General features: G+C 48.0%; 7 protein-coding genes across 12 annotated transcripts; 3 read left to right on the top strand and 4 right to left on the bottom strand.

The window, feature by feature from the left end:
* Positions 1–52,027: 52,027 nt before the first annotated feature.
* Positions 52,028–57,453, bottom strand: SLC35C2 (solute carrier family 35 member C2). Of its 2 annotated transcripts, XM_062505090.1 has the most exons (9): positions 57,337–57,453; positions 57,110–57,260; positions 55,401–55,464; positions 55,105–55,177; positions 54,780–54,948; positions 54,416–54,499; positions 53,911–54,086; positions 53,079–53,208; positions 52,028–52,934 (listed from the first exon to the last, which is right to left on the bottom strand). In XM_062505090.1, exons 1-9 carry the CDS (start codon positions 57,451–57,453, stop codon positions 52,813–52,815), a joined length of 1,086 nt encoding a protein of 361 aa, XP_062361074.1. In that variant the 3' UTR covers positions 52,028–52,812. The 2 variants fall into 2 exon arrangements, with proteins under 2 accessions (XP_062361074.1, XP_062361075.1); XM_062505091.1 differs by lacking the exons at positions 57,110–57,260; positions 57,337–57,453 and adding an exon at positions 56,032–57,041.
* A 255-nt stretch (positions 57,454–57,708) lies between these two features.
* Positions 57,709–73,211, bottom strand: ELMO2 (engulfment and cell motility 2). Of its 4 annotated transcripts, XM_062504865.1 has the most exons (21): positions 72,970–73,211; positions 72,795–72,835; positions 72,214–72,286; positions 71,825–71,875; positions 70,675–70,856; positions 69,791–69,890; positions 69,444–69,595; positions 66,688–66,766; positions 66,049–66,084; positions 63,158–63,208; positions 62,712–62,834; positions 61,947–62,081; positions 61,416–61,520; positions 61,228–61,336; positions 60,474–60,610; positions 59,992–60,155; positions 59,797–59,909; positions 59,382–59,489; positions 58,971–59,053; positions 58,569–58,646; positions 57,709–58,062 (listed from the first exon to the last, which is right to left on the bottom strand). In XM_062504865.1, the coding sequence occupies exons 1-21, from the start codon at positions 73,045–73,047 to the stop codon at positions 57,862–57,864; spliced, it is 2,199 nt and encodes a 732-aa protein (XP_062360849.1). In that variant the 5' UTR covers positions 73,048–73,211; the 3' UTR covers positions 57,709–57,861. The 4 variants fall into 4 exon arrangements, 3 of the variants coding, with proteins under 3 accessions (XP_062360849.1, XP_062360846.1, XP_062360847.1); XM_062504862.1 differs by lacking the exon at positions 66,049–66,084 and having other exon boundaries at positions 58,569–58,642; positions 58,967–59,053; XM_062504863.1 differs by lacking the exon at positions 66,049–66,084.
* A 4,314-nt stretch (positions 73,212–77,525) lies between these two features.
* Positions 77,526–79,888, top strand: SNRPB (small nuclear ribonucleoprotein polypeptides B and B1). The gene is made up of 7 exons (XM_062504985.1): positions 77,526–77,603; positions 77,695–77,846; positions 78,227–78,338; positions 78,586–78,738; positions 79,088–79,226; positions 79,381–79,506; positions 79,721–79,888. Exons 1-7 carry the CDS (start codon positions 77,601–77,603, stop codon positions 79,756–79,758), a joined length of 723 nt encoding a protein of 240 aa, XP_062360969.1. The 5' UTR covers positions 77,526–77,600; the 3' UTR covers positions 79,759–79,888.
* Positions 79,889–80,202: 314 nt separating this feature from the next.
* DDX27 (DEAD-box helicase 27) lies at positions 80,203–86,596 on the bottom strand. The gene is made up of 21 exons (XM_062505163.1): positions 86,501–86,596; positions 86,277–86,414; positions 86,135–86,194; positions 85,725–85,872; positions 85,309–85,355; positions 85,065–85,151; positions 84,212–84,317; positions 83,958–84,131; positions 83,484–83,634; positions 83,254–83,353; positions 83,004–83,145; positions 82,780–82,933; positions 82,584–82,665; positions 82,299–82,476; positions 82,051–82,157; positions 81,804–81,909; positions 81,608–81,702; positions 81,381–81,507; positions 81,055–81,139; positions 80,787–80,861; positions 80,203–80,499 (listed from the first exon to the last, which is right to left on the bottom strand). Exons 1-21 carry the CDS (start codon positions 86,594–86,596, stop codon positions 80,484–80,486), a joined length of 2,274 nt encoding a protein of 757 aa, XP_062361147.1. The 3' UTR covers positions 80,203–80,483.
* Positions 86,597–86,752: 156 nt separating this feature from the next.
* ZNFX1 (zinc finger NFX1-type containing 1) lies at positions 86,753–100,180 on the top strand. Its single transcript, XM_062504832.1, has 13 exons — positions 86,753–87,127; positions 87,852–89,855; positions 90,649–90,780; positions 91,222–91,367; positions 91,558–91,701; positions 92,117–92,234; positions 92,483–92,727; positions 92,851–92,990; positions 93,306–93,460; positions 94,108–94,253; positions 94,606–94,716; positions 95,415–95,510; positions 97,657–100,180. The coding sequence occupies exons 1-13, from the start codon at positions 87,067–87,069 to the stop codon at positions 100,081–100,083; spliced, it is 5,925 nt and encodes a 1,974-aa protein (XP_062360816.1). The 5' UTR covers positions 86,753–87,066; the 3' UTR covers positions 100,084–100,180.
* A 27-nt stretch (positions 100,181–100,207) lies between these two features.
* CCNDBP1 (cyclin D1 binding protein 1) lies at positions 100,208–107,000 on the top strand. 2 transcript variants are annotated; one of them, XM_062504835.1, is made up of 11 exons: positions 100,208–100,226; positions 101,208–101,267; positions 101,932–102,011; positions 102,606–102,687; positions 103,146–103,242; positions 103,495–103,568; positions 103,860–103,936; positions 104,563–104,816; positions 105,191–105,251; positions 106,219–106,265; positions 106,615–107,000. In XM_062504835.1, the coding sequence occupies exons 5-11, from the start codon at positions 103,163–103,165 to the stop codon at positions 106,721–106,723; spliced, it is 702 nt and encodes a 233-aa protein (XP_062360819.1). In that variant the 5' UTR covers positions 100,208–100,226; positions 101,208–101,267; positions 101,932–102,011; positions 102,606–102,687; positions 103,146–103,162; the 3' UTR covers positions 106,724–107,000. The 2 variants fall into 2 exon arrangements, with proteins under 2 accessions (XP_062360819.1, XP_062360818.1); XM_062504834.1 differs by lacking the exon at positions 100,208–100,226 and adding an exon at positions 100,917–101,103.
* A 464-nt stretch (positions 107,001–107,464) lies between these two features.
* EPB42 (erythrocyte membrane protein band 4.2) lies at positions 107,465–116,925 on the bottom strand. The gene is made up of 13 exons (XM_062504833.1): positions 116,789–116,925; positions 115,143–115,328; positions 114,237–114,467; positions 113,532–113,650; positions 112,707–112,829; positions 112,165–112,339; positions 111,764–111,902; positions 111,291–111,394; positions 110,754–110,996; positions 109,593–109,910; positions 108,988–109,148; positions 108,612–108,745; positions 107,465–107,708 (listed from the first exon to the last, which is right to left on the bottom strand). The coding sequence occupies exons 1-13, from the start codon at positions 116,796–116,798 to the stop codon at positions 107,558–107,560; spliced, it is 2,094 nt and encodes a 697-aa protein (XP_062360817.1). The 5' UTR covers positions 116,799–116,925; the 3' UTR covers positions 107,465–107,557.
* Positions 116,926–121,184: the final 4,259 nt, after the last annotated feature.

Raw genomic sequence — 121,184 nt, 5'->3', positions numbered from 1 at the left:
ATGCACAGCCTGCTGCCCACCCCACCGGTGGGCAGGGAACGCCACAGCGGCACTCGGGGCACAGACACACGCTGCTGGCATTCACAGGAGGACAAGGAAAGCTCTTCCACAAATGTTTTCACAAAGGAGTTAACAGGATGAGCTGTCGTGGCCAACGTCTGCCTGTCCTGTGGCAGCCTGGGACTACTGTGCAAGGGGTGTGGCAGTGCAGGTGTCTGTGCCACACTTGCAGTTCACAAGGCCATTTGTAACTCCCATCTTCAGGGGGACGACACCAGTGCCTGGTGAAGGGTCCTTTGCCCAGATGATTCCGGTCACTTCCATTGTCTTCTGGCTCACGCAGGGAAGTGCAGGGCAGTCAGCAGCATCTCCAGGAGCCTGGAAAAAGCCAAGGTGTCAGAGATGGTGTGAAAACACAGCCCAATGCCAGCCCTGTGCTGCTCCTGCAGCCTTGGTCAGTATCCCCTGCCCTGCCCTGCCCCATGTGCTCCACAGCAGAGCCAAACCTGCAGGTCCTGCCAGAGCATGAACACAACAGGGAAGGCTGCAGATCTCTCAGCACTGCAGATATCTGCTTCAGCAGGGACTCAGAGACCAAGGACCCTGCTGGCAAGGGCACCCCCTCACCACATGGTCCTGGCTGTTGAGAGGAGTGAGGTCTGTGCCTGGAGGGAGTCATTGGTGCCCACACTGTGGGAGATGTGAAACAGCACTCCTGGCACAGCACAGCTGCCAGTGCCTGCACAGGACCAGACCACAGCAGTCCTGCACAGGCAGGCAAGGCCCATGCTGAGGGATACCAGCCCTGGGCATGGGAGGTACAGCCTGTTCAGACACTCCTTGCAAGCCCCCCCCCCCTTTCTGTCATCTCACCTCTGCAGCCATGGGCAGGAGAAAAGCATCTGTTCAAGAATTTGCCACCTGGCTGACTCTAAAGGTAACAGCTTGAAAAAGGGCTCTGGTGTAAGCTTCAAGCCATCCTCAAGGCACTAAGGGCTGAGACATGAGACCTTTAGCTAAGGGTACAGTGCATCCAGTGAGCACACGGGGAGAAGCCTGACCAGGAGATGGGGATGCAGCATCCCTATCTCCCTGCACCAACACCCTGAGCTTCCACCAGAGCTCTGTGATACCAGCCACAGCCTGATCTACTCATGAAACATGCACCAGTCTGCAGACTTCATCTCCTGTCAGCTGTTACTCTAAATAGGAGGCAGAGAAAGAGGGAATAGAAAGACAAATAATCTTGGACTAGATGTCCATCTGCCCCCCATGGAAAGGGAACTGGACTGTGCTTTGCACAGACCCTTGCATGAATCTTAACAGTCCCAGCTGTTCAGAGGAGGGACAGCTCCCACATACTTCTCCAGCTCTTTCCCTCACTTGCCATTCCCCCTGTGTGACTCCACCAATGGGGCCATTTCCCACACAGGGAATGTCTGCTGCACTCTCCTGTCCGCATTCACTTGTCTGGACAAACACTTCCCTGAGAACCACAAAGCGTCATTCTACACTGCCTGCTCAAGGTTCACAAGCTGTGTCACACAATGTGCACACATCTATGCACCAAAAGGGTTCACACACATCCCACCCCGTGCACAGCTAAGATCACTCAGACACACTGGCTTCTTTTGTCTATTTGTGCCTCATTTGTGTGCACACATTTCCTCCCCACATACACAAACTATATTCCACTCACACATGCACATCAGCTGTCACACGTGCCAGCCCTGTGCACTTCATGTTCCAAGGAAAATAGGGTCTCCAGTGTATTTTTATGTTAGCAATGGTACAGAAGCACTAACATTGCTCCCCACCCTGCCTCCTTGCTAGCCCACTCATTATGATGATATTTCCACACCAGCCAGGTGAGGTTGTTGGCAGTGCCATGACTGAGTCTTGCAGCCAGGCCTCCCCATGCAGAAATGTTTCCTGTCCCTGCTTCCAAAGGGCGACTGCACTGTTGGTGAGGATCCCTACCAAACGCCAGAGTATTTAACACTGGGACACTCAGAGGAGCAAGATGATCTGTAGGTGGGGGATGGACTGAGTCATCTCCTCCCATGCATAGGGTAAAGTAACTTCACAGATCAAATGCAGAGATTGGGGTCCCCGCTCTGGAGCAACGGAGCCAAGGCTGCCCAACCCACAGCAGGCTCCAGAGAACAGCACAAGTGCAAATGTGCTTCATCACGGTATACAGAAGATAAATACCACAAGACATAGTGCACCACTGTCACAAACAGCACCTCTCCAAATGCTCACATCTAGGAGATCTCTGGTTATTTTGGAGCAGGTTACCCAGTGAGACATGTCAATAAAATGAGCAGCATAAGCTGTGCCAGAGTTTCAGGTCAGCACCAAGGGCAAACAGTAAATGTGGGAAGAACACTCTATCCAGCATCTCTGCCTGCCACTCTGCAGCACTTTTGCAGGCAACATCTCCAGCTGCATCCAAAATCTGAGTACAAATGAGTTGTAGCTGGTAAACTCAGCTGTCAGAAAGAGAATTTAAAAGAAAAAGATCCATCTGCATGTGCTCTCAAGACAACTATGTCAGCAGAGCCTTGGGGAGAAGCAGTCACCACCTGCTGAAGTCTCCCATTCTGCCCACCCAGCTTCCTCTCCTTACCATCCAGGAACAGATCCAGCCACACTGATTTATAAAGCCCTTCCAGAAGCCTGACAAAGCAGCAGTGCCAGTGCCAGGGTGCAGTTCTGCAACACCAAAGGCCTTCTGAACACAAGGGGAGGCTGCAAGAAAGCCAGTCCAGTGGAGCAAATCCTGGCACCACAACTAACATCAGCATCCAGAATCTCCAACTGAGCTGGCACATGAAGGCAGAACATACTGCCTCCAGTATGCAGCACTCGGGGCACACAGCTGGCAGAAAGCACCAACGCTGGCTCTGTGACAACAGTAGGAGCCACCTTCATGCCCCTCATCACACCATTTCACACCTTAGTGGCGTCTGATTTCCTCCACGACACAGCTACCCCAGCCACACACTGCAGACAGCCCTGTGCACACAGGAATGGCACTGCTCCTTGCTCAGAAATGGACACTGGGACTTCTCTGTCAGCCTAACCAGAGTAACAGCACATCAGTGGAAGCAGCGCAGTCCCAAACAGCATCAATAAACCAGTAACAAGAACAGTTTAAATGCACACACCAAGGCAAGGCAGGAAAGAGGAAGTGAGGGCAGAAGATGCTGCAGTGGGCGAGCTCCACTTGAGCAGAGCTGCTCCCCGGCTGGCAGACAAGCTGGTCCACAGTTCCCAAGGCAACTTGCTCAGCCCTGTTGCATCTGAACACTCCACAGAGCAGATTCTGCCACGGAGAGGAGATCCTGCTGAGCACCCATGGGGCTGGGCTGCGTTGCTGTGGGAAACACAACCTTATGTATAGTCTCTGCTATTGTGCTGTTTTTTATATTTAACAGATTTCTCATCTGAGCTAATGTGGTTTTCTAGTGGCTGTGTCACGTGTCCAAAGTTCAGATACTTTCAGCTGAGGTGTCTGCATCCTCCTCCTGTGAGCAGCAGTGCAGGTGCTGGAACCCGAGTTGTCTCACCCAGGTCCCAGACATCAAAGCCCAACTACAGAACCCGTGGTGACCTCCAGTCCCCTGCACCACAAAATGCAGGCCCAGAGACACATCTGTAGCCATTGCCATCATTGCCACAAACCAGATCCTTCTTCTCAGTGACAAATCCTCAGCCTGTGTCTCTTCTGTGACAGCCCCAGGGCCATGTCTCTCCCCAGCATGCACAACCTTCTTCCCAGCTGTCACATCCCAGACCTCTTCCAGAGGCTGCAAAGTCCTACTCACGCCCTTGCAGCAGCCGGAATCAAGACTCCCCAGAAGGTCCCATGCACAGGAACCAGGACTAGCACAATATTTATTTCCCAGTGTTATTGAAAACCTTTCACCAACAGCTGTGCCCCTTCTCTCTGTGAACAGCGGGGCTGTAAATAACCAGTGGGAGCTGCTGCTGCAGCCAGCCCAGTCCACAGCAGCACACATGCACCCACATGGCAGCATGCCCAGCACTCACCACAGCAAGGAGGTTTCCATGCAGAGTGTGAAGCACCAGACCCTCACACTGCCCCAGCCTCAGGGTGTTGTCCCCTCTCCTGCTGCTCTGCCATCCCCATTTCCAATTATCAGCACAATTCCTCCTTCCCCTCCCCAAAAGAGCTCGTGCAGTTTGTTGGTGTGCATTTGGCACAGCTATACTGTACATCATGTTGACAGTAGAAATTACATCCTGAGCTTATGTTTTACACTGTGCTCTGTCAGAACTCACCGCAGCCCAGTGATCAGGACAAATTGAATAGCATCCCGTCCATGTCAATATTTATTTCATTTTACAAATGCAGGCGGATGCAGGAAAAAGTGGGCAGGGGGAGGGGGAAGACATGTGCAGGCAATAGCAGCACACCAGGATAGCACTGCCCAGTACACCACAGTCTTACATTACTGCCCAACACGGCAGGGCCAAGGAAGTGGTGCCTCAGGAGCCCAGGGAGGATTGTCCCACCAGAGGCCAGGGAGCACCCCCAGGACCTCATGCAGTGAGTGCTCCCATCCATGTAGCTCTGCTGGAAGGGTTGGCACACCACTACTGCTCCTCTGACAAGCCCTAATAATTGGTGAAAATGTCCACCAGGTACCAGAAGATGCAAAGGCAGGAAAAGAGAGCCCTCTCTCCTCAACCCCAGTCTGCAGCCTCAGCAAACATGAGCTTGGATATCCTGCTTTGACTCCCCACTCCTCCCAGCAGAGTGGCACCAGCTACCAGCACAAGCATCAGGACTGCTCCAGCTGTTCAGAACAGCCATGAGGATGCTACAAAGGCTGCTTAGGAGCAAGGCAAGAGCAAGTCACTGCTTGTGTCACCCTCTAGAATGCAGAGCCACAAGAGAGCACAAAGCACAAGAGAGGAGCTTCTTAAAGCTTGGGCTTTCTTCTGCTTTACCACATTCCTTCCACAGCCCAGAGGACATGAAGGCTGCAGTGGGAGGGTTGCTGCTCAGAGACAATACGTCGGTCCTGACACCCACAGTCCTCTTGCTGCTGGATTAGCTCCCTGCAGAATGAGTTCAAACTGGGAGCACCCCTTATGCAGCCCCAGCCCCGCTACCCAGCAAAGCCAAGGAAGGAGCAGACAGCAGCACAGCAGGGATGCTAGTGGCTGCCAACACCTGCATGCAGAATCCCAACCCCATGGCTCAAAACTGGGAGCTTGTGGACTCATGCTGCCAGAGAGCTGCTCTTTACAATGTGCTCTCCCAAGGGCAGATCATGCAGGGACAAAGGGAATATGAGAAGAGCTGTGGTGTGCCTTCATCCCCAAGGTCTGGAGTGGATATCCCTGATCAGTGATGAGGAAGCCACACAGGTCCAGCACTGACCACAGCTACCTCACAGGGAGGCTGCAGAGAAGAGCATGGGGAGATATGAGAGGCAAGCTGGAGATGCAGACAGAGCACAGTCACAGCTTTGTCAATGGTTTGCAGCTCTGCTTCCAACAGGCAGGACTACAGCACCTTTGGAGACAGCTCAGGACAGAAAGTCAGGTGGACAAAAGCTCCTAGTTGACTGCCAGCAAGCAGCCATAAGTGCCCCACTGTTAGAGCAGCAAGAAGAGGGCAAGTTTCACACCAGCTTGTTCCCAGAACATGCAAACATACCTGGAGACCCTTTCTAAAGACTGGGGCCAGCCTCCAGCACCAGACAGCCCCCTCCATTCTCTGCCCAGCTCTTTCTGACCCTACTGTGCCTTTACCTGAGAGCTCAGAGGGTGCGCACTGGCTCCAGCACCATCCACACCTGTTAGTTGTGTCACCTCAAGGCTGAAGCCATGTGCAAACACAGGAGAAGCTCTGGGGGTCAAATTAATGCCAGCTCAGTCTGCATCCAGGGGAGCCCACATCTGAGAGCATGGGCAGCACAACAGCCCAGCCTTGGACAGCCCTTGCTGGGAGATGGGCAGGAAAAAGCCTGCCATTACTGCAACAGCAATTCCTCCCCAGCACTGCCTACAGTGCAGCACGGGGGCTGTGACCACATCTCCTCCTGTTAAACACGATTCAAATCTGTTTAATGCTCCCCTTCCTGGGAAAAGGAACAGGCTGGCTAGAGCACACTCCCCAGATCTGTTGCATGGAAGTAATACAAGCATGGCAAGGCTGCTGCAAAGCTTTAAGATGGTTCATAATCTCCAGGCCTAGGGCTAAGACATGAACTCAGGCTCTCTGGAGCTCACTTTCTCTACTGGATATTGTAAGACAAGATGAGGAAAGATATATTTTTTTTTTTTTTTTCCTTTTATAAACTTCTCCTTGAAATAAAGAGACGAGAGATGAGGCAATCTTGCCCGACATAAAATACTGTCAACTCCAGGCCAGGCAGGTGTATCACAATAAAGCTTCCAACATCCCACACACTGTCTCCTGACAAGACACTTCAGTACCACACCAAGCCTGGATCACTGCACCTTGGCCAAGCACTCACCCACATCCCCACAACCTCCCACAGCTCCTCCCTAGCATCCAAGAGGCTCCCCAGGATTACTCCTTTAGGCTGGACAAGAGAATGCTCAGGGCACCAAGCCCTCTGCCCCACAGGGAATACTCTGAAGTTTTAGAACACCAGGGACCAACCTGGCTGCAGCCCCCACAAACCAGTGTCCTTGACTGGAAAACATGAACATACATCACTAGTTCTGTAAGGAATGGCAGCACTGCTGAGAGAAAAGGTATGGGATGCCCACTCACATCAAGATAGATGATGATCACAGCTCCTGCACTGCAAGTTCCCATTCCACAGCAGATCCCATCACTGGCATTTAAGTGTCAGTGTTCAGATTATGCTGGACAAAGTACCAGAATACTGGTGCCACAGAGAGCATCTGGAAGCTAGACAGGTTTTGCCACTGTAATCTCTGGAGCTCCCATTGCACCCTCTGCTGAAATGGATCCTGCAGAAGGCAGGCTCTAACTCTGTCCTTTCCAGAATACCACCAAATTTTGCCAATCAAGTGAGAGATGGCAAGAGATACTAACCTGGATAGTAAATAGCATCACAATGTGTACAAATGCTGGAGATCAGTGGCAAAAGGATTCAACACTGTAGAGGCTTTTGAATTAAGATAATTTATATCACTTTAATCTTTACTTACACAGTGAAAGGGTCATGTAACCAGTTACTGGATAAGCATATCCCAAATGCAGGTCCAGACTGTGCAAGGCAACATTTGGTAGCAATCTACCTTTCAGCAAGTCTTCAGCCTTGATACAGAGCACAGAAGACAGACAGACAATGATAAAATCAAGTTATCTCTCTGATGTCACTCTAGCCTCTGCTTTGACAACAGGACAGAAAACCCTTTATCCGTAGTAAAAGCTTAGTCATGCTTATTCCTGAAGTAAATATCTGGATTTCCTCTTTCTGCTTCCTTGGAACTATTCTCCCAGCAAGGAACGCCTTCATCTGCCTTTCTTCTCAGATAAACTTGCACACAGTTGAGAAAAGTTGTTTTTGCAAAGGAATGTGTACCTACACAATGCTCAGGTATGTATGACTAAACATGCCCCTTTCTCCCTAAGTTCCTTTAATTATTGTCCCCTTTGATGCCGCCTTGAGAAATTATAATAGAAAAATAAGGCAACTGTCAGAGCAGGAGCTATTTGCAACCTTTTGACTTCTCATGTTCAGTCACTTTCTGCTATGAGACACACTGTGAAGAACAGTATTTGTTAAAGCTCTCACACAAACATTGTTTGGAAAGAAGTATTTTCCAAGTTTAGGAGGTTTCTTTTTTTTCCTCCAAATCTTCTCTAGTCCAAGTTTCAAAGAAATTTTAATTGCAAAGAAAATCTCAACATTTGCCCTAGGGAAGAGGTTTTTACAGCCATAACGGTCTCGCTCTGCAGCAATTCTTTTCCAAATATGGAATTTTCATGCCTTGTCTACGTGAATACAATACTTTTAATTCGTCTTTAAAAACAGTCTCAGAGAGGAGGTGGAAGCAGCCATCACAGCACCTCTGTCACAACATCTGAGGTGGACAGAGCTCCTCCTGCTGTGGTGAGTGAACTCCAGAGCTCAGACCAAGTCTTTAATTTTAGGATCTGGACAGAGAGCTGTATCTGAAAGTCATTCCATTACAAACACCCTGCACAAAGTCAGAAGTTGCATTCCTAAAAGAGCTGCATCTTTTATGCCCCAGCACCTCCTGAGGAGCCAGAAGTGCCCTCGTGCAGTGGGGCAGAGAACCCACAGCAACCTCCACTGCCAGAGCTGCACCTGTGGCACCAAGGACACACAGGGACCACCATCGCTCCCCTCCCTGCCTCCTGCTGCCACTTCTTCATTGAACACCAGCAAAAGTGACAGGAACAGAAAGGCACGAGCCCAAAACAGGACAGGTAGAATCAAAGCTGATGGCCCAGACAACGGGGCCATTTGGATAGGAATTAAAGGACAAAGTAAAATTAAAAAGCACAAAATGGAATTCTTCCGCTTTGACAAATGTGGAGGGAATTGGGTTCTTTTAAGCCAATGTTTGGCAGATGCATGAATTATTTATCATTCAATATTGTGTGATTAAATGGAAAATTGAAGATGTTCATAGCTCTGTCTGCAACTTTCTACCTCTTGTGAAAGACTCCCTGAATTCCTACACAGAATAACAAGTGGGTATTATAGTGAGTCAGAAAGGTTCAAAGAAACCTCCTTCAATTTGCTTCTCAAGGTTCAAGGTCACGTTCAGACTCAGTCCTTTGGTGAAATAAATACTATGGCAGGCACACATCACTTTCAGGAAGGTCTCTTGCTGCTGCTCACTCTTCTTCCCTATACATCTTAATCCTCTTAGCAATTCTGTCCTTGGAAATCCCTCAGTCTTCATGACAGGAGATCTGCAACCCCTCTTTACAGAACACAGGAGACCGAGGAAGTCCCTTCCCCTGACAGCACACTGTCATTTTGAGGCTAAGACCAGGCCCCCGCAGGATCCTCCACAATGAAGCTGAGAGATTGTGAGGGAGGACAGGAGAGCAGCAAAAAACCAGGACAAGACCTGGGGGGGCTGCACCTGCACTTTTCACAGTATTTTTCTGCAGTGTAACAAGATCATCTGGCTGAGCACAGCCCAGATTAGAAGCCAGTACCAACTTTCTACTGCAGATACCTCTTCGGGTGTCTTTGGCCCAAGCTAAGCAGCTTTCTCAGCACCTCAGGACAAACCTGCAGCAATAAACAGCTGTTAGAAAGGTGGAAGAATGAGTGTAATTAGTCTCCTTAATGCCAATTTCAGCCTGATCTCTCACACTTAAGAAAACTGTTACAACGATTTTCTTTTTTTCAGAGGAGCTCATTAAATAAAAATTAGAAACAAGATAGTATAATGGGTAAGAAAATTGTTTCTGCAACATCCTGCTAAAATCCAACACTGCCCTGCTTACAGACAGGCTTTTCTGGTTTGGAAGAGGATGTTCCAAACCTTCCTGCTCCCCAGGAATTCCTAAGCACCAGTAAGAAAAAAGGGAATTGGGGTACCACAGGAATTTAGGAGCCTGAAGCAGAATGTTGCACAGCCTCATCCCCCAAAGAGGAAGCAAAGATGCTTTGCTAAGATGCAGCACTGTGCAGAACACTCCACCACAGCTGGCAGAAATCCCTGGCAGCTGAGTCTCCAACACAGGTAGTACATTTTGGTCAAGTCTTTTTGAAAGTCAACATCTCCAAGAGGAGCACAGCAAGGAAAGGGGCCGCCCAGATTATCAGAGCTCTGCTGTGTCCCTTCCTGGGTCCCTGAGGCTGCATGTTGGGCACAAACAGGTCAGCAGTGAGCAGCATCCTTGAGAACAAGCACCCGAGCATCGCAGCCCCACAGGAGCCTCTGCATGGTCACCCTGGTAGACACACATTCAAAGCAAAGCCCATCTGCCCCTCACAAAGAACAACCAGGAGAGACCACAGCCTCTTGCTGGGCCAGGAACCTACACACTGGAGCAGATGTGCCAGGAATACTCAGAGCACAGCGTTTGCCCACGAGCTGCAGATAACAACCTTCTGCAAAATAAAGGACTGACCTTCTTGTAAGCAACTTGCAGACAACAGCAACAGGCTAAATTTTGCATTCAACCATTAATGATTGATGCATTATTTATTTGGAATCATTTGCTTCATTCTCCTAATCACATCACCACTACCAGCTCCTGACAATGAACAGTGCTTACAGTCATGTCCCAGGAGTCAGTCGCTGCCCAGAGCAACTCAAACCACATCTCGACAGCCCCTGAGCCCATCTTGCACTTTGAGCCCAGACTCCTGCATGATTTATCTGCAGAACAAGGTAACCACTATGAGTTTCTGCCAAATTCACATGTCAATGGCCCAACTTGGGCCCCACCAAGAAGCCCTCCCTGCAAGGGCAAACAGCCCCATAAAGAGAACCCACATGGAAACCAGACAGCCCCAGAGCAGAGCAGCCCCTTGTCCCCTCTGTGCCACAGCCCAGAACATCCCAATTCTGTCCCCCCAGGCACTCCCATGCCACTACTCTGCAGGCAAAATGCACACAGCAGAGGGCACAGACACCTTTCCCCACAGGAACCAGTCCTTTGGGAATGGATCAAGTCCAGATGGGAGCTCTGCAGACAGGGACAGAGAGACCACATATCCCAGGACACTTGCATGCAAATGAAGAAGCATTTTAGCATCCAGTCTGGTAGAATCAAATTTTCATATCCTTCCATGCCCACTAAATTCTGTTCACAAAGACCAAGAAAAAAAAAAAAAAAAGGAGGTAAAAGCCTTAATAAATGCTGGAAGAGCAGAGAGCTCACACCAGCTCCCAGCCCAGCATAGCTCAGGGATTATCTAGGCAATAGTTTATTTTTCTCTCCAGTATCATTTTCCCAGCTTGATCTCTACTGTCGCAGTATGATGGTTTCACCCCATTAGCCTTGCTTAAAGAAGTGATCCCAGGACTGTGAGTGTTATTGCCCACATAAATCAGGAGGCTTTGAATATGGAGCACCTTTAAATAAACAGCTGATGGAAGTGAAGTTCCGGGATCATTATTAATAGCTTTTCATTTCTGTGTCCGCTGTGCTGTGACATTCTTTCCCAGCAGAAAGCCTCCGCTTCCTATCCCCAGTACATCTGATCCCATGAGTCCTCCAGTCAGAATGAATGACTGTACCTTTGTGTTAATTGCATCGCCCGTTCCACTGACGGAATACTAATATTAACTAGCAAGAGGAGAAGAGTTTGCAGACCAGGAGGGATGGGACAGTTTAGAGAGACACATCAGTCCCACTGCCTTTTCCAGGGCTGGTCCTTCCTCCTTCCCTCGAGGAAGAGCAGATCCTGGATCTTCCAACACACACCAGTAAATGCTACAACAGGTGATGAGGTCCTGTTCCATTTCTGTTCTGTCTGAAGTGCCTTGTACTGGACAGACACCAATTTTCTCTGCTCTGCAAGCAATATTACACATCTCACAAACCTCCTGTAAGCAGAATCATGCCACTCTACACATGCCAAACAGCTTCAGGATGAGTCCAAAGCAATGCACACTCTTGGAGAAGCAGCCACCACAGAGCAGCCCCAACAGGACTTACAGGTATTGCTCAAAAATCTCACCTGGCCAGATCCAGTTTATTTTTCTCCAACATGACTTGCCCAGGGAGAAATCACTCTCCTCCTCCACCTTCAGCTATCAGGGACTCTCCTGAGCACTGCAGGAAGGTGCACAGCAACAAGGGGCAGACCTAAGGGCAGCAATAACTAATACCACCCACCTCCCTTTCCCAGGGTGGTGAGCCTGGGACAGGACTAGACATCTCTTCAAGAGGGACCTTGGCCACCTGCTCTGGGAGCCCCTGGCTTTGCTGTCTGCTGCCAGCACTGACACGCAGGTGCTCCCAGGTGGAATTCCCAAAATCTTCATGTGCAGGAGTCAGAGCTTCCAACCCTGCTGCATCTGCAAATGACATCTTTCCCAAGCCTGTGGGAGACACCAAGTTTCTCCTTGGAAAGTGTGCTCAGGCTGTCTGAGACACGACCCAAAGAAAGAAGGAGATGATCCTGTTGACAGCCAGCTCCAACAAAGTGACCAATATAAGTACTAGCAAAAAGGCACCATAGTGCCCAGGAAAAGGCTGGCATGGGTGTTACAGCCCCTCTGCTCTTCACTGCAGAGACAAGAACAGAGGGTCCTGCTGCTACAGCCCATCCCCATCTCCTTCTATTGTTCTTGAGTCATGACCCTGCCCACAGGTCATGGTGCTCAAAGAGAAATCACAGGGGAAGCAAATATCCCAAAACAGCCTGTTGCTGTTTGCAGGGACAGACTTTGCAACAGACGTTTGCTGTATACAAACTCAAAGGGCTGCAAAGAGCAGCAAACCACAGGAACAGGTGATGGCTTTTGATTTTACTGCTTGCTCTTTTCCCAAATCCAGCTCTCAGCAAGGAGATTCAGGACACAGGCATAAATAACAGAAGGTTCACCTACGAGAGAACTGAAGTGGAAGCATCAGAAAATTGGAGTGTGGCTAAAAAAGGCTGAAAGAGACCACTGCACACAGGATATACATTCCTTGGAGGACTTTAAGAGGGACAAAATATTAAATGTGTCTCCTGATTTCACAGCCCTTTGCCATCTACAATCTGAATTGTGATGGACTAGAACAGCAGAGACACATCCTTATGACAAGTCGGTGGGTCTCTGGATATGATTCTGCAAGCAAGAGACAATACCAGCCTTCCCTCTGCAAGAAACTCTGACCACTTTGTTGAGCTATGAAGAAGATTTGATTCCTCCTCCACCACCCCCCAGTGCTGTATTTGCAGACTGTGAACCAGCATCCAGCAGCCACACAGGGCCTTCAAGCACAGGAAATGTAGTGGGTATCACATATGCAAAGCAAGACAGCTCAGTGCATCACTAGAAACACTGCTTTCCAACCACCAGACTTCAGCATCACATTGAAGCATCACCTCTCAGCAGAGGCCAAATGTGCAAATTGCAGTTGAAAGGGAGAACATTTCTGAAAGCTCGAAGCACATGAACACAGCAGACTGGAACAGAATCTGCAAGTAGCTTCACTTTAATGTCACTACCAAACCAACAGCACAGTGAGGAAGGGACAGACTGGGAGCCCTGGGAACAACCACTCTGCTCAGCACAACTGATAAAGGGAGATTAATCATTCAGTTCCTCCATCAGGCACAGGAGTTCAGGGCTTTGGTGTAAAACTCCATCAAACAAGACCAGCATCTTCACTTCTGACATTCCTGCATGGACAGGGGACACAGCGTGAGGTTTTGCACTGGCCTTATTTCACAATCCAGCCCTTTGCCTCTGACACTCCTGGAAATAGTGAGTCTAAGAATCTTCTCAACACAGCACACAGGCTTTGAAGGGTCTTTCCTCATGTATCTGCACAAAGCAGGGACCTTGGGGCCTTGTACACAGGTTCTAATGTTATTATTATCAAAAGGAATAAAGAGGGACATGGTGAAGTAAGAGGTAGCAAAGCAGCCCATGCAACAAAGGCGAGAAAGAAAGAGAGAGATTACAGTAGCAACAGGGAGGACAGAGAAGCAAATGGACAAAGTGCATGTGAAAGAAGAGAGGCAAGGACATATACATACACGTGAGGAAGCAGGATTGTGCTGGAACACGTGAGTGTGAGCGTGCAGGAGAGGGCACAGACACTCACACAGGCAGCTGCAGACATTTGCAGCCCCGAGTCCTCCTGCCCCACCCCAGGCTGGCAGCCCGGCACTGCTTCAGCAAGGGATCTCCCTGAGAATGCCCAGGGCACCTGCAGGACCCCTCTGACCCAACCCTGTCCATTCAGCACAGCAGCCACACTGACAGTGAAAGATCCTCACAACCAAAGAAACTGATAGACGCTGGCTCTGAGCACCCCCCACTCTCCCTAAAGCAGTTCTGTGTTTGAAAGAGGGAGAACAGGCAGGACACATGTACAGACACAGCACTTTCCTGTATGGTTTCCCCCAGCTGTGTCACCCTCACACAGGCTGACCCTTTGCATCCTGCTCTGTCACTGCACTGCAGACCCTTGCCTGCACTCCCTTTGTCCTCCGGGCTGCTTCACTTCTCCCTTCACACTCCTTTCTAGCTCCTTTGATGACAGTCACTTCAGAACCCATTCACACAGCCCCAAGTCCCCAGTTACAGCCCAATCCATCCAGTCACTTGCAGAAGTGCTGAAATCCCAAATTGCACGTGCATCCCCTGTGTGCTGCCACACTGATCTACAAGTCCCCACTGCTCCAGATGTCAACCAGGACTGCAGCACAGACAAAACTTGTTCCTTTGTGTCCTCTTCTCCAAACGACCACCTATCTCAGGCTGCTGGGCTGGCAGCAACCTCAGGCAGAGTCTGGGCATCCAAAGCCAAGCAGTGTCCAGCCAAGAAGACATTCTAGCCCTCCTGGGCCTCTGAATTGTACATGCCTTGCCTCTCACCTCTCCCATCACACAGCACCATGGCGTGACACCAAAACTCACACCTTGAACAGAGTCATTGTGACTCCAAACCAGAAAAACAAGACACAGCTACCCTGAGCAGGGCTGATTACAAACCTCTGAGAGGTTCAGGACCAAGCCAGACACAAGCACTGCATCTGGGCAGTCCTTGGGCCCCCATGGTGGAGGACACCAAGAACATTCACTCATGAAACAGCTTTCCATGTCTTGGTACACAGAGGCACAGACAGACCTCACACGCAAAAACACGTAAAACATAAAAAGTTACCAAAGACTCCAGGCATTGTCTAGAAGATTACAAAGAAAAGAAAATGGCTATTTCTATATATACTTGTGAAGCACTAGATAGCACAGTGATGGACTAGATATAAAAAAAGGTAGAGATGAGTCTCAGTCACAGCCTTTGATCACTCACAAGGGAAATGCATGTGCTACCTTCTGGAAACCAGGACCAGACATCGTGTCCTACCTCTGCCTAAGCCCAGCTCAGCTGCAGTTTAAAGAAAAGGCCTTCCAGCCTGGAGCTTCACGGTCCCTCCCTCTCGCTTCTATTTCACAGCAGCTTTTCACAACCCTGACAGCGTTTACTATAAGCAATACAAGCTCAGCTGCAGGATTTTCTCCTTCTGGGTCAGCCTGAGGATTGGGAAATGCCTCCCTAGAACCACCAAACTTGACTGGAGCCTGTGGCCAGGAACTGAAGGGAGATGCTGAGCAGCAGCCCTGAGCAGTCACAGGTCAGACCCTGTCCTGCTGGCTCCAGCACTCTGAAGGACTGAGGATAATTTACACCAGCTGAGTGAGCAGCTCACCACTGACACACAGTCCTGCTTACCAAGGCTTGCTTTCCAGCACTCCATTGTTTCTCCATCTTCTCGAACACACACCATGCCTGGCAGCACCCCAGGCAGTGCCATGCCTCTGTCCTGGTCAGCCTGAGTGTGCCTTGGCCATCAGAACCACAGGACAGAGGCCCCATCATCTCCCTCAGTATGAACACTAAAAGGTGTTTAACTGTCCTGGACTGGGTATGGCTGGCAGGGAGTTAATTAGCCTTGCTTGCTGCTGAGTTTTATGTTTGTGACTGAAACAAAACTGGTTACACACTGATATTTTAGCTACTGCCAAATGGTGTTTGCAGTGTCAAAGCCTTCTCTACTTCTCACCATGTTCCCCAGCAAACAGACTGGGGGTGCACAAGAGTTTGGGAGTGGATTACCCAGATCAACCCCACAGCTACCCTGCCCCATCTAACATCATGCTCAGTAACAAAAACAGAGCAGAGGGATCTTGGGGGGGATTTGCCACCCTTAGCTCAGGAACTCCTGGACATCAGTCTGCACACAGAAGGCAGTGAGTGTTTGCCTTTGCATTCCTTGTTTTCTTTCTCTCTTCTTCCACTTTCACTTATTAAACCATTTTTATCTCAACTCACACATTTTCTCGCTTTTACTCTTCCTTTGCTTTTCCCATGACCCATTTGGGAATTAGGGAGTGAGCAATTGGCTGTGTGAGGCTTAGCTGCCTACTAAGGCTATCCCACAACAAGTCCAAAACACTTGGCAGCACCAGTGCAGGCCATGTTCACAGCCAGAGCAGAGGAAATCAGACTGAACCCTTCCAAATGCATTAACCAGAGAGCAGCAGCCGTGGCAGAATGAGAAGCTGCCATTCTCCTTGCACAATGGTTTGAGCCTCTCAGTCCTGTGACGTGAGCCCACATCTCCACTTGTGGAGCAGCCAAGCACCACCCCACTTCCCATCTAATCCACTAAAATACATTAGCACTCGAGGTGCAAAACCAATTAAAGCCTCAACTGATGGTTCCAGCAACCTTCCCAGCCAGACACAAGTTCTCCCATTGCACAAAAATGTAAACAGCTTTTTCAGAGAAAAATCCATCCTCACCTGTGGTGGCTACTCCAGCTGGGGAGGGTTCAGTGCCTGCATTCACTCCATATGTCCATCACTTTGTGGTACCAAGGACAGGAGCAGCATCATCTGTGAGCCCAACAGTCAGTTCTCTAGGCAGCACTACACAGCTCCAGCTCAAAAGCTCTTGTTTTCCTTCACTAATCCATTGCCAACTCCTGGGCAAGGCAAGCCAAGGCCATGCCTTCATCTCTAGGGTCAGCCCAGCCACAGCCCCTGGCCGCTCATGCCATGGGGACTCACAGTGACAGTCCCAGTCCCTTGCACACCTGGGGCTTGTCCCCTGCCCACACAGCCAGCTGGCCAAGATGCTGGCATCAGCCTCTGCCATACGTGCCACCGAGGCTGCTCCTGTCTTGCACGGCCACAAGAAGCTGGGCCAGATTAAATTCAGCCAAGGGTTCACCTGAGAGATGAACCTGGGCAACAAAGCAGAAAAGAGGGATTTGGGCAAGACACAGCCACTTCTCGGCCTGAGCGAGACGAGCAGAGCCATTGCCCAACGGAGGGTGTCGGTTCTCAGCTCACCTCTCAGAGCACCTTTCCGATTAATTGGTTAATTGGCGCGGCGGGCTGTGCATGGCAAAGGAGGAAGGATGGCTCCCTCTGCCGGCACCGGCCCCGGCACCGGCCCGAGCAGGAGCCCCCTGCCCTCCTCCATCCCCTCGGACCCCGGCCCGGGCACGACTGACAGCACCACAACACCCCAGCGCTGCCACGGGGAGAATTCCCATCTCCTGCGGCACAGCCGAGGATGCCCAGTGAGGAGGTGCCCTGCCTCGGGACACTATTACTGCAGAAGGAATTATTTTGGAAAAAATACCGTGCCACTGGAAACAGCCCGGGAGGGCTGTAGCAAACGGGTGTTCAGCTGACTTTTAAAAGTTTAAGCAGGGATGTAATTTCTTAAGGACTCTGCTGATGCTCAGCTATTCCTACCTGCCATCAAAAGGTTTAGCTGTATTTCATAAGTGGGAAGGCAGCCAAGCTCAGAAAGCTGATGAAGTCCAGCTCTCAAGGCAACCCCCTCCCTCACCTGTCCGTCCTCGACCTTCCAGACTCCAGTGGCAGAGGAAACAATTCCCTCTCCCACACAGGCACAAGGCTGTCAGCAACAGCCACATGCCTACTCGGGGCCATAACAATAGCAAAGAATGCACATTTTCACACAGCTAGAAACACTAAATAGTGAAAATACAGAAAGATCCTTGGGTTACTGGAGTTTGGTAATGGTTTTGGGGTGGAGGGGGGCGACAAAGCAATGTCCTGTCCCAGGTTAACAAGATGATTTGCTCACTGTTAGCATGTGCACAACTCAAACTGATTCTCTCCAGAGAGGGTGATGAGGACAGGAGGAGGTGCTCAGAGCTTAGAAGCCACTTTTAATGACAAGGATTATTGGAGAAACAGCATTTTGGGGATTTGGGATTCTGGGAAGAAGCTGCAGTAGGAGCAGAGGGAGATAATCCCAGTGTGACAGACAGAGACGCAAGGAAGCAGGACTGGAGAAGGGAGTGCAGTATCCCCAGGCACACACAGAAGTTACTATCTGGAACAAGGGAACTTCCATTCCAGAGCAGGAGGCTGCCAGAACAAGGGTCTGGCCCACAGCTTCCAGCTCTCTTCCCTCCTGGGATGGCCAGACCAGTATGGTTTCCCTGGATCGGCCAAACCTTTATCTGTCCTTGCTGACTCTGGCCAACAGTGGGGCCTCAGAGCCAGAGGCTCCATCTGCCTCACAGGCTCCCATCAGGACCATCAGGCTCCCGGCCAGCCTGTGACCTGTGAGCAAACAGCCAGCCAGGGGCATCCAGGCTCTGCCCGGGAAGGCAGCACTGCCAGAGGGGCAAGGCAGTGAGTAAAAGCAGGACAGCAGAACAGGGCACAGCAGGCAGAGAGGAGGCAAGTACAGATTTCCCAGACAAGAGCAGGAGGGCAGGACTGGGAACACAGAAGTGCTGTCCTTCCTGCAATGAGTATTGCAACCTTGCCTTGTGTCTACTGAGCAATCCTGAGATAGGGTACCCAGCAGAAAGGAGACACTTTCTGAAAAGCACCTTGATTTTCAGCTTGTGGGTGTAGCAGCAATGAATGATTCAGTCAAATCTGGCCCCTGGGCTGGAGCAGATAGACCAGCTCTGGGCTGGAGCACAGATGGACCAGCTTTGGGCTGGCTGCCTCTCCTATGCCCAAGGGCACAACTACACCTGCTTTCAAGAAGAGAAATGCAGGGGCCTCGGCTTAGCAGGGTCTATCCCCCACGTTTTACCCAAAGATGTCTCCTAGGATGTCTGGGGAGAGCCACCCCAGCCGACACTGGTGCACCTTCACCACCAACACCAAGGCTGGGTCAGCACAGTGTGGAAGCAGCTGAGACAGCACTTGAAAACCCCTTTGAAGAAAAAAGGCATGCCCAGCCACTGAGGCACAGGCACCTCCAGACAACCCACATGCTGTGAACAGTCTCTCCTTGTGCTCTCTCCCAGCAGAGTCCTGTACCCCCGTTTGCTGTACGTGCACCAGGAAACATCAGGAGAGAGCTCTGAGGCTGCCGTGGGCTCCACACCTGGCTGCCAGCTACCACTTGCTCAGGCCCACAGGCCCTCAAAAGAAGGTGCTGTAATGCTGTCAAAGAGCTGAGACATCCATTTGCAGGAATTCCAACCACACTGCAAGAGGATCTGAGGAACAGCATCACCAAGAAGACTCACAGCTAGACCTAGACCCTCTGCAGGCATCCCAGTCAGCCCTGTGGGATGACAAAAGTCAGACACTGCAGGAGAATGATCCACTTTTGCTACCCAGACATTGCCTTGCAGAACCAATACAAAAATGCCATCCAACAACCATTCCCCAACAGGATAAATGAGAACTCCCTTCTTCCTGCCACAGCACAAAGGACAGTAAAAGGAAAGAAAAATGCAAGAGATACAGAGCCAGGCTAAAGTAAAGTCTGGACTAGTCTCTGAAAGCAGAGTTGTTGCAAAGAATAAAATTGAAAATTACTGTAATGTGCTGTATTCCTTTTATGGACTTTGCAAATAATAGAATGTGATGACTAAATGAAAAAAAGAAAAAAAGCCTGTGTGAACTGAGAGGATGGGTCTCTGCAGTCGCTGCCAGCAGGAGCAGAGATCCCCAAGCCTGAGCCCTCCACAGCTCTCCAGAGCAGAAACTAACCCACAAACTGGACACAAGTGCAGAGACAGATGTCCACAGAGCTGAGCAGGCAGTGGACACCCAGCTCATGTTGGGCGAACAGCTGAGTCCAAGTCTAACCCCATACCCCAAATCTGCAGCAATTTGCTGCCCAAATCCAGCCACAAAGACTTGGCTTTTCTGCTGGGGTAGAGTGGGAACTTCCCAAGTAATACAGCTCACAGGGACATGCAGGCTGGAGCAGCCAAGCCAAAGGACAGAGCTGGGTGTCCTCACCTGCAGTCCAGGGCAGCCACACAGACCCCTAGAACAAGGTGACACAGGGGACCCTGCTCACCACAAAGAGCACATGGGTGCTGAGGACATGGGCAAGGCATTCCCAGAGCAACAAACAGGCTGAGGCTAAGCTGGTGCCATCCCTCCCCGTTGGGCACCCCTTCCACAAAGGAACACCGTGGGATAAACTGGTGGTAGAGACAAAACATCCTGAGAACAGTGAAGAGCTGTACACTGTGTCCACCTACAACCTCGGGCAAGGAATCTGGTTGGGATTCACACCCACCTCATCTTTAAATGTAATTTTTCAAGAAAGCAGATCACTCAAAATGGCCTGTGCCTCGGGATATGCATGGACTTATCTGCAGAGAAGTGTCATTGCTTGTGAACCCAAACACAGTTGCATAACCACATGGTTAAAAGATAACAACACAAATTCATACATGGCTGTATCCTTATGCATGAATACTCTTTAGCAATATGATGTCAGAAGAACTCAAGTGTCACCCACACCGTTTCTTTATCAAACTGTTTTCCTTTACTTTTAAAATGTGTGTTTTTAAAATACAAAAACTAATTATTTGAAAAAATATGTAATTTTACTTTAAAGGAATAACAGCCGATTAAATCCCACCTGAAGTCCAGTTTTGTTTCAAAGCTTTCATGATCAATCTAATCCTTTTAATGAAACAAAGTCTGTGGGTTGAAAAAGGGGCTTCAAATAAACAAACATTCCCTTTGCAACATTTGCAGCCAAATTTTACTGCTATGGGATAGTGACTATGAGCACAAAAGTAAAATCTGCTACAAGAAAAGCCTTTCTAGCTCAATATTATTTTTAATGTGCAGAAAAAAATCCTAAAAGCTGACCAGACAATATAAACAACAAGCAGTACATTGTGACCCTTTTCTCATAATCCTTACACACAAGGAAGAACTATGAATTTTTCAAACATGACATCGCATTTAAATCATGAAAATATCTTATTTTTTGGTATGGAGCTAGGAAGAATAGGATTTAAACTGTTATTTTTAACCCAAAGACAACCTTGTCTTTCTTGTTTTTTTTTAATTTCTGTTTTTTGGTTTTTTTTTTTTCTGGAGGCCTGCTAGCTTCTTTTGAAAAAGAGTTTTAAAACCGACCTTGTTCCAGTAGCCACTTCTCTGTCGTAGGTATGAAATCGCCATATCATATTATAAAGTGTCAATGCACCAAAAAGCAAAGGGCTTTTTTTTTTTTCAGGAACAAAATTGGCTTTTTACCTATGAAACAGCACATACCTTTTCTTTCATAAGCCCACCAATTTCAGTGCTGTATTATTCAGTAACCAGCACTTCATACAGAGACCAAACCTCACTTGATCTGACCCTCACCTCACTGGAGCAGAGACGTACGTGAGACAAAAGTCAGCACAGAATCTGGGCCAGCTTATTCAGATTTCAGTGGGCTCTACCCTGTGCTACTCTCGGGGTACTGTCAACATTACAGGGAAATCATCAATGAGCAACAGAACCACCTTTTGGCCTTGAACACAAACAAACACAGCACCAGCACAGAGAAACTGTTTCAGACTCAAAGCCAGAGAAACAATTTATTTTCAGCATTTGCAAGCCGGTGTACCAGGACAATGATCTCCAACCCTGATAATTGTTTGCTGCAAATACTCCTTACCCACTGCTCCTGAAAGAAGTGGAGAGCATTCATCAGCCTCATGGGGAAAACCTGGCAAAGCCCAGGTTCTGAGCTGGGCATGCAATCTGTGAGTACAGAGACTGCAGGCTTTAGCCATGCTCTGTGCATTGGGTACTCTGAAGAGACAGAAAGAGGTCCCAAGGAAACGATCACAAGCTGAGATTTCCTCAGTGCTATGCAAGACTATATTGCAACACACAGCACTTGACCAACCTAGGAGCAAGGGATAGAGAGGCACATTTATTTCCTCAGGCCGTGCAGGCAAGCTCTGGAGAACCAGAGCTCTGGTGGAGCCACCCATCCTACACAGCCCTCTCAGGTCCAAAGGCCTTCCTGAGGTGCACTGCCCTGTCTTATGAAGTTATGTCTGAACTCCTAAGCCTGCCCCTCCTTGCCTCTGTCTACACCATCACCTCCATAACTGGTCTCGTTCATGCATAAAACGAGGCTAGATGAGAAGACAGGGCAGATTTCACCAGACCTGTGCAGGATGTTAAAACTGTCAGAAATCAAATAAAAACGAAGAAGGATCAACCGCATCCCTGCATTCCCAGACCCACGGCCAGTGCCCGCAGGAGCCCAGGTGCCACAGGCTGGGCTCCCCGGCTGCCCGGTGAGAGGCACCTGGCGTGGCAGCACTGGGCCAGGGCATGCCGGGGAGCAGATGCGGCCGCAGCTCTCGCTCCCAGAAGGCCTGTGCACAGCCAGTTGGGAACCACATTTTAAATGAGGAAAGTGCTAGTTTTAGAACAGTTATTTTTAGTTTGTTGTTAGAAAAAAAAAAATAAAAATGTAGCTCTGCGAAGAGAGATGTAACCCGGCCGGCTCTAAGGGCTCCCGCTGGGTTCCTCAGGCATAGCAGCCGCACATCCACACGCGCCCAAAGCAAATTCCGTGCGGAATGGGCACGGAATGGGCACGGAATGGGCACGAAGGCTCTGGTCTCAGAGAGAGGAATGGGAGACGGCTCTTGGGTAGGAAAAAGCCTAAGAGGATGTTTTAAGATCCCACCGGTTTAAAAAGGAGCTGCAGTTCTTCAAGCACCGGACTGTTTTAATTGGAGGGTGTGCTCGGACCCGCCGCTGGAGGGGCCGCGCCGGAGGTATCAAACCTCTGGCTTCGTCCGCCGACACCAAGGAGACCGGGGCACCCCGGGGCACCCCCGAACGCGGGGCTGCACAGCCCGAGGCGGCGGCGACCCCGGGGCCGGGCCGAGCCCGCGCTCACCCGCGGGGAGCGCCCGCCGCAGCCCCGCCGAGCGCCGGCAAAGTTTGCGGCGCGGCGAGGGACGGAGAAGTTGGGCTCGCCAGCCGTGCCCGCCCCGCAGCCCCCCGAGCCCCCGCCCGCCTCGGCTCTTACCTGGGGCGGCGGCCGCGCCGGCTCCCCCGCGCCGGGCGCTCGGCCTCCCGCGGCATCCTGCGCGGCACGGCCCCGGCTCGGAGCGGAGCGCAGTCCGGGCAGCCGGGCACGGAGCGGAGCGCAGCCCCTGCACCCCGGCACGGAGCGGAGCGCAGTCCGGGCAGCCGGGCACGGAGCGGAGCGCAGCCCCTGCGCCCCGGCACGGAGCGCAGCGGAGCCCGGGCAGCCGGGCACGGAGCGGATCGCAGCCCGGGCAGCCGGGCACGGAGCGGAGCGCAGCCCCGGCAGCAGCGCGGAGCCCCGAGCGGCGGCGGCGAGCGGAGCCGGCTGCTGGCACCGGGCGGGCAGGGCGCGAGGCGGGGCGCGGGCGGCGGGTGCGCGGCGGGGGCTGCATGTGCGGCGAGAGCCGCCTTCCTCCCCCTCGCTCCCTGCTTGCCTCCCCTCCTTCCCCGCCGGCTCAGCCCTGCCCTGCCCGGCCCGGCCCAGCCCAGCCCAGCCCAGCCTCTGCTGGAGACTCTGAGAATGCAGCGCCGGGTCCGCGCCCCGGACCGGCCCCGGGGCCTCCCCTCGGGACCCGCCCTAGGGATCCTGCCGGGCCCCGGGGCGGCCCCGCGGGTTGGCGCGGCCCCCGGAGGGGAGGCGAGGCTTTGCCCGCAGCTCGGGTCCGCTCCCCGCCCCGGGCGCCCGCATCGTCTCCGCAGCCCCAGTGCCTTGCCGGCCGCCCCGGGGGCGGGAGCAGGGCGCGGACAGGGACGGGGGCAGAACTGGGCACCCCCAGGCCGGGGCCAACCCTCCTGTGCCCGGTGCTGAGAACTAATTCAGTGCATGGAATACAGGACTGAACCGGGGTGCCAGGGCATCAGACAGGTGAGGGGCAGAGACCCCAGCCCGCGCTTCCTTTGCCATTGAATGGTGCCAGACACTGACGACCCAATGGCATCTTGGCAGGAGCTCTGTCAAGAGCTCTGGGCATCTCTGGGGCTGAGGGTGGAGCTGTCAGACCCCCTCCTGCTGTGCACCGGGTGGCCATGGCTGTTGGCATCCTCAGCACCCATGTCAGCTTTTTGGTGCCTTCTCCAGAGTCTTGTTTGAAGCATGGTGGGCACTGTCCTGGCCCAACAGCATTTGGAGGGTGCAGGGGCAGAAGTGGGAACATAGCTTGTTGCCTGCAGTAGAGTCATACACCAGCATCAGAATGCTGGGTGTATAGAACATCTGGGCACGATCAGGACCAGTGGAAGATGGAAGCAGGGAACAAGCTCAAGGCTGGTGAGACTGCAATACTGTATTTGGGGACAGATAAATATGCTCTTGCAAGTCAGGTTTTAGTCACAGCTCAAGCAAACGGACTCCAGTGGGACATTTTCCAGTCTCCACTGCCCAGAGACTCACATCTTATCTGGAGAAAATGCTCTCCTGTGTCCACAGCATTCTCTGTTATTTGGGCTTGGAATTTGGCCCTGAAAGGAACACAAGACCAGAGGAGGGAATTCTAAGTTCCTTGAGTTGTACAGCCCCTTGTGTTATGAGGCAAACAAATCCTGTACTTGGCCAATTTGGTTAAGAAACAGTAGTAACATAGTAGCAGGTTATCCGCAAACTACCTGGATCTTGTGCTTCCTGTTTGGGCAAGCACCCTGAAGGTGAGGGAGAGATGGGTGGAAATCAAAAGAGAGGCTTATAACCACAGCATAGATCCAGGAGGAATGGCTCTTCCTTACCAGGACCAAAAGATGACCAGGACACAGAACCAGCAGCAGGTCTGGCAGCTTTATTTCCCACCTCTGCACTGGCTGGTACAAGGCTTCTCACCATCCTACTGCTGCATGACTCCCACCCTCAAAGGCCATGGGGGCCCTGAAGACATCCTAGGAAATGCTCAGTATCAGCCCCTTCAGGCACAGAAGCATCTAGAAATATCCTCAATCCCAGTGTGAGACTGAGAGAACTCCCAGCTGCAAGCACTGCTGCCAAAGTAGATCCCACTTGAGCCTGATGCTCTTGTAGAGAAAGGAGCAAAGCCTGGAGCACAGCTGCTCCACTGCTAGCACAGTCTGCAAACAGAGACCGTGTGCTCAATGCCAGTCTAGCCCTGGGACAGCTGCAAGGCTCTTGTGTCAACTATGACACTGGCACTGGGATCTGGGAACACCCAGATCCTTTCCCTGGGACAGCCAAGACTTCACCTCACACAGTGCAGGTGGAGTTGAGCCCACCTGGCCGAAACCATCCAAAAAGCTGGTGTGATACTGGGAGGAGATGGTCCCAGCACTTGTCTGTAGTCACGGTGCCCTTTTCCAGCCTGTTTTTGCTAAGACCCCCTTGTTCTGAAGACACAGAAGATTTGTCTCTCCTACCATTGCCCCCTCCCCTGTGGATAGCAGCTCCATGCCTGATCCGGTTGAAGAAGTCCCTGCTTATCACATGTGGGCTGGAATAGATGACCTTTAAAGGTCCCTTCCAACCCAAACCATTCTATGACTCCATGATTCCATGCCCTCTTGCTGCTGCCATGCAGGTGCTGATAATGCCAGGCAGCCTGTCCCACCCATGTCCCTGGAGCCTTGGAGAACACCATAACAAGGCACTTTATGACAGTCCTTTCCATGACACCTGGGTGCTTCAGAGTGTGCCCAGGTCGCATGGCCAGGAGCCACCGTGGGGCAGGAATGATGGAGGATGCAAAGCAGGAGAACTAAGCACCACTCATAACATGATCACTCCTGGCTCCCCATGAACACTGAATGCAGCCTCCACAGCTGTGTCAGCCCCTCTGACAAGATGACGTCACTTTCATGTTGTATCTTGTATTTGCAGAAGGATGCAGAAGGATGGACAGGTTATCCTTTGAATTTGCTGCCATCCCCTTTATCTCCATGAGAATTTAGTCCTCATCTGGCTTCTCTTTCCCTCTTATTCTCATCACTGCTTTACCCCAGTGTTTAAATAGCTCTTTTTGTATGTTTTAGCTCTCCTCTACCTGCAGCACTGTTCCCTTACTTGGTTATACTCTCCCCATCTCATTGAGCTCCAGGCCCCTTTGCTTTGTTCTTTCCCTATCTCTCCCCTTTTTTTCTGCTGGTGCCTTGTTCCTTTTCTTGTTGTGATTTGTCTTCTCTGCTCTGTCCCTTTCACTCATCTATTCTCCTTATCTCTTTTTGCTTCTTCCTCTTCCTTTTCCCAGTCTTTGCACTTCCCCCCTTCCTCTCTGTGCCTTTGTCTGTAAGGAGTTGAAAGTTAAAAGCTTTTCCAACTTGATCCTGAGCAGCTTTCCCTGGTGCTTTCATCTCCACAACACATTTGTAAAACTGCTCAGACTGAAGAGCCATGACATGAACAACTGAAGAAATATCAGAAAGAAACAGGACTCCCAACATGGAACAGAAATCTTCCTTTTCCAAAAAAATATCTCTGTTTCACAAGCACTGAGATTTTTCTCTCCACAGCTCCTTAAAACACAACATAAAACCCATTTACCACAATATAAAACCCATTTACCAAGATTTCATTTTCCTGGCCTCATCCTCCTTCCTGGAAACTTCAGTTCTTGAGGGGGTGGACACAGGGGTGCCTCAGAGCTCCCCACAGTCTGCCAAAAAGTAGCTGTGACCAACCTGCTCTCCCTTGCCCATCTCTAACAGATCCTGCCAGGTGTGTCAGTGCTGTATCACAAACTGCTGTCCAGAGGGAAGTGCTGGTCACACCAGAAAAAGTGCTCTGGCTCTTGTCCAATCCTGCTCCTACTCTTCCTTCATGCAAAGATGGCAGAGACCTGGCAAACTCTCCCAGCAGATGTGTCACCAGCTCCTCTCAGCTGCCAAAATGAGTTCTTTCTTAGCTCCTTCTCATGTTCTCTGCAAGGTCCAACATTGTTTTGGGTATAGCAGCTGCAGACCACTTCAGGGAAATTCAGGGAATTGATGCTTTCAAGCCACTTTGCTTGGTGCTTCTGTGCAGCCTGTGCTTTGCAGGGCTCATGTGTGAGCACAGGAGTATGGTCAGTCTTACTTGTGACCAGTGGCAGGAGACTCCAGAGTAACCTGCACAGATCTGTGCTGTGTCACATGGAGCAAGCCCAAGTGCTGTCTGCTTACTTGGAAATTTGCTGCTGAGAAGCCCATGAATCTTGGCTATTCTCACAACTCTATGAGAAATTAATCTTGCTAAATCCTCCTACTCCTTCCCTATTGGAGAAACAGATTCAGCACAGGACAAGCTTTGTGACTCACCTCTCTGTTGGCAGAGCCATCTCCCATTAATCTAACTCCCTGTCTAATGTCCACATTTGGCAGGCAGGCAATCCATCTCCAGTCCAGCTCTGTCCAGGATCCAGCTCCCCTGTCAGTCAGAGCTTTCCTAACACTGGGTGCCCTGCAGGGCTCCTCCCTGGCAGGACAAGGGCAGCCTGCAGCCCACTGCCCAGAATGACAGCAGGGGACAGAATCTGGGCTGGATGGGCACTTGTTAGGCAAAGTGATCCCTGGCTGCAGTGGCTGCTGGGCTCAGCACCTGTGCAGTAGAGCTGTGTTCATTCCTTGATCACACCCCACCTCATCTCAGCAGAACAACAGAGATGCACACAGCTCATCCTTGCTCTTCCCGGTGGCAGGAGTCAGTCTGCTGCCCTCCAAAATTTACCCTGAAAGGAGCTGAACACTGGGTGTCAGGACTGGCAGGGAGGGCTTTGCTCACAGAGCTGCAGCTCAGGATGCCATGAAGATGCATGGGAGCAAGTCCCCCTGACACATTCTCTGTAAAGGGTCTCTGGGAAGTCACATTTGCTCCCATTTTGCTTTTCAGCTACCTCTGGCCAGCTGCTCGTCCTTGTCTCACATTGCCTGTCTCTGGAGGACTGCAATGTGGGATGCCTAGGTTTAGGATGGACCCCATAGACAGGTTATACCACATGACTTTCTTCATAGCCCATGGCTGTGGGAGAGGTTCTGCAACCCTTAAAAGGTCCAGCACCATGATTCCTGTTGGAGATAGGGGCATGAGCTGAAGGCAGTGGTCCTGTGCTCACACAAGTCCTGCAGAACTGGGGACACTCTGTAACACAACAAAGAGCGTGTCCACCTGAAGATGGAGGTGACAAAGCATGGTTAGGAAGGACACAGCCCAGCACTGCCCTCTTTGCTGGGCACACCTGAGCCAAACACCCCAAATTCTTGCCCAGAGCCACTTCTCACATGCCACTCTATTTACTCAGTCAGCCAAATGACCCTGCCTTGCTGAGGTTCTTCTCTGCTGCTGTGGGTCCTTTTCTGGGAATGGTCCCACTGCCCCATAGATTCAGGCATTGCCTGTCACCACAGCCTGGCAGCTCCCCCCATCTTTATTCTCTCCAAGTACTGTGTCATTTGCAGACTCCACGGTGTCAGCCTTGTGATTAGATTCCAATGCCTTTATGAATAATTTGTCGCGCAATTATAAAGCAAATATTTAATTGAACTTTATGTAAAATTGCTTCTGCCTCTGAGCACTGAACCCCAGTTTTGGGAGAGGGTGCTGCATGACCCCATGGGGCTCTGGGTGCCCTGTGACAAGGCAAGCAGAAAACTGCCAGATCCCCTTCCAGCAGCCTGCTTGCAACCAGCTGGCCCTGGTGCCTCAGCTGAGCCCATGAGGGGACCACGAGGGGATGGCTGCACACTGGCCCCAGAGACTGCTGCAGATGCACCAGCTGCAGGACTGCAGTGAGCCTCCCTTCCCTTGGGAGTGTGTCCTCGGGCACAGGCAGATGTGTCTCCCTCAGCTGAACAGCAGAATGAACCAGCTGGAGCATTCCCACAGTGTGACCTGTGCAGCGCTGGAAGAGCTCAGCATGAAGGATGTCACTGTGAAAAATGTCCGTGTGACAAGTGGATGGCAGTCAGGTTTCAGCACAAAGATAAGGACAGATGCAAAGACCCTGGATTTTCTTCTTTCCAGTCCTTTCCCTTCCAGGACAAGATTGGAGTATGCAGGTGGAAACCCACACTTCAGCTGGCTCTTCAAGGGAGGGTATTCCTCACTGGCCATGTCTCAATAGCATGGGGCACTGGTCTGAATTGATAAGAGGAGCTTTGGAACCAGGGTGCCCATTCCAAGAGAGGCTGCTCTGCACATGCAAGGACCAGTGGTCTGTGCAGGAACACTCTGTACCATGACATCACCCTCAGGCTCAGCTGGAAGTGGCTGAACAGCAAGGGTCTGGACACACCTTGGATTGGCCATGGCATTGCCTCTGCACAGGAAAACATCTATATCAGCAAAACCAACAGAACTGGACGAAATCCTAATTTACCATGGTCTGTAAAAGAGGCTGAAGTGCCTATTTCCAGTGAGGCGAATTTGAAATTGAAAGAGGAAAACGAGTGCATTGAAGAGATCAGAAGCTCCTTTCCAAGCATGTATCTGGTGCAGGTAATTGCTAACTGACCTGAAGGGGCTCTTGAAATCGACCTAATGCAGCAGATTCTGCTGCTCAGAGTGCCTCCAGGGCTGGGGACAGCATGTGCTGGCACTGTCCCTGCGTGTGCTGGCACCGGAGGACAGGCTGGGCAGCAGGGCACTACAGCACAGCAAAGGGAGGGCTAAGGCTCTCCAAGTACCTCAGCCTGGCCTGAGCATGTCCAGCTGGAAGGGCCTGGTTAGCTGCTGGAAGCTGGACACTTGTCCTTGCACAGGGCAGACATTTTTACAGTGATGGGGGACCCGAGGCTTGGAACCAGCCTGGAGCAGCTGTGCTGGCACAATGGGAAAGGAGGGATGGATGGGGAGTCTGCTCAGAACTTGGCAGCTCAGGCACTGAATCTGGACAACCAGGTGGGAACTGGAATCCCTGGGAGGGTGCAGAATGCAACATGCCCTGCTGACATGGGTGTGTGGTTATTGGCTTCTCCACACAAACTACAGTAAAGAATGTCAGTCCCCTGTGGGAGCCTGGGGTTATTCCCTTCCCCAGCAGTGCTCTCTTGCCTCTCATCTCAGCTTGGGCAGCCCTTCTACTCAGCTCTTGCTTTTATGGCTACAGATGAAGCAGCACAGCTTACCCTTTGGCTCCCAGCCACACGTTCCCTGCTGACAGCACACCCCAGGACCAGGCCCATTAGCTTCTGCCCCTGGCAGCTTCCCTCGCTTCCCAGCCCTTGTTCCTTTTCACTCATAGGCGTTAAAGGTTTCTTTCAAGATACACCTTTCTGCTTCCTCTGCAATCCAGACATTTCTTTAATAAATCACATCTGTACTGGCTCTGTGATGTCTATTTGGCTTTGAGCTTTCATCTCCACTGCTTGTTGTGCCCAGCAGGAAATGCTGCCACTCTGCCTATAAAAATTGGTGGTTGGGGCAGTTATTTGTAGCAGTCATTCAACATTTGCTTTACTGGTCCAGGCCCAGACTGAAGAAAGCCCAATGACAAGTACTTGGCTCTGCTAATGGGCAGGCAGATGAATTGACCCCGCTGTGGGATGTGTTCACAAAGTCCCCTCCCTTCAGTGGCACAGGGACTTATTCCAAGTTGTTTGGTCTCAAAACTTCCATCTAGATGCACAGCTCATCACATAGGCATTGCAAGAGAGTGGATAACTGAAGCAATGCCCTAGATATGCAATATAAAAAAGACAGGGCAAAGAAAGTGAGGAAAGGCAGAGGTTGGAGCCATCAAGTCTGGGCTGCATCCAAGGATTCCAGCTAGATGAAAAGCTTAGGACCAGGGCTAACTGGCAGGAGGACCATGATACAGCCTCCCTTAGTCCTTCTCTCCCTAGTCCACACACACACACACACACATGCACTCTCACACACACATTCTTCTGTAGCTGTGAGGTCACCCAAAGGCAGAGAAAAATGGGGTTCAAAGCAATTGCAATCTTCCTGTAATAATGTCAGGAGAACTGTGGTGCAGTGAAAGTCACAGTCTGGCTGCAAAAAGCAGTGGAGAGGCTGTAAGCTGGAAAAAAGTTGTTTATTTCTGTCACTGGGATGGTCTTTGGACATCCCAGAAAGGAAGAGTGATGTGAGCACTGCTGGAGTTCACCAGTGCTGAGTCCAGCACTGTGAAGGATATGCAGCCTGGGCTGGGAAGACCACCATAATGTGGCTGGGAAGAATTAGCAAAGCCCTTCTGTACCCAAGGGTGTTGGTTCAGTGCTTACATCTAGGAGGTGCAGCATCAGCCCCTGCTCTGCTTATCTTTCATCATGCCCTGTTCCCTCTGACTCAAATCCTGCTCAGCCACCACCACTGTTAAATTAACTGGCAATATATTTGCACATGAATTCAGTTCCCTGCCTTCCTTCAGCCCGTGGCAGTCACACTGCTCTGAATTTAAAGTTACACTTTCCTTGTGCCATTTATTGTCCTGCTGTTGTGACTAGCAGGCTTCTGTGAGTGTATGACAGCTTTTCCAAAGTGCAACTGCAGGAACCTGAACCTGCCAAAGACGTGTTGTAAGTGCATCATGCAGGGTTCCTATGCTCACTCAATTACCAGGATCCAAAGAATGACCCTAACTTTCTAAAATATTAGTATTTCCAAACTGTGTACTGGTGTTTTCTCTACTACATTTCAAATGGTCCAGTATAGATATTTTTAGAATAGATTAAAACACAGTCCATCGCATCCCTTGAGCACATAACAGAGTAGTAACCTGTTTAGCTGTTGTATGCCTGCCTTTCCTTTTTCCAGGCATACCATCCTAACAACCCACCTTGGAATTGTCATTTTCCTGAAGTTACCTGTGGCACACTGATGGAATGGCATCTCTCAGCTGTTTTCACCACTTCAGAGTGTAAAGGCTATGAGATGTTCTTACCAGCCCCAAATCCTCCAGAGCCATGGCTATGGCTGCAGCTTTTATGGATACACATTCTGAATCACATTTTCACAGGCTTTTACAAGGATATGGCTTAGGGCCACCTTTGTTGTAACTTTGAGTTTTCTGGGAAATACTCCTTCTTTCTGTGGCTGCTGCATATCCCTTGCCAGTGATGATTTCTCCTCTGCAGTGGGTGTTCCTCTGGGTGGGCAGAGGAGCCTTCTTGCCCAGCAGACTTGTGCTGTTGCAGCTTCTGGCTCTTGTACATATGCTGGTCTTTCCTGGTGTGCTATTGCCATATGCAGAATTTCACAGATTAGTCTGTGTTCACGATTCTCACAGATCCTCAGCTCTAAGGTTTTACTGCAGGTCTTTAATTCTGTCACATATTGATCGACTGTTTCTGCTTGCTTGAAAAGGATTGGAAACGTTAAAATGATTCATTGTTTTGTGGGATACACAGTCGCATTTTGTTATGTTTCTCTTACACGTTCCTTTCCTCCTCCCACCAGCAGCACAGAGACCAGGGCTTTCGCGTTAGTGCTTCTTTCATCTGCACTAATTGCTAAGTGGATCTCAAACTGCCTGACAGTTTCCGTTCTCTACTGCATCCCAGCAGGGAAGGATTTAATGCTGGACCCTGTGATACGCTTGTTAGTTCTTCCAAGAGCTCCTGGAAACCACTAAAGTTCATATTTAAATTTTGTCAGAGCCACCTTGCAGAGAGAAGTGTATGTATGAGGAAAGATTGCCTTCATTGGGGCTGAACCAGCGCTGATAAAAGTGACTTAGCTCTGAAGAGTGAATCGCAGGGAGTTAAAAATAATTTCCCGGAGTATCTTCCTGTGGCCCCAGTTCTGAGAATTAGCAACGAGCTTGGCATTCTGAAAGCCCAGCCTAGAGCCCATCAGTGGCAGCACAGCCCCTGGGTGTGGGAGGGATTCTCTGCCCCAGCCCCTGTGCAGTCAAGCAGAGGTGTGTGTGTGCTCAGTCCCTCCTTCCTCCACCAGCACCCGGAGACAACAGGCTGGTGGTGACCCTCGAGGTACCCCCAGCACCCAGCTCTACAGCAGGGCACGATTGTCCCTTGCCTTCCTCTGTGCTGCAGAGCTGCCAGGACACGTCCTGGCTTGGCAGGGAACCCCTCCTGGAGCCAGGCTGGCCCCTTGTCCCTCCCACAGGCACAGAGCAAAACCAGCCCATGGCACTCACGGGGATCCTCTGGTGGTGCTGGGAGCTGCCTCATGGCCGAGCAGAAGCCTGGAAGGGCAGCTGGGTGAAAATGGGCCCTTTGTTCCTGTGGTGTCCTGGGACCCCTCAGCTCCAGGCTGCCAGGATCTGGATGGCCATGCCCAAGCAAGGCCATGCCCTTTGCAGAGGATGGCTCCTTAGAGAATCCCTGGAACTGCCTTTGGAGAAACAGCAGCAGCCTGCACCATGGCACTGGGGCAGGGATGAGGAGCAGGCTACACTTGCCATTTCCTTTTCTTAAACTTCAAACATGCCATCAGACGTAAATTATTCACTTGTAATCCCTGGAGCTGGCAGCAGCTCAGAGAGGATCCAACTCAGGTGATAAGAAGGAGGAAAGAAAAAAAAGGAACCCATTAAATTTAAAAACCTCTGAGAGTCACAAAATGTAAAAATATATGCAGGACAGGAGCCAGGCCAGGATAGGGAAGCTGAGGGTCCAACACTTGCAGCTCTCTGAGTAGAGGGGTGCTGTGAAAGACAGGCTTGGTGGTTCGGAGTGCTCAGCTCTGTTACCTCTTCTAACTCCTCGTGATGCTTTGTCCTGTGTATGTGGTGAAGATGGAAAGAGAAAACAGCAGGAAACACATGCAGAACCCTGCTGGAGTGCCCAGCCTGAGAGCAGAGCCCTCTCTCCAAGGATGTATTTGGGGGATGCCCTCTCCCTCTCCACAGCCAGACACCTGGCTCAGTCTCCCAAGAGAAGGTGTTGAGGATCCCAGAGTCAAGGTGTGGGAGCAGCTGTGTCACAGCATCAGCAACATTCAGCAGCACTGTCCCCAGGGACATGAACCAAGACGCCCAGAGCTGCCTTGGCTCCTTGCAGCAGACTTGGAAAGCTTGTTTACTTTGTCCTGATGCAGTTACCATGTTAACTGAAAACAGAGAGCAGCCCCTGGCAAGGCATGGGCTGCAGAGAGCTGGAATGAAAAGCATTTAAAATGTTTCACTTCACCAGCTGGCTGCCCCTTTGCCCACCAGCTTTGGTCTGCTCCTGCAGCAAGTGCTCCCTCACCTCTGAAACAAACTGCAACCATCAGGAAGAAACACTCCCATCTCAGGCTTGGAAATGTGTCCTGGCACAGCTCCCCAGGAGCGAGCACCCCTCCCCATCTGCCAGGGTCTGAGCAGGCTGCAGGCACTCGAGAGATTGCTGCTTTCCTGTGGCATGCAGGAGCTTCTGCAGGCAGTGGCACAGCTGCAATCAGCTCAACCCCCCCAGCACAGCCAGTCCAAGCCCCACACCTCTGCAAGAGTGTCTGACAGCAGGGTGGTGGACACCCACTTAGCTCGGCCTTTCCCAGAAGTTGGGGGGATAGCTTTGCGAGACAGGGAGATGACAATGTCCTGGCTCAGACTCAATGGTTCTGCAGACACTGAGCTTGAAAATACCGCGGGGAAAGTGTTCATTCTGAGCTCCATCCAGGCTGGTGGGCAGCTCTCCCTTCACCTCCATGTGCTGCCAGTGGCACATTGCAAATGGCTGTGGGGAGGACAAAGAGCATCAGTGCTGACACAGACCATGTCTGCCAGGAGATCCCTGCCCCTGGGTGCTCAATGCCCTGGCAGATGTTGGCAGGTCTTGGGGAGGACTCAGAGAGGACTGGCCCTCATAGCAGCAGGGAGAACTGGTGGCTTTAGAATCTCAAGGATTTTGTGCATCTTCTTGTCACTGCACACCAGCACTCCATCTGCCTGCTCTGGACTCCCCCTGACCCAGATCCAGATGCAGACTGAGCTTTGTGTCTCCACCCTTTTGGAACACAGCTCAAGCTGCCTGAGCTGACTCAAATCTCAGGACTCCTTGTCAGCTCCCACCTGGGTAACTGAAGTGAGAGAAGGGTCTGCAGGTGCTGCAGGGGCTGCACCAGCCTGGGCTGGAGGAGGCAGCCTGAGACCCACCCCACAAGCAGATCAGCTCCACCTCCTGCCTTGGCTGCACCTCCTGTGATGGTGACGGCTGCTGGCACCTGCAGGGAGTATGGATCACTCCTCAGAAGAGCAGCCAGATGGGAAAGGTCTGTGTGAGTCTGATAAGCTGCTTGGCTTCCCTCCTTGGCAGGCCTGCACGGGGCACACAAGTGCCTGTGTCTGGCACTCCAGGAAACAGGGGGGCCACGTGCCCCGAGGCCAGGCTGGCATCTCTGCCCTTAGAGCCCCCAACACAGCTTCTCCTTCTGCAACATCCCCAGGGAGTGCAGAGCAATTGCTCACCCTCACAGGGAAGGGCAGGTGGGAAGGGCATTCCCTTGGTGTGCTCAGACACTCGGCAGATGCTGAGCCAGGCTCAGCTCCTCACGCTTACAGCACACACAGAACCAGCTGCTGGGGCTCAGAGTGCAAAGCCAGCACCTCTTCCCTAGCAGGGCTCAAGGAATCCATCCCTATCCCGAGACTCACTGAGGACATGGAGTTGCTGGCTCTGGACCACCCAAGGAAGGACAAGAGCTAAAGTCCAGGCAGATGCTTTCTTGCACTTAGATGGCAGCAGAGACGCTGTGGATGTGAGGGGTAAAGCCAGGTGAGAGGAAAGAACAAGGCAGCACTTGCAGCAGGAGTGCTGAAATCCACTATTAAACTACACTCTAAACCTATTTTTAAAATTCTCTTTCCTCTGCAGATGGTGCAAACAAGGTACCAAGTAAACTTCCCCTGCTTTTCTGCACAGCAAACAAGAAGCCATCACTATATCAAACCAGGTGGAAGTGGGCACCTTCACCAGCAGGAACCAGCCCCAGTTCATTCACCCTCCACCAAAGGCATCTCAGCAAGCCAAGCAGCTCTACCCCACTCCACCCGTGGAAACAACACAGCACCAGAGCAAGGCCAGGGTGCTGAGCAGGCTGGGGGAAGGTCGGCAAGGATGGAGGATGTTTTCTGTGTGTGGAAGGGAGAGGAAGGCTTGGGTAAAGTCTCCAGATTCCCTGGGACCATGGAAACCACTGGCAACAGGACAAGCAGCAGGGTCTCTTCTAGTTCAGCAAAAGTTTGTGCATGTGTCTACCTGACAGTTTGCTGCCTCCGTGCTGGCAAGTCTTGGAATTTAGGTGGAGGATGGATGTGATGGCAATGATAAAACCTGGGTTTTTCAACCTGTTTTCACACTCAGGGCCTGTGAGATGGGCTTGACTTCTTAGGTAGGTGAAGAGACCACAATGATGGTACCAGGAGAGGAGGCAGAAATCAAGGCAGAGAATAATGTCTGTGATTAGTCACATGACAATCAAAACAGAAAATAAAGCCCAGCACTTGGCTTTTACTCCTGCAGATCTCTCTGCATCCTTGTTATCAGCAAATCCAGAATCAGCCTCCATCCCCTGCATGTAGGCAAGGAGGTGACAGGGATCAGCAAGGCATTGTAAAATTGTTTCTATTTTTATATGCACAGAAGGAACAAGGAACTGCCCATCACCTCTGTTTCCCCCTGACAGCAGGACTGGCACTGCCTGGGCCAGCAGTGCCCAAAGCCTTGGTTTATATTGTCCTTGGCTGCAGGGGCAGTATGGGCCTTTCCTTGGGCATCCTGGCACTTTAAGGCTGTGAATACCCCAGAGACATTCTGGAACCGCAGGTTCCTACTTGCTGGAACCTCCCCACCTCTTGCTGACTTTTCCAGGATTTCTGGGCAACAAGTGTGCAGCTGCTGGTCTAAGTCCACATCCATGGCTGTGCTCAGCTCCTGCTCTGCAGCACAGTGGAGGGCAGGAACAGCAGTCCCCTTCCCCGAGGATGGGTGCAGGGGTCACTTCTGCACCAGCCAGAGAGGTTGATGTTCCTGCCCAGGGCTGATGCTGCAGCAGCCCCGTGCTGACATCCAGAACCCAGCAGAGCTGTGAGGAGCAGGTCCCCACAGACACTGCCCCCATGGGCCCCACTCTTCCCCAGTTTTTTGTGGCCTGGGGTTGCAGAGATCCCAGCACCCCATCCCACCCTGGCTGCTCGCTGTCAGGAACAAAGCCCTCCCCAGGCAGGCTGGGCTGCCTTGCCTATGACTGAATATCCAGAGGCACTGTGCACTAGCCCTTTGATCAGCAATTTATCTCTCCGTGCCACAAGCTTCCTGGAGCCTGGCGTTTCCGCCCCATGCTCAGCCTCGGTCCCAGGAGCCTCGGAGACAGGTGTGAGGAATTAGCTCCAGGGACTAATGCTCTGACAGGAACCAGCACCAAAAGCAGGGGACAGAGTGTAATGTTTATTACATTTGAAGCAAAGCAAACATGTGGCCTACTTATGTATCTAGAAAGAATTAATTGGGGAGCTCCACAAAGAAGCAGATTATAAATTAGAATAATTTTCACCAACTTCAGCCCATTCATCTTGTTTCACACCAGGCCTGTCAGCTCAGCCTGACGCGGCCGAGTGCAGCCCCAGGCCCAGCTGCTGTCTGCTGGCACGGGAGCACTGTCAGCAGCCAGCCCCATGGCACAGCCTGCTAAAACCCATGGGATGCATGTGGGCTTGAGCCAAGGCACACACCTTTAATGGAAACAAGCTCAGAGTCTTAAGAATAGCTCCAGAGGTGGTGAATGCCACCAGCTGCCATCTGCAGGGGTATCCAGAGTGCTCTGCTCCAGGGATTGGCCCAGGGACAGCAGAGATGCTGGACACCCACCTGGTGCTCCTCCATCCCCCCTTCACTTGCTGGCAGCCTGCAGAGGGGCGAGGGTCTAGCAGGGCTGTGCACACACCTCCTTACACATCCCACCCTGGTTAGAATTCCAGGTTAAGAATCAGGCTTTCCTGATGTGACATAATGGACAACCGCAATCCAAGGTCAGCTGCAGAACCCTTTGCACAGCTTAGAGGTCACTCCTGGAGACATCACCCATGATGTGCAGATGCCTATCTGAGCTACTGGGAATGTATTGCTCTGCATGCCCAAGGCACTGGGGGCCTTGGACTGACACCTTGAGGACAGGTAACAACCCCTTTGCAGCCAGATTCCAGTGCAAGGAGCAGCAGGAATAATGAACTGGCAAAGCAGCTCATGGCTGAGGTGTTCCATCCCCCTAAAAACCAGGCCCCAGGAAGGGCTCCAAGGGGCCACATCAAAAAATGATCCTGAGGTGTTTCAGGGGTTCTGTCCTGGAGAAAAAAAAATCGCCCAGAGCAGTGACTATATCCCAGATGGCAAAATCTCACTGGCACCTCTGAAAGCAGTGGATGAGAATAACACTGATTTGGCCTTTACCTACAGATCCCAAGGGGACAGCATGCAAAATACCATGTGGATGCTGGGATCATTTTGCTCCAAAAGGTCACCTGCTGCCTTGTTGGATGAAGTGTTCAAAGAGCCAGTGGAGATGGCTGGGCAATGCCTGGAAAGGAGGATCCATCCCTGAAGATGCAGTTCAGATCAGACCACTGCTACCATGATCTCAATTCTCCAGCCATTCACAGTGATCAGGGGTGGACAGAACCAGAGGTGAGATCACAGCCTCAGCACCCGCCTGTGCAAATGAAAGCACTCCCAGGACAGTATCTGCAGGGCTCCAAGGCATGGAGAGTCAAGATGGTTTCCACAGAGAGGAGCAAAATCTGTCCCAAGACTTCTCCTAGCCTATTGTGTCTCCAGAGTGGCCAGGAACATCTGCCTTGAGCTGTGATGCTCTTCCTAACACTCTTCCAGACTCCAACAATTTTCAATTCAAAGAGACACATGCCAATTTGTACTTGGTCTTTTGGACAAAGCTACCCAGAAGCAGGAGCTTGCATGCTGCCAAGGGCTTCAGAGATGTATATAACAGTCTTGTCTCAGTTGACAGGACTCGAAAAGCTTCATCCCATGGCAGGGACTCTCATCAATCTGTTTTTAGCATCTGAAACAACTTGCACTGACACAGGAATTGACAGGCTCAGCAAGCCCACCAGAGTCCCATGCTGACAAGTGTGTGTGGTCAGGATGGGCAGAGCCCTGCAGGCACCCCAGCCCAGAGGCTGCATGACCCCCACACCAGGTCCCATCCAGCTGCATTGTCCCTCCTGGCTCTGGCTGCATGGAGAAGCCCAGGGCTGTCAGACAGGTGCCAGGTGAGCTGCACCTGCCCCAGCCTGGTCTCACTCCAGAGCAGCATCTACCTCTTCAATACTGCTCTGTCTCAGCCGCAGCCTTTACTCCATCCTGGCCAGCTGATAATTTGTGTTTGTTCATTCAAATGTCATTATTAATTAGTATAGAAACACTATTAGCAATGTTAATGTCTTCCAAACACTTCTGTGCATTAGCACGTGTGAAAGCAGAACTGGGGCAGAGACCACGGCAGCAAAACCAGGTCTGGGCACGGGCTGAGCCAAGCAGTGAACCAGCATTGTCCCTCCCTGAGCACTGCTCTCCCTGGTTTGGCACTCAGGAAAAGTTGGACTGAGACAGATTTGTGTTTGTTTGTGTGTGTTTGGGAATCATGACCACAGAAACGACCCAGCACGGGAATTTTAGGATTGAGAGAAAGGAGCATGGGGGTAGCAACAAAACCAAATGTAAAGTGGATGAATTATTTACTGCAATAAACAATTGTGAAGTCACTTACTCTGGCTCTATGCATCCTAAATGGGGGTTGCAGCGTTTCTCACATCTCCCTAGTGTGCTGAGTGATTTTTTTGCAATTGGATGCATGAGGCTGGGGTAATCTTATAAGAGACTCCAGAAGATCAGTTTAGTATTGATCATGTGCTGAATTTAAAGGCTTTCCACATCCATCTGCTGCTGTTCCTCAGGTGACAGCCCAGCAAAGATCTGGGGGCTCAGTGGGCCCCCACACCCCAGAGCAGCCTCATTTGGCTGCAGCCTGTGGCTGGGCTGATGCCCAGCAGCACGTGGGGCCAGGGCATCCCACCTGAGCTCCGCTCAGGAGCCAGCAGTCACAGAGCTGCTCCCACCCAGCCTTTTGATAAAGTCCCCCAGAGGATCAGCAGGGCCAGCTGGTTGTGGATTGCAGTGGATCACAACTCAGGCCCAAAGGGTGACTGTGCCAGCAAGAGCTTGGAAGGACATCAGTCCTGGGGAGCCAGAGTGACAAGAACATGCACAGAGAGAGATAGAGCACAGGGAGGAATACACATGGAGCAGGACCTCTGCCCGTGTGTCCTGGTGTCTGCCTTGGACTCTGCAGCTTTACCAGGCACATGACTACAAAGGGTGAGCCCAGACTCCAGAGACAACAGCCTGGCAGCAGAACAATTGCTGTGACATGCCCACAGATGTGACAGGAAGAGGGAATTCAGGCATTATGGGACTCTTGGATATATTGCATCATGGTGAGGTCTTCGTTTTTCTTTCACTAATATGCATATTGCAACTTGTAATGGAGCCATGAAACCTGTGAGCCATGTTTTCCAAATGACAATCTGCTCTATGATGCTAAAATATAAAGTGGTTGTTTTTTGTTTTTGTTTTTGTTTTTTTTCCAAAACAACAAGAGTTAAATATATAAGAAAACTACTGATTTACTGAAATAGGATATGTGCAGGCTAGGAAAACAATGACACCTCCAGGTCCATATTTACTTAACAAAGGACCTGTACTCAAATAACACATTGGCATACTCACAGAGGTTGAGTGGCTAAAAGAAAGGATGCAACATAAAGAAGCCCTCTTTATCAGCAGAGAGAGCACATCAGGTGCCTCTTCAAAATTCCCAGGTAAAAATAAGAGTCCAAAAATCCATTTTGCGAAGCTGTCAGCTGGGGTGAAGTGGGGCTGAGCTGTTGTCACCTATAGGCAGCTCTGCAACACTCTCAACACAGAGAAGGGCCCAGAAAGGACCTCAGTGCACTGTACCTGCTAAGTGCTTAGATGCAGATCTTAATTCCAGACATTGATAAGGCATCTACTTCCTCTGCTGCTGTTGTTGTTGCTGCTGTTGCTTTGTTTTCAATAGCTGCAGTTAAACATTTAACCTTTACATTGATGGAATGACCCAAACATGTTTTTCCAGGCTGGTCAACAGCAAGGCTGCCTCACAGTGAGCAGAGGGATGCCTTTTCCTTTCAGCTTGGCAAATCAATGTGCTGGGTGGCTGGCAGACCTGCAGGTGTCCCCTGCTCAGACACATGGAAGGGCCTCAAAGGTAAGATACAAGCATTTCTCCAGATTGACAGGTCTAACAAAGAGGTGGGCACAAACCTCTGTCTTCTTGGCAAACAGAAGAATAGCAGCTCACAATCTGGACACCATGCAGCTGTTCCAGCTAGGAGGCTGGCTCTGGCTGGTGCTGTCCCATGCCTGTGGCTCTGCCAGCAGCTGAGGCCCCTATTCATCATCCTGGCATTTTGGATGGCACAGAAAGAGTTACAGGAAGGAGCAGCAGAGTAATCATGAGTTAATATGGTCCCATGTTTTTCTCTACTCTCAGAATATTAAATTGATCGCCTGGTACCAAAGGCCAGAAGTGTCACCTCTCAACAAGATGAAATCTATGTAGCTGGTGGACAGGGGAAAGCCGAAAGATTTATAAAGGCGTCCATAAAATTAACATTAGAATGAGCATGTGGGAGAAGAGACCATGAGCTGCAGCAGCAGGTCTGCAAGTACCTACCACCCTGCATTCAGAGCCCAGCAGTCACTGTTGACTGAGTGGACCCTCCTGCACCAGTGCCTGACCCAGTGGGGCTCCAGAGGTGCTCCATTACCACGAAGAGATTGTCAGGAAGCTTTTGGGAGATGGCAGCATTTTGGTAGTGCCATGGGGAGTGATTAGCAAAGGACAGGAACAAGCCACATCCTAGATCTTCTTGGGGGACCCTTCCCTGGCACTCACAGTGGCTCAGGCAATGGACACCCAGCATCCCAGCAGCTCTCGGGGTACACAGCTGCTGACACAGGGGTTCATTCACTGCTGCACTGCCTGTAAAGCCAGGGGCTGGGAAAACCTCTGCCCTTCCTCTGCACAGCAAGGAAAATACTGCACACCTACTGCACCACTGTGGCCAGGGAGATGTCAGAGCACCAGGGAGATGTCAGAGCATCTCTGCTCTGGAAACAGGCTGAGAGCTGAGGTTTTTCAGCCTGGACAAAAAATGTTTCTGAGGAAGCCTTCCAGCACCTAAAGCGGCTCTAAGAGAGATGAAAAGAGCTTTGTACAAGTGACAGAATAAAGGGGAATGACTTCCCAGTGACAGAGAGTGGGGTTAGACTGGATATTAGGAAGAAATTTTTCCTTGTGAGGGAGGTGAGGCCCTGGCACAGGTTGCCCAGAGAAGCTATGACTGCCCCATCCCTGGGAGTGTTCAAAGCCAGCCTGGACAGCACTTGGAGCAGCCAGGGGTAGTGGAAGGTGTCCGTGCCCATGACAAGACGCTGGACGAGATCATCTTTAAGATCCCTTCCAACCCAAGCCATTTTAGGATTCTGTGATTCTCATCCCATAAGACAGTGCTTGGGGCCACACACTCACCCAGGCTGGCCGATCGTGCGTTGCACAGCTCAGATTTCCAGCCATGGGCACCTCGGTGTGTGTCACAAGGGTGTGAGAGCTCAGCCACGTGTCCCGGCTGCGGGCGCACACCTGGCGCAGTCGGAGCCCTTACCGCTGCTGCGTGACTGCCGTGCAATTAAAGGAATGAAATGTTTGTACAGGAATAAATCTGTGTTAATGAGCTGCATCCTGCGCCTGCCCTGACAGGCTCTGAAACACAGCGAGGAACACGGGAGAGGGGAGAAGGTTCAAATGTGTGAGGATCCCAGCCAGCAGCCAGGCCTGGGGATGGAAGTGGGGAGGGGAAGGGAAGCAAAGCCAGGCAGGGGGCTGGTGGAGCACAGGAGCCATTGGTTCTTAGATTTCCCTCTCTGGTTTCCTGACAAAGAGTAAGCAAGAGAGACCAGTCCTATGTCAGGCTGGCTCAGGAGGTATTCGAGCTGTTTCCTTCCCTGGGAAGGAAAAAGGTTTAGGAAGAACAGGAGCAATTTGGATGATGGGGATCTTCCACCTAAATGGCCTGTTCAAAACCTTTCCTGCTCAGTTCTTTCCTGAAGGTAGCAGCAGAAGCTGTGCAGGAGGAAATCCCTATGCAGGTCATCCTTGCTCTCCTCCATTCCTCAGAAACACTGCACTAATCCCAGTCGCCTGCCTTCACGGGGAGCCACGGAGACACAGAATCCAATTAGCCTGAAATCCTGCTCTGGCTCCTGCATAGCATCTCCCTCTCACAGAGCTGTGGAGCTGCAGAGATAAACAGTGCATTAGGATTCCAGCGGGGTCTGGCAGGAAGGATGGCTTTGGAAGTGCAGCGCCGGCCCAGGGAATGAGTGAGACACCCATGTACCTTTCCCAAACACCTCCCTCCACCTCTGTCTCACACCAGCTCTTCATCCTCACTCAGCCTGCAGCACCATTCCTTCAGCTGAGCCTGGCTGAGCAAGGTGGGAGCTGAGGGCTGAGGCCAGAGCAGGCAGGTCCCCAGGCTGCTGTACCCACCCCAGGACTTCATCTTTGCTGTGGGAGGAATGAGCAGCCTCCAGAGCCTCCTGGGGTTGGCCAATATGGCATCAAGGTCAGTGCCAGGGCCCATCTCCTTACCAGGGCATCTCAGTGCCCAGAGAACCCTTCAGAACCAGCATCACGCATGTCACACTCAGCTCCTTTGTCCCTCCTCCAGCGGAGAGTGGCCCTGCATAGCTGGCTCTCGAGAATGACCCAGGGGACAAAGCAGGTCCCAGTCCCACAGAGAGAGTGGGAAAAGGGACTAAAAGAGGAAATCCTCCCCTGGGGAAGCCAAGTACAGCCTTTAGCCAGGGCCGGATAGAGTGCAGGGGATACTTGTTGCTGACTCTGTGCCAGACCCTGGCTGGATCTGTGGCAAGAAGCCTTCTGGGCTTGATGCTTCCACTGCCAAGCCTGCTGTACTCACACTGCTGCTTGCACCCACTGCAAATTACCTGCTTTGCATTTTGCAGCAGCAACTTAACAGTATTAATTCATTGTGTTCTGTCTTTAACAAACACCATTATCATATCACCAGCCAGGATTATGCAAATCCTGCAAAAGGAATTATTTCCTTCCCAAAGTCACCTTGATTTATCAGTTTTAACCCAAAATGAAATAGTAAGTTGCTTTGGACAAACTGTTAAAAACATGACCATACATGACCACACATGACACATGACCAGGAGTCTGTGATGGCCCCACTGGGCACCTGTGCCCAGCTGGTGACCCTTCACATTGACAGATGACGCAGGGGTAGCTCTGTGCTGGCTCCCATTGAGTGGAGGTAGACCCGGACCAAGAGCTGGGGAAACAATCCCCTTGCAAAATACACCTGGGATAACTCCATGGGTCCATTCCTCAGGCACAGGGCCCTGGAGCAGGGCAGAGACTCTGAAGTACAGAATCACTAGGGTTGGATGAAACCTCCAACATCATCAAGTCCAACCTTTGACCAAAAACCACCGTATCAACTGAACCATACCCTAAGTGCCACATTGAGTTACTTTCTGAATGCCTCCAGGGATGGTGACTCCATCACTTCCCTGGGCAGCCCATTCCAGTGCATGTGGGGCTGGAAACAAGAAAACCTTGCAAAATTGCATTAAGGATTGTCCTGTGGCTGCCACTGGTCTGCCCCCATCCCTGTCCCTTCTTTTCAGGCCACCACTGCAGGTTGAGCCTGTGTCACACATAACAAGCCACTGTGTTCTCCCATGCAGCTGTGGATGCTGCTAGGGATCAACAACCAAACCTGTGCTGCACCCCAGGAAGGGGCTCTGTAACAGGGCCCGGAAAAAGCTTAAAGCCTTTGGCCATAATTTCCTCTGTTGCAGAGATAAAGGCTCCCCGCCTCTCTTATGCTGCTAGACTTGACCACAGTTGTCCCTCAGCGTATAAGGAGGCACTTGTATGATTAAAGGTTACCTTATTTTCCATTATTTGTTAGCAATTTGACAGTCCTTCAGCAGAGGGTGAGTACAGCCCCTAGCAAGAAAAGCAAGCTCTTCTTTCTCAGGGCAGACAGCAAGACTCTGCAACCTGAGTACAGCCTTTTCTTCCAAAAGGAGCCAGGCCCTTAGTTAGTGCTTTGCCCTGACAGCCAGCACTACTTCATGTGTTCCAGCTCAGTGCAGAGGGGCTATTCTGAGAGAGAGAGAGAGAGAGAGAGAGAGAGAGAGAGAGAGAGAGAGAGAGAATCTGCTTCAGATTCCATTAACTATGGATGGTAGCTCCGTTAGAGTATAAAAAAGTTCCCCAATTATTTCTAAATAATTTTTACTTTCAAACTCAATGTGTTCTGGCAGACAAAGAATCAAGGGCACTAACTGTGTGTTGGAGCAGCATGATTGCAGGTTGGTGAATTGAAAAGCCATAGACAGGCGGACACTCAGCAGCTCTTGTGCCTATGGCTCACATTTAATTCTAACAGAGGATGGGAAATTCCACCAAAAAAAAAAAAAACATACTGTGACAGAGACAAGGATGAAATTAGGCACTGACAATCTATGGTAAAATACAGCTCAGTAAAAGATAATTATTCCCAAACCAAACACTGGGGGAAAAAAAGACCTTTTAAGGAGTCCTTGCACTGTGGCTGGACATCACCGCTGGCACACCTGGACACACCTGAGCTGGGGCTTGCAGTTTGCACCATGAGAAAGGGTTTGATCAGCTTTCAGCCTCACCCATTATGGGCCAGAGGAGCAGTGAGCCCCCATGGTTTTGTGGGGACAGAGCTGGGGGCAGCCTGGCTGGTGCTTGTGGCATGCAGAGACTGTGAGGAGGAGCTGAAAGCCTCCTTGGCCATCCAGAACAGAACCTGAGTGCTGGTGGGAGAGATGCCTCCTCCTGGCATAGCACAGACCAGGGCTCAGGCTGCCCACAGTCTTAAAATCACACTCGTTCCTGCTCTGATGTGTTCAACGTGGTCTCTCCTTGATCTCTTACAGCTTCCTCATCTTCTCTGCCTCTCATCCATCCTGGACCCAGCTCCTCATCACCAGCTCTTATTTCCAGCAGTTTTTTTGTGTCTTCTGATCATTTCACACCTTTCCTCATGCTGACCTAAACCAGGCTCTGCCAGGCCACCACTGCCCTTGCAAGGCCAGAGAGAAGCTTGGAAAGAGGAACTACATCCTCCCTGAGCATCCAAAGGATGAATCTTCCCAGATGTAGTCAGTTCTGCCCACCTTGCAGCTGGGACAGTCCCTCTCCACAAACACAGACCCCTTCAGAGACTGCCCCTGCTCTGCTGAGCATGGGGACAAGGCAGGCCAGAGGCTGGGAAGGTGGGTACAAAGCTGGAGCACAGGAGGGATGCAATGGCAGAGACCAAATCAGGGAAGGCAATTCAATTTTCAGAGGCTGTCCCACCAATTCAGCTCAGAGAGATGATAAGAAACCCATTTCCAGTGATAGGCACCCTAATCCCCAGCCATCCTGCATTTCCATTTTTGAGAGGCACTGTTTCCAACAGGGAGGCATTTTCCCATCTAGGTTTGCTAGAAGGGACAGCAATGGATTAAATACCAATTTTTCCAGCACTGTTTAACTCCTTCTGTGCCTTCTCCTGCCACTTATGCAAGTGCTGGGTCACAGGGCAGTGGAATGACTGCTGTGCTGTACCCCTGGAGCAGGAGCACAGAGCTGGAGGCTTCTCCCAGGCTCTCCCCAGTGGCCTGCAGTCTGAAGAGACAGGGAAAAGGAGAACATGACATGCATCAGCAGTGCAGGCAGAGCAGCTCAGATCAGGAATTTATTATTGCTTAAGGCAGGACTCAGACTCAACTGCGGCACGAGTCATGCAGCTAAGTTTACATCCAGTGTCAAAACCATTAGACAGGTCCAAAGTGCTGCAAGACTGACTTAAAATCACATTTGGAGGAAAATAGTCACCTAGAAAAAAAGGGAAGCAAACTATTCAGCGGTGGCCATGCTCCTCATATGCCCCCCACATGCCCCCATTTTCACAGTGCAAGCATTGTGGTCCAGGTGCAGCCTCCAGGCTACTGGAGAGTAGAAAGACAACACCAGCATGGATGCTGACTTCCAGCATCAAGCAGAACTTCTGTCACTGGGAAGCCACTAAGCTACAGCATTCCTTGGATGCCCCTGTATGCCTGTAGCCAGACCTCTGCATTTGTACCAGTCATCCCAGTCCTCTTCCTTGTTCCATTCCCCTCACACTGTGTCAAGTTTCTTCATTTATCCCCATTTCAAGACATCAGGGCTCCTACCCCCTATCTGAACCAGTCCTTTAGGGAACTGATGAGCCCAGGACTCCCAGTCTTGCTGATGCCTCCCTGACATCCCACCCAGCAGCTCCCTTCCAGACATGATAAAACTCCCACCAAGGGGTAGGAACGAAGCCTGAATGTTCTGACTTAGCCTCTCCAAACCCCTCCTTTAACCCCAGTTCTGAGCTGAACAGTTCTGCTGGGAAGGGGAGCCCCAGACTGCTGTTGTCTCACAAGCTGATGAGGCCCCTGGTGCTGAGCCTGCAGGAGGGAGCCCTGACTGTAGTTAGGGCTCTCCCACCACTCCACATGGCTCCAGCACCTGCTACAACTGTCCATTCATCAACCACTAAACAAATGGAAATTTAAGGGCTCATGGCTCTATAACACAGAAAACAATTCCCTGTGCGTTTTTACGGCGCTGTAATTTATTGGATCAGAAATGATGAATGGCAGCAGGAGGGGGCAGGGCCCAGCACACAGGGGTGTGCTGATGCATTGGAAACCAAATTCCAACGTGTAGCTGACGGCAGGGAATGGGGAAGCCCCCAGGATTGCTGCTGCATGGGGCTGGGGGAACACCATCTACAAAGACTAATTTCCTCCCACACCTCACAACCCCACCATTCAGTGCAGGATTTGCAGTAGAGGCTGCTGTAAGAAACATCCACATGAGGAAGAACAGAGCTGAGCTCTGTGCTCCTGAGAGGCACAGCCTCGCCTTCTAGGCAGCCTTTGCTGGCAGCTTTGCAGATTCAAGGCACAAGCAAGAAACAGAAAAAAGCTTCATCCCTGGGGAAAGAGGAGCACCTGCTGGAAAACCAGAGGGTAAACGTGAGCACTACAGCTCCTCCCCGTTGTAATCTCCCAGCTCTGGAGTTTGAGCTGCATTCAGCAGTAATTGAAACCAGGCTCTTTCACACAGGTGCCAGTTGCTGCCTGTTAATGCAAGGAGCACTGATAGATACAGCAATTACACAGCTCTGCAAGGCTGGAGAGTACAAAATGAGATGGAAGGGCTATTTATGCCCCTGTAGGTGCTCTAGGACAGCTCTCTGTCCCAGCAAACCTCTTGCAGTGTAAGTCTGGGCAGGTTCTTGTCCTTTAGCTGTACACCTGCATCTTCACCTGAGTGAGCAGCATACTCTTGCCACAAAGAAGGGAACAATATCATGGGGTGCCTTAGGTAAAGAACTGTCAGCAGGTCGAGGGAGGTGATTCCTGCCTTTCTGCAGCACTGGTGAGGCCACACTTGGAGTGCTGTGCACAGAGCTGGGCTCAGCACTGTAAGACACATGGACATGCTGGAGTCCACCAAAGGGCCATGAAGATTGTGAAGGGCTTGGGAGCCCCTCACATCTGGGGGAAGGATGACAGAGCTGGGACTGCTCAGCCTGAAGAAGCCTTAAGGGGAAACTTATCAATGTCAATAAATACCTAATGGGAGGGTGGAAAGAGGACAGAGCCAGGCTCTGTTCAGTGGTGTCAGACAGATGCAATGGGCACAAACTGAAACAGGAGGTTCCCCCTTTTTCAGGTCCAAATTTTTCCCCTGAGGGTGACTGAACACTGGCACAGGGTGCTCAGAAAGGTTGTGGAGTCCCCATCCTTGGAGATACTCAAAGTCATCTGGACACATTCCTGGGCAGCAGCTCTAGGTGGCTCTGCTTGAGCAAAGGCTTGGGCAAGATGACCTCCAATGTCCCTTCCAACCTGAAGCATGTTGTGATGGTGATCTCCAACCATTCATATTGTTTTCTGCCATTTCTACACTTCTCTTGCCCAGCTGCCTTTCCCTCTCCTCTCTGTTCAAAGCCTCCCCCATTCTTTGCCTTCCTGGGGGTGATGCCTTCCTGGCAGTGAGGAAGGGGGATGATGCAGGTGTACCGTGGCAATAATGGCAAGAGGACAATGGAAAGTGCAGTTCCCAGAAAACTCCTGCAGAGATCCAAGGCTGTGAGCATCAAAATCTGCATACCCCAGCAATGAGAAAAACCAAGAGAGCTTCAGTGTAGCAGCAGGGGTATCAGAGTCAGAGGTAATTATTTACCACTGCAGAGACTGTAGATGAATGTGAGCCCTTTAAAGCCCCAGGCTGGCAGTAACCACCATTTCTCCCATCTACACCCTGAGCTCCCCCTTCCCCACCCCACAAGTCACCAAACACAAACCATGTAATTAATACAACAGAGATGTTCAGCTAAAATGAGAAATGAAGCACATCTTGAGGCAGCTCCACTGCTGGCACCAGGCTCCACGTTGCTGCTCTGCCTTGCTACTCCTGTGTGTTTTGGAGACAGGCTTGCTTCCTCACAGTAAGCCCAGTGGTGTCACATACCTTGTTTGCTGGGCAGAGGACCAGAGGAGTGCAGGGGGGTCTGCAGGGACACTTTCTCCTTGCCCTCAGGATGTTTACAGTATTGAAATTTTAGCAGGAAGCCAAGCATCTGTTCTTCAAATAAAGAGGTCTCCCAGGGGGATATGTAGAGAGGCAGAATCATCACACATGTAAACACCTGGTCTTACAGGCAGGAACAGAGTTTGCGGAAGGAGTGCAGCACTTCTGAGACTCATTCAGCTTCCCTTCCGCTGCTTAATTAGTTCAAACATCATCAATATTCAATGGCAGCCCTCCCTTGCCAGGGTGGCTGTGTTGGTGTGGGCTGGCACAGACAGAGGAGGCCTGGGCAGCACAGACACAGCCCTGAGCCCTCCCCAGCCAAAGGGCTCGTCCTCCTGTGCTGTTGCAGCACAGGTGTGTCCCTGGCACTGCACCGCTCCAGAGCTCTTCCAGGACATTCAGCCTTCACACACTTCCTTTGAGAAAAGGGGCAGAACCAAACTGTGCCACACAATGTTTGTCTGTACTGAAAAATACTTCCCCTGTCTCCTAAAGTGGCCCCTGGCTTGGGCCTCTCAGAAAATGGGCTGCACAAGCAGTGAGCTGCACCTCTCCTCTCAGCCAGCCACAGGGACTGTGGCACAGCCACTGTGGCACCAGGAGCCCCGAAAGGCAGCAGACAAGGCCCTGTGCCTGCACACACAGCTGGGTGTTCCCAGGGTTTCCCATCCCGAGCCCACTGCATCAGTCCAAGCCTCAAACACCGGGAGGCTTTGAGTACCTCTGGCCAAGGCACTGCAAAGCCATCCGGGGCTATTTCCAGAGGCAAACAGGATCTACTGGTACTCCCAGCTTCCACTACCATCCTTTCCAAACTTCCATTCTCCCTCCTCAGCAGACTCCAATTTCCAATCTTAATTCTTCATGCCTACAGTCTGTATTTCAACACTCACTACAGGATTGTGCATTCTCATTTATTTTGTGCCATTTCTGCAGCACTCCTGTCTCCCCTCTCTCTTCCAGGTCCTTCATCTTTCTGTCTTTTTCCATTTCCAGCATTTTTTTAATGCACAGTAGGACTTTTTCCTTATATGAGAGTGTGGGCAAAGGTTCTTTCTCCTTTTATTAAATATTAGTGCCCATTCAAGCAAGAAGGAGAGTGTTCAACTGATTTAACACTGCTGCACTGCCCTATACCAGCACAGTCCCACCCCCACCCTCCCAAGCTTGCCCACAACTCTGCCATCTTCCTGGAGCTCCAAGACAGAGCTGGAGTTCTAGGGCATCACTTCTGTCTTAAAAAGGAAACAAGGCTTGAAGCAACAGGCTACGTGGTTCTACAGGTCACAAGCACAATTGGATTTCATCTTCCAGCACCATATCTGGTGCAAATTCTTGCTTGAGAATGAAATTGCCTTTACCTTGGATTTACAGGGACATGACATCTCAGTCTGGGAGTTACATAGCAGAATTCCCAAGGTTCAGTTGCAGGAGAGTGGAAATTGAAGTGCAGGAGCAGCTGTGATACTGTTGAACACAGTCCATGGGCAGAAAGTGCCACTGCCCCCACATCAAGTGCAGAGTATCTGGGGCTTGGAGCTCACAGCTATTGGCAGGGGAAACAGGGTGATTACTGCTGGAAGCATCACAAGTCCCAGTTATTGGAAAATACAGCTAGGACCTAGCTCCAGACATTCTACTTGATGCACAAAATCCCTTGGTCTGCCAGCCTGGTGTGAATGTGCTGGTTCAGTAGCTTTACATGAGGAAGCTGCACCACCTGCTGTCTGCTATGAAGCCAGTTACCAGAACGTGATCAAAGATGATCACTAATAACGAAAGTTTTCTTGAGAACCAGTTTTTTGCAGGACACGCTCTTGATTAAAATCATCAGACTTCACATCTGAAAACTAAGAAGCAAGATCAACAGAGGGACCATTTAGTCAAAATGGCTCAGGCTCAAACAGAATATGAGAAGTTCACTTTAATATCCAGCTCCTGCTAGGAGAAAAATTGTATTGTTATCCCTTTGGGAAACTCTGTCAAGTTGTTTCCACTCCAAAAAGTACAAAAGCCAGCACTGAACAAAAATTTGAAAGCTGTGGAAATTCTGCCATGCAAAAAAACCAGCCACACGCCCAACACCACTTGAGGTTTAGCAGCAATGAAAATGACATCTTAAATCCTGCTATTTCCCCTTCCCCTGCAGCACTACCTGATCCAGTCAATTGGGGCAAAAAGATAAGATTCTTACAAAAAAAGCCACAATACGAAAAGTCTTAGGATATGGTGCATTAAGGCAGAGCAGTCAGTAAGTTGTCTTGGCTGACATAAATATGAGAGGCTGCAGAACACTTCCCTAATTCTAGAGATCAGTGAGAGCTGGTCCAGTGTTTTGTGTGCCAGGCCTTGTGGGCATGCAGTAGCAAGGTCAGTGGAGGACTAAAAGGAAAGTAATTGAGAAGACAAATGACCTCTGCTTGATGAAGCATAGGTACAAAATGTACAGACAAAAGCAAATCAGAAAACAAGTTTATTTAAAAAAAAAACAATCCCCCCCCTCAAAACCCCACACACTTTTTCTGATTAGATTATTGCTCAAGTTAGATCTCCTGTGACACTGCTCATTCTCCTCTTGGCCTGTAGCACCAGAAGTACTCTTGCATCCCTGTCTTTCCTCCAACCAACATCATCTGGAAATGTTCATCATTTTCAATTGGTCCCAAATACCAGCATTTAATTCTCTCCTTACTATGCACACATAACATGGAGGTCCCCAGGCACAAAAGGTCCTTCTCACTGGGACAACTCTAGGGATTTATTCACTCCTGTGATCCCACCAGGATGGGAGTTCCTAATTTGCAGAAATGTGAAAAAAAAAAAAGGGAAGGTGTATCTACCTTGTCCTTTGAAGCCAAAACCTAAACAGCAGTAAAATCATCCCTGAACCACTTAGCCTGCAGTCCAGACATGTCCATGCTCATTCTACAGCTCATGGTCTACCCTCTCAGTAAACAGCCTTCAGGATCCCCTAATGGACTTTTTACAGCTTTTCCCTGTCTCACCTCTCCATTCTACATCCACTGAACCAGGGCTTGTCTTCCAAGTTCCTGTGAAAGGGATATTGCCTGTTTCTTGTGCAGCATCTACAGATCCATCCTGTAGCAGAACAGCAGAATTCTCTCACCAGGCCCTGGCTCTACTTTGGGTGGTCACAGAGACTTTTGGACCTTCCTCCAGGATAGCTGTCAGGCAGGTTTGGTAAGAACAGAGCAGGTGGCTTTGTGCTTCATGTTCAGTCAGTGCTGTTGTGGGGTTTCAACAACCTCTTCCTCTTCCTCACCATGCTCAGGGTGGCGCAGCAGCAGCTCCAGGTCAGGGTCAGAGCTGGTCTCTTTGTGTGGCTCCAGTGCTTTGTCACCTGCATGCCGACAGCTTGTTTAGTGACAAACTTGCTGGAGTTCCCACCAAACCCAGAGCTGTCAAGGAGCTGGAACCAGACCCAGCTCCTAGTAAAGCAATGAGAAAGCCCACACAGAAAGATAAAATTATTTAAAACAATCACCTTTGGAATTCATGGCTTTGAGAACAACATGAAGGGAGATTCCCAACAGGCAGACAGCAAAGCCCAGCCAGTTCAAGAGGCTGAGGCGGTCTCCCAGTAAATGTGTGGCGAGGAATAAAATGCAGATTTCCTGTGGAAACAAAAAACCATGACAAGTGGCAGGGCAGGACCTGAGGAGATATGCATGAGACATTTTACAGCTGAAGCCTAGATCAAGATATCAGGCTGCTAAATTTCTATCAGCGCATTCTTTCATGCGCACAGAGCTCTAAAAACAGATTCTAGAAACAAACAACCTGTCAAACTGGGATGTGGGATTTTAAGTCATCTGACTGAACAGCTCAGTTACAGAGGAATCTTGTAACTTCTGCATCAGAGAGATTTCATATATCACACTTCAGCTCAAAAGTATATGTGCTGGACTCCTCTGGGGAGGGGAGGATGTGCCAAACTAGGTTACAGAGATAGCTCAAACCAGTGGTTTGGTCATATGCAGGCCTGATGCAAGAGCTTGCCCTTCTTACCCCTCCTCTTTTCCACACCATGTGCCACTCATGAGGTCAATGTGTTTTAGTCTATCCCACATTCCAACAAACTTTGACCATTAATGGAATTTTTTATAGAACAGCCACTAGTCTCTGGGCCCTTTGCTGTCAGGAACCAAGAGACTTCACTGCAGAGACTGCAAGGCAAAGCATCAAGCTCCGGTGCAAGGAGAACAAAATTAACAAGCAACACTTTATAAGGATCTAAGCAAGCTCCCAACACATAAAGCCCAATAGGTATGACTCAGTACTTGCCTTCTAGTATTAGCACAGGAACCATGCCTTACCTTAAAAATGCCAGCAATGGAAAGGGTGAGGCTAGATGTTCTGGAAACCAAGAGGAACTCAGAAAAGCCTAGACCAAAGGCAAGAATTCCACCCAAGAACAGCTTCCCTACCAGAGAGAACAGCATTCCTGCTTCATGGAAACGGAAGAGCTTCTCTGATATGGATAAAGGCAGGCCTAGGAACAAGACAATGAGCAGCAGAATACCATTCCCAGCTCCCAGGATTCCCCTTAGTAAGATTGATGGGGTGGGCTGCTCACATTCCAGTATCAGGAGGATGTGGAGCCAGTTCTTCACAGCCCTTACTCCCACAAGTGTGGCAGGCTACTACTTCTATGCCCTCTTTAATGTCCTGCCAGCATAAGATAAATCCAGGTCTCTAACTACTTTGCAGAGGTCATAGCTGTTCACTTATCTAAGTGAATTATCTCGAACAACAAACTGCTCAGCAATCTCCCAACCACTCTGCAAAGCTATCCCTGCTTTCTCTAATTAACTCACGCACCCTCAAACACCACAAAGAGTGGGAAGAGCCCCAGGAACATGAGCGGCTGCAGGTGAAACATGATGTCAATGGGATTCTGGAGCCCTGAAAGAGGAGAATCAATAACAGAGCAGGCAGCAACAAGCCAGGGAATAACACCAGAGCCTTTATTAGCACCATTCCTAGACATATACCTTATTTGTGATGCCCACACCTGTGCTGCTGCAGACACCAAGCCACCTTCATTACCCACCAACAGATATCCCGTGCCCAAGGTTTCAAACACCCTCAGTGAGATGTTTTGTTTCTGCAGCAAGGGTTATCACCTCTCCTTACTCCCCTCCCTGTTACCAGCACCACCACCCCCTCCTAACACCCCACATACCCAGTTCAGCCTTCTGCATCAGTATCTGTGTGAGAGTCCAGCGAATGCCCCCCAGGAAAGAGGCACAGAGCACCAGCACAAACCCCTGTGCGTTGAACTGTGTGGACTTGTAGGTGAACATGAAGAGTCCCCCAGCAATGAGCAGAACCACCAGCAGCAATGTCACCCTCTGCAGGAGAGCAAACACAACAGAGACAGGCACCTCCTTCCTTTCAGATTCATCCCCATAATTGCACCATTCATCTGCTTACATGTATCTTGTACATGCGCTGCCTATTTTCCTGGGTCTGACCTCCCTCCCTAAAGCATTGAGTGGGACCCTTACCATTTCCTCCAGCTTGAAGAGCAGTGAAAAAAGCAGGATGAAGAGAATGGCAGAGGATTTGGTCATTGTGTAGCTGTAAGGACCAAAATACACTGTCAGACTCCTTCAATGTAATTCTTCCCATCAAAGTCCTATTAGGAACTGTCACTCATTTCTACCTCATTGTTACCAGCAAGCTATCAAAGACCCTGCATGCTGACCCCACTAACCAAACACCTGCTCAAGAAACAGACCCCGGCAAAGCACTTTCCAAACCCCACTAGAGGCTCCCAAGGGAACACGGTGTTTCTACTCACAGGGAGACAGTGACATAGAGGAAGCTCCAGTTACTCAGCCCAATATCCAAGGAAGTTGACAGAGCTAAAGAATCAATGAAAAAGTCTTGAAGTTAACTGTCTTCCATGACATCAAACAAACCCACCACAAAACCCTGCTTCACAGCCACAAACATAGGTAGCAGAGCAGACCCAGGGGAAAAATAAGACTTCCTCAAGTTAGTTCTTCAGAACCAACATAACTCAGATATTCTCAGCTCTTCATGTTTCTGTCCTGCTCCTGGTGACTCAGGTCGGGCTCAGCATTGCACTCAACATGCATTACAAAAAAGCCAGAAATAACTCTTGCCCTCTTTGCGACTGAAAGTGATTGCAGATTTGCATAAGGTCTTTCTTGAATGTGTCAGAGCATGATAACTTGTAAGTCTGAGGGCCACCCCAAGAAGTCTGAAGAAGCAACAATTATCTGCAAACAGCCTTAACCCTGGCGCAGCTTTTGGTACAGTCTATTCCCTCCTCTAAGTAAGTTTCCTACCACAGGAAACAGTGTTACTGATCCAAGGAGGCCATGCTGAAAGGTAAAATTGCTGCAGATGTGAAGAAAGCTTTTTTTCAAAAAACCAAGGGGCATGCTATGTAAGTTACTGCAAACCTTGCCAGAGATCATAGACCAGATGCTTTTCTGTGGGAGCCAATACAACACACAGCCAAAGAACTGCAGAAGTAGTTATAGTTCTGTGCTCCAAGTAGGAGCTTCACGCCTTGGTCTCAGGTAGTTCTGTGTGCCATGAATGATGAATTCTCTACCAAGCTCCACCCTGAGAAAGATGCAACACATGGCTTGATACCAGTGTTAAAGAGAAAACGTTACTTGCAGAGACTTGTCAAGGCGCTGCAGAAGGTTCTCGTCATTTGTTCTCGTGTGCCAGAGGCTCCTTCAGAAAGACTCGTTCTGTGTGGCCTCTCCCTATTCTCGTACATCTTTGTAATATGCAATGAAGGCTGAAGCTTCAAGTAACATCTACACCTGTCCTACACCTGGTAGGGAAACACAGGGGTCGGAGCGATGGCAGGACCCCACAGCTCACCCTGTTCCAGGGGATTGGCCCTGACCACGCCAGGCACACAAACAGCTCTGGAAGTGGCCAGAGGGCCATGGGCACCCCCAAGCAGCCTTGCAGTCTGTGAGAGAGAGAATGTGCCGAGTTGGAAGGGACCCACCAGGATCATTGAGTCCAACTCTACACAGGACACCCCAAGAATCCCACACTGTGCCTGAGAGCAGTGTCCAAATTCTTCTTGAACTCAGTCAGTCTTGGTGCCATGACCACTGCCCTGGGGAGCCTGTTCTAGAGCTCAATCACCCTCTGGGTGAAAACCTTTTTCTAATATGCAACCTGAACCTCCAGATTCAGCTCCGTGTTTTCTCGGATCCTGCCACTGGTTACAAGAATGAAGAGATCAGTAACTGTCCCTCTGCTTTCTCTCGTGAGGATGTTGAAGAACACAATGAGGTCTCCCCTCAACCTCCACATCTCCATGCTGAAGACACCAAGCGACCTCAGCCGCCGCTCCTAAGGCTTCCCCTCCACTCCCATCACCATCCTCGTGGCTCTCCTTCGGATGCTCTCCAACACCTTAATGTTTTTTCTTAAATTGTTGTGCCCCAAGCCTGTGGCCCGCTCCCGCTCCGCCGCCCCGGTCCCGTCCCCTCCCGTGCCCGGCCGTACCTGCGGGGGCGGCCCGGCGGAGGCAGTCGGCCCAGGACAGCGCTGCCCGCGGCCGCCCGGAGCGCCAGCGCGCCAGGGCACGGGCGAGCGCCGCGAGAGAGAAGATGAGCAGCAGGTGCAGCAGCGTGACCAGCAGCGGGAACGGGAAGCTCTGCGGGACCGACAGCCGCTGTCACCGCCGCCGCCCTCCCGCCGCCGCCACCCCGCACCGCCCCGCCACCCCGCACCTTCATCAGCCACTTGTTGTAGAAGGTGATGCCGATGGAGAAGCCGTAGTAGAGCAGCACCAGCGGCGCCGCCAGCGCCGCCCGCCCCAGGGCCGCGCCGCCCGCCCCCGCCGCCATGCGCCCGGCACCGCGCCGGGGAGCCAGGAGCAGGAGGGACCGGGCCCGAGACCGGGACCGGGGCGATGCCGGTGACCGTCACGGCAGGGCAGGGCAGGGCGGGACCGCGATGCCGAGCGGGCCGTAGCGGCGGGGGAAGCGAGGCCGCCGGTGACGTTGCCCGGCGGGGCGGGGGAACGAGCGACGGCGGCGGAGCGGGGCGGGCGCGCAGCGGTGACGCTCCGCGCGGGGCGGAAAGAGGCGGAGGCGGCGGCGGCGAGGAGCGCTACTGGTTATTATTGGAACCGATACAAAAGGCGGGCGGCGCCGGGGCCCCCCGCCCCGGGCCCGCGGCACGGCAGCAAGCGGCGGCCCCGGCCGCACGGCCCGAGCGGGCTCGGTGCGGGCGCCGGCGGCAGCGCGGGGCCCTCAGCCGTAGTGGTACACGAAGTCATAGCTGCTCGGCTCCTTGGGGATCGGCGGCGGCGCTTCGGGGATCTGGATGTTCTCCAAGTCCAGGAGCCTCAGCTTCATTTCCATGCTCAGCAGCGTGTCCAGGTCACTCTTGGTCAGCTCGCTGGACATGTCCTTCCCCAAGAGAGCGTTAAGCCCATCAATCCAGATACAGTACTGTGGAAAAGAAAGGGTAATTCACGACTCCAGGCAGAAATGAAACCTTATGTCGAATCTTCCCCTCCATGAACTTCAAGACAGGAAACACTGGAGGGAGTTAATATGTAGGGAAAAAAATCCCACCCCCAACCCTAAAACAGTGTTCGCAGAGATTTCCAATGGAAGTCACAAGCCTAGAGGAAAATGTGAGGCCATGGTTGTAGCAGAACAAGAGTTTCTACTGTGGCACAACTGAAAAAAGTAAACCTATTCTAGGCATCATAGGAAGAAAAAAAGTAGCAGTCCAAAAGAGGTGAAATTAGTGTGGGTTTTTTTTTTTCTTTTTAAACGAAAAAGATAACTAAGGGAAAAAAGAGAAAGCTCATACCAAGTATCACCAACATATTCTAGGAATGAACCTGGTGAGAGAGAGCCTGCTCAAGTCTAATGGGAAGCAACTGATCCTTCTTAATCTCTGAAGTTAATTGCTATATATTCTACTGCTTAACCACTATGTTTCTTACCTCATATTTATTAGGTGCAATGAAGTTCAAGGTCTCATCAGGATCATACAATATGGAGAAGGCCAATTCTAACACTTCCTAAATGGAAAAGAATCTTTCACTCACCAGCTGAACAAAACATTACAGCACCTTCTGCCTGCCACCCCAAGAGAGCTGCCTTGCTACAGCTCAGTCCAGCCACTTTCCCATACTGGTATTGAGAGCAGTTCTGAAGAGACTACAGCACGATCATGCTTACAGCTCCTTGCAGTCACCAAGGAACACTAGGAAAGGGCTAAGACAGGAGATGGGGTTTGTACACAACACACCTGCAGTGGGGGAGATCATTCACTCCTGTTACTCACTTTCAGACCTAAACAGTACAGCATTAGATATTAATGACAGTGAAAAGGGAGCACTTGCCTTATTCTGTTTCAGTGCACTTTTCTCCTTCATGTGTGGACAATCCTTCCCTGTGACAACGGCTTTGATGTCTGCAACTGGAACTAACAGTGAAAAAGTAAAACTCCCAAACAAGCAATCCTAACCAGGGAAAGACAGAACTTTGTTTTGTCTTTGCAACTGAACACCGTTTGTTTTTTCAGCTCGTTAGTGCAGTTTTCCAAAACGTAAGTCACAGAAAAGTCACCAGTAAGACATCCCTGCAGCTGGCTTTTAAAAAAGATCAAGTAATTCCAAGATTTGAAGAATTTGGGCAAGGACCAAAAGTTATTATCCCCTTAGTCCAGGCTTCAGCCTTGGGTCTTTCATTTTATCCATCAGCCTCCAGACAGCAGAGCACAGAAGAGTGCACAGCCTGTAATCAGGACTTACTTTTTTCTTGTAAAGATTCAAAGGTCACTTCCCCCTGGGCATTATCTTCCAGATCTCCATAGTGCAGCACCTTGTGATTCAGAGCCAGGCGACAATACCAGAATCTTTCTGGAAGACACACCAAGTAGAGTAAGCTGAGTAAGATCATTCACAAAAGGTCTCACAATCACTATGTTACAGCCTCTCCACCCAACCCATCTGGTCGCCCAGTTCTTCAGCACAGCTTCTTATTCATGAGGGGATGGCTGTATTCTTAGAAATGCACATCTGTGCCATCCCAAACTACTGGCTGATAAGGACAGCCCAAGTAACCAGCTTTCCTTTCTGGCAACATGCCTGCTAACAGATTAATTAATTAGATCTTATTTGCTACAGTTCTTGACATGAAAAAATACAGCAGACACTGTCACCTTACCTTGTCTTCTGCGATTTCCAATTTTTCTAAAGCTACTTCCCTCACAAAGCCTGTTCAGGCGCTGTTGCTTTATCAGTTCCAAGATCTCAGGTTGGATTTTCTCTCTCAGCTCCCTGGCAATCAAATATAGAAGAGTAAGCAGAAAATAGAGATAATTGCAAGGATAGAAGGCAACTGTTTTTGTTAGGCACGTACACAATAGGTGGAGACTGGAAGTCATCTTGGCTCATTCTCTCAGACTGGCGTAGCCGCAGAATCTCTGAATAGCTCAGGCTGCGCAGTTTGCTCTTGAACTGGTCCAAGGAGTTTGGTTTAGAGGGGAGAGCCCTTGTGATCTGTTCCCTAACAACCTGCATAACCTAAAGTGGTGGGACAGGAAGAAAAACAAGTCACGTTCTTGTTGGCAGCAGAATATCAGGGCACAGCTCAGTGGCAGCAAAGAACTGACATGGGATAGGAGGCGAGGAGTATCAGCCTACTAGTGATTTTGAAGATCCAGAAGAACCAAGAAGGACCTCAGGGCATTCCAAATAAAAGTTGAGTCATCCTCCCTTACAGCCCATACCAGTGCCCTGTTACATCTTCTGCACCCTACTCTTTAACCAAATGCACAGGCTGATTGAACATGTGCTGATCTGTGAAAGATTTTACAAAAAATATCTCTTCTCCACCCTGACCTTATTAAAATCTTCTGCTGTCGCCCTCATTTCTTTCCAGGTCTTGTTCAACAGCTGGATACAGATGGCAAACAGTTCCTCAAATGCACGGTCATGGGTGAAAAACATGGGGTGATAGTCATTCCTGCCTTCATTGGCTTCAGAAAGAAAAAAACCACAACCATGTGAGCATATTGGACAAAAGGTGCTGGGATTAACTAAAGTGACAGACAACTGATGGTCTGCAACAGTACTTACTCCAAGAGATTAATACTGCGAGTCATTCCACAGACAGTTTGTTGACAACAGCAACTGTCCCCACACTTTGCCATGCAAACCCCTGTGACTCATGCCCTTTTCATCCTGGTCCCCCCAAATAATTGCTTGCAGTGTTTCCCACCTCCCTCTGGTGGAATTTCTAACAGTGATTAATTTTCTCAGAATGCTGTTTTTAAACTGTCAGAGCTAAGAAATTTTTTTCCAAGTTCATGATGGTTTCAAGACTATTTGTTATACAGCATCCTCCTGAAGCTCTGGGAAGTTGAAGCCTTCTGTTTGTATCAGTTTTTCAGGAGAACCAGAGTGCACACACCAAAATTTCTTACTTTATTTTGATAGTGGTATTATCACTTGGACATCAACAGTGCTAACTCCAAGCTTGCCCTGTCCTTACATGGCAGAAATACATGAGATCAAGGTACAAATGCTTTTGAGTATTAGTTCCTAGAAGCATCAGCCCAGCAGCCTGTAAAGCTGGGTAATAAATGGTACTTACGGAGTTCCCCAACTTGCAGGATCTCACAAAGCATCCTGGTGAGCTCAATGGCACTGCGCCCGAAGGGACACTCATGTTTATCTTCTCGACTGCTGTTCTCCAGAACAATCTACAAGAACAGCATGCCACAAGCATTAAGAAGAGCTGCTGAGGTGTTGGCATCTGTAAAAATCAGCAGTTTCACATACCCTGATATAGGTATCCTGATGAAATTTAGCCAAGTAAAGCATGTTGTCCAATGCCAGCATCCCAGGAGGAGTCTGTGTAAAATCCATGGCTGGATTGATGTGATTCTGTGTAAAGTGTGCAGAAAGAATCCAAACAAATTAGCTCAAAGGAATTGTGTGAGTACCTTTTCTGAGTGAATTTTAACCCATCTGTCCATCAAGCACTCCCTCACGTCTATCCAAGACGGAACCCTGAACACTTGCTGGCCATGCTATCTGAACTTTCTAGACAAGAGGATGATTGCAAGTTCTTCATACCGCAGGTGCATATTGTGAGGAAATACCTCCAGAGAATGCCTAATGAACCCTTGCATTCAACCCATCAGCAAGTTCATAACAATCTTCCCCAGGAGTGTGAGTAAAACCGAATCTCTAAACTCAGATACCAAAGTAAGTTAAAGGAAACAGCTATTTCTGTTCATTTTTTTTCCCCACAGCTCCTATGGAGATTGCTTAGATTGCCTTCACAAGGTTTACAGTCTAGATGCATACAGTGAATCCCAGCATCTTGTAGTCCTTGGTGTACATGGCTTTGCGTTTCTCTGTTCCGCTGCCAGGGATGGTGTTGCTGTCAGACTCTGCATCAAATGCAATTCTTCTCAACTCAAATATGATGTCTCTCTGTGCCTGAAGGACAGAAGGCAAGGAAATGATGACATGATCAATCACTACAGCAGTATTTTCACATAATGCACAGTCCTGCATCTCTCTCCAGAGCTCACACAATGAACAGAGAGATGCCAAAGGTCATTAACACTATGCAGAAAGAGGCAATCCATTTCTAAATGGCAAGTTTCAGTACAGTAGGTAATGCAAAGTATTTGTTTGCATTTTTCTTTAACTGCAAGTTTAGTTATAGGCAATTTCTAGGCATTCAGGCAATGCTATGGCATTTCTCCTTAAAAACTGCAATAGAACTGAGTAACAGACACCTTAAAAATGCCCAGTTTTCCTCCTATACCACAAGCAAATGTATAAAATGATGTGCCCTCCATAGAGGTAATCAGTTTGACAGCTGGCATCACACTGGTCAAGAAAGGAGTATATGACTATATGATATATAAGCCCACTTACATCTTGAGTCCCACGGAATGCAGTAGGATGGTCATGAGCATACCCTAATCTCAAAGTTTACAATGTGAAGAGTGAGTTTGAAACTTTATGTACCATCTGTAAATTCTATAGCACTAGAGAGCTCAGGAATAAGGCTCCTTGTACATCCTATTCTATCAGATCTTACTTGGCTCTAATAGTCACCTGATCATTGGGATCCATCTTGGTCATCATTCTCTCTTCCAGGAGATTAAAGGTCAGGACCTGCAGGACGTAGAGCTGATGTGCCATTTCTGTTTTAATGGGGCGGTTTCCTCTGATCACATGCTGCAAAAATAAAGGAGAGGGTAGAAATTAAGAGAATGCAAATAAAAGCTGAGGCATTAGCCCTAGGCATATGCCAGACTGCATGTACATCTCTCTATATGAAGACTCAGTTGTTTAACCTCCATATTCCACCAGAAGCATAATTATAATGCTCTATAAGAGCAGAAAGCAGCATCCTGGTAACTCCCTTTTGAACAAGTTTTACCTTTGAAAGAGTCACTTTTCTGAAAGTGCCCTGAGGGCAGCAGAATTTACACTATGCACAAGTGAAACCTCCATTGAGAGGACATTAGGAAGCACTTTGTTATTCCAGACATACTTACATTTAGGATTATAGACCTCAGGTGCTTCTGGGCAAATGCATTAGCCATTTCCTGTTGTGGAGTTTAAAGATGAAATAACATGAGTGAAATATAAACGAAAAGCCCACATTGTGCAGAAAGGAGAAAATGGAAGAAGCCTATGAGTTGGAGATAGCACTGGCACACAACAAAGTGCTTTTTTACAGACTGTCAATTTAGCACAGCATCTCACCACAACTCATAGATGGCTCCCCTACAGAACATCACTAGTGTGGAGAAAGCCACTAGCAGAGTCAAAGCACAGAAGTAAATTTAGCATAACATTGGACATCAAATGGTACTTCACTATTAGGAAATATGGCAGCAGGGAGAATATTGTGTGTTGCCCAGGAAAAATCTGCCTACAAGAGCTTCCTCCAATTAGCATTTCACAGCTTCTTATACCAAGGTTAACACCCAAGATACCAAGAGCTATGGGATGCAGGTTTCAGATCTCCTGCCTCTCAAAACCTCTCCCTCTGAAATTTATTTCCTTTGTCCAGTTCCTAAAGAGATGCTCAGAAGTCAGTTTGAGGACAATTTGCAGAAGCATTTCTATTTACAAAAATACAGGCTAATAATTTTCATGCTTAGAGGAAAGCTTCCAGTTTCCCTCTTGACTGCATGGCTTCTTTCTCTAGATGAGGAGGGTTTCCCAGACATCAAATCATGATGACAAACAATGACAGCAGATGCAAGATGTCTTCAGTTCCAGCAACAATTACACATGCATCTGCAAAAACCTAACCTGTGCTTTCCTTGTGAATTGTGAAGATGCACTTTCTAACATACCAGTGATGTCATTACCTTGCTAGGAGAATGGCACAAGTGCTAATGTCAAGGTGAATATCATGAGCTTGCTGCTATGAGCAAAATCTTTTGGGTAAGAAGAATCTGTTTGGTATTTTATTATCTGGAAGAAGTCCAAAAGAACTGACAGTCTGAGATCTCTTCACATTCCTGTGCAGTGCAGATTGAGAACTGGAAGCAGATGTGGAGTCTCAGACAATTGCACTCAATCAGCTGCACATTCTGAGCAATCCAAGACTTTCCAACTGCTCATATCAACTCTTGACAGAGTAAGAAGTCTGGTAAAATATGTGCATTAACCTTGCTCAGAGTCCCTATTATCACTTTTGATGCAGACAGAAACCTCCTGAACCAAGACAGTGACTGACAGCCAAGCCATAATGTCTGCAAGTTCATGGTACAACCAAAGTGAGTCAGTGCTTGAGTGGAAGGTTCTAATGAGCACCTAGATGAAGCAGGAGGTGCTTTCAGAGAGAACACACTGCCCTCCGAGTCATTATTTTCTACTACTATTTGTGAGGTGTAGTACTGAGAATTGGACAAAGCTCTGTTGTTAGGATTGGTCATGCATGGGACACAAAGAATCCTTTTTCTGAAGGAACTAATTTGTACATGGGATGGAGTTAACAAGGGACTGAAGCAGATAAAAAGTGGGAAGAACAAAGACAATGAAACAATTGTAAACAGCATAGAAAGAAGCATGAGCACACACACAGTCTAACCACTGCTAAGGGATCTATGCTCTGCTGGGTGTCCCACTTTGCTGCTTGATGGTCACAGGAACACAGAATGATTTATGCTGAAAGGGATGTCTTGAGATCACCTAGTCCAACTCCACTGGTTCAAGAAACATCAGACAGATCTGGGTGCCCAGGACTTTGTCTAGCCAGGTTTGTAACATCTCCACTCATGGAGACTCCATAATCTCTCTGGGTAATGTGTTCCAGTGTTTGACCACTCTCATATTTATGTTGTATGGGTGTCCAAGTGTTCTCATGGAATTTCCTGGGTTTTTATGGGCACCCACTGCCTCTTGTCCTGTCAGTAAGCACAAGTGAGAGGAGTCAGGGTCCCTCTTTTTTAATCTCTTCCGTCAGATATTTAAACACATAGGACCTCCTTGAACCTTCTCTGCTTAAGGCTGAGCAATCACAAATCTCTCAGGCTCTCTTTATATGGAAGATACTCCAAGTTCCTTAGTCAAGTTCATGGCCCTTTGTGGTCATTTGGATTGTATTCAAGGGAGGTGGAAAAAGAGTGAAAAATCCCTTGGAATTTTGTTTGCTATGAAGGTGACTATCTTTGCTGAATTACCAACAGATGAGTATGATTTGTCTTATATTCATATATAAACATATCCATTAATTTTAGAAATAATGTAACATTTATTGAGATGGCAGTTTCCACTCTGAAGGCACTGCATCCTTGAAAAAAGTGGAACATTCTCTGTGCCATGAGAAAACAAAAAACCCCAAAAAATTACAGAAGGTTCCAAATCAACCTATTAACAAGAATTCTGATTCCCCTGAAGTTAGCACAGGGTCAAAAACATTCTTACACTACAATTACCATAAGGGAGAAATCACAAATTAGGCAGAATTTATGCTCTAGCTCCCAGTCAGCATCAAGTTTCATGACTGCTCTTCACAGACAAACAGCTCTATCTTTAGAAGGATACAGCTGGAAATGAAACTGTCATTAACACAAGTGAGATTAGGGGTATAAACTCATGCTGCAGTAAGTTTAAGGAGATTCAGGTTGCTAAAGGACTTGGTCCAGATTTACAATTAGTTCACCTGGTCAGTCTTGCAGTATCAGTTTCCTTTTATGACCATCTGCATGACCTTGTGTGCACAGTAAGCCATTCAGGGTTTCTCCTGCTACTGATTCTTCCCTCCAGAGTCTGAGTGCATTCCCAGGAGTCCTCCCGCCCTTCTCCCTAGGTTCATCCACTCTCTGAGGCTGTGGGCATCATCCCTGGGATACAAGGAGGCACAGCTAGAGAAAAGCTAACATGCCTACAGGTCCCCTACATGACCAGCCCCCAGGCTTGAGTTACTTACAGTGATGGGCAGGTCTAGTGGGTTAAGCAGCTTGTCCTGCTGGCAGAAAGCAAAAAAAAGGCACAAAGAGAAGCAGACAGGATTTAGCTTGGAGTCCAGGAATAAGGCACAAACAGGGCACTAGAGAAGAAAGGCTTAACACAGCAAAGCTACACAATACACACATATGCATGTCTTGCAGGTAGCTGAGATCCTGGGAGCTTCCTCTGAGCAGGGCAGTGTTTCATTTCTCACGTTTGTCAGCAGGAATATCCCTCTGTGACTTAAGAAAGGTCCCTTTTTGGGGGAGAGGGAGGTGGGGTGTTATTTTATTAAGTACATACAGCCCCAAGGAGTTTACCCAGCCTACCTCTCCCATACACAACTAACTAAAAAAAAAACTTCCCATGCTGTCTGGAGTATTACTTTGTCTCTGAAGGTCTTTCAGAATCCTTTCTGAACATCCTAAATAGAGATGTGTGCTCCAGGACACATTATTAATGGGATGGTACTTTTTCTCCTCTGTTGCCATACTGAAACAGCCACTTAAGTTCTTGGCAAGGTCTGAGGTCTACCTTGCCCAGACAATACGATTTCTGAGGCATAAACAGCCAGGCAGCAACCATCACTCAGGTTTAAAGTCAAAAAGCAAGAACAAACCTGTCTCTTGTCCTCAGGTGCCTTCAGAAAGAGGGCATTGATCAAGGCAATGGCATATGTCTGAATCTCTTGGTTTGAGCTGCAGAAACAAGAAAGGGAGGCTTGTTAAGGCAACAGGCAGTACACAATACTACAGCTTGCTGCTTTACTTGCACCATGAGAACAGATTACAACTGTCTTGCATTTTAAACAGACAAGCAGGACTCATGTAACCTATGCTTATGACGTCCAACTCTTCAAAGGGCTTGCAAAAACCTGACAGAAATTTCTGATTGATAGGTCCATTATCCAGGAGACAGAGGAGACTGCAACCCAGCACCACCACAGTTTGTTTCCAATGCTGAAACTATCTTTGTAAAACCTGCTTATGGTATAGTCTGCTACATGGATACAGCTTGAAACTTGTATGGAGCAAATTATTTTTCTCCCCTGTGCCAATGGAAGCCATCAAAAGCAAATGGAAGTAAGGGGACAGAATGTTTCATTGAAGAACTCGTTCAGTAAAGGGTGCTTAGCCCCTTCCCTGGTCACACACACAGGATGTGGTTAAACTTGTCACGTTCAAAACAGCACAAAATTAAGCTTCTAAATGCCACTGATATTCTTCTGTCCTCCTCCTGATATTCTATAAAATGCAGGTTTGTTTCCTGCACTATTCTAACTCTGCATGGGGAGTAGACCTTGGCTGACAAGCCACTCTATCCCTCCCCTCCTCAGCAGGGTAAAGCAGGGGAGAACACAGGATGGGAAACATTCAATATAAAGGCAGCTTAATAAATCATAAGCAAAGTTTGGGCATGGAAGCAAAGGAAAACAAAAGATTTATTCTCTACTTCCCATTAGCAGGTGATGTCCAGCCACTTCCTGGGAAGCAGGGCTTCAGCACAGACAGCAGCTGGTTTGGAAGACAAATGTCATAGTAGCAAATGACCCTCATCCCTCCTTTCTCTTAGCTTTTAGTGCTGAGCAGATGTCATATGGTCAGTTTGGGTCAGCTGCCCTGGCAGTGTCCCCTCCCAAGACCTTGTCCAGCCCCAAGGGTAGTGGATGAAGGGAGGAAACACTGGAGAGACAGTTCTGCTGCTGGAGCACTGCTCAGCAGCAGCCAAAACACTGGGTTCTTTATCAACACCTTTTCAGTTCTCAGTGCACAGCACAGCACTGTGAGGGTTGCCCTGGGGAAGTGAACTCCATCTCAGACAGACCCAGTGCACTCTTGCATCAAATTCTTCTGATGAACCAAGCCCAGTGTATCACCTCAGTGAATTTGTGTGAGTAAATATATTTTTAAAAATATGTTTATTTATTTCACTATACTTGTAGAAATAAAGGATCTTTTTCTAGAAGATCTAAAGCCAGTACTACTTTTAGCTTAAATACCTATTTTCCTCACTTTGACATATCTCTGGATAATAACCATATTCTTTCTTCTATTGCTCCCTTCCACATCTTTTCATTTTGGTCAATCTGCTGTACTTCAAACATGCAAATCTCCATGCACCATCCTAGGTTCTCCTTGGGCCTCTGAGCTGCAGACGTCTCTGAAGTCTATCATTCACTTTTGCTCTCCTTTTCAGGGTTTGTTGCTCTTTTCATCACACTGCTTGTCTTTTGACAAAGCAGAACAAATTTTTAAGTTAGTTTCTCCTCTTCTAACTCCTCTCGTTTAGACTTGTTTCCATGGTCATGTTCTCCCAGAGGATATCCTCTTTTATGAGCTGTTCCCTCCTGACAGTCTTGCCAAGAAAACCACCAGCAAATCCTGACTCACCCTCCGCCTCCCTTTCCAAAATATTCCCTGCATGGATGCTTTCTTAAGTGACCATTTGTGTTCTGGAAGCACTTAAGCACACAAGTTAATGTCTTGAACAAAGATCGTTTGCTTAAAAAACCTGCCCAACTGTGTTCAGTGTTAGAACCAAATCTGTGTTTGACTGAACCAGAGATTATAAAGCTGAAAGAACATATACTCTTTGCAGAACAAAGCTGCTGAAGTGGTCAGGAGAACTTGTTCAGCTATTCCATTAATATATAAACATTCCAAGCACACACTGACATTGATGCACTATAATTTGGTTAAACTACTGTTCACTGATTAAAGAGTATCAATCACACTCACAAATAGTGCTTTTCCACACATTCAGAATGAAAAGGCTTGAGAAAAAAAACCCAATCTACTCAAAGCTCTAACAACTACATGCTGCTTTTTTATAATGAAGAGTAGAACTGACCTAGACAAACAGCCCTAAGAGACAGATAATAATTTGCCAGTTTGTTTGGAAAGAGAGGAAGAAGATGAAGGGAATTTTTAATCCCTTCAAGCAAGAAAAGCAATTGTTTTCTTCTTTAGTATCCAAGACAAAACCCAGAAGATGATAAGCTCTTAGATTCTAGTGGAAACAATTTAAAGAGGGGTAAAGTGACAGCTGGATGCAAAACCTTTGGGAAGTTGTTCTAGTGAAATGCAGGTTTGGTCCTAGCACTGAACACACTTGGACAGTTATTCTAAGCTAATATACTCGTTCTACACTCACGTGCCCAAGTGCTTCCAGAACACAGAACATATTTTTCTAGGTTCTCACTTAAAAAAAAAAAAAAATCCATTAGAAATCCTGAAGTCCAAGTAAGTTGTCATATTGGTAATACTTAAAAAAAAATACAATCTTTAAGTGTTCCAAATGTAGGAGCACGTATTTTTAAATAAACAAGTAGTCATAAACTGGTATAAATGACACTATTGCTGGGTGGACACTCACACTTGCAGGTGGGAAATGAGCTGCCCCACAGTGATCTCCTCTGCAATCTTCTGGTACAGAGTCTGGCTGTTGAGCACCATGCTCTCCAGGATGGCCAGGGAGCGCTGCAGGATGGACACATCCACCATGGGCTGACTCACATAGCCTGCAATCTGCAAACACATGAACCAGCAGGTCAGCAGGTGCCCAGCCAGGAGAGCTGGTGGTGAGTGAGGCAGGGCTCAGAAAGGTGGGCACACTGTGCTCTCAGACAGCACTCAGCTTCTTGGAGTCTTTTGCTCTTCCTGGAAGATGCATTAAAGCATAGAAAGAAATAATATCCACTCACCCCCTCCACCCAAACTCACCTGTTTGATGAAGGTTATTGAGACCATGTCCCAGGAGACAATACCGTGGTCCATGAGCTCCAAAAAGGCAGTCAGGGTGAAAGCCAACATCTCACTATAACTGAGAAATTGAAGAATTTAGTTACAAGAGATCTGCTGGCAAGAAAAAAAGCCTGATCAAGCTGGATAAGAGAAAAATATCACCACGTTCTCCTAATAACAGTCTGGCACCTGGGGGAGCAATAAAGTGTATGCATTTATGCAGGTAATTTTACTGTTTTGTAGAAAGATATTTCATTTTTCCTGGTTACAAGCACAAATTAAAATTAGCAGCAGTAAGTCCCTAGTCCTGCCACCAGAGACTCACAACCACCTGAATCACTACTTGGCTAATCAAAGGAGCAAACATGTTTTCACATCAGAAAAAAAAAACCTAAGGAAAGTTAATTGTCCTCTAAATATTGGGACCTGACTTGAAATAAAATGAAGGCACAGCATGAATTGTGAAAATTTAATATATAACCACAAGATAGAAAGAACAAAGAGACTGATTGCAAAAAATGCCAAAAACATAATAGTTCTAATATATAAGAAGAGCTATAAATGTTATTACAGTAAGTTATCAAGACTTTAAAAGTACTTTGAATGAAATATAACAACTGCAACAGAAAATCCAAGTGAATTATTTGCATCATAGTTCACTGTGAATGTGCTTGAGGAAACTTCCAGAGCAAATCATGATTGTCTCCTCTTCTGCCTCATGACGTTTAGCAAATGATCAGAAAGACTTTGTCTCCACAGATCAGCATTTGCTGTAAGATTAGTTGCCAAATGCCACTTCAGCAAGCAAAATTAGCCCCTTATTCAAGGTCTTCTCCCAGGGTCCTGAAATAAAGGAAACTTACTGGGATAGAAGCTTGGTCCCACTCTCCACAAGCCGTGTCAGCACTGTAATCCCTTCCATGTTGATGAACTCTGTGGCAAAGGTGACGTCTGCTGAAAGTTTGGCCAGTTCCTTCATGGCATCCAGCCGGGCTTCCATGCTGTGAGACTGGATCTTCTCCATCAGCTGGCGAGCTACCCTGGACTGGCAGGAAAGAGGGATGGTGCCAGTTACAGAGCAGTCACCTGCAGTCTGAGTCCTGCCAGCATCAGCATTCTGTCAGAAGCCCATGGGTGGGCAGGGAGAACAGATCCAGAGTAGAGATACCAGCAAAGTCACATTCAGTAGGTGCAGTCAGCAAGACTGCAGACAGACAGACTAAAAAAGGCTTCTCTCAGCAACAGTTACAGTCAAGCAGGAGGAGAATAAAATGCTCTTTTGCATGTTAGGCCAAATGCCTGCTTTTCTCCTTGCTGAGGTGAGTGGAGGTAGGTATAAAAACATGGAGTAACACCATTAAAGAAATACAATACTGATAAAAAGTGTCAGATTCAAAGAGAAGCATGATCTCATTTTGTGTATCCACAAGACATTCTGTAAGGTTTCTCAGACACAGATCACTGATATCCTCTTAATTCCCTTTTGCTCAAGTACCTTCTCCCAGTTCTGCTCACTCTCAGCTCTATGCCAAGACACTTGCACAAAAAATGTTAAAGAATTTAAATAAAAATAATGCTGTAAAATATGACTTTTGAGGGCACAATAGCAAGAATGTAGCACAAACAACATCCTCTTCATCAAATTTGTCTTGATTTTAATTTTTTGCATTCAGTCACTGGAACTGTTGCTTTTTAACTGACCATGCTAAGTGCACTCATATGGAGAATGCATTTGTCAGGTGTTTCACAGCATCCTAATCTAGGAAATGCATTAAAACTGTAGACTGGATTTATTGACAGGAAATCCTACAAAACAGCAGAGCGTCCAAAGAAAGACACACACCACAGCCAGGATGGAAAACAAAGAGTGTGTGCCTCACTGTATGGAGGGGCCCACAACAAAGATAACCCCCCTGCAATTTGGGGAGAAGGAGAAAGAAAAGCCAAGAGTTAAGAAACAGCCCGTAACCCATGGAGAGTTACTGAGAAAGAGGGAGGAGAGGAAGCATTTACCGGGGAGACTGCCAGCTGTAGGATAGTTCCATTCTTGATGTCACAGCGAGTCTGAAAGAAAACCCAAACTTAAAAACTGTAGAAAAGTGGCAGGGAAAGAACCCAGCTGGATCTACAGTACACATCTGTATGCACAAGTAAAGGGGCTCCTATTCCACACAACCCTACTGAGGGTACTGAACTCAAGTGCCCAAGTCCCCACACCTACAGGCATGCAAAGGGAGAAGCGCAGAGCTCCTCAGCTGAATGGCACCATTTGAGCCTGAATCTCTCTGAGAGCAGAGATGCTGCTTCTCAAGGATCAGCGCCAGTATTGTTCCATGACTCTAGTCCAAGACATTCTGGACTCTCACTCAGGGTATCAGCAAACTGCTGCCTCTCATACTGACCTGCTCTGTGATGTACAGCTGAGGACCATCAGCATAACGCAGTGTGTAGTACTCAGGGTTTGGCAATGACCACCTGGCAGAGGAAGAAGAAGGATACATTAAGTAAGTGTCTTTGTCCTCTTTCTTCTGGCTGTCAATTAGGAAATGGAGTTTGATCCCAGGAAGTTGCAAAAGAACTTTCAAGCAAAGCTTTGGCAGGGGAAATTAGATGTCCTGAAGAGGAGAGAAAACTCTTCTTGAGGACAATGTGGGACTTCAGCCTAGTCTAAATCAGCTCTGTGGAACACCTGAACAGGCCTACACTTCAACAACAGCAGGATGGGCCAACCCTCAGAGAAAAACTGACCCTAGGACATACAAACGCACATACTTAAAACTGGAATAAAAACAGAAGGGCCCATTTCCCAGGAGATCCTTTTCTTCACAATTTAAACCCCAGCCCATTCCATGGCCAAAACCAGCAGCGGGCTGCAAGGACTGTGCTAGCAGCACATTAACAAGCAGCAGACTTCCACAGCAACCCAGCAAGATTTGTCAGCAGGACAGACTTTCTCCACAAGGATTCCCAGAGAACTACTCACCCATCACAGACCTCCTTGATGATGGATGCAAGAGGCCTTTTCTAGAACAGAAAGAGAGTCCTCAGTAGCTGTGTTCCTCTCAACTAGAAAGGAATACTGCCCATTTCTATGCTTCCCACATTCCAGTATCAACAATGGGGTGCCTTTCCTCCCCCATCTGGTTACCAGGCCTCACCTGATCTATTTCCAGCAGCTGGGCATTGGCACCTGGCCATTCAACAGCCACTTTCACAATGTCTGAAGGTGGTGGCATTGCTCCAGACTCCTCCAAGTGCCTTTACAGCAGCACACACCTTCACACCTGTTAAGAGAAAGGATAGTGAGCATCCTCTCTGAAAACTATTTCATTTGCTACACTGGATCTAACACCAAGCTTTGAAACACGTAAGCTCAGCCTTATGGTTTCCTGAGCCTGACAGGGACAAAGCACCCAGTCTTAGCAGAGGATCAAGGCCTCACACAAACAGCATGTTGTGAAATTGCATGCCCAGCTTCATCACCTGAGAAATGCTTCTGAGAGCCTGTTGGGGCACTCACAAGGAAGGTGACTGCAAAGGGTGAGGGTGATCAGCAAAGCCCCATCTGCCACCCACTGCCTGTACTGGCAGCTCAGCCTGCAGGACTGCTAAAGCATCAGCTCCCTAGGCTCAGCTGCTGTCTGCAGTGAGAGCAGGAACAGACTGTCCAGGTACCCTCCCTCCCACGGGCTGGTGTTTATTCATGCCCCATCCAAATTTCTTAGATAACTTGATCCACTAAGGATACTCAAACAGGTTCTTAGGCAAAGCAGCAGCAGCTAGCTTTATCATATTCCCTTCCTGTAAAATCATAAATCCAAAACACAAGCTGACATCAGAGAAAATAAGGTAACTCAGCATTTGCTCTGGAAGTCTACCTTTCATTCCTTTATCTGCCTTTCAGAGCATAAACTCAGGGTTTGGTCCCAGTCAGTTGTCACACACAGTGGTTTGTGCCCAAAAAATTGGATGTGACCTCCTGCACTCCTATGACAGCCAGACTTGGTCCACTCTCCCAGCCCCCACCACCTGGGAAGTATCTGGCAAGCCACATTCAGAATTTCATTATATTCTGGAAAGCCTGCCCCAATTCACACAGATGGCTACAAGTCAGTACTCCTGGCCTTCTTTTTCTGTTTGAGCACCAATCCCAAGAGTGGCTTGTATTTTCTTAAAACTCATTAAGTGATTGTAAGACTAAACGCATCTCATGCAGAAAAGTGCCAGTCAAGTTAGGTTCAAAGTAACATCTCCAAACTTTCAGATAAGCAGCACACCATAGCTGGCCTTGGAAAAGCAGCAGACTCAGAGCACCACATCAGGGCAATTACCAGTATACAACCAGTACTCCCCAAAGAGCCCAATTTGTATGACACCTCCAGACCTGCAGGGTATTACAGGTTTCCATTTATTAAATACAGAAACAGACAGGCAGTTCCCAAACGATGTGTGATTTCCACTCACTGTTCTCTTCAGCAATTAAAGGCTATGATGGCCTAAACGGAAAGCCTGAGAAACATCAGCCTTGTGCAGAAGCACACACCCAACATCCCCAGTAACCAGCCTGTAATAACTGAACAGGTAATTACCTCTCCCACGAGCCAGCCAAGTCACAACCAGAAAACATCTGGATCTATTCAGTGTTTGAGACACAACAAATACAGAGTGAAGAGACAAGGTTCAAAGCTTAGTCCCTGAGCATTAAGAACTGAAATTGCATTTTTTTAAACTAATTTACCCATGAGTAATTATGCATGAGTAATTAGCATCTAATTACCACTTCTCCCTTCAGCCTACCTTGCAGTACTGTCATAGTCTTTTATTTGTATTGCAAGTGGCAAGTTGCTACTGAAAAATACAAGGAAATACAGCACTTTATATGCCAAAACAAAGATGTCCAGATTACTAGAGGTAGAAGCCTCTACAAATCTCTAATTTGTCTTTTCCCACTCAAAGAACACGCCTCATTCAGAGAGGGGAAGTGTCCATTAAAACAGAAACACTGATATGAAGGGGAAATGCTGCAGAAATCACAAAACATTTAGGTTGGAAAACACCCTTTAAGTCATGAAGTCCAACTGCAAGCACAACACTGCTAAGTCCACCACAAAATCATGTCCTTAATAACCATATAAATGTCCTGTTTCATCACCAAAAAAGTACTGCAGAGGCACACAGCACTGAAAGGTCATGCACTCTACCTACAGCTCCCCTGACACCTTCACCACCAAAACCAGGGACCGACCAAGTTGTATTGCACTACCTCGGTATCTCAAAATAAAAGCTTTCAGCTGCATACAAATTCAAAGTAACCCACCATGATATTTAACACTTATTTCTGCTCCAAATTTCTTCCATAAATGAGCACACACTCATAACTGGCAACCATACTTCCTATTCCAATCAGTATTCAGGGCACAGCAAATGTACAGTGAAAGAAACAGAGCTTCAAGACTCTGAAAAATATCTTCAAGGCTTTTTTTTTTTTTTTCTTTTGCACAGCAGCACCACAGAAATGTCTACCAAGGCAGAAATTTGAACACCAAAGCGACTTGGCTAAGGAAAACCCAGAGAAGCAGGAAATAAACATTTAAAAAGGTAGGAAACTTTCTAGAACAGTCTTGGTCAAACAACGCTTTGAAGAACCAACACAGATCGATGGTTCAGCAGAAGCAGCTTTCCAGAAGAGAACAAGACTGGACTATGAATACAAAGGGTACTTCAGGTCAGCCTCTTAACATGATGTTGTCTGCCAAAAGCATGCTTTGAAAAGATTTCACTGTGCATCTGCAGACAAGAGAGGTGTCAAGATGTTTGGTTTTACAATGGATATTTTGCACTGCAATGGTGATAGAGCTGATAAAATTGTTGAGAAGCTCTTGTGAAGAAGTACAGAGCATGATGTTGTGTAATTGTGTTTATCAATCACTTATGTGCATGCTCTCACAGCACATTCTTCTCAACAGCATGTAAACAATTTTTCACAGTTTGTACAGAGACAGAAGCCAAGCTGAAATCCATCAAAAAATTAATTCAGACTGCTTCTGCAGAGTGAGATCTGTCATGTAAAGCAGGGGTGCAGGGGTAGCTGCAGGGCAAGGAAAAATCAGCAGAGCCACTAAAAACACAGTATTCAAAAGACTTCTGAGAAGCTGCAAGCTAGAACAACTAGAGTATTTTAAGCAGAATTTCCCTATTCACAAACTCAATCTTCTTTTCATTACAGATAGAGAACAAAATCTGCTGCACACAGAATGAAAATGAGGAGGATGAAAGAACACTCCCTGAAAAAGAAAAGCTGCCTGGTAGAATCCCCCAGTCAACAAGCAAATAGCTGCAGCTTCTGAAACCTGGAGATGTGACAAAACACCTTCAGCAGTCCTCAGCAAGTCCCCAGATGGTACCAACCGGCCAAGCTAAAGTTGGAAGTGACGTTGGCAGAGGGACTAATGGGACAGGTGGGCAGAGAAGACACATTCCTTGGCCAAGCATCACAACAGGGTAGGAGACAAGAGAGTCCAACCCGAAGGTTATATAGTTTTCTATGCTACCTCAAGTAACAAGCAATGAGAAACACGTCTCTAGACAAACTAGAGAGCCAAAGGGCTCAGACTCCCTGCCTCTGGAATCTACATTCCTCCAAAGGCTTTCCATGGCTGCACTTTGGCTGTAAAGCACCGGTCATGCACATTTCAGTACAGTACGGCAGAGACCACCTCTTGGCAAAGGCAGAAACTGATAGCAACAAGCAAAAAGAGAACTGCTTTATTATTTTTAATCAGTCAAGTGAAAGGCGCCAGCCAGGCGCCTGAACCCCTGAAGCTTGGCCTAAAACCCAGTTGAAGGCATTAAACACTAATTCTGCTGAGCACCGTCCGCACTGTACCTCGGCTCCCGAGGGAGCACCGGCCCCGCCGCTCTCGGGGGGCTGCTCGGCGCTGCAGTGGGCACCGGGGGCGGCGGGCCGGGAGCGCGGCACAACGGGAGCTGCCGCGGCCGGGCCGGGCGGAGGAGCCCGGGCCAACGGCAGCGGAGGGCGGTGGGCGCGCCGCCGCAGCGCGCCCGGGGACGCAGCAGACCGGAGGCGCGGTGCCGACGGCTGCACAACCCATCCCTGTGTCCCCATCCCTGTGTCCCCATCCCTGTGTCCCCATCCACGCCCTCGCCCTCCGCCCGCGCTCCCCCGCGGCCGCTTCGCGTTCCCCCGGCCCCACCGAGGCGCTGCCGGCGCCGGCACCGCCCCTGGGCGCGTCATGCGCCCGCCGCGCTGCCATGGAGACCGCGGGGACCATGGAGACCCGACCCGCCCGCCCCGCCACCCCAGCGATCCCCCTCGGCGGCCGAGTCAACGCCGCTAACCGAGCGTCCCTCGTCCCTGCTCCCCTCCTCGCCTCCGGGGCCGCCGCGACGGGGCTCACGTCAGTTCCCCGTGCCCACGGTGCCCCGCCTCCGGGAGCGGCTGCGAGCGCCAGGGGCCGGGCGCGCAGGAGCTCATGCAGGGCAGCCGCTCCGGCCGGCGCGGGGCTCTGCAGCGGCGCCGCGGCCGCGCCCGGCTCCCTCCGCCCCGACAGCGAGCGCGGGGCCGCGGAGCTCTGCTCAGCCCCCGCCCCGGGCCCGCTCCGCCCCGCTCCGCCCCGGGAAGCGCGACCGCGGCGCGCCGGAACGGGCGGGGCCCGCGCAGCGCGGGCGGAAGTCGCGGTGGCCGCGCGTCGCAGCTTCCGGCGGGGGAAGGAACGCGGTGGGATCGGCGGCGGCGGCGGCGGCGGGGGGAGCACGGAAAGCCGCAACCATGGTGAGCCGGGCCGGCCCGCGGGGCGGGGGACCGGCGGTGCGGCGAGCTCCGCTCCGGGCCGGACCGCGGGTAACGCGGCGCTCTCTTGCAGACGGTGGGGAAGAGCAGCAAGATGCTGCAGCACATCGACTACCGCATGCGGTGCATCCTGCAGGACGGGCGCGTCTTCATCGGCACGTTCAAGGCCTTCGATAAGCACATGAACCTCATCCTTTGCGACTGCGACGAGTTCCGCAAGATCAAGTGAGCGGGGTGCCCCCCAGCCCGGCTCCCCGCCGGGGGGGCTGGGGCGAGAGCCGGGACAGCGATGGGGCAGCGTGTGCTCCGGGCTCCTGCAGAAACAGTCATGGGTTTAGTCCCCTTTGTAAAATCCCCAAACTGCCAAGCCTTACGGGACACTTTGTTCCAGTTCTTTCCTAATAACCAACGTGTGATGCCAGTTGTAGCAGTTTAGACTTCTCTATATACACAGTTTGAGGCATCTAAAAATGTGCTCCTCTCTGGAGAAGCCGCCTAATCTTTTATTCTGTTGTAAGCTCAAAGAGCAGTATTCATTCATTTATTCATTCAGTCAGTCATTCGTTCTGTTTTTCCTCCTGTTTTGTAATTTTTTTTCTCACCAGACCTAAAAACTCAAAACAGCCAGAGCGGGAAGAGAAACGAGTCCTTGGTCTTGTGTTGCTGCGAGGGGAAAACCTGGTGTCCATGACGGTTGAAGGACCACCTCCAAAAGATGTAAGAATGAGTAGAGAACTACAGAAAAAGGGAAGGGAAATGTGATGAATTTGCTTCTTTGCAGCGGAACACTACTGTTGTATTGTTGCAGACTAATAGATGCTGTTGTGACTTGGTCCAACAAACTTCACTGCAGGAAGCTCTAATTCCTTTGTGGGCTTGGACATTAAACTGGACCAAGGAAGGCCGTGGGCATATGTAGATTATGAGGACTTCTAATAAATCTTTCTGGGGGCTGCGTTTTCAGACTGGAATTGCCCGGGTACCCCTCGCTGGAGCTGCTGGAGGACCTGGCGTTGGGAGAGCAGCAGGGAGGGGAGTACCAGCTGGTGCTCCCATGCCACAGGCTCCAGCAGGATTAGCTGGCCCTGTCAGAGGAGTGGGAGGACCATCCCAGCAGGTGAGATACTGTGACCCACGTGGCTTCATTTTTTTTGGTACCAGTGTGATGCAAGAAATTGGTGTAGTGGAAGAACTGTAATCTTAGTTTCTGTTACCACAAAGTTTGAGCCTAGTGAGACCTTTTTTGGTACTAGATCTCCCTAGGTATTGTCCTGTATGACAGAAGAAGAGGGTTGAAAAGTGGAACACACAATTCAAGTGGTATCCAGTGAATTATATTACAGATTATAGTGTTATTCAGTAACTTAAGAGAAGACTTGTGTCTTTTTCTGAAGCGGAATGTCATTGTTATGTTTTAGTTATTTTGATAAAGCAGGTGCTATTTTTTCTGTTTGTTTTGTCTGCAGGTTATGACACCCCAGGGTCGTGGAACAGTTGCAGCTGCTGCTGCAGCAGCCACTGCCAGCATAGCAGGAGCCCCAACTCAATACACACCAGGGCGTGGGGGTCCTCCCCCACCCATGAGCAGAGGAGCCCCTCCTCCAGGTACAAATTACTCCGTAGAGCTCATGTTTTGTTGCAAAATTGGTGATAACATTTTTCTGATGAAAATCTAGTATTATGGGAGATAATCCCGATACCCAGTTAGTGCCTTGAATATTCAGCTGGATTTACGTGCTTGTTTTTTCTCTGCCTTAAGGAATGATGGGGCCTCCTCCCGGCATGAGACCACCAATGGGCCCACCCATGGGAATGCCACCTGGCCGAGGGGCTCCGATGGGAATGCCCCCCCCGGGCATGAGACCACCACCCCCAGGAATGAGAGGTGAGCAGAGCTCATCCCAACTGCCTAGGGGCTCTAAGAAGCTGTAATATAATGTTTGAAGGGTGATGCATTCCAGTGTCTCCCTAGCTCTGCTAGTTGTCATAAGCTTTGGTGCCAAAAAGGGGTCCTATGGCTACTCTGAGCATGGGGGAAAAAATCTTTTTTGTTTAGTGTTGCTGCTTCTTTTATCTTCAACTCTTTCCTTTATTCCCAGGGCCCCCTCCACCTGGCATGCGCCCCCCAAGGCCATGAGAATTCTGTAATGTACCTCTGAACTGGGAGAAGACCGAGGAAGGGGATACACTGAGCAGTACCACCTGTCAGACCTTTGCTATGTATATTTTATATCTACTGCTGGTAATGTTTGCCCTTTTTAATAAAGCTGGAAAACCTAGTACTAGGAGTTGTGCACTGTTGTGCTGGTCTGTTTGTGTCAAGAGTGCAGCCATTACTTTCTACTGTTCCACTTCAAACCATCTTTGTGAGAGGTAGTTTGAAAAACTTATATTTCCTATTGTAGAAATGGGTTCTAAACAACAAGATTTTTTTTCAGCTCTACTAATTATTTGAGATCACAGAAATACATGAGCAAAGCTTTGTTCAGTTTTTGCCTAAAGATTACTTACATGAACTAGAAAGATGTAACATATTCCAGCTCTCAGCTGTTCTAGCTATTCATAAAACAGAGCCAACATCTTAAAAATAATCCCTTTATTTCATGGGTTGCTGCAGATGTTTTCACAGTCTTCAACCAGGTAACTGACAGATATCCCAGAGCTACTCCACAACTTGAAGAAAAACTTCAATTTTACTGAGGTTGTCTCCTTGCAGTACTCCAAAATCTGACAAATATCCCAGAGCTACTCCACAACTTGAAGAAAAACTTCAATTTTACTGAGGTTGTCTCCTTGCAGTACTCCAAAATTGAGGGCCTGTACAGTGTGTCTGAAATTATCCATTTGGTAACAGTTCTTACTTTACTTTCTCTTATACCTGAAAGAGAAGATAATTGAAATTATATTTTTCCATCAGCCCAACTCTCAATGACTCTTTAGATGAGGAGCAGCACTGAGCATTTTATAGGCAAAACAGTCTCCCAAGTAGAAGCCTAGAAATGTGTTATTAAAGGCCCTATCCTTGATTACCCCCAGCATCAGACCTGCAACAAGAGGGTACTGCAGAACCAACACACCTTTTAGCAAGGTGTGCCTTTAAACAATCACAAGAAGAAGAAGGGAAAAAGCCCCAAAACTTGAACAAGAAAGTAAAGAGAACTATACCTGGACTTGGATTTGAAGTTTCCTCCTTTCCTGCGCTGGGCAATACCCAAGCGTTTTCGATCTTCAAATGATGGGCTTTTGAGAGAAGGGAGGGAGGAGAGGTCAGACAGGTCACAGAATTATAGCAGTAGGACAGGTACTTCTCAAAAGAACCTGCCCCAGTTTCAGAACCTTTCCCCCCAGTATCAAAGTATCCCTGAAGAAGTACAGAGAGGCACACAAATTCTCATCTGCAGTCTGCACTAATGTATACCTGCCAGGACCTTACCCAGCACGGTATTGCTTCAGAGCCTTCCTGCTCGTGTTGGTCAGCTCTTCATCAAACACAGACAATTTTTTCTTCTTCTTGGGACCTAACAAATAATAATCAGAACACTGGTTGTAAATGGAGGTCCACAGCACTGTCGCAGTACTCTTGAACACAACAATTAGCCTAAGCATGAGGCAAATGACTACAAACATGGATCCTGGGCCAGCACTTGTGGCCATTCATTCCTTCCAAGATCAGTGCCTCCCTCTATACAAACTAGATTAATTTACCTAGTTTTAGCAAAGTAAGTGACATTAAGTTAGCTGTAAAACAAAAATCTCTACCTGCTGGTGCTGCTGCTGGCTCCTCTTCTGGCAAGGCTCTGGCTCTCTTTGCTCGGCGATTCCTCTTTGCCAGCCGCTCAGCATACATTTGAGATTTCAAAATCTCAAACTGTGACCTTTCCTCTGGCTGAAAAGTGTTAAAATACAAGTTTTGGTGATGTGAAGCTTTGCTAAGGGAAAACTATGATAGTCTACCCAGGGTCCCACTTGTCCACAAATGAACTCACTGTCATTTGGGCTTTTTTCTGTGTGTCCTGTACAAATTTCTTCCTTTTCTTTTTCCCTCGTAATGCTAGGTCAAATTCCTGCAGGGCTTTAGCCACTAGAAAGGGAAAGAACAACAGAATAAAGAGCCTCTTAAAGCAAAAAGCAGAGGCCAGCTGCAGCTATAGAATTTAACATGGAAACAGTGTCGTGACTAACATTTCTCTTTCTTCCTCTCCTCACGGGTCTGGAACCAGCTGCGCTCCAAACTCTCACTCCCAGCCTCTTTTTTTCCTGTCTCCAGCTGCTTCTTTGCCTTGTTGATCTGTGATAATTCAGGCAAGATGTGAATTCATAGTAGCTAAAAAATACTCTTCCCTTTCTAAAGTAGAAAGGGAAGGTTAAGTAGACTTAGGGTAACCTCAAAATGGACTATATCACACCAGATACTAAAAAAATTGCTTACCTGGGCCTCTGACTGCTGCATCTCACGTTCCTCACGCTCCAAGCAGAGAACTGCATAGATATCTTTCTCTAGATTCTCAATCTTCTCCCGAAATTTCAATATGACATCTGAAAACAATACCATGTGAACACCAGAGGCAGCTCATGTGAAGTCCATCTTGTTTTCCAGCACCTCCTTTAGTGTTCCTCTGTACCATGATATTCTCTGCGTACTCTCCCCAGCTCTACTTCAGTAAAGGTAGCACATACCTTGGGGAAGGATTCTGGCTTTCACTGCTGTTTTAGCAGTCTTGACAATCTCCTTCAGCATCTTGCGCTCTTCCTCACCCACAAGTGAAACTGAACGACCAGCCTTGCCTGCCCTGGCTGTCCGACCCACACGGTGGACATAGTGTTTGATGGTGTTAGGCATGGTAAAATTGATTACCTGTAACACAAACAATGTTAGTAGGGAAATAACATGAAAGGCCTCATCAAAAAGCTCAGCATTTCATGAAAGGCCTCATCAAAAAGCTCAGCACTTCAAATACTCACTGTTTTAACACCTTCAATATCGAGTCCACGCGCAGCCACATCTGTAGCTACCAGGATATCAATCTGCTCATCCTTAAAGCGCCTGAGCAGAGGAAGCAAAGGCATTACCAGTGAGTGTAGCCATCTACTTCCACCCTAAAACTCCCAAACTGGAACTTCTTTTTAGCCTAAGTTTGCAAACTAAGCCTGCTAATACCTGAGTGATTCCAGGCGCTGTGTCTGAGAGAGGTTCCCATGAAGCTCCCCAACCCGCAGGCCCATCAGTCCGAGCAGGATGTGCATGCGGTGGGCTTGCTTCTTGGTCTGGGTGAAAAGCATCACGTGATCTTGGAACGTTCGTGTCAGCAGAGCTAAAAGAAAATTCTCTCAGAAGCCTGCTCCATAGTCACTGATTCCAGCTTGCCTTGGCTCATCACTAACCTGTTACAATGGCCTCCCGGTCTCCCTCCCGGTTGGGTCTGATCCGGATAAATTCCTGCCGCAGGAAAGGCGCAACATCTGTGTTGCTGTTCACAAAAATTCGGACGGGATTTTTCAGGGAAACAGAAGCCAAATCTTTCACCTACAAAAATAGGTTCAGAAAAAACAGCCCACATGATTTCTGGTAAAAGACCTGACAAACTCCCATTCAACTTCCTGCCTCAGTGTGTTTCTCAACAGCTTGTCTTACCTCCTCAGTCATGGTGGCAGAGAAAAGCATTGTCTGACGGTGGTGGGAACACAACCTGATTATTTCCTTCATCTGTTCCTCAAAGTATTCATCCAGCATCCTACACAGGAGAAAAACAGCAAGATAATGCAGCTTTACCTGGGCCTGGCCAAGAAACATTACATAAGGCAGGACAACAAAGACAGCCTGATTGCCTGGAGAAAGGAAAGCTGTCCTCCTGTTTACCCTACCTGTCTGCTTCATCCAAAATCAGCACCTCAACACTGCTCAGGTGGAAAGAAGGGCAGTTGTGGAGATGATCAATCAGTCGCCCAGGAGTTGCAATAAGAATGTCTGGCCCTGAGCGCAGAGCAGCTTCTTGAGTCTTCACATCCAGGCCACCTGAAAGAAAGGGAATACAGCCTGCTGACCCCCCGAGCACACTGCAGCAGAGTACAGGGATTTGCCTGCACAGGGCAGATTGCCTGAGGAATGGGAAGCACATCAGATAAAACCACATTCAAAACCAGAAATGATCCCATATTTTCTATCCCAGAAACCAGTAAACAAGTACAATACAATACTGTAAAGCAAGATTTTAAACCACAACATATCTACTAGAAGCACAATAACCTACAGCCTCCAGTTTTACAGCACAGAATTCCTAGTTCTGTATAGTGGTTTACAATGAGCTGTACAGTTCACATAAATGACTTAACACTCACCTACTGCCAGGCAAGTTGTGACACTGCTGAACTGTGCCAGCTGTTTTGTGACAGAATGCACCTGAATACCCAGTTCTCGTGTTGGCACCAGAACCAGTACACGTGTTATTGGAGCCTGACGAGGTTTGTAAATCAGGCGCTCAAGGACAGGCAAGATGAAGGCAGCTGTTTTACCTGAAAAAAAAAATAAGAAGGGTTATCAATTATTGTGAATAGCTAATTCTACATTTATAGTGCCCTGCTCAACCCCCTACCTGTCCCAGTCGCAGCACAAGCACAAATATCCTTTCCCAGAAGACCCACTGGGATACAAGCCTTCTGAATTGGGGTTGGTTGCTTGAAGCCAAGAGCTGTGATTGCCTACAAAGGAGGAAGAGCAATTAAACTCTGTCTCTGGTATGGCCACACCTGGAGTGCTGTGCCCAGAGCTGGGCTCATCATTACAAGACACACAGACATACAGAAGAGAGAAAAGCAACAGGCTGTGAAGATTATAAGGGCCTTGGGAGCACCTCACATCTGGGGAAAGGCTGACAGAGCTGGGACTACTCACCCTGGAGAAGCCTCAGGAGAAGACTTGTCCATGTCAATAAATACCTGATGGGAGGGTGGAGCCAGGCTCTGTTCAGTGGTGCCCAGAGACAGACGTAATGGGCATAAACTGAAACATGGTACTCTATGCGTTTAGTTCCCTCTAAACATCAGGAACCACTTTTTCACCTCAAGGGTGACCAAGCAGCAGCATACAGGGCCCAGAGAGGTTGCAGTCTCCAGGCCTGGAAATATTCAAAACCATCTGGTCATGCTCCTGGGCAGCAATTCTAGGTGGCCCTGCTTGAGCAGGGGTTGGACAGACGACCTCCAAACTCCCTTCCAACCACACTGGGACAACTCTTGCTCAAGATGGTGTTAACACATTTAGTTTTTGACTGACACAATCATAGTTTCCATTAATCTATAATGAGAGCTCCTATCACACTAGCTCCCAAATGATTTTCTTGTCAGAGAGGCTGCAAAACAATGAGAAATTTGACAGTTCTAATTGGTAGCAGAGAGGCTGTACAACATTCTTCAGAGTAACATGTAATAAATCAACTAGGTAAATACCTTTAGCAAAGGTCGTGAAAGATTCATGTCCTGGAATGACAAGTTATCATCATATTGAGAGGCATCTTCAGAAAAGCCCTCTGCTTCCTAGAAACAGGAACGACAACAAAACTGGAACAACGAATGCAGCAAAACAAAATGTTATCAAAGGGCTCTGGACTAGTTTTTGAGTTATGATTTGTTAACCAAAGGAAATTCTTCAATAAGAAATGCTGGAGGGATTTGACTAGTTTTTCACACTTACCACTTCGCCCTTTTTTGATCTCTTCTTCTCCTTCACTTTGACCTTATCTGCAGAGAAAGAGAAATGTGACAGGAATTAGTACACACAGCTAAACCCATAACAAGATGTTGTGAACTATCTTAACCTTGTAACCTCATACTTTTTGCTCTCAATTCAGATATTGAGGGAGAAGCCTCAGAAACAAGTAGAGGCATGTAATGGAGTAAAATTGCCAAGTAAATATTGCTGTTCAGGGATGAGTTCAATTATGGCTACCATTCCAAATAAGCTTGATTAAAATCAGAAGGAATGTTGCAGTAGGCAAACAAAATATAAAAGGTTCTGGCCCACTCCCAGCAAGGCTTCACTTCAGACTTTTCTCCCGTGAGCCATCTCTGTGTCAGATTCTTGTCCATCGCAGTGTGTACTGCTGATACCTGCTTTTGTGAAGATACTTTCATCATCCAGTGAATACTCAGACTCCACATCTTCATCCCTATCACAATCCTCACACTCCTTTTTTGTTTGGTCATTTTCAGCCTCTGCATCCTCATCTTTTACTTTTGCTTGTTTAGCTTCCCTTTCCTAAAAGAAAAAAAAAATGAAAATGTTTTCAAAAGAAAGGATGAAAAAGAAACTTCAATTCTTTGCGAGTCTGTGTCTGTTATTACGAGTCCATTCACAGATCCACGACTTTGCATAACTGTAATCACTAATAATTCTACAACCTCATCCATCCAGGAACACATTCACTTGTGGCAGCAAACCGAACCGAAGTGATGAGCACCGTGGCTGAGGGAATGGCCAAACACATACCAGTTTTTTCAGCAATAAGAAAGACCCTGACCTGGAGCTTCCTTTTCTGTCTCACTTTCTCAATCTTCTCATCCAGCGTCGTAGCTGCTTTCTAGGCAGAAAATCACAACAGGAGAGCTGTAAGAGAAGCCCAGGAGAGCAGTGGGCACCGCAGCTCCATCCCGGCTCCTCACCTTGCCGCGGAGCTGCCGCAGCGCCGCCGTCCAGGCATCCTCCCCGCCGGCGTCCGCTTCCCCGAACACGAAGTCGGCGCTGAAGTCCCCGCGGGAGCGTCCCCCCCGCCGCCTGGGGCCCGGCGCCCGGCGCAGCTCCTGCGGTAACAGCCGTGAGCAAGGACCGCCGAGCCGGCCCCGCCGCACCGGCCCGGCCCGCGGCTCCCGCGCCTGCCCGGCCCCACCTCCTCATCCTCGGAGACCTCCGATTCGGAGTCCACGGGCACCACGTCCCCCTCGGCGATGGTGCCCACTAGGCCCAGGCTCTCCAGCGTGGCCATGGCCCCGAGCCGGAACCGCGCGGGACACGCGTGCGCTGGGCCGGGCCGGGGGCCGGGCCCGGGCGGGTGGGCAGAGCCGCGGCTGCCTCCGCCCCGCAATGCCGGGAAAGGAAACCGAAAGCGGCCGCGACGGGGCCGGATGGGTGGTGATGGGGTGTGTTTCCCGTCCTTAGCGCTTCCCCTCGCCGCGGGAGCCGGAGAGGGAAGGAGAAGCTCAGTTTCGGGTGCGCTTCCCGGAGAGGGACGAGGGCTCTGCCCACCGGGCGGGACTTACGGGGAACTGAAAACTGAAACTTTGCGGGGAACTGGATTGGGAAGCGCTGGTCGGTGTCGGGGCAGACGCGGCGGCTCCGGGGCTCTGCAGGCAGCGCACCGCAGCATCGCCCGTGTTCGGCCGCAGGAGCGCCACGGTCCCCAGCGCCCCTCGCCCTGGAGAGCTGGAACAGACCTGGAGCAGTCCCCACCGGGATATGGAGGGTCCTGGGCAGGAGCCTCATGACCGACAACCCCAAGGTGGAGCGAGAGGTGAAGGTACTCCGGCGAATGCAGGGCAGGAGGGCTGGGTGTGGTGCTGGTAGTTGGTGGTGCTGGTGCTGTAGGTGTAGGGGGATCCCCTACGCCCCTGCCTGGGTACAGCGACATTTTCTCTCGAAGCTGAGTTTCAACCCTTTCTTATTTGCCCTTGGAGTCTGTCTGGGGCCATGATGCGGCGATGTGTTGCAGCAGACTCTTGCTGTTTTTTCCCACTAGCAGTCAATTCTTCCCTAAGCGTTCTGTGGGGAGTGACAAAGGCTCTGTGGGCTGTGCTTCCTGCTGTGCTCCGGGAGGCCGGGCTTGTGTCCAGAAGCTCCATGTTTTGCGTGTGCTATGTACAGCCCGTTCAAGTCATCTGTGGCATCCTCTGTCACTTTTTCACTGATGACCAACTCCCGAGGAAATGCTGTCCTGTGCAGTAAACTTAATCTTTGACCTTACTTCTGCTTTCAGTTCTGTGGAAGGAGGTTTTGTTTTTTAGTGTCTTTGTAGCTCAAGTGAGCTCTAAGCATGGTACTCTTTTTAGCAGTTAGTAAAAGGACTACAAATGAGACACAAATGTGTAAGTCTGTGTGCAAATATAATTATTTTTTAACTTGATGTCAAATGCTCAAAATATGCTGACTATCAGGCCAATATACTCATTCATCTTTTTTGGGAGGCATGTTAATTTGGTTGATTTATAATTAAGGAGTGTCTCTTTTTTTGCTTGTTTTTTAAGGGAATGCACTTCATTTGGATGCTGGCTTTATAGGAAGAAACAGAAACAGGACAAATAATGTACCAGGCCAGGCACCTCAGTTAGGGGAAAACGTCCAAGACAGTAATTATACTCCTCTACCTGGGCAAAGAGAAGAGAGGATTGGTGGTTGGATTTCAAAGGTTCCTCAATCAAGTAAGAATAAACCAAGAATCCGAGGTGGACAGGACAACAGTAAAGCCACAGGATTCTGGACTAAACAGGAGAATGAGGGAAGGAGAATGAGGTATCAAGGTGCACAAAGACATGAGAAGGGCAGAGGACGCTGGAATGAGCAAGAAATTGCATTTAGAGGAACAAGGTATCAGTTCGGACAAGCTCATGAAAGGACCAGGGGAACCTGGAATGGGCAAGAAAATGGAGGCAGAGGAAGGGGGTATCGAGGTGTACAAGCTCAGGGAGGAGCTAGAGTGAGAGGGCTGAGGAGTGGATGGGAAAATGAAGGTAGCACATGGAAGATGCAACCTCAGGAGAATCCTCATTTCTACCAGAATGCTACCCCAGGTGGTGCCCACCACAGTAAGCAGCCTCGTCGAGCCAGAAGGATTGACTGTAAATTCCTTAAAAGTCTTCTCGAGAAAGGCCCCTCAGTAATTGTCATTATACTTGATTCCAGTTCAGAGTTGAAGGAACTTCTTTCCCAAACAACTATGAACCACAATTTTGTTCAGCTCATTTGCCAGGTGCTTCAAAAAGCATGTTGTTCCCAAGTGGATAGACAGGGTGTCCAACACATTCTTGGAGTTGTGAAGGAGTCCAACTTTCTCAAGATCTGTTTGCCACAGTATGTGTCTGACATGGTAACACAAGTAGATCCTGCTGTACGCCATGCGTACCCTGAGCATATCAGCAACATCATTTTACTTCTTTGGCACCTGATAAGTACTTTCCCAGCCAGCTCTGTGCAGAAAGTCTCCATTCTCTTCACAGTCTTGACAGCATCCATAAATGCCCTGAAAGGTTTTGGTGTGGACATCACAGAAGAGGCAGAGAAGAATCTCAATGAAGTCCAGATGCTCATGCAGCATCTTCAGGAGAAGAGACGTGAAGGCACACTGAGGGCTGATAACTGTGCATTTATACAGTCTCAAGATGGGAAAGAAGAAAGCTATCGTACCATGAGCATTTATCCAACATATGATGAAATACATGGTAATGAGAAGCCTTTTCTACGTCCCAATTTTGTTTTTGGAAGATATGAAAGCACCAGTATTTATCTTGACACCCACTTCCGACTTCTGAGAGAAGACTTTGTAAGGCCTTTAAGGGAAGGTATCATGGAGATTTTGCAGAACCCACAGGACAGAAATTTGAGAAAGAAAAAATTTGATGATATCAGGATCTACTTTGATGCACGGATTATTGCCCCATGTTGTACCTCAACTGGTATTTCTTACAAGGTCGAGTTTGACACAAAACCACTGTGGTTTGTACAGTGGCAGAATTCTAAACGATTGCTATATGGATCCCTAGTCTGCATGTCCCAAGATCATTTTGAAACATTTCTTTTTGCCACTGTTTCTAATCGTAATGCTGCAGAACTTGTCAATGGGATTGTGGAGCTGTGTTTTAATGCAGAGAGCCAGCCACTGCTGGCAGAGGTTCAACCTTCAGACTCTTTCCTCATGGTAGAGACAACTGCCTACTTTGAGGCCTATCAACATGTGTTAGAAGGGTTGCAGAAAATGCGGGAAGAAGATATCCCATTCCAGAAGTACATTGTGGAATGCGATGCACAGGTGAAGGAGCCAGCATACCTGACAGCAGATACTGCCTACAACCTTGCACCCTTGGTGGAGACTTCACATAAAGAGGAGTGCCCTGATAACTTGAAAAGTGTTCGCATTCTAGATCCCAATCAATGGCTTTCAATGGAAGCTTTGAAATTAGATGAGTCTCAGATGCAGGCATTGAATCTTGCACTCACCAAGGAGCTGGCTATTATCCAAGGACCTCCTGGCACTGGTGAGAAATACTTGCTTAAAGGCTCTGTAATTTAAGAAGTTCTCCTTGATTCCCCCATCTAGGGAGATTAACTTCAGAGAAAGGCAGCTGTACTGTCTCCAGAACTTTAGTACTGTGGCTAATTCATGTTTGAGTCCCTCAGTGTGAGCTGTGGAGACAGTTAATATCCTCAAACAACCACACTGATCTTTGCCCACCTAGATGCAAGTAGACACCAACTACACTGTTGGCTGTGCCTGTAAATTGGGGTGAAGAAGTTTTCAATCGCCTTTGAGAACACGGTCCCTCTTGTTGTGTAGCACTCTCCTACTTGTCTTCATGGCATGTTAGAGGTTTGGGAGCATTCAGCCATGAACCACTGTGTGAATAAAGTGTTAGAAGATGAACTGTAATTGTTTTAAATGGTACTTGAATTAACAAGCAATACAACAGTGCTTGTATTCCAATAGTATGTGGATGTTTCATGTGCAGCCAAATGTCATGTATGATGCCAGTATCAGAGTAGGCTGGGGGATGCAGTGGGAGAGAAAACCCTGTGTCCAAGGTCTGGTATATTTATCTGAAAAATAACATACTTGCAGACTGTGGCCTCACTCAACTACAGGCCAGAAACTCAGTGTCATACTACTTAGTGTACATTTTGTAAACTAGTTACCCCTGCGGTCAGTTCTCTTGGTACAGACCAGATTGGCTGCCTAGAAATAAGTCTTGTATCTGTTTTTGATGATTTCTATGTTTCAAGGCACTCATAGAGGATGGATTACCCTTTTCTCATTCTGAGTTTGTCTTGCAGGGAAGACTTACGTGGGTTTGAAGATTGTTCAGGCTCTCTTGACCAATGATCGTGTGTGGCAAGGCACTTACTTGAAGCGTCCCATCCTTATAGTCTGCTACACTAACCATGCACTGGATCAGTTCTTAGAAGGTAAGAGTTCCTGCAAGCAGGATGGAGGTAGAATCATAGAATGGTTTGGGTTGGAAGAACCTTAAAGACCATCTAGTTCCAACCTACCTGCCATAGTCATGGACACCTCCCACTAGACCAGGTTGCTCCAAACTCTGTCAAACCTAGCCATGAACACTTCAAGCAATAGTTCATCCACAAATTCTCCAGTCAACCTGTTTTTAGAACCTGTAAGTAGAAACTATACTATAACTTTTACTTTGTTCATTGTATGGCATGATAACCTGCATTTTGATTTGATTATTTCTAGTGACTCTAGCCCCATTGATACAGATTAAAAAAACTTCACTCAGAGAAAACCACTGCAGAATTTGCAATCAAAGGGTGTTTTTCCTATCTATTGTCCTACTTCTGAAAACTGAGCTTGGCCCTTTAGTTTTAATAATTCTCTTTCATTCACAGGAATACTCCCATTTCAAGATGATGGCATAGTGCGTATTGGGGGCAGGAGTAGCAGTGTAGCTCTGCACAGATTCACCTTGAAGGAGCTGAAGAGGATTAACTACAGATTTCACTTAAAAGACTACTTCTCTGGTGACTATGCACATGTACGTGCAGACATCCTGGGAGATGCTGGGACTGGGTTGCCTATGCATTGGAGGAGATAATAAACCTCCCTCACCCCTGGCCTTTCACCTTGTTTTACACTGAATAATTAATTATTCTGTCAGTTTTTTGTCCTGCTGTTAGTAAACTTTGTTTCTCTGAGTGTAACTCCCTTCGCTTTGTTACGAGTAGATAATGAGTAAGATGCAAGAGACTGAGCAGCAGCTCCTTGAAGGAGCACGGCGGTTGGAGTGCACGACCCACGGAGTTGTCAGTGAGCGCTACTTGAAACCGCACATGGCACCCCAGCACTGGGCCAGCCTCAAAATGGGTCTGGTAAGAGAGGTCCCTTTCTTCTGAGTTAAGTGGTCCCAGTGCATGCTCACCATTCTTTATGCTAATGGGCCTGAGGTTCCCCCAGCATACATCTTTTTAGCATCATTTGGTTATCGGAAAAGTGAGGGAGTGAACAGCAAGCTGTGCCAAATGACAGTAGTCAAGACAGGCAGGGCTAACTGCAGAGATTCTAACTGATCTTTAGCAGCATAAATATGCAAGTACCCAAACAAAAACCTCTTAAACAGAAGGGGAGGAGGGGTACCCTTTCTGAAGATCTGGGGCTGTGTGAACTTTCTGGAGGGTGTCTCAGGAGAACTTGTCCTAGTTACTACTGCTGTAAGGTGCTGCTTTGGCATCATCCTAAGTCTCTGAAGTGCAATAGGCCTGGCTAATTTGACTTTCCCTGTATTAGGAGGATGATGAGGTTTTCTGCATTGGTTCACGACATTCACTGATTCTGGAATGGCTGGGACTTCGTGTATCTGCCTTCACTCAGAATGCTGCAGAGAATATATGGGCTGAAAATCCAGGTAAAACAAACAAAATGAAAAAACAAACACCAAAAAGACACCCACCCCAGACACATCTTCTACAAGTGCGTTTACTTAAGCAGTGTATATGTGCCAAAAAAGAGATGCTGCTACTTAACCGGCGCAGAATGATGTGTGATACTGTGAAGGAGTGGAAAGAACATTAACCCTAATTTCCAGATACTGATCTTACTGCTGCACTGATAGAATGGCTGTGGCTTACTGCATATGACTGTTGACTCTCACAGGTGGTCAGCAGGAAAGAGAGGAGGAGGGAGAAGATGAAGCAGAAGAGGAGCTTTTGAAGATCCCAGAGATGGCTGACCTGATTGAAGCTGAGAGAGTGATTGAGGATGAAAAGATAGCAAACCCTTGGAGGAGGAAGGAGGAAGATGACCTAGCTGTTCATGAACTAGCCAGATCCATGTTGGCTATGGAGCTGGATCAGGAAGAAGGAAAAGCTCAACCACAGCAGGAGGACATGCAGTGGGAGGTAACTGCATGCATTAGCATAACTATGTAAAGAATAATGTGAGGATGGTAGTACAAAAGAATCTTCATGCTGTAACTGCTTATTGGGGCACTTTTTTTTTCTTTTTTTTTTTTTTTTTGGTAGATAACTCCTGGCCATTGGAGAAAAATTAAGCAGAAGATGAAAGTTGAGCTCCGTAAACTGAACACAATGACAGAGTTAGAGGCCAGTGCAATTCAGAATGTGTGGCAGCTTGACCTGAGCTCCCGCTGGAGGCTTTACAGGTGACAAAGCTGTTTTTCAGGGCTTGTCAGGCAGGTGTTTCCTAGGATCATTCCAGTGTGCAAACTGCGTCAAGCCATGATGTTTCTGCCTGTATCTGTTCAGCTCCTTGTTTGAGCATGCTTGATCTTACCTTCCTTGTACTGCATGGGATGCAATGTCATGCCCTGCATTTGTAAATGTTCAGGACTAAGTACAGCTGGTAATAATCTGTTTCCCAAAAGACATGGGGGAAGTTTTGAACTGAATCCACTCAGAACTTGTGGATCACCCTTCTGTTTTCCTTGCAGTGTGTGATAATGGCACTTTCTTCCCAGGCTTTGGCTGAAGACTTACCAGGGCTTTATTCGAGAGGACATTTTGCACCTTGAAGAGAAATATCAGGAAGCAGCAGAAAGACTGAAAAGACTGAAGCTGCAACAAGATCTCTGTATTCTCAGTCAGGCCAGGATTGTGGGGATGACAACTACAGGTGCAGAGCAGTTGGGAAGCAAACCAGTATTGTATTGCTTATGTCATGTTTAAGGAACCTTTTTGCTGAAAGATTAGTATCACGTGCTGCTTCACAGCCTGGGTCAGGCTCTGCATTAGTCTGGAGCCTTTTTAATCTCTGACTCCTTTGCAAATGGGGCTGTTGTGAGAGTTGTTAATTAGCGGCATGAGCAGCTTCTGTTCCCTTTTGCACTCCTCCTCTCTTGAATAGCATTCTTGTAACAGAACTGCACCACTTGTGCCTTATTAAGGCACGGCTAATACCTGTATTGCTATTTCCACACCACCTTCTGGAGATGGCAGTGCCAAGGTCATTGTAGTATGTCCCTTTGGAGTGACAATTTAGGCCTATTTATATGTGTAGAACCATGTATTGAGTCTATCTTCATTGCAAAAGGACTAAGGCAGCCATAGGACTAATCCCCTGCCTTCCTTAATAACTCTTCATATATAAGCCATCCCTGGTATGGTGCTGTTTTAAAATTGAAAAAGCCAAGTGTTAAAATGGAGAATCTCAAGAAGAACCCCAGTCTTTTCTGAGACAGAGCCAACTCCTCTCTATGAAAAGTCTTGCTTTACTGCTTGAATGTAGTTTTATCCTAAGGTTTATCTTCTGTCCTTGCCCAGGTGCTGCAAAATACCGACAGATCTTGCAGTACATACAGCCACAAATTGTCATTGTAGAGGAGGCAGCAGAGGTGCTTGAGGCTCACACCATTACTACTCTGAGTAAAGACTGCCAGCACCTCATCCTCATTGGAGATCACCAGCAGGTAACTTTTATGACTAACATCTTTATCTGCTGTGTTAATGAACAAGAGCAGTCTAACCAAACACTGTGTGGGAAAATTGCCAAGGCTTGTAGCTTCCCAGCTTCCACAGATACCACAGGTCCTTTCTCCTCTAGTTTCAGAGTAGAGCTCCTGTTGGGCTGGTGTTTTAGTTTCACTGATACAATTTTACACATGCTTTGATTGTGATTGTATCTTTGATATTTAGCACTTCTGCAAGAATCCAGTCTCTAGCCTTTCAGTGGGCAACCAGTCACAGAAAATGAGAGTGAAAAATCCTACTAACAGATAGGAAAAGTGCCAAAAATATGACCTCCTATCCCTTCTCTTTCAGTTGCAGCCTAGTGCAAATGTATATGACCTGGCCAAGAACTTCAACCTCGAAGTCTCTCTCTTTGAACGTCTGATCAAAGTGGATTTCCCCTTTGTCTGTCTGAAGTACCAAGTAAGAAAGAGCTACAAAAAACTTCATGGCATTTGTATTTAGGTTGTTTTAAGTTTGTAATACACTTAAGTTTATATTTCTACTGTAAGAGCAGCCTAAAAGAAAATAATGTATTATCTAACTTCTGAAAAGAGTGGTAGGAGCTGTTAAACTGACACAGACAGAGTTCTAGCATATTTTCAGTTATTTAGAGATACTGTCCACAGCACTGTTGTTCTCATGTTTTTGTGTGAAGAGCACAGTTTATTGTGGCAACTGAAACTTCCAGAATTTTGCAGAGTGAGACAGCACTGTTCTTCTCAGGCAGCTATAATCATCTATCTTGGTGCCCAGGGAAGTTAATTCTACCACCAGCAGTCCTGTATACAAGAGCTCATTTAGTAGTTAGAGTGAAGTGCTGGATCTTGTTATCTGAAAGTGTGCTTAGATTTGTCCTGAAACCAGCATTATTGTACAACAACCTTACCAAGAGATTTTCTTGAAGATATTTTGCTACTACCACTCCTTGTGGTAGTGGTGGTAGTGTCAGTAATGGGGTGAGAGAGAGTGGAGATTGGGAAGTGCTCCCTTCTTGTCTGTTACTGAAAATTCATCCTTGTCTTGCATTCAGCCACTGTCTGTACAGTGGAGCAAAAAAATATTGACAGGGAAATATGATGCTCTTGCCTCAGGACTGATAAAACTGTTTTGTGTTTCAGCACCGCATGCGCCCTGAAATTGCCCAGCTTATCAGTCCTCATATATACCAGAAGCTGGAGAACCATCCCTCTGTCCTGGAATATGAGAATATAAAAGTGAGTTTTCAGCAATCCAAGTGGTTGCTTTTGTCCCCTGTTACTGGCTAAATGAGTTTCTGACCTAAAATATAGTGTTCAAGGATTTCAGGCTCTTAGGTCAACTTCAGTCATTGAAATTTATACCTGAATCAAGGAATTGTGCAATACAGTATTAGGTAAGTAATTTGTAGTTCTTCTGGCATTACTGATGGTGGACAGTGGAAATGGATACAATAGCAATGACTTTAAAAAAAACAGTAAAAAATGGAAGGGGGAACAAACTAATTGTAGGAGTTTGAAAGGTAAGAAGAAACCTTAAATGGAAGACTTAAAGCATAATATGTGAAACTCAAACATAAAATAGGTGACAGGATTACTGGAATGTTTATTCCTTGTTTTTTCTGTTTGGGCATTTTACCAATAAACAACATCTTCAAAGAAAATCTATGCAGCTTACAAGTAGAAAGTAATCACTTATTATTTAACATGTTCAATAAACAGCCAGAATTTAGTAAGTTATTAGAATGCTTGCCTTGGGTATCGGTCAGAAGTGTCAGTCTTTGCTTCTTCCTTAATGTTACTGACTTTCCATCTTAATGCTCATTCCCTATTTTCTGATTTGTATTTTCTCACCCTAACCAGGACTTCATGTATCTCTATGTTGGTGTTTTTCTTGCATCTTTGAACTATTAACAATCATCTCTCTGTAATCTTCCCTTGCATATCTTGCATAGCCCTTTTCTGCAGGCTCACTCACAGCTCTCTGTCACAACTAAACTATTTTCCCAGAAGTCTGAGCCAAACTTAGACTTCTACACTGATGGCCTTGGATCTCTGAGACTTCTACACTGATGGCCTTGGATCTCTGAAACACAAGCCACTGAATACCCTGGGAGAAAGAGTGGAGGCAGTTGCAGAAGTAGCATTACAGTAGCTTAGACTATGTAAGTCATAGTCTTCATATGAAAAAAGAGTACTAATTAGTTACAAGTTCTTTAACTGGATGAAGGAAGCATACTGAAAACTATAGCAGAATGCTGGAGTCAGACAAGAGAAAATTAATAGTGAAGATTTAATTATTAGAATAAGCTATCTGGGAAAGTGGCAGATCCTCTTTTGGTACCTTGAAATCCAGATCAAGTCTTTGTAGAAGACAATTTAGTTAAATAAATTAGAAACCCAAATAAACTCCAGCCAAAATCCAGCCAACCCAAACCCCAAAAAACAGAAAAATGCCACCTAAAACACACAACAACTTGGGAGATCACAAAATTTTACCCAATTTATCCTACAAGAATCTATTCTAGAGAATCTTGCGGTTCCATTTGGCCTTAAAACAAACTTGAGATACCAATAGGCATCAAAATTGAATCTTCCCAGCTAGTACAATAACCAGTGTAGGTGATGACTGAATTAAGTTCTACTCCACAAACACTTCGTCACAATGGATACCTTGGAAAACCAGAGATCAGTGTTTGAGCTACAAAATCTGTTATTTCCTCTTAAAATCAGTCTCTGAGTTGTGGGAGGCAGAACAGTAATTTATTACAGGTAGAATAATTCAAGTTAATAGGTTAAAAATTAAAAGCTCCTGCTAACTCAAGGCAAATAGAGTTTTTTGAACAGTTGAGCAATTAACTCTAAACACCATGAACTGATAAGTGATAACTGGAGTTCTAGCATTTCTAGTTTTTTCTGGTGAAGAAGAAATCTTCCTTGCTGCTTTGTTTTTATTGCAGCAACAGAGGAGGCATGTTTTAGACATGTGCTCAGCCCTGTGCACTGGTAACTTAGTATCTTTTTCCCACAGGGCCACAATAAGACATTGTTCACACCATGACTATGCTTTGAGAAGTTACTAACACTTCATGTTTCCCTTGGTATAATGTGGAAATGTACAGTAGAAATATCTTGGGAAAGAAGGGGAATAAAATCACTCACAGGAACTGATTTCATATTAGGCTACTGAAATATTACAAATAAATTGAAATGGTAACTTGATTAATAATCTGTGGAAATCTAAGAGGAAATCACCTAAGTAGACAGTAACTGCATACTGTAGTCAACCCCTTAAAAGTCCTGTCAGTGGATAATCAGGAATATGGAAACAGGCTGGGGGACAGAAACTAGAATTCTCTCTCTGACATCCTTCCTCTTGTTTCAGGGTGTCTCAACTAATGTCTTCTTTGTGGAACATAAGGTTCCTGAACAAGAGATCCAGGAAGGGAAAAGCCACCAGAACCCACATGAGGCCCACTTTGTAGTGGAACTGTGCAAATACTTCTTGCATCAGGGCTATGAACCTTCTCAGATCACCATTCTCACTACTTACACTGGACAGCTCTTCTGTCTGCAAAAGCTTATGCCAGCAAAGATATTTAAAGGTGTGAAGGTTCATGTAGTAGATAAGTACCAGGGAGAGGAGAATGATATTATTCTGCTGTCACTGGTACGGAGTAACAAAGAGGGGAGACCTGGGTTCTTGCAGATCCCTAATCGGATATGTGTGGCATTATCCAGAGCTAAGAAAGGGCTCTATTGTATTGGAAACATGAGAATGCTTGGCAAGGTTCCTCTCTGGAATGAGATCATTCAAACACTTGAGAAGAACAGTCACATTGGCCAGTCATTGGAGCTTTGCTGTCAAAACCACCCTGAAACAAAGACACAGGTATCTACAGGTGAAGACTTCAACAAAGTCCCAGAGGGAGGCTGTACTCATCCCTGTGAGTTTAGGTTGAGCTGTGGACATGTTTGCACGAGGGCATGTCACCCATATGACCCAGAGCACAAAAACTACCAGTGCCTGAAGCCTTGTCAAAAGGTGCTTTGTGCAGATGGGCACCGCTGCCCAAAGTCATGTTATAAGCCCTGTGGAGAATGTATGGTGGAGGTAGAGAAAACTATTTCTAAGTGTGGCCACACGCAGATGGTGCCATGCTGTATTCCACCATGGAAATTTAAGTGCCTAGAACCTTGCCAGAAGAAGTTAAACTGTGGACACACATGCAGGGGTTCCTGTGGGCAACAGTGCACAGTGAAGTGTCCTGAACAGGTTACAGCCACACTGAAATGTGGCCATAAGCAGAAGGTTGCTTGCTGGATCACTAGGATGGGACATGAGGAGGCTGTGAAATGTGAGAGTAAGTGTTCTGTCACACTGGCATGTGGTCATGTATGTTCAGGTACCTGCCATACTTGCTTTGGAGGAAGATTTCATAAGGCATGTGTTAAACCATGCAAGAGTGTCTTGATCTGCTCCCACAAGTGTCAAGAGCCTTGTACTACTGAATGTCCTCCTTGTCAGAAGGCATGTCAGAACTACTGCATTCACAGTAAGTGCAAAAAGAAGTGTTGGGAAAGCTGTGTTCCTTGTGCTGAGCCGTGTGAGTGGCAGTGCCAGCACTATCAGTGTACCAATCTTTGCTCTGAGCCGTGCAACAGGCCTCGCTGCAATGTTCCCTGTGATAAGATGCTGCCCTGTGGTCATCCCTGTGTTGGATTGTGTGGAGAGCCCTGCCCAAAGAAGTGCCTTGTTTGTGACCACGAGGAACTCACTCAGATCTTTTTCGGCTTTGAGGATGACCCAGATGCTCGATTTGTGCAGCTTAAAGACTGTGGCCATGTCTTTGAGTCACAAGGCCTTGACCACTATATGGATGAAGAAGATGATGTTGTCAAGCTGAAGGTATGCCCTTTGTGTCAGACTCCCATCAGAAAGAATCTGAGATACGGCACCAGTGTGAAAAGGCAGGTGGAGGAGATAGAACGGGTGAAACAGAAAATCCAAGGCCCAGCGCAGGAAATTGAGTCTAACAGACAGAGACTGCAGGCTTCACTGGTGCGGAATGTTGTTCTAAAGAGAAATCTACCCTCGAAGTATACCATGCTGGAAAATAAACTAAAAGCTTCTGCTCTCTCCACAAAGAGTATCAGCCTAATTGAGAACCTGCTTAATTTCTACAAACGTGTAGCAGACCTAACTGATTCTATGAACAAAATTGATGAGAATGAAAAGAAGGGGCTGACAAAGAGGCTGGATGAAGTGCAGAAGTGGCTGGATAATCAACGCATCAATTTTACAGGACAAGAGCTCACTGACCTGCAGTCTGAGATCCAGAGACTGACTTACTTGCTGAGCCTCTTGGCAAGGTGCAAAGCAAGTACGATGATGCCCACAGATATTGCCGAAGAGATTAACAGTGCACGTGAGATCCTGGAAGGGACAAAGAAATTCACGGAGGAGGATGAGGCTGCAGTGAAGGCTCACCTCAACAAGATCAATGCTTGCTTGCCCGTGTCAATACTGGGGATTTCTGAAGCTGAGCGGGTGGAGATTGTCAGTGCTATTGGCTGTCCCCGTGGCCACTGGTTCAAGTGCAGAAATGGACATATCTATGTAATTGGGGAGTGCGGGGGGGCAATGCAGAGGAGTACGTGCCCTGAATGCCACGAAGTCATCGGCGGCACGAACCACACTCTGGAGAGCAGCAACAGCCTGGCCCCGGAGATGGACGGGGCAACCCATGCGGCCTGGTCCGATGTAGCCAACAACATGCTCAACTTCGAGGACCTCCGCCGGCTGATGTAGTGGGGTGTGAGCCTCACTTCTTATCACAGACGCGCGCGCAGGGGCACAGCCCCGCTGCTTTCCCCGTTTGCTTGCTCACTAATAAAGCATGTATCGCCGTGAACCGGGCTCTGCTGTCTGTGGGGCTGGGCAATCTCTGTGGGGTGGGGTTGTCTCTGTGGGGCTGTGTCTGTGGGGCTGTGCTGTGTCTGTGGGGCTGCATCTGTGGGACTGTGCTGTCTCTGTGGGGCTGTGCTGTCTCTATGGGGCTGTGCTGTGTCTGTGGGGCTGTCTCTGTGGGGCTGTGCTGTGTCTGTGGGGCTGTGCTGTGTCTGTGGGGCTGTCTCTGTGGGGCTGTGCTGTGTCTGTGGGGCTGTGCTGTGTCTGTGGGGCTGTCTCTGTGGGATTGTGCTGTGTCTGTGGGGTTGTGCTGTGCTGTGTCTGTGAGGCTGTCTCTGTGGGATTGTGCTGTGTCTGTGGGGCTCTGCTGTCTCTGTGGGACTGTGCTGTGTCTGTGGGGCTGTGCTGTACTGTGTCTGTGAGGCTGTGTCTGTGGGGCTGTGTCTGTGGGGCTGTGCTGTGCTGTGTCTGTGGGGCTGTCTCTGTGGGGCTGTGCTGTGTCTGTGGGGCTGTGCTGTGTCTGTGGGGCTGTCTCTGTGGGACTGTGCTGTGTCTGTGGGGCTGTGCTGTACTGTGTCTGTGAGGCTGTGTCTGTGGGGCTGTGTCTGTGGGGCTGTGCTGTGCTGTGTCTGTGGGGCTGTCTCTGTGGGGCTGTGCTGTGTCTGTGGGGCTGTGCTGTGTCTGTGGGGCTGTCTGTGGGGCTGTGCTGTGTCTGTGGGGCTGTGCTGTGTCTGTGGGGCTGTCTCTGTGGGGCTGTGCTGTGTCTGTGGGGCGGGAAGGGGCGGGCCGGGGCCGTTCCAGCCGCTCCCGGAGCGGACGTGACGCGCTGGGCGCTCCGGGGCCGCCCCGCAGCGATGGAGGCGCGGGAGCCGCTGCGGGACGTGCGCGGGGCGCTGCGGGCGGTGCTGGCGCGGCTGCGAGGTGCGGGCCGGGACCGAGGCCGGGGCCAGGGCCAGGGCCGGGCGGGGGTCGGGCCGAGCCGGGGCCGGCTCCCCGCGGGCTGAGCTCTGTCTGTGCCGTTGCAGAGGGAGAGCCGGGCGAGGGCCGAGAGCCGTTCGAGCTGCCGCGCTTCTGGGACGCGCTAGGTACGGGCAGGGAGCGGCCGGGCCGGGCCGGGATTCGGGGGAGGCCGGGGCCGGGTGCCCGCGGGGCCGGGCCGGGGCAGGGCTGCTATGCCCGGCGGGTCTCCAGCTGTGGGGCGTGCCCTCCGCTCATGGAGTCACGGAACCGGTCCGGTTGGAAGAGAGAGATCTTTAAGATCATCAAGTCCAGCCGTTAACCCAGCGCTACCTCGGCAAACCCTAAATCACATCAGTGCCAGATCCAGCCTCCTCCACCACCTCCTAGGCCAACCTATTCCAGTGTCTGACCACCCTAACTCTGGTCACCAAACCGTCCAAGGTGTGGCAAAGCAAAGGCTGATATTGAACTGTTCATACAAGATTTATAAAGGTCTCTGTTAAAGCCTCCTGGTGCATCCTGGTGAACAGGTCATGAATGGATGCAGACTGGGATTCTGGCTATCACTACCAGTCAAGTGAGAAAAAGCAGGCACAGGACACAAGCAGCGTGCATGGCACAAATGCACCAGGGAATTTTTCTTTGTAACGGGATTTAGTTTATGTGTTTGTGTGGCTTGCGTGTAATGGTAAGCAAGTAGTGGGATCAGAGCTGCTGCTCATCAAGCTGCTCTTTTATCTTTTACCTGAGTTACTTTCTCTTCTTTTGCTCCCGTTGGATTGTTTTTAGGTCAGACATTCCAAGTAACATCACAGGAAGCTACAAAGCTGAGTCTGGCATTCTCAAAGCCTCCACTACCTTCTGCAGAGGTGAGAGAAAGCTTCAACAGACTATGAAATTGAAGTGTGTGTGCAAGCTTCAGGTTTTTCTTGGTTCATTTGTCTACATGGGCTATGTACTGTAGAGTGTATTAATATAATCCAAGAAATGCCCAAAGAACTTAATTTCTGTAAGGTAGGGAGACATCCTAAATAAAAATATTCTTATATTCTTTAACAGCTACAGCTAGTTTCTGATAGAGACAGAATATTGGAGAATACAGACCTTAGGTTTAACAAAGAATATACAATATTTTTGCTATCAGTTGAGAGAAGTTTATCATACAGGTGTTTGGAGGAAAGAAAAAAAAGACCTTCAGTTCAGAATAATGATCTAAGTTACTTTTCCCTCTCTGATGCATGACCACCATGCCAGGGAGTGTTTTGTTATGAATCATGAGGCAAGCAAAGATGCAAACAGCTTGCTTATGGTACCTTCATCTCATGTTTCTGAAGCAGACTGGTCATTGCTATTCTTCCCTTTTCTCAGAGCAGTCTGAAAGCCAGTGATTGCTTGTGAGGATTTCTAAATTTGGTGCAGCTGTATGTTACTCATGGGTGATCCTTGTGCCTCTCCACTTTCAGGATTGCCGGAAGCTGAGTGAAGATGTCCAAAATGCTGTTCTTGCAGTTGCCACAGTGTACTACTGGCTACCCAAGGGCCAAGGTGAGATAATGACTGCACGGCAGTCACCACTGTACAGGATAGTGGTTCTTTCACTACTCCTATATAGAGAAATCCGGTGTTTCAGAGCCTAATGAGGTTGGGTATTAGCAGGTTTTCATTAGCATGGTATCCCATTATCAGCTGTTCTGTAGACTTTGAACGTGTTTATGAGTGAAGTACTTGTCTGTCTGCTGCTGCAGTTTTCCATCTGTGGGAGAGTGGTAATATAGGAAGTTGTACAGTTGACCGGGCATTGAAATTTTTGAAGTGTTGAAATCCTTGTCCAGACTTCTTTTGGAACTGGGAAGCATTTTGCTTTCTTCAAAATACTTTTAACTTCATTTATACAGTGTATCCACACAAACAGAGCAAGCAGTCTGTGTGTTCATCTTCAGCACTTGCTTTCTGTCAGCACTGACTTTGTGTCAACTTTCTTGCTCTTTCTCAATCTCATCCAGGTACTACTCTTCGGAAGATGGTTCGAGATGCTACCACTGAAGTAGTGGAAGGGATGATCCAACTCACAGACACAATTCTCAATGCCCCAGTGGAGAGGTAGTAATTTTCAACTGTGTGATTCTATGATTTTGTGATAATTTCTGGGGGAAAAGGCAAGAAAAAGAAGTATACTCGTTAGAAGGCAACAAGGGCTTTACATAGACATGGCATACTAGTGACAAGCTGGTTGGTGGCATCTTTGCAGCAGAACTTTTGCTGGTGCGTGTCATCTTTGGTGCAGAAAATTAAACTGCAGTCCAGCACAGTACTGTTATTGACTCTAACCTTAAGGGTTTTGTTTTGTTTCAGCTTATCTCAGGAGCAGCTGATATCAACTGGGGGTGTTTGGGAGGCCTGTGAGCAAGTGTCTAACCTGCCACGAGGTGAGTGTTGTAAATGCAGAGAACTAGGATGTGTTGTCTATGAATATCAGTAGCTTTTGCAAGGGCATTCCAGTTGGTACAATGGAGGCTGAATGGAGAATGAGTCAAAAACTTGACTGGTTTTGAAATGTCCAAGCTTGGAAACTGGGTCATATATTTTGCCTGACAGCAGTGCAGCTCTGAGCTCTGCAAGAAATTTGATCTTGCAGTGATTGCAAGCCTAGATGAAGGTTGTGGCAAACTGATTGAAAACAGTGGGGTGGCACAGTTTTTATCCTTTTGCTTTTGCAGATAACCAGGCAGCAGTTGTGTCGGCTCTGGCTGCATATCTAGGTGTGGTCAAGGATGCTGTGGAGGAGATGGAACATGTAAGGAAGCCTCTAAGCCTTAGAGCAACCTGCAGTGCTGGATTCATAGACTCAGAATATTCTGATTTGTAAGGGATGCACAAGGATCATTGAGTCCAGCTCCTGACCCTGCACAGGACAGCCCCAACAATCCCACCATGTGCCTGAGAGTTGTCAAATGCTCCTTGAACTCTGGCAGGTTTGGGGCTGTGACCACTTCTCTGGGGAGCCTGTTCCACTGCCCAGCCACCCTCTGTGGTGGTTCAGTGATGGAACACAGGAATTATTTTACATACAGGCTTTAATATAAATTTGTTCTGACATGATGTAGATTATTGTTTTATCCATGGAGTTGAATGAGATTTTATTCTCAAGCCCAGTTTACTTTGTATAAGATTTCCATAAAGTCATGTCCTGAACTGGGGACGGGGGAGGCAATTTAGGATCATATAAGAATTCACTAGGTTCTTGCTGTTTGCACTGTTACAGTAGTGGATTTTTTTCTTAATCCAGTCATTTTAGGATTAACCAATTGAGATTTCTCCATTAATTATTTATATGACGCCTAGATTATGCTTTCCCTTTCCTCCTGGGTATTGCTGGAATTGATGTTAGGCTCTGGGTTTTCAGTGCCTCTGTGTTCTCAGGCACTGGTGGAAGGGCAGGATCCCTATGGGGACATCATGGAAGATGAAGAACTGGGCTTTCGGGGCAACAGAGACACGTATTGGTCAGAGGCTGACCGGCAGCTGCTCAGCTCCTGCATGGGATTAATGAAGGCTTCTAAAGCTTGCCTCAAGAAGGTCTTGGCTGCAGTGAAGACCCATGGCAAAGCTGATTCTCCAGAGCATATTGCACAGCTGGATGACCTGGCAGACATTGCTAATGAGATCAGCCCAAGGTAAGCAGGGTTCTCCCCATGCTGCTTTTCCCTCTAGTGTAGTCCTGGTCTTTCTCTGAGGTCTTGAGTGAGGAACAGGAACAACCTTTATGATACTGGAGCTGTGAGCAGGTGGTGGACAGGTGTGTTGGGAAGGCTATTGAGAGTTCTGGAGGTCAGGAGAGGAACATGGGGGATGAAGCTGTGACCACATCTCACTCCACAGTGAGAGGGACACACAGGTGATTGAGAAGGCAGTGGGAAGCATCCCATAGGTACAACTGACATCTCACTGTTGTTTCTGACCTGCATTCAGGATGAGTGCAGGCTCTGACCAGGATCTGTGAGTTGTGCTATCAGAGCATTTCTTCCTTGCTCCCCTCTTTCTGTTGTAGTGTTGATGAGCTGGCTCTAAGCATGTACCCACCTGTGAACCCATTGGCTGTGCGACTTAATGTGAGTATCTGCTGTACTGGTGTCTGGTATCAATATCTGAGTATCTGCACGTGGGACAGCGGCCTGGCTGTAGGAGATGGGAAGAAATCAGAGGGGTTATGTGTCTTCGGGGAGAGATGATATTAGTGACTGCCTCAGTAATAATTTCTTAGGGATGAAGAGTGCCCTTTGTTCTTGCACACTTAACTTCCTTCAGGTGGAAGCACATTCTTCATCTGTACCTCTTCAGGGAAGAGCATGGCCACTTGAAACTTTAGCTCGGAACTATAATCCATAGAGATTTCCAGTTATAGACCCTCAGGAAACTGATGTCTAAGGCAGCCTATGTACTGCAGATGTAGTTTCTTCCTTGGGTAGTGCAGTCTTGCCCAAATGAAGTTATCTATAAAATGAAAAACTCTTACAGTGAGTGTATTTAAGCACATAAATAAGCTGCTTTGGAAAAGCAGTGGAGTCTACATCTTTGGCAATACTCAAAACTTGACTGGGCCACACTCTGGCAACCTGACTGAACTTTGAAGCACCCCTTACATGATCAACTAAGTACAAATCTCCTCACATCTGGGAATTTTTTTATTGTTAATCCTGGCTTCATGCCTTTGGCCCGTGGCTTGATGTTTTTGGAATAAAAAATAATTATTTAATATCAAATAACATTAAAATCAGTCACTTGCAACTTTTTACTTTAATATCAATTACTAATTTCCAATAGTTAATTAAAAAAAAATTAATGTATGCTTTAAAAAACAGCCAGTTTTTTTTTTTTACCTGTCACAGCCAGGAGTAGGCTGGGAGACACTTCCAGCATGGCAGTGATGGGTAACATCATTCTGCATTAGTATCCATGGCAGTTTTATTAATTCTTGGCTCTTGTCCATCCTTATAGTCCTCTTTATTTTCCAGTACTGTTCAGACCCTACTGTTCCTCACATTTGGCTCACCTTATTTCCCTTCTGTTTCTTTCTAGGCTGCTAAGTTGGCCTCAGTATTAAAGAAAGTCTTAGAGATTGCAAAGTGAGTATGAGCTACATTTTTGTAAGTGTGTGTTCCCTGCTATGAAGGTTGATAGCTTTCTGCCTCATGTCAAAGATGTCTCATTTCTAGACAGTAGATGATGGCATTTAGGAACTGTGATGATGTTATCTAATCACAAATGGATTAGGGATGATAGTGGTTCCTTGTTTTGGGTTTGGGACTACAGACATGAGTGTGGGTTCTTCCTTGCTCGAAGCTCTCTGGGACTAGAGCTGCCCTGTTTTATTGCTGTGGTTATTCAGAGCTTCACAATACCCCCATGTTGCCTGGATGTATAGGTATTGCACACCCAGGAGGCTTCCCTAATGAATTTCCTCCACTTTTGCAGGACAAGCCATGTATGTCCACCATCAGAGGAAGGCTGGGTGCAGTTTCTAAATGGTGCAGTAGATCACAACATGAACAAAGTCAAGAACTTCACACAGGGTCAACTTTAACTCTTCTGTGCCTACGTATGTTGCTGGCTCTGGAATCTGCATTTCCAGTGAACTTTGCTGTTCTTCAGCTGCTTGGGAAATGATGAGAACAATGTAGGAGAGAACTTCACTGCTACTTGGAAGAACTTCTCCAGGAAGTTGTCCTTTGCCATTGCAGAAGGTGTCATTTTGCTTGGATTCTTGAGATGATGTGGTGCTGCATCTTTATGTGCCCCATTCTTCAGACATTACAACTACTGTGGGGTACAGAGAAAAATAAAATATTGCTGGATTTACATTAGTTGCTTTATCTGTCTTCAGAGGGCAAAGGATATATACAGAATGAAAGGCTCTTGCTTCTTTTACAAGCAGCCCAGTGAATAATTATAAAATGAACTACACTGCTGCTATTTCCTGTCTAACCCTTGAGAGCAGTGAACGAGCTTTCTCTTTTTTATTTTCTCAGAAAGCAGCAGAAAATATTGTTTGCTACCTTACCAATGCCAATGATCTCTAGGGGGAGATATCCCCCTATATATATCACTAGATATGCTACATCTATTATCACTTTAAGGTTCCAGAATACCCTTTACTTTGTCACAGGTAGGCCAAAGAACTGGTGGGCTCAGCACAGGTGTGGTGGTAACTGCTTGAACATTCAGCCCATCTTTGTCACAGCAAGGTTCAGCTTCTAAAACTGGAGAGTGGACATAGTGGCAGATGGGAGAGAGTTGAGTTTGTGCAAATAATCAAAATTGAACATGGTTTTAAATATAACTTTTATTAAACTTAACATCTATGCTTGCCTATGATCAGGCCACTCTTTTGGAAGCAGGACCTGTACTGAGGTGGGCCTCAGGCAGCTGCAATGTTGGTAGTTCTGTAGCTCTTGAGGTTCTGGAGCTGGAGGCAAGTAAGACGTGCAGTGAGTCTTCTGGACCCTGCTCGGGTAGGGGTGAATGGGATTTGCAGCTCTTGGGTGCTTTTAGCTTGCACAGAGCCCAGCCTGAAAGGAGAGAAGGGATTATACAGGAATCACCTCTCTTCGTGTTTTTAGTTTCCTGGGTCTAGGGTATGCATTTGCTAGATAGGAATGTGGTGCCAAAAAGAGGGAAAGAAAAAAAAGAAATAGGAGAAAGCTGGCAGTTACTGGAGCTACCACAGTGAAATTGTCATCTAACAGTAGCTTGGGAGGGAGATGGAACAGGAGAGTTGAAACTCTCCATGGAGACATCTAAGGGGACTTTGTCCTAATTGAGCTTCTTGAGACAAGTGTGGGGTGTTTGTCATGTGAAGGGGAGCATGCCTCTTTGGTGACTCTTGGCTAAGTCACATTTGCCTGGCTTTTCAGCAGAGAAGGGGAAGACACCACTGTCTTTATTGTTTACAGTGAGTAATGGATGGAAAGATGTCATAAACAGTACAGTTTTATTCCACTGAAGGATGTTCAAGTTGCTCACTAAAAAGTAATAGATTTCTCAACAGCAAATAATTTCTAAATCATAGCTCATTTGAGTGACCTCTAACTTTGTCTTATTTAATGTGTGTTTCTGACTAAGTCTTGTGGCATTTCTCTGGTTATCCTTTTACTTGGCAGGAGATTTTCCTTTTGCTGTCTATGCCTTTGTTGTTGAAACTTTCACAGATGCCATGTTGGCTTCAACTTATGTATTACATATCTGTTGCAAGTTCTCTTAGCTGACTTTTCTCCTTTTCAGTGTGAAAATCATCTGCATTATTTGTAAATAAAGGATGGGATGCTTGGGGCTTTCATACTGTAGTGATACCTTCCTGCCATGTTGTTGCCTGGTTATTTTTGGGGACAGCCTTTCCTGTGCAAAGGCTTCTCTTGCTTGTATTGTGTCTGTTTTTCCATTTGCTGTTCTTGGATCGGTCAGTTTGCACTTACCTGTAATTCCTTTGTCTGTAAAGGAGCCCTTGCCCTGTGACTGCTATCACACACTGCTCCAGGGGTTCCATGAGGGGGTTCTGGAGGCTGATCATTGCTGTGCTTGGCTCATACTGGACCATGTTTTCTGGGAACTGTTGAAAGAAGCAAATGAGCAAAAACTGAGAGAAGAAAAGATATTCCTCTATGATTAAAGGGAGATGTGTACTTTTTTGGTACCTGAGCTGCCATTTGCCAGAGGAGGCAAAGTCCAGCTTAATTTCCTATGCTCTAGTTTTTCAGAGAGCCCCTGAACCCAGCAGAATTGTTTTTCTGCTTATGACTATGAAAGCTGTTTTCTCCCTACTGCAGTGGCAGAATGACAGCCCAATCTGACCTCAATGGTGAGAGGGGAATCACAAATGCTGATTTCTTCCTGTGCCAAGTACATGTAGGAGGAGTCCTCGTCTCTCAGCACTGCAGTCAGCCTGAGCAGGTGGTTCTCTCCCAGCTCTTTTCCAAACCAGGTGTAAGGCACAGAGACCTGCAGCTTGTTGACTGGAACAGATTGGTGAAATAACAGGTGATGAGTGCAGTCTGGTCTTTTCCTGCATAACACCTAGGAGTGCTCAGTGCCCAACATTGTACTAAAACCTGCAGCATTTAAATGCTTAACCCCAAGTGGATTTGTAGATTGCAAATCTCTGAGGTGGTGTTGCTGAAGTGCTTTATTTCACAGAATGAGTGAAGTTGGAATGGACAATAGTGAATCATCCGGTCTAACCTCCCTGTCCAGGCAGGCTCATCCCAGGGCACACGGTGCAGGATTGTGTGCAGTCAGTTCTGGAATATCTCCAATTAGGGAGACCCCACAATCTCTCTGGGAAGCCACCTAGAATCAATTATTCAGCCAACCTTTTGTAAACCTAGGGCTAGGAGGATTTTTCTGAAATGAGAGAACTAAAGGACTTTTTTTGGCCATGCACCCAGGAGAGTCCTCACCTGAATCACTTTGGAGATTAAAATGAAACTCTTCCTTCCAAAGCTGGGCAATGGGCACACCACTATAGTGCAGAGCCTGGATCCCAACTACCAGATGAGTAGCCTTTTCTCTACCACTGTGGTTAAACACTTCAATGGAAAGTGTAATATCTTGTCCCAGTTGCAAAGAGCTACTTGACTGGAGGTGGATGAAAATGTTGACTGGCTCTTCCAAAGCAGTAGGAATGGAGATAAACTGTGTGCTGCTGCTGGTGGTTGTCTCAAGTTCCTTCATACTTCTGTAGGCTTTGTCAAGTACTTTTTTTTCCTGGAGAGAACCTGTCACAAAAAAAGAAAGTACATACTTCAGTACTCCTTCCTGTTTACTAGTGAGAAGCAGCAGGAAAATGAGATTGATTTATTCTGGCAGTACTGTAGATAAATAACTGTTTCTAAGAGCATTGAGAGATATCCTTTTGTGATTCTGGTTGGATCAGTTTGACAGATTCTGCTGTCAGGATGTTCACTGGATGTGTGTGATGGATTCTACTTGGGAATCCAAGTAGGTGTTTTAAAACACCTTGGTGCTAACATCTCTCCGAGTAGAGGAGGTAGCTGCTTTTTTGTTGCTGTAGCTAAGGCACAATTCCATGTTCTCATGTGTAGAGAAGTTGCAGTTGTCTCCTGCAGCCATGGAGACAACAGGCCACAGGTTAAGATGGGGTGGTATTGTTGGGCCAGGAAAACAGCACTCAGATTCTGAAGGGGGAGCTACTTGTTGATATGGAGATTTAGGCAGTATCTGAGAGCACAACAGACCTTTTCAGAAAGCTGGAGTCTGAAATACATCTATCCATATTTATATTACAGAGGTTATAGGAGGTGGATGTACAGAGTGTAGAGATAACAGAAATCAGAAGAGGTATTCCAGACATGAAAGTGCTTGGTTAACAAACACCTGGTCTTCCAGAGACCTTAATGCCATTAAGCAGGATGAAGTCTGGGTGATGACATCTGCTTTGGCTCTGTAGAAAGGGAGAATTAGGTGTTCTAGTGCCACTGAAGAAGGGGAAGTAGTGAGAAGTGGATGACCCTGGTGTTGTGGTTTGGCTCTGCTCTAGTCTTTTACTCCTCACTTGTAATAGTGACAAGGAATGTGCCTGCCCCGTGCCTGCCCCATACCTTCAGGATACTTGTAGTTTTGTGTGATGTCCTCACAGCGTTCACTGCCAACGCTCTTGGTGCTGATGTTGTTACCGATGTATTTTGTGCCACCAAAAGCTGGCTTGAGGGTGTCATCTGCCTTGTGTATCCAGACATGACACTTGGCATTGATGGCAGCAAAGAAGTAGCAGACATCATAATTAACTTGGGCGTCCCCTTCCTTGATGGCATGAACAGGGGCTGGCCCACAGAAGGATAGACCTGGAGAGAAAATGTGGTCTAGTTAAGATTCAGATGCTTTCCCAACTAAACCCATTCCTAGTTTAGACCTATACTGGTGAAGCATCTAGGAGGCCATTAGGAAGTAGTGATAGAGCTCTTAGAGCTGCATGGGCTGCACAAACCAAACATATGAGTAGTCAACAGGGTGAGTGAGTTCCTGTCCTTTTGCATCCTTCCACTGGAAGATGGCAAAGGGAGAATATTGAACAGCTTTATTTGCCCCCTGCTTCACTTCCCCCCTGCTCTTGCTCAAACCCGTCTCTGACATCTTACCTTTGCTTTTTTCCTGGCAGGTGGCATCCAGTGCCTGCCACCCACTGTACTCTGGTAGCAAATCTGTCCGAGCCATCCAGCATTCATTCCAAACATGGAAGGTCCTGCAAGAGGCAGCAGCATGAGCTTAAATCAAGGGACTGAGCCCTGAGGTACAGTAAAGCTTTTGCCAAACCACAGCCAGTTAGTGCTCCCTTGAAAGAGTTCAGTTCATATTTAGAAGAGCAATGTGGAGAAACAAGTGGAGTTTCTTCAGCTGGACTGGGTTATTACTCTTCCTTTGTGGGCCCTAGAAATAGGGCACTCTTGAGTTTGGGTTGTAGCAGTTTATCAAGAGCAGGTCTTGGAGACAGGATCTCAGCTGAGCTGTATCCTATCACCTTGCAGCTGTTTTACCTCTTTCCCCCGTGTTTCATTTCCCACACCCAAGTATTGTCTCAAATTCTTGCTTGGGCCCTGCCACGTGTTCTTACCACACACGAGCACTCTTGTCCTGTGTAAGCAGTGTCCCATCTTCATCATAATACTCATCCACACTCAGGCTGCTCTTGGTGTTGTGAGCCCACGTAAATCCAGTGACCACCCTGGTAGGAATTCCCAGGCACCTCAGAACTGTGAAGAAGAGAGAGCTGTGAATCAGTTGTGCATCCTGCCCTCTGCTGATAGATGTAGAGCCTCTTCTGGTGCTAGGCCTGTTAGGAATGGCACCAGCTCTGCTGTTTGGACTTTGCAAGAGGCATTGCTCCCTCAGGAAATGTCACAGGTGAATGGTTGCACTGATACTCTTATCTTGAAGGCAGTGATGCTAAGTGTTGGTGAGGAAATTAAAGATCTGCCTCTCACCTAAAGATTAAAGGTTACAGCAGCACTGTACCTGAACACAGGACTGCAGCAAACACCCAGCACCTCCCGTGGCGGACAGGCTGGAATTTTGATGCAATCCACTGGTGGAGGATGGGGCTGCTTCCCAGCCACTTGGAAGGGGGTGTCCCATTATATTGTTGCCCAGGCTCACATTCCGTCAGGATTCTAAACTCATTGCAGTTCAGCTGTAAAGAAGGAGGAGAGAAAGATGTGTTAAAGAATTGCCTCTCTTTGGTAGGTCCACCTGATCCTGTTGTGGAAGCTACTCCCAAGGCAGATGAAACCAAGAGGACTTTTTTGTGCCTAGTGTGAAGGTCATGGTTGAGCAGAACAGGTGCAGCATTCTCCTCTGAGATTTATTCAGTAGGTGTACTCTCACTGCTAAGAAACTCCTGCAGCACTACTTGTCTGCTGGGGGAGTATCAGGGCAGGCTGGAGATGAGCAGGAGGTGTTGTTTGGAATAGGCTTCCACTTTGGCCAGTGGTTTGGCCTCACCTGGGGTTGAGAAGGTGCCCCCTACTCGGGCCAGGGCTGGTCTCTGCCCTCCTTACCATGGCAGCAACTGCTCGGCAGACGTGGACGGGGTTTTTGCGCTGGGCAGGATCCTTTTCTCTTTGCAAGTGCTCCGCTAGAGCCAGCAGTATGAAGCAGATATCAACCATATCCTCCTCAAACTGAAACAAGAACGCGTAATTTCATTAAATTCTTCATGAACTTTTGTTCTCTTGAGTCCCTACAAGGGTTTGTGACTGTGCAGATTGTTTCTCCCTTTCTGTTGATAGTTTCAACTGCGTGGGCTGTGAAGGAGGGCTCCAGGCAGAGATCTGCAGGGAGAGCTGAGGACAGACCTCCAACTTTATTGAAGGTGGGAAATGCATTAGCATGATGCACTCTGTCCCCTGATTGAGGGAAATCAGTGCTTTTCTGGAGCACTCTCTAGGTTGGCACAGAGATACTTTTATGATCTGCTGGCACTAAAGTGAAATAGAATCCTATTCTAATTGCTGGCTGTGTCAGATGGCCTTGGACAAACAGAAAGATTTTCTTGTCCTCACTTTACCTGTTATATAGAGACAGTATTGAGCTCTGTTAAATGCTTTTACACCTGTTGATGAAAGGGAGGCACATGAAGCTCAGATACAGATCAATGTATTCCTTTATAGAGAATGGCCTGAGAAGGAAGCTAAAATTACATGTACTGGGTTATAGGACTTCACACACAGGTCCCTGTTCTCCTGCACAGGAGGTAGTGGGTGCAGAGAACATGGAGATCGATAGAACTCTTTCATCAGAGCATCCTGTACACACCAGATACATGCACCTTTCCTCTGCTGGTGATTGGAAGAGAGCACAGACAAGTTGGACCTCTTGCTTACCTGACTGAAGTCCCAAGGTTGGGCTAGGATTGCATTTTCATCCCCCTGGTAGATGATGCCATCTTGGTTCAAAATGTACTCCTGCCGCTGTGCCTCATTGGCCAAGAACACCTCATCATCTAGATTAGAAGAAAAAAAGCATCAGGAAGAAAGCATTCCTGGTCTTAGATGCACTTGCATCTCTCATGCATCAGCAGATTCCACTGTGCTTTGGCAGTCCCTGGCACTCTGCTCTGAAAAATACTGCAGATTGTGAATCAGACAGGAAAGAAGAATTTCATTGTCATCTCCATTTCCTTGTCCAAAAAGTTCCTCTGGATCCAGGCTGTTGCACTGGCTGGCTCTTTGACTCTCCTGGCTGATAAATTGTAATACTAAGAAAGATACAGTGTCCTTAACCAGACCAATTACAACCTTGACTCATCCTAAAATCTGTATTATAGGAAACAATCAAACATTTTTCCCTTAGCAGAAGGCCAGGGCTCTTGCCAGCACTCCAGGGAAGAGACAGAAGTGCTAAGGCTGGAAACTTTGGGCTTTAGGAGCCCCTACCTCTCTCCTGAGGCGCTGTGAGGAGCAGGGCAGGAGTGGAAGGAGCTGGGTGGGTCAGCCCCAGTCTCCCTCCATGGAGGCAGTGCCACAGCTCCAAAGTTGTTTTTGTGAAGTGTCTGATCCCAGCCTGCCTTTCTGTTTCTGACCACCTACCTTGGCACCAGGGATTAAAGAGGAGGGTGAAGTTGCCCAGGAATTGAGGGGATTTGGAGGCACGTAAAAGCAGAGTGTACTGGCCAATGGGGGCATTGGCAGGGGTGTTCAAACACAGGGTCCAGAAGTTTGGGTCCTGTTCCTCCACTGCTGCACTCCACTGCTTCTGGTCTCCCAGGCTGGAGATGGGAAATTCAGTCTGGATTTCATCTGCTCTGGAAGAATGTGGTCCTGCAGACAAAGAAATCTGGTTTTGTTTATTCCAAATATTGTGTTTATTCCTCGCCTGTGCAGAGTGCAGGCACCTTGTCTATCTCTAGAGCCGTAGCTCTTCTTGTGAGAGCTATGCAGCTTTAGCAGCTTAAGGCCTGCTGAACATTGCTAAGGTCAGTATTGCACTCAGGCCTTCGTGTTTGAAAGTGACATGTGCTTTCCATAGGATTGTAGAAACCAGGAATGGCCAGAATGGTGCAGACCTGCTGCTCCTGGAATTCAGTGTCTTGTAAGAAAAGTCACAGCCCAGTGCTCACAGGATGGTAAAATAAGCTGGGGCTGAAAGCTGCTATCCTTCTCAGGGGTCTCACTAGAAAACACTCTTAACAGAAAAATCTGTGACAGGCCAGCTAGGTTTGAACATTCCTAACCCCAAAAGGCAGAAAAGATCCCATAAGTATTTTGAAATCATGGAATAGTGAACCTGTATTGGTTATTGTGCTGCAGTGTCTCTTCTGGAAGGGATCTGGTTGTGACCCTGCAGCAGCAGGAGACTTTACCTTACACGGAGTTCACTGGCCTCACATCTAAATTTGAGCGCCCCTGCCCAGCCCTGGAGATGGCTTTTCCCCCCCAGCTCTGTTCTTCAGGTGTGTGAGGAGCAGAGCTCTGGTAGGTTTGTAATGGCACTACCTGTCTGTACGATGAGGAAAGTCTTCTTCATCTGCTTCAGGTAGTTGTGTATTGGAGCTGAGAAGCTCACAGTGATGGTGAATGGCTGTCCCCGCCTCACTACGAGCCTTTCAGTGCTGATTTCTTCTGTGTGGTGTTTTTTGTGATTCTCTGGGATCATGAAATCACATTTTTGGATGCTCAGACCTGTATTGTGAGAAGATACAGAATGAGTTTGGGGCAGTGAGCTGCCTGCAGTCAGGTCCTGATCCACATTCTGGGACACACAAAGAGCTGATCAGGTGTTTCTCCACACAGACATTCTCCCCCTGCCTATGAGACCTTCTGTCCAGAAAGTCTGGACACTGAACTTGGTTGTGCTGCTGTTGAGTGACTGTTGAGCTGCCTTTGCTTATACCTGACATCATTGCATTGGTGCAAACTTTGCTGCTGGTTCAAGTGCACAACTGGATCAAACACCAGCTTTTCTACTTTGTACCACATTGGTTGACAATACCATACCCAGAGATGCAGGACACACAAAAGATCCTCCTCCTTCTCCTGTCTCCTGCATGGGCTTTGTACACATCATGCATGCTTCTATCCAGAAGACAGAAAAAACTTGTCACAATTTCAAGCACCCAGTTACTCCCTGTTTTATCTCAGCCTTGGAAACATCCTGACCTTATTTATCTCTTTGATTGTAGCTCATCACTAAGCCCTGTAGGCCCTGTAGGTTGTAGCTGCTGCCCCTTGTGTGACACATGCTGTCACCTACTTCCCCTTTCTGACCCATGCTCCTCCCTCTGTTGCAGCTAAAAAATTAAAATCCATAGAGCATTTCTCTGCTATCTAAATTGATTGCTTCTGTGCTAAAGCCATAACTGCTCTCTTTGCAGATTTCACTGGTCTGCTCTCTCCTGATGTCTTGTCCTGTCTTCTTCTGTGCATTGATACCTTTTCCCATTGTGGTTGTCACTTCTGTGTTTGTTGGGGACTCTTACTGGATTGTGTGCATTGTTTCTCCTTTCTCCATATATATTTTTCTTCCATGTGATATTTTCAGTGAATGATTCTGGTCCTGCTTTCAAATCCCATCGTGGCTGTCCCAGTTCAAAGCCCTGCACCAGTTCAGGCCTTATGGAGCCAGCTCTGACCTCATCTATTTTCCTCTCTGATGAAGATACCAGTTCTTGTAGAACAGTGAGTGGTGTGGAGTCTGGCTCCCTTTCCATCATATGACTTTTCATGGATCTTGCTGTCATTTTCTTTAAGGTTGCCCAGAACCTGGACTGTTTCCCTGCTCCAGGAGCTCAAACACTTGGTCATCTCTCTGTTTCAGCTGTGGAGTCTCCTTAATCCCTCCCACCCTCCCCACCCCCCCATTCCTTATGCTAAGGATTCACTTACCTTTGCTTCCAAACTCTCACCTGTCTGCCTTAGCTGCTTCTTGCTGCTTCTCAGACATCAATATCAGCTTTTAATTGCTGTGCCTTTTTGTGCAGTCTGCCATGTGAACTGAGCTCTCTAAGCCTTTAGAGCACTTGCCTCTGGCCCTGCAAGCTCAGCTCATCCACAAGCCTCATGAACATGGTCTTGGAGCAAGTTTTCCTTCCTGACACACAGCTGGCAAATGCTTGGAACTAACAAAAACGATTTTTGCTTACCTTGGCCCATGGCTGGTTCTGGGTACCATGAAAATATTCAGCTTCTGCTTGCTTTGGTGGGCAGTGGCTCCTTCCTCCAGATGTCTTTAAAACTGTCCTCTTGCAAAGTTGTTTGCTTGGTCTCTTAGTACGGGGTGGGACATGGTGTTGCCACCTTTCCAGCTTATCTGGTGTGCAGATGTTGAGGACTCTTTTATCTCTCAGACCACACTGAAGACAGGCTACAGAGGAGGTGAAGTTCCACAGCAGGATGTGAAGCATTTAGAGAATGCCACTGACAATTCCTTCAAGGAGCTGTGCACTGAGGACCCCAGAGTAGGAAATGCAAATATTAATATGGTTCTAAACAATGTATAGAGAGCACTTCCAATGTAAGTGTTGGAGAGCTGCTCTCCAACACTGACCCCAAGCTACTTAGATCCTAAACACTTCAAGGAGTTAAAAAATATAGTCAGTGCATCCATTGCTCTTGTGCCTAATTCAGAAAAGTGAAACCACTTAAAAATGAGAAAATGCATTAAAAGAAACAACTAAATGTGTGTAGTTTAATGCAGATTATTTAAAAATATTGCACTGGAGACTTGGACTAAATACATTCCTAAAGTTGCTGTAATATAAAAGGAATGACACTGGATTGATAATAATTGGTCAAAAAACATAAGATAACAGAAATTACAGTTTTCACTGTGGAGTGAGTCATCAGTAGTTTTGCAGAAACCTATGATCTCCAACAAACTCAAGAATAACTTGAGAAACTGATTACATAATACAGTCCAGTAAGTTTGGTGGTTTTCTTTGTATTTCTATATTAAACTTAGCAATGGTTTGCTTATATGCATTTAAGCTAAAAACTCTCTTGAGTTTTAGTTTTTTACAGCATAGCCTTACTTGTATAGATTCACTTTCACAGAGTAATTGCAGAGTGGTTGAGGTTGGAAGGGACCTCAGGGCTCATCTGGTCCAAGCTCCTGCTCAAGCAGGATCACCAAGAGCTGATGCTCATCTCTTGTAGTGATGAGCCCAGCTCTGAGCACAGACCCCAGCTCAGTGCTCTGTGCACTCCAGGTGTGTCCTCACCAGTGCTGCAGAAAGGCAGGAATCACCTCCCTTGACCTGCTGACAGTTCTTTACCTAAGGCACCCCAGGATATTGTTCCCTTCTTTGTGGCAAGGGCACGCTCCTCCTTACGTGAGCTTTGAATGCTCTGACATTTATTACAAAGCCTGGAGGTCACCAGATTTTCAGAAATTTGGAACACTAAGTATAAGAAGATTAGGCAAATCTTCCAGAAAATTCTGTATTTACTGTCAGCATACATTTTTCAATGCCAATTATATGTGATTTTTGTATATGTCTTGAGCTTGTTTCTTACATAACAAGCTAAACACAGTATGTGATGGCTGATTTGTGCTCTTTCACTCTAAGCAAATAATAAACCAGCTGATTCTGCTCAAACTTCTGATTTTCTTTGCACAATCCATGTTCTTAAATGCACCTTTGGTATACGTATGAGTTTCGAACCTCTAAACCAGAGTGCTTTAGATACGAGGTATTTATCCCATCGCCCCTGCCTCGTAATGACTGTGTATACACACAGTACCATCTCTTGGTCAAATTGGCAACTGCAGGTAGGATTTCCTGCATAGGAGGCACTTCAGCTTTGAAAACTTATCTTCCCTTTGTGTCTTTCATGACACTGAAATGGGCTAAAAGAGCCCATGGAGAAGGTTAACACACAGAAGAGGTTTTTGCATGTAGTACTCAAGTGTTTGTACTGGCATTCCTGGTGAGAATGGGCTCCCTGTTCCCAGGCTGTCCCTACATCGAGGGCTGCCCTGTCCCAGGTGCAGAATCCAGCACTTGCCTTTGTTAAACTTAGCTGGTTTTGTCACTTCTCTATCCACTACATCCCTGACATGCTCCTAGAAATCTTGAGGAAAAGTAATCCATAAGATCCTTGAAAGTATCCATTCTGCCTGGATATTACTTTATTGTCTTATAGTGTGTAGAGATACTAGTTTTTCAGATCCAAACATAAATCCATAAAAACTTTATTACCTTTAAAAATAGAAGCTTAAACTGTTTCGTGACCATCTTTAATAACTGTGTCTGTCTCTGAATGTAGTGATCAAAAATTATATACACCCTTTTATTGTGTCTACATTTCCAGCTTTGGTGTGGCATATTCATTAATTAAATAGGAATCTTCATTTTGAGGGGAATTTCTTTTTGCTTTAGAGCAGCAAGAAATGCTTACACTGCACCTTTGGTTTTGTCTTTTACAGTGGGCAGCGCCCTCCACATTCAGTACAGGAGAGTGACAGACCAAGAGGTAAAGCAGTGAGGCTTTGGTGGCAGAACAACATGATTTGAAACCAGCAACTTTGGCTATTTCTGGTTGATTTTTTTTTTTTTTAATCCGAATCAAGAAATTTAGAAGAACAGAATGGTGGGGAGAAACATTCACCACCCTGGAGGCTGATTTCAGTGTGTTTCAAGACCACTGAATGTGTCATATCAGCAAGTGCTCATTGGAATTTTTTTTTTTGAGTGATCAGACTGGAATGAGGGCTGTCTGTGTCAGCCTCTTGGGCGTCCTCTTATTTAAACTGCATATTTATAAAGAAAAATACTGATTAATACAATTAGCTATATTTTACTCCACCAACTCCCACTGACATCTGACCAAGGGCTGTGTAAAGATTGTAGGTTTGACAAAAGCAATTTAAATCCTTCCTCGGGCACTTGCATGTTTTTCTCTGTAATAATCATTAGTGTAATTGAGCAGTTGTCTCACGTCTCATGCAGGAAAGATGTGTTTCTCCTTCATGGCATTGGCCAGATCTGCATTTTCACACTCAAACTGAGCTGGGTGTGGTTCCTTAGGGCAGATGAAAATGCTGACACTGTGAAAACTCAGCGAGTGTTGCAAAGCTTTGGACTTGGCACAGGCTCTACAGCGCTGGTTTCCTTTTGAACTGCAGGCTTCCTTTACAGGTACTTAATTAGGATGAGGTCATTCCAAGCTCGTGTGACAAACACTGTCTGAAATAATTGCATGGATTGTATTTAGGAAGGAATACTGGAGGAATTTGAATGTTTTTGCTGTACTGTGTGTTAAAAGTAATGTCAGTCTGCATTCTTGCAAGATTTAATGAGACTTTTTGGAATACCATCACTACCTCAAGGCTTTTTCTGGGGCTAGTGGAGGATTGTATACCCTGACTCTCCAAGATCCTGCAAGACTTAATTGATAGGTACAAAGCTACCTATTCCCCTCTCCTTTGCCTGGAGAAATCTGAATTCCTGTGTGTATGTGTGTCTGTGTGTGTGTGTGTGTGTGTGTGTGTGTGTTTTTGTGTCCTTTTCAACCTTCATTCCAGTCTCTCTGGGCTGACTAGTTTTACCAAGCTTCCCCATCCACTCTAAGTATATGTGTGGGTGGCAAAATATCGTAATTGATGTAATAAAATAGGACTTTACATGTTTTGAAGATTTCGTTGGCTTTAAATCAAAGAAATATTTAAATGAGTCCTCAGTTTAATTTGTGTCACAGGGTCAGTTTGTGTGCATGGGACATTCTTCCTGGGGGAAGCTGGTCCTGCATTGCTGGGCAGTACTGGCTGTCAGGAGGAAAAAGTCAAATTGTCTCTTAGGAACATTCAGATCTTTGCTATGTTGGCTTGTTAACTTGGCAAGAAGTGAATGGACACATTAGGATTTAGATATGGGTGGCACAATGCCTCCCTCATGAATGATGATCTGCTTTAAGCAGCTTTGTGGGATGAGGATGAGTGTCTGTTACTTGTGAATTTTCATACGTCTTTCTGATGTCCTTTTTTTCTGCTTTTCCACTTTTTGTAACTTCTCATTTTTCCAGTCATAAGAAGAGAGTTCTGTTGTAGCACTGCCATATCTTATTGATGTATTTTCCTTCTAGCAATAAGATTATTGCTAGATAAATTATAAATTTAATTCTGTAATTTATGTCAGCTACTTGGATAGCATTTTGGCTATTACTGAATAAAATATATTTAGTGGATATAAGCCTGGAGAAGAGAAGGTTTCAGGGACACCTTATAGCCCCTTCCAGTGCCTAAAAGGGACTTTCAAGGAGGCTGGAGAGGGACTTTTCACAAGGGTGTAGGACACAAGGGACTGGCCTTAAACTGGAGTAGGGTAGGTTTAGATTGGATATTAGTAAGAAACTCTTCCCTGTGAGGGTGGGGAGGCCCTGGCACAGGTTGCCCAGAGAAGCTGTGGCTGCCCCAACCCTAGAAATGTCCAAGGCCAGGTTGGATGGGGCTCTGAGTAACCTGTGGTAGTGGAAGGTGTCCCTGCCCACGACAGGCAGCTGAAACAAAATGAGCTCTAAGAGTCCTTCCAACTCAGACCA

The sequence above is a fragment of the Cinclus cinclus genome, chromosome 18, assembly GCF_963662255.1.
Source record: "Cinclus cinclus chromosome 18, bCinCin1.1, whole genome shotgun sequence".
NCBI classification, from domain to species: domain Eukaryota; kingdom Metazoa; phylum Chordata; class Aves; order Passeriformes; family Cinclidae; genus Cinclus; species Cinclus cinclus.
The sequence above is the reverse complement of the archived record's forward strand: the minus strand, read 5'-3'. Positions and strand labels throughout refer to the sequence as shown.

Bases quoted from the DNA above. Each gene is read 5' to 3' on its own strand.
- SNRPB (XM_062504985.1), top strand. The intron at 77,847-78,226 runs GTGAGCGGGGTG...TTTTCTCACCAG, and splicing joins GACGAGTTCCGCAAGATCAA to ACCTAAAAACTCAAAACAGC. The intron at 79,227-79,380 runs GTACAAATTACT...CTCTGCCTTAAG, and splicing joins CAGAGGAGCCCCTCCTCCAG to GAATGATGGGGCCTCCTCCC.
- ZNFX1 (XM_062504832.1), top strand. From the start codon at position 87,067: ATGGAGGGTCCTGGGCAGGAGCCTCATGACCGACAACCCCAAGGTGGA. The intron at 92,991-93,305 runs GTGACAAAGCTG...CTTTCTTCCCAG, and splicing joins TCCCGCTGGAGGCTTTACAG to GCTTTGGCTGAAGACTTACC. The intron at 95,511-97,656 runs GTGAGTTTTCAG...CTCTTGTTTCAG, and splicing joins TGGAATATGAGAATATAAAA to GGTGTCTCAACTAATGTCTT.
- DDX27 (XM_062505163.1), bottom strand. From the start codon at position 86,596: ATGGCCACGCTGGAGAGCCTGGGCCTAGTGGGCACCATCGCCGAGGGG. The intron at 86,415-86,500 runs GTGGGGCCGGGC...CTGTTACCGCAG, and splicing joins AGGTCTCCGAGGATGAGGAG to GAGCTGCGCCGGGCGCCGGG. The intron at 83,635-83,957 runs GTGAGTGTTAAG...CCTTTCTTTCAG, and splicing joins CACAACTTGCCTGGCAGTAG to GTGGCCTGGATGTGAAGACT.
- ELMO2 (XM_062504865.1), bottom strand. From the start codon at position 73,047: ATGCCACCACCTTCAGACATTGTGAAAGTGGCTGTTGAATGGCCAGGT. The intron at 66,085-66,687 runs GTTTGTTCTTGC...TTCTGCCAGCAG, and splicing joins CACCTGAGGACAAGAGACAG to GACAAGCTGCTTAACCCACT. The intron at 59,490-59,796 runs GTAAGGTGACAG...TGTGTCTTCCAG, and splicing joins TGGAAATCGCAGAAGACAAG to AAAGATTCTGGTATTGTCGC.
- EPB42 (XM_062504833.1), bottom strand. The intron at 114,468-115,142 runs GTAGTGCCATTA...CTTTGTCTGCAG, and splicing joins TTTCCTCATCGTACAGACAG to GACCACATTCTTCCAGAGCA. The intron at 107,709-108,611 runs GTAAGTGCAAAC...CTCTCCTTTCAG, and splicing joins TACAGACAAAGGAATTACAG to GCTGGGCTCTGTGCAAGCTA.
- SLC35C2 (XM_062505090.1), bottom strand. From the start codon at position 57,453: ATGGCGGCGGGGGCGGGCGGCGCGGCCCTGGGGCGGGCGGCGCTGGCG. The intron at 57,261-57,336 runs GTGCGGGGTGGC...TCGGTCCCGCAG, and splicing joins ACAACAAGTGGCTGATGAAG to AGCTTCCCGTTCCCGCTGCT. The intron at 55,465-57,109 runs GTACGGCCGGGC...TTGATTCTTTAG, and splicing joins CCGCCGGGCCGCCCCCGCAG to CTCTGTCAACTTCCTTGGAT.
- CCNDBP1 (XM_062504834.1), top strand. From the start codon at position 101,037: ATGGAGGCGCGGGAGCCGCTGCGGGACGTGCGCGGGGCGCTGCGGGCG. The intron at 102,012-102,605 runs GTGAGAGAAAGC...CTCCACTTTCAG, and splicing joins CTCCACTACCTTCTGCAGAG to GATTGCCGGAAGCTGAGTGA. The intron at 103,243-103,494 runs GTAGTAATTTTC...GTTTTGTTTCAG, and splicing joins CTCAATGCCCCAGTGGAGAG to CTTATCTCAGGAGCAGCTGA.